This window comes from Phoenix dactylifera, chromosome 15, assembly GCF_051530095.1.
Source record: "Phoenix dactylifera cultivar Ajwa chromosome 15, Ajwa_hap1_PhDact_Kaust_v1.1, whole genome shotgun sequence".
NCBI lineage: Eukaryota > Viridiplantae > Streptophyta > Magnoliopsida > Arecales > Arecaceae > Phoenix > Phoenix dactylifera.
The window spans coordinates 15,108,959-15,253,137 of record NC_143204.1 but is presented as its reverse complement, the minus strand read 5'-3'; the positions used below and the strand labels follow the sequence as shown (position 1 = coordinate 15,253,137).

The window sequence follows — 144,179 nt, the reverse complement described above, 5'->3', positions numbered from 1 at the left end:
CGCAGAGGCATCACTAGCCGAATATCAGCAGTCGTCCAAACAAGCTATACCGCATTTACGGCCAATCCTTGTGCGGAAACGTAGGCCATACTCTATAATTATAAAGTTAAAAGAACTCAGAAATCTCACTCAGGAGTGACACAGAAGGCCTATCTCGACTCGCGTGGCTTCTGTATGTAGTGGGCCCCGTTAAATAAGTCAGAGGAGGAAGATGGGCGGGTGACATTTCCGGTAGGTCTGCTGGCCATTCTTCTACCAACTATGTGAGTCGGATCCGCCGGGCCGCCCGGTACCACTGGCCCCACCCTGAGATCGTTGACATCGGACTCTAAAAGATAAATTCACCCCGATTGCTCCGTCAAAGAGACGACTCTGAGTCGAGACCTCTTCCCCTCCCCCTCCCCCTCCCCTTGCCCTCTCTCGCTCGCCGCCCATCGCCGTTGCGTCTCCGTCGTGGTGCTGTCGCCGGCTGTCCTCTATGGCGCTCGAGAGGAATCGGGCCGCCTCCTCCCTGGCCCTCCTCCTCCTCCTCGTCGCCGGCGCCGGCACCACTGGATCCCTCCAACCCCTTCCCACGAAAATCTCTGGAGGAGGCGTGCCGTCGATGGTGCTGCCGCTCTTCCTCTCTTCGCCCAATTCCACCCGCCGCGCCGCTGAGGCCGGCTACTTCCGCCGCCGCCAGCTCTCAACCGCCAACGCCCGGATGAGGCTCTACGATGATCTCCTCACCAACGGGTACTCCTCGCTTTGGATCTGGGATCGCTTTCCGGTTTTCTGTATCTTTGTGGATTTTAATTCCTGGATTGCCTTTCGGATGATTGGGTCCCCCGGTTCTTTTCTGGTTTCTTAGGTACTACACCACCAGGCTTTTTATCGGGACTCCGCCTCAGGAATTCGCACTGATTGTGGATTCGGGGAGCACAGTCACCTACGTGCCCTGCTCCTCTTGCGAGCAGTGTGGCAATCATCAGGCAAGGAGCCGTTTTTATTCCCTTTTCTTAATTTTTATCTTTTCAAATGGAGTAATTTGGTTACAAATTATTTCACTAAATCTAAATAATAACCTAAAACAAGTGGATCAATTTTTGATTAATTAGTTGATTACTTGTTCATCATGAAATTTAATTGATACATCGTGTATGTTCAAAATGTGAAATTCATGAATCTTATTTAGACGTACTCTAACTATTAATCATATATATCTTCACTAATGTGTTACTACAGAGCCGGTTACGACTAGTTTAACATCTCTGAAGTTTTGTCATATAGATGTTTGATAGAAGGTGTACTTGAGTCTTTAGATTCTATTGTTTATTGTTATTCCATCTGTTCATGGTCAGAACTGATAACAGCCAAGTTCTTGCCTCATTGTCCATACCTTATTCAGTGGAAAAGCTTGAGGTAAGAAGGGGTAGAAGAGATTATCGAAGATGATATGGTCATTGCAGCTAAAGGCTAGAAGAGGCATGATAAAAATGGAGAAAGATTTGTGCCATAGTCAAGGAGAAAAATGGAGAAAGATTTGTGTCATATTCAAGGAGTCTAAAGTGAAGAAATGCAGATTTATAATGACCAAATTGGTAACTACGAAAGCAGATAAAAAAAACAGTGAAATATTGTGTTTGATAGTGATGTGTTGTAGTTTTTTTCCCCTGAAGGATGTATAATGGAAAAGCCTGAAGAGACAGGACACAATTTCTTGACAATTAGTATGGATATCATTGTAAATGTGGGCTAGTCAATGGGGGTTTCCATGTTATGTCCAATAAGCTCCTCAGCTTTAGGGTAGTGTTAACATGTAAAATACTGTAATTCTCATGAAATATATGCATGTAAAGATTCTCCTTCTTGGCCATGTTTAATGCCTTATAGCTGTAGAATAGGGTGTACTGACATGGTAGGCAGTTTACTCCCTTTGTTTAAACTTTGAAAACCCATCTTACTTATGAAGATAGAACTAAGATGTCACTAGCATTACTTTCAAGTGCATAGTTAAATTCTTGCTTTGCAATAGTTCTATCTGATGGTTAAAGAATGCTGTCTTGACCTAATTTAAATATATCTCTAAGTTGAGACATTTCTCCTGTGAGTGCAATGATGTGTGGTCATGAAAAGAGTTTAGCATCACTGTTCCCTTCCCTTATTTTCTTTTTTATGAAAATTCTGGGAGAACTATTTGGTGAGTTTTTTGTGAGGAAACTTTCACTTACTGAAACTTCTTTGATCTTCCTTATATCTATTGATTTCATATAAAGCACTGGAGTTACAATGAAGAGCACCAAATTCATAAGTTAATAGGAATAATGGAGGGATATAACTACAGAAAATGATTATTAGGCACCTAAATATATCAAGGGGCAGGCCCATTCATTTTTAGGCATCTTTTCCATCTTCTGAAATTGCAAGAAGATGTTTTCCCTTTTTTTCCGAGTAAGATGTGAGTTTTTGCATTAGTACACAAATGGAATTGCAGATTGGCTGGCCAGCACGGGGTACAATGCTACTTATAACTTTTGGATGGGGAAATGCCTGAAAGATTTGGAGAACAATTTGTACAGTGTCTAGAATTATATTTATATATGACTTCTATGTATAGTCTGCCTGCACTTCTGTTTGAAGAAAAATTGTAAGACTAAATAAAACAGATAGCATGCTATATTTTATGTTCACTAAAACATATGTTATTTCTGAAATTAAACTTATGTCATATGCAGACTTAGGAAAATATATGGTTAAGTAGCCATGCTTAAAACAATTTGTAACATTAGGAAATTAAGGAGTTTTTTGGTCCCAGTATGCTTTTGTGCTCCATATTGTAATACTGCTAACTGTTTCCAACTCCACGAATTTGCTGCCATTTTTCTGAACATCGACAGTCACAGTTTGCACATCTTGGTGGCCCTAGTTCTTATGCTGGTGTATGATCTGTATGCTAGTTTGCTTTAATTTTCTTGACTTTTTAAGGTGTCCTGTTATCACATATGATTTGATGACTGATTTATTATATGCCCTAATATACATGTCATAACTATCAAAGAGTACACATTTTTGTAAAAAATGGATAACAGGTTTCATTTATAATATATTTGGAATTACATATGCACCTATTGCTTATGTAAAGGTGGACCATACTAAAACGTGTTTACCTTCTAGAAAATGATCTGAGCATCTCTTCTTGTTGGTTGAATGCGACTTAAGATCAGAATGCCCCTAGACACTGGTTCGCTCATGAATCAAGATGTCCTAATCATTGCAGTTGGTACCGACTGAAACAGGCTGAAATGGTGGCCTCCTGATACTTTGGAATGGCCTGACGTCTTGAGATACCAACTTTTTTATATTTTATCTCTTCTTCCTGTTGGTAATGGTCATTCCAGTCTGTCCTGACTCGACACGATACTATACCAACTCAGGACAATTACCAGTATCGTGACTTTAATCCTTGACAAGAGAATGGGCATACACATATGTTGCATTTCTATTTTAAGTATTTCTTTTAAGATGAAATAGAACATAATTGAATGAGGCAATATTCTTTTTGAATGAGGTGAAGTTATTTTTGTTCTATGACATATTGACTACGAATCGTGAATGTTCTGCTTCAAGTTTTCTTTGCATTTGAGTTGTTTGTTTTGAAATAATATCATGTGTCAGGCTTCAGGTTTGTGAAGCCCCATGTGACCTTGCTTTCTCACCTTGACTCATACTTTGGTTGATGTCTAGGACCCGAGGTTTCAACCTGAGTTGTCAAGCACATACAAACCAGTAAAATGCAATACTGCTTGTACCTGTGATAAAACCAAAACACAATGTGTTTATGAGAGGCAATATGCTGAAATGAGCTCTAGCAGCGGGGTGCTTGGAGAGGACATTATATCATTTGGCAAAGAAAGTGCACTTAAGCCACAGCGTGCTGTTTTTGGCTGTGAAAATTCTGAAACAGGTGATTTGTTTAGTCAACATGCTGATGGCATAATGGGACTGGGCCGTGGTCAGCTCAGTATAATGGATCAGCTCGTTGAAAAGGGTGTAATACATGATTCATTCTCTTTATGTTATGGTGGGATGGATATTGGTGGGGGTGCAATGGTTCTTGGTGGTACCTCTGATCCTCCTGACATGGTCTTTTCACGTTCAGATCCTGTCCGCAGGTATTTTATATTGCAACTTTTTAGGAGCAATCAGATGTATGGATTCTCTTTTCAATTACATTTGATACATCTCCCACATTTACTCTAGTCTCGGGATGGCAACAGCCCATATTACAACATTGTGCTGAGGGAAATACACGTGGCTGGGAAGCGATTGCAATTGGACCCAAGGATTTTTGATAGAAAGCATGGAACTATCTTGGATAGTGGAACCACATACGCATATCTACCAGAAGAAGCTTTTGTAGCATTTAGAGATGCTGTAAGATTCCTTTCCTTTAATTTTTGGTTCCTTAATGTTATTGACTTTTAAAACGTCTTGAAGACATACATAAAGCGTTGACACTTTAATACAGATATTTTGTGTTGTTTTATAAAATGTTGAGAATACAACTTTTTTAAAGTACATCAAGCTCCAAAGGAAATTTAGCTTAGGTCTGCCCACATACTTCTAGTGAAGTGTAACAATTTTTTCTTCTTTGTCTATAACATAAAATTGGGACAAAAAACAAGTGTTTTCAATCTAAAGTATCATTCACAAGTCAATTAAGTACTGAATCCAGCACATATATAAACAGTTATATATAGATACAGGTACAAAGTTCATTGCGTTTATAAATTATTGGGGTTTAATAAGGTTAAACTGTTGGATGCTTTTGGGTACCTTGACACTTGGACTCGTGCCAAGTGTCTAGCTAACATCAGTTGAAATCAATTCACACTAAGTAATTTATGATTTCAACAAGATGCAAACAACATTATATTTTAATCTGTGTGATGAAAGTAGGTGGGTTCATTCTAACAAGAATTAGATATGGCCTTAATGCCAATAGAATCAAAGATCAAACAAAAGGAAGTACTGAAGGGCATCATCAATAGATATGGTCTTGGCATGATTGACAGATTGCAATACAAATTCTAACGATAGTTTTAAACCAATGTTGTCCTAAAGAATGGAGAACTATGTTGGTTATGCACATCTTTTCCTTTCACTCTCATTTATTTCCCCTGTCCCCACCGTGACCTGCCACATTCATCCCTCTTCCTTGCCCTCCCTTTCTCATTCCTTCTGCTTTACCTTTTATTTGTAACTTGCTTCGCTTCTTTTTTGTTTACTTCATTATTTTTCTGTTAACTTCTCTCTTTTCCTTCCTTTCCTCTCTTGTTAAGGTTTTTTCCCCTCTTCTTTTAATGGCATGCAAGGCAATTTGAGCAAATGTATCAGGTCAAGAAAGAAACTAGCTTCTAACAATGTATTAAAAAGCGGATGGTGGGCACATAGCGGCAGGGGGGTTCGTGGCATGTTGGGGGTAGCGGGCGCCATGACAGGCACCATGTACCCAACAACTTATCTTCCTTACTAAGTATCAAAGATCACTATTACACATCATATTTATGCTAAAACTAAAACATCAATGGCAAAGTTATAAAACATCATAAGTATGTATGCAAAAATAGAGGGGTATAATTTAATAATAACATCATCCACCTTACACCTTAGCATCATGTCAACATTTGTATAAAAGTGTCCTATCTAATATATCATCATCTAGCAAGCATCATAACATCATTCATAAAATAAAGATGTCCACAATCACATAACATCAACTTTTGCCACTTCTTTTTCTCCTCTTCTTTCCCACTCTCTCTCTCTTCTTTCTGTTAAGGTAGGGAATCAGACTGATCTCCCTGTTATGATTGGCTGCTGGACTGGCTAAATTAGAGCTAATGGCTGGACTGGTCCAGTCCTTGATGATCTAACGTGCTCACAATGCTACAATGTCGTAGTGGCTGCTATGTCAGCTTTTGGCCCCTTGTAGTGGGTGCCTTGTATTAAAATGCCATATGAGGCTGCCAAGGGCCTAGGTGTATAGGTTTTGGGCCCAATCTTCCATGGTAGATGTGGCTGCCTTTTTCTAAAACCATGGCTGCCAATGATTTTTTATGCAGTCTCCTCACCTTTTGTAGTTATCTATTTCCCTCTCCTGTTGTTTAGAAATTGCATTTTGTCATCTTCTCAAATCATCATTCTTATTGTATTCTCTGTCATTCTCTGTCATGAGTCATTGCTGTGAAATTTTGACTTCTCTGGTTATTGTAGCATGATTTTATACTCTAGATGCTATATTACACTTTGTTGTATGTAATATTTTCCCTCCTTGGACGACATGCACCAAAAACACCATTTCATAGACTTCATGTTGTTGAGTACTGTAGTGATTCTGGTTCTGATTGGCATTCCCATAAGTTTTAAGGATTCTCTTGATAAAAACTTGATATTCATGTATGCTATATTACTTTTATACATGCTTTCAGAAAAAAAAATTGGGAAATGCTAAGAGTCTTGTTTTCTTTGCTGTCATTTTTGTTTATACTACCTTTTTAGTGTTATAATCTTGACAATAATAAATTTGTCCAGATTGATTGCCCTTATACTATGGATGTAGATGGCTATTGAGTGCTGTCTCTCCAGAGGTTCCTTTTTTTCTTATTTCATCTTTTCCATGTTTAGGTTGAGAAGATAATTATTGATACCTTTAATGATTTCAATTCCTTTCTAAATGTGTATGTTCCTGTAATTAGATTCAAGTAAATACTTAAGATTGCCCTTCAATCATTACTCATTAATAAGTATAAGCACTTGACGCAAACTGTGATGTTTTAAACACAAATTCTGCAGATGCAATCTTTATGAATCTGATAATTTTTTAAAAACATTTGTTGAGTTGGCAAATCGGCTGCTGAGCCAGTTGATTTTCATGTTTTTTATTTTTCATGTTTCACAGATCCTGAGCAATCTACATTCCCTTAAGCAAATTCGTGGCCCAGATCCCAATTACAAAGACATTTGCTTTGCTGGTGCTGGAAAGTAATGCCAGTAATATGACTATATTACTCTGAAATGTTTGTAGAGATGTATTCCACTTTTTCATATCTTAAGTCTAATCTTACATGCATGTGCGCAGTGATGTCTCCCAACTCTCGAAAACCTTTCCAGAGGTTGATGTGGTATTTGGCAATGGACAAAAGCTGTCACTTTCTCCTGAAAACTACCTGTTCCGGGTAATTTTGCAAGCTATTATCAATTTTACTTTCTAGTTGATGGCAAATTTAACTCACTGCTATCTTGTTACTTGCTGGTGCTTCTTTTCTGAATGGTTTTGATGCAATAGCTCATTCCTTCTCTTTTCTCCTCTTATGTTATTCGAAATAAAGCATTCAAAGGTTCAAGGTGCTTATTGCCTGGGAATCTTTCAGAATGGAAAGGATCCAACAACACTTTTAGGAGGTATGATGGCTTAGATCTTACCTTTTAGTATAATTTTTCCTTTGTGCTGCTTGCTTATGACAGCTTCATTTGTAGTTTTATATGGTTGGAGTGCTGGCACTGCTATATCTTGTCCATGTCAATGCAGTTGTCCCTCTTTTTTTCTTAATAAATCCATGCTAATTGACTTTTTTTTTAAATGCTTAAAAGTCAGTCTGCAACTTATCATATTTGTATTCTCACTGACAGGAATTGTTGTTCGCAATACTCTGGTAACTTACGATCGTCAGAATAAAAAAATTGGGTTTTGGAAGACTAACTGTTCTGAACTATGGGAGAGACTGCATATCAGTGGAGCCCCTTCGCCAGCACCTTCATCTTCCTCTAACTCAAATTCAACTGCAGAAATATCACCGGCAATGGCTCCTAGTGGACTGCAAGGTGATGTTATATCACGTTCATAATCTGCCCACCTACAAATATATTCATCCACATTATGCCTCTTTGAAGTTTTTAAGATATGTTGGTAACCGTACGGGCTGAGTTAAGATCTAGGAATTTGCCATAACTGAGAACATTCAACTATACATTTAGGGTAATCAGGATTTGGGAACATGATGCAAGAGATTCTTTCTATTTGTCTCAATAAGTTCCATGCAACTGACAAACAGTTGCTCTTGCTTCCACCTGTCGCCATAATAACTTCATTCGTCCTTCACCATCCAATCTTGTTAAGAGTTGTGTCCTCTACTGCTTCTGGTTTTTGCGTATACCCCCAAAAATCGCGCATGTTTTTTTCCCAGATCTTCCAAACCCACCCCCTTCCCTTGAACCTTTGGTACATATCCTGATTGCTCTCTGTAACATTGTATGATTACAAGTACTTTTTCTTAGTTTGTGTGATTACTACACATTCTTTAGTGCATTTGTTTATAGCCTTATCTTGCTTCTAACATGTCTTTTTTGCCACAGTCATCTCATGAGCTTAGATAAGTATTTCCTTCAACTACCAAAAGCAGGTTATAATGACACTGCACTGTTGGAGCATCTTAATCTGTGTGCTCCATACTTGATTAAATATGTTTTTTTCTATCTCCATTTGTCTGTACATATCCAATATCTGACCTCAGTTACTCCTGGCCAACAGTATTGACTAGTCATTCATTTCATATATCTCGAATCCTTTTTTTGCTAAATATATCTTGAATCCTCACCTACAACAGCGTGCCATATATTTTATCCGAGTTCTGATTTTTGTACTTTTTTCTCTAAAGCTGATGATTCCAATTCAAGTTCAACCCAGTTATTGTCTTATCATATAATACTACAAAATATGCAAATGACACACATGGCACATTGAGAACATCAACTCTATGTGTGTTAATTACAGGTTAGGATTTTCTCATCTTGACCACTTGTATCTTTGGCTGCCTGACAAGAACCTCATCTTCTACAGGGAGGTTATTTTTGGTGGTATGATTAATTTGATCAAGATGTCTTGGGCCAACTCTTTGGTTTTTCATTTGAAGTAAATTAGGTGAGTAATGATTTTACTTAGCATGATGCCCAAGACCACATAATGAGACATTATTTGAAGTTCTTGAGTACTTTTAATTGTCAATGGAGGAAAAAATGATGCTGAACTCATGAAGAAGGTATAGCACATGTAACACAGACCAGATGAGGCCCCTACTCTGGAGAAGGGCATGAATTTGCAGAAAGCCTGGGAAGAAATTGTGAGAAAGTTATTAAGAATTTTCTTAACAGAGAATATAATAATTGATATAAAAAATTTGCTAAGGTCGAGTTTTACAACTGATGACAAGTTGATGGGAAACCACATATGATTCTATTATGCATTGAGTAATTATATTTCTATTATGTTACGGAATTGTTGAAGTTTGACTGAAAAAAGTTCCTATATGACATAATATATACGTTCATACATGCATACCTACACACATATACATATATACATATACATGTACATGTACACATATGTATATATTGCTTTTACAATTCAATGTCATGTAATTACTATTTGTTGAAGAATATGCTTAGGATTTTACCATCAGATAAATTTTGTTTCTTTTATCTCTTTTCAGGTCAATTCCAAATTGGACTCATAACCTTTGATATGTCTTTGAACATAACATATGAAGACCTCAAGTCCCATGTTTCTGAACTTGCAGAGCTCATTGCACATGAGTTAGAACTCGACTCACATCAGGTGAGATAAAACATGTTCTAGTTTCGGATATGATGAGAAAAGCTTCAACCTAGGTTCAATATGCATGTGTGCTCACATCGAGTCTTGGCCATGGAAACAACATTGATTCATAAAAATGCACCTTTCTAATCTTGATTAGGAGGGCAGGACCATTTATCCTTCTGATGTCCAGGCATTGTTGTTAGACATGATCTAGTTTATTTGAGATTCTTCTCTCTTTTGATATCAAAACTCCAAATTTAAATGGTTGCAGATACATTTGATGGATATTACAAGTAAAGGAAATGATACCCTAATAAGATGGGCGATCTTTCCGGAAGGATCTGCTGATTTTTTTTCCAACACAACAGCAAGGGTAATGTTATCATCTGGCATCTTTTGGTGAATAAAATTTTGGCCTTTCAGGTTTACAAACATAAGATTTAACAACACTACAATTATATGCAGGGCATCATTTCTCGTTTAACTGAGCACCGTCTTCGTCTTCCTGAAAATTTTGGAAGTTATCAATTGGTTGAGTGGAATGTTGAACCTCCATCAAGAAGGTAACTAAATCCCAGATTAATAGTTAATATATTCAGTTCATGCCTTTTTTTGTTTAAATTGTAGGTGAACTTAGTGACTTTGTTTAAATAGTTTATGTTACCATAGTTGGGTTTGCTTTTGTGAATATTTGACATTAGAACAAGTATTATGCTTCTCTAACTCATGTTGTTTCAAGCCTTCTCAATATCTAAGTTTTGCATGTTTTTGTCTATTATATTGCAATTGAAAATCATGTTGCATGAGACATAACCATCGTAGATAGACTACTACTTAAAAGCAAAGATCAAAGTTTTGCTAAATTTCCTAACCATGCAATAGCCTACTAGTAAATTTAATATTAGAAAATTAATGTGTGAAATCCTTTAAATCCACAGTACCCTTATAGGAACAAGAGTGATGAAAGTATTAGCTATGTTCCTTGTAGAAATACACTTTATCATGAAAGATCTAGAAAATACAGAATGGGATTGGCATTCATTTGTCCTGCTGACCCTTTTCTGGAAGCCAACATCACTTACTTTATAGTTCTTGCCTCCTTTTTTGATTCATTTGAGATTTCATCCATCCATGTATAGTTCTTAATATGCAAATTGCTGAAGTGGAGATATTAACGAAATTTATGTTATGTGGATCACTAAGAGTCTCATGTTATTTATCATAAGAAATAAAGGGAACAATTGTGGTTCCTAGTACTAACTCTAGCTACAATACTATGTGCAGAACATGGTGGCAACAACATTTACTGGCCATAGTTGTGGGGATCTCTGTGGCTGTGTTGTTGAGTTTCTCGGTCCTCTTGATATGGTACTTCTTGAGATATAAATTTGAAGGTCTGAGAACATACAGACCGGTGGACTCTGCTGTTCCGGAACAAGAGCTCCAACCATTGTAAATTGTAGCTATGATTGAAGCAAATATTATGTTGATTCTTTACCATCAATATTGCCATTAGAATAGCTCACATTATTATGCTGAAGCATGTTGCTGGCCCAAGTCTGGTTCAGCCTAATTTGTAATGCAAGCTCGCATGCAGCACGAATATGAAGAGAGTGCCTCGTTGTAAAGGGGTGCATGTGTGAGGGAAAACCATGCAGTAATATAGATCAAGATATATTTTAGTCTTGAATTTTTGTTCAAATTAAGAGGAAACAGAACTGGCATTTTTGAAGAGCTCATAATGCTAGTTTGTGACAATTTATATAGCGTGCCTTTGTCAAATGTCATTTTCAAGTGCAGACGCAAAAGTGCAACATTGATGGTAAGATGTTTAGGGCTTGAAGTGAGACCAATTTTTTCAGGTGCTATGATGAGTTTATGTCACCACCCAGTGTTAGCTTGGATGGTGTTATTTCATTTCGAGTGGTGTCTTTGGCCCCTGTTTAATGCGTTGGGTGGCTCTGGTCTCCTCCGTGATAAGCTTGTGCCAGGTATGATGCAACCAAAGAAGTGTCTTTTGATCTGGTTGGTTGTCAAAATCATCCACTCTGGAGTCTGTCTGTCTCTGTTTCAAAAAGAACAGCATCCAAAATTTCCAGGTACTTCAACCAAAGTAAGTACTATTCTTCTTTTGCTTCAATCCCCTCGTAATGTTCTAAGATATCTACAAACTACCATGTTCGCCGGAACTGTGGACTACCCAACGTGACTGGTGATACAATGAGACCGGGAGGGATTTTAAGTCCAACTTGCCCTAGCAAGGGGATTTAAACCCATACTCATCCACCCTATATAGGTTGGAATATGGACAAGCCCTAGGTAGATTGAGCTAGTGTTTCCGAAATTAAAGCTTCGAATAAGCCAAAACGAGGATTAATTACGGTAGGCTATTACATATATACGCCCGGGAGAGAGGCGGAGCAAGTACAATTAGATGGGATAGGTTTGAGAATCGGATCGGTTTAAGTTACAAAATCATCTTATTTTTTACATACAATTTTTTTTTAAAATCTCAATGAGGGGATTTCTGAAGTATTATATATATTCGGATCGAGTTCAGGATACTTTATCATTGTCAATAGCCATTCCGGATCTAGTGCGAGTCGGATAAAACCCATTCCGTGGGAATTTGGTCAAGTCAGGCATCGAATGAGACATAATAAATTGCCACCCCTAGAATTAGTATATCTTGGAACCGAGTCGTGAAATTGAACCATTATCTCTTGTTTAAGTGGTGAGATATTATACCATCCAAGCTGTCTCTTGTTGACTTGCATCACGAGACAATGTTGCAGTGAGACCTCCGTAGGTTCAAGTCAAACAGTCAACCTAAGTGTTCTCAGATTATGGCGACTTGTTAAGAAATGGAACTCCAGTTGGGTCTTGGTGCGGTGACGGCGAGTCGGACTTGGAAGCTGAAGTTCGTGTTAGATTCACAACGTAAAGGAAGCCAGTCTGATGCGAGTAGGGAAAGATTATTTTGAATTAGGGAGGAGAGAAGCCCATCGGAGAAAGCCCAACATATATTCCTGCTAATCGTAGTAGATTTTTTATTCTTTTCTTCCTAACAAGATATTATTCAATTATAGATAAAAACTGTACATCATATTTTCATCCTTCAGATGTAGTCTTGTGCATTGGATGTTCCCCGGTTCTTATGAAATTGTAATAAAATGATTCCAGATAGCACCAAAAACAGGAATTAACAATGTTTAAAACTGAATCCAAGTGGGCAAGAACTAGTTTTTTCCAGTTGGGATCTAGACTTAATGGGGCCAATGAAGATGTTTTTCTAAGCCCTTTGGACTTCATAATGCTAAAAATTTTCTTTCGCCTTTATCATGACCAACAGAGGCATATATTTAAGCTAATAGGAACAAAAGAAATGAATATGTTGTAGTATATCGAATAAGTATAGCGCCAAAAGCAGGAACTAACAATTTTTTAAGATTCAATCTAATTGGGCAAGAATTAGAGTTGGGAAATAGACTCAAGGGGGCAAATTGAGATAATTTTTTTTCCTTACCAGAAGCCCTTTGTACTTTATAACACTAAAATTTTCTTAGAGCCTTAATCATGACCAACAGCGCCATCTATTTCGGCTAATAGAAACAAAAGAAATGAATATTGTGTGGTAGGAGGTATATAACTCGCGCCTAACTAGCGATACCCGTGATCCGTTAGGAGATTGATGCAAGTGCTCCTAGAATCTAAAAGCTTAAGCTGGTAAGAGGAGGATCGGCCTAAACTAATAAATCATGAAGCACTTTTTTTATTAGTCAATGTGAGACTATGATAATCTTTGCCAACCAACTTCGTGATGCTCTCATCATAGTTAGCTCCTACTCGACACAGGAGTCTTACTCATGACCCAGGTCCTACTCAACCCTGCCAGATTCTCCTCAACTCTAGTAACTCTCAATGAGGAGCCAAAATGACTAATAAATAGTGTGATGCAATATAGGCCAAACTCTGGTATCACTTGTTATGGACTCACAACCTAAAAATTTAAGTTGTTAAGAGGAGGAGGAGCCCAGACTGATAAACCAATGTGGCACTCCTTTTATTAGTCAATTTGGGACTATGACACATGGTTGTGCTATTAGATCTAGAACTTCATTCATTGAAGAGATGCTAAATGGAAGATTTTAATATCAACATTAGCAAGAGAGGCTACTAATTAGGAAGCAAAAATAAAATGTAGCAAGATGATAGTTGTTTAACTTAGATAAAATAATTATTTATAATTACTAAACACTAATACATCACTTGCAATAAGACGTATTTCTAAACATTATTATAACCAGAAGTAGCCACTTAAACACCATTACAATGATAGTCACTTAAACACTATCACAACAAGAAATAGCCCTATAATTCCAACCAAGAGTTTCTTTGTCATAGCACTACTCTCAGATGATTCTTTAATCTTATAATACAGCTTTTTTGACTCCACACTTAAATCACTGATTTCTCTTCTTATCTCTTGAAGTGATTCTTCAATCATTATCAAAGAGTGATTTCTAGATTAATCACTTATAGGTAAACACCAATCTGCAAAGCGACGTTCTTTACAACTATACGTAACACAGTTTATTTGGATTTTTTGTAAGTTTGAAACTTTTGTAGAAGCTATGGCGATAATCCAGCCTAGATGGGCCACTTTGAAAATAGAACAAGATTTTCTTTTGTTTTTTAGTAGCAGTTTTAAGGAGAGACAAAAAGGTAGATTTGAGGCTTTGGGGTGTGGATGGCTTCCTTGTGTGAGAGAGAGCTGAATTTGGTTCTTGGCTTACAATTTTTTAATAAAAAAAATCTTCTCTCCAAAATTTTTCTTCTAGGATGCTTGATTTCAGGCCGGTGCATTTGATCTATAGCGTGCCCTTCTACAATAATATTGGCTCTCTCTTTTTTTGGTAATTAATGTTGGCTCACTCTTCTTCTTTTTTTTTTTTTGATACACCGACAGTACACACTAGTCTCGTGTAAGTATGGCCAACTGAATATTCCACAGCGGGAGAGGGACAAAAATGCACCGAGTCTAAAAAGTCTCCCTAGAATGATGAGCAGCAAAGGAGGCGACCCAGTCAGCAGCTCTGTTCGCCTTTCAAAACACATACACAACACTGAAGGCATCGCACTTCCGCAGTAACCGCCGGACGTCCTCTAAAAGAGCCTCCGACTCCTTCTGTAGAATCGACTCTGCCACCCGCACTGAGTCTCTCTCCAGGATGATGTAACGGATCTCTAGAACTCGCCTCGTATAGGAGATACCTCTCTATGCAGCCGTGAGTTCTGCCCCTAAAACAGATGACTCAAAGGTGCGCTGTCCTCCCACCGCAATCAGCCTGACTCACTCTTTACTTTCCATTATTTATTTCACTAATGAAACCCCACATATTCTCTTCTACAAGCAATATTATGCATACTACTTCCATACTTTATTACCAATAATATTACAGGACTCGGACCACCAGTGTATAAGTAACATTTAAGCTAAGAAATACTCAAGGACACTTTGGCTTCTTCTTGCCATCTTTGGTGACCTTGTCTCTGCACTCATCCTTGTTCCCGTAAGTCCCAGAGCAGTATTTGAGGCAGTGGGCCATCGCCCCGGCTTTTGTCACAACGCACCTTGCACTTGGAGTCACAAATGTCTGCCACAAGAACCAAACCAAGACCAATGCATGCAGCCCCCAAACTAATTATAAACATCAAAACAAGTTTCAAAAGGAAAAAAGGCTATAATGAATTATTTTATGAAGAAAGAACTCTCATTTTAGAATTTCTCAATCCAAAAAGAAGACAACCTTCTAGTTTTGTCACTCATGGTTAATTACCTGAGCCAGCCATGGCAGCTTGGAGATGACAGGATGACAAAATGAGCAGCAAAAGGGCCCATGTAACAGTGAGTAACTTCATCTTTCTACAAGGTTTGGAAGGACTAAAAGAGAGATGGTTGGACCGGAGATTATGCAGCTGAAGCACAACTGGAGTGGAGTAGGAGATTAGAACCGGACTTGGGTTTAGGTGAGGAAAAGGGTGGGTATTTATAGGAGCACAAGGGAGTGGCAGGTGAGACTTGGGGTAGCGGGCTATGGGCTGGCATCTTAGCGGAAGGTGAGGAAAAGCTTGACAGCGTGGAGAAGAGCACGGTACACCAACCCAACCATGGAAGCCGGGTGTTAGCCGCTCGGTTTTGGCCTATTTCTATTGCTCTCCGTCTCTCATATGCGTTGTTTGTGAGAATCTGTTCGGGCATATATTTAGTTCCATAGGCCATATCGGTTATTTATTAGGTAGATTTTGGGTATTTATACAGAATCAAGAAATCCAATTAATATGTTCCAGCTAGCCATTTTGGATGAGATTCTGAGTTGTTATATTGTTCGGCCAAAAATTCAAAAGGAACAACATTCGGAGATTTCCTTCATGTGGTGGCGACCTTGAGTCACATGGGGAAGTCTTATGCTAGTTTAGCTTGATCTTACCAGTGATGGGGTTGACGGGGCTATTGGACCATTTTATAGCAAGCATTTAAGCATAATTCTATATTAACCAAACTCCACCCAGCCTAAATTCTATAGATTTTTTCTTTTTTTCTTCCTTCAGCCTAAAGACTAGAATCTGGGCTGAGTTTGAATAGACTTTTAAAAAATGTAAGATCTGATTTCCATAGTACTTTTAGTTTAGTCATGTAGAGATATCCAAATAAGCTCCTGAGTAGAAGTAAATTCTTTCTACCAGCTCTGTTTTACTGGATGAAGAGAAAGAGGACACTGTGGTACATTGGCATTGTAGCCTCCCCTCTTATGGCAATTTCATGGGTACTTGGGCTGATCTCACAAGTTCATATGGCTGAGATGAGGGCTTGGGCTGGTATTTGCCAGCCAGGCCTTTCTGGTCCTCTTGTCTGTGCCACGCTCCAGCTTGTGCGGGGCACGTGAGACACCCAGTACCCACGCGGGGTCACATGAGGGGAAAACATGTGGCTCCCCTGCTAGATATTGTCCGATTTTGGACCTGCACGCGCGCCGCACGCACTGCTCAAGACCCCGCTCCGATTTTGTTTTCCATCCAAAACGCGTCTGCAGAATTTGGAGACACCCACCTCATATATCCAGGCTCTGGAACGAGTCATTCCGATGTGGGACTATTGAGCCTTACACCCTTTCCACCATCGGATAAGAGTCGTCCTCGGCTCTGATACCAATTATCATGCCCCTGCCTGCATGGGGCACGTGGGGCACGTGAGGCACCCAGTGCCCACGTGGGGGCCACATAAGGGGGAACACGAGGCTCCCCTGTCAGATATTGTCCGGTTACAGGGCCCGTATGCGCACCGCACGCGCTGCTCAGACCCCTCTCCGGTTTTGTTTTCCACCTAAGACGCGTCTGCAGGATTTGGAGACATCCACCTCATATATCCAGGCTCTGGAACGAGTCTTTTCGATGTGGGACTATTGGGCCTCACACCCTTCACCATCGGACAAGAGCCGTTCTTGGCTCTGATACCAAATATCACGCCTCCGCCTGCGCGGGGCACATGAGGCACCCAGTGCCCACGTGGGGCCATATGAGGGAGGAACACGAGGCTCCTTTGCCAGATATTGTCCGGTTCCGAGGCCCGTACACGCACACACGCGCCGCTTAGACCCCTCTCCGATTTTGTTTTTCATCCAAAACGTGTCTGCAGAATTTGGAGACACCCGTCTTATACGCCCAGGCTCTGAAACGAGTCTTTCCGATGTGGGACTATAGGGGCTCATATCCGAACAGCTGACCTTGTGTTTAGAGAGGCAAATTACGCTGATTGGTTGGCAAAAAGAAAAGACTAATTTTGATCTTCCACTGGGATCGTTGATGCCTTCAGTGTTTGCATTCCTCTTGCACAAGGACTTACTGGGTTGCTATCCTCTGCATCCTCAATGACCTCTTCCACTATGACATCCTCCGTATGTTTTTTAAAAGAAAATTCTGCCTGTTTTCTGATGTATTCTTTTACTTTCTGTTCTTCTGTTTCACTGAATGGTACCAACAAAAAAAAAGAAGAAGAATCTTTCAAAGTCAGCAATTGCATTAGTTGGACTGTTCTCTGGTGTTTAGATCCTGCAAGCAGCTTCATAACATTTGCTCATCACACGCATGCAAACCCACTCACCCACACACTAGAAATTAAAGAAAGAGTTCCATATGTTACGCCATAGTACAATAACTGACTCATACCATTTCACAGCTCATATTCCTATTGCCTGCTTCAGTTCTTCTTGTCTCACCATACTTAAAGTACTTGCTTTAGGTGTACCAGTTAAACATGGCCATTCTCAACTTTACCAGCCTAATGGATGGCAGAACAGTAACTGGCCTTCTTTTAACGCATCAGCTATTCTTCTACTGGAACTTCTCTTCACACATTTCGATCCAGAGACTAAAAGTATAAATTTCCCATGATGACCCTTCTTGTAGCAGCAGTAGCCAACTGGAGGCATCTGGCGAGCATCAGATTCTTCTTCACCATCTCCATGCCATAAAAGCACTCGATGCTCAACCAAGCATATCAAAGGTTGGGTCTCTATCACAAGTTCCATCCTCTCCCTAGGCTTCTTTTGCTTTACTACTACCCCCTTTTGCTTTGCAGCCAGAGTGTGGATAGAATTTAGATGAAAGGGTGAGGAGAATTTTAGCTCCTACGCAGATCCAGCGTAGGCCCAAGTTAACGTCCATAGTCCTTAGTCAGCCACCTTTCTTTCTGACCAACCCTTTGGACTCGTTTGGTCCGCGGGCAGAAGAGATGAAAAAGTATAGCCAACAAAATAATAAAAAGAAACCTCATATTTGATTGGATTTTTTTTTAAAAAAATAAAAAAATAACATTCTCATAAGAATAAAATATTCATAATTTATTAAAAAAAAATCCGTGTCAGATATAGCAAAAACGACGCCCATCAGCAGGGAATTGGGGTTTTTTTTTTCCAAATATGCCCTTATTCTCATAAGAATGGGATAAGATTTTATATAGAATGGAGTAAGATTTTTTTCTTTATTAAGAGTATAATAGATATTTTATACAATTTTTTTTAGAAAAGTAGATGCTCAACCAAACATAAGCCACGCTGAAATATATCATTTTTCTACGGTCAATTAAATATGTGAAACCCATTTTTCCAAGCATTAGATTCCTAGCAACAGTATTAAAATAAAAAAAAATTCTTTTTGCTGTTTAGGTCACAAAGAAATGGCGCTTGAAAAATCTAATGGACCCAATAGAAAGTACCAAGCTGATTTATGTTGCAAATGGGCCTGTAACCTGAATTGGTTTTGGATCTTGGATGTACAATTTTAGACACCTATTGTTCATTTTTAAAAATGATCCGATGTTATTGCGAGTGCTTGTTAAAACCAGCTGTATCATTTACAATTATTTTTAGTAATTGGATTTATGAAATATTTTATCTGAAACAGGTACTTGTCCTAGTGGCCATATCACTCTACATAGCTTCTGGATTTGATTTTTGGATATGTCTCCAAAATTTAGACCTGAATAATTATAATATAAGTAGGTCTTTCTCCCTCTCTTAAGAAAAATATATTTTCAACTTATTCATGATTATCCTTCTTCTTTTCTTGGTTGTTATACATGGCTTGTCTGAAAGGTACCTCATATCAATGACTTACAAATATTTTCTGAGAGAGGTAAATTTTCCTTTGTTTCCTTTCTTTTTCCTTTTGGGTTTGACTTAACTCAAATATTTTATATTAAAAAAATAAAGTGCTATTATACATTGCCAAATAATTTTAATTAAATTCATGACTCAGATTAATTAAGTTGCATTATTACCAGAGAGACACAAATACGAGCAAGAAACAAGAATCAACCAACATAACAGTATTTATTATTAGTACAATATCCATTGACCTTACAAAATGAATACTTAAAGTCATAGGATGACAGATATATTTTTAGGGTCTTATGAATTGTGAAAATCCAAGACAATACAAAGCACCCTATTTTTGCCTTCTTTTTAACTTTACAATTTTCTAACAAGAAAAAACAATGACAAATAAGGCATCTTCTGTAAGAATAATTTTGTAAATATTGATTTACACCTGAAACCCAACCCATTTAAACCACAAATTGTTCATCTTTGGCTTCGATTTCGATGAACCGGTCCTAGCTAAGTCATATAAATCATATCTAATTTATGCCTGGTCAAGAAAGTCCAATTCATTCAACCCAAACCAAAACAAGCTAGAGAATCAATTTTGCCGTTCAGCACCCGGACTCGACCAAGCCGGTTTGCATCGAGCCGGATTTTGTTGTGGACCCACTTGCACCCATACCTAGGTTTTAAGAGCTTTGGTTGGTGTTGGCTCACTTAACCAAGTCCTCGGAATTTATTCCCCGGCAACCTGCCGTGGAGGTCAGGGCAACTGGGCGCCCGGCCCACAGCATCGAGCCGGACCGCCCATTGACCCGACCGGCCCCACCTCGACCGGAGGGCTCCTGCATGAAATGAATTAAAGAATGTTTGAACCCCACCCCCTAGATTGGTAAGTCTTGGATTTCCGAGCTTAATCGTGGCCATTAAATGATGAGATAAGGCGACCCTTGCCGTTGAATGGGATTTGTTTGTCTTGTTTTGTCGAATGGGAAAGGACCAGGACCAAGTTCAAGGTGACATTGCGACATAGATTTCTTTGATACGTAATGTTTCAGGATACTATATCTATGGATAATATAACTTTACGGGTTTGGTCCTTTTTATAATTATTTTAAGAAGGAAAGCAAAATGCAATGGTACTTAATATTATAATAAATTGTATAAAAGAATAAATTGAATGTAGATCAGCCGGTGGTCCGTCTTCATAAACTCGTGTTTTAGGTCTCCTAGTCTAAATAGGTTATAGGTCGAGTTCGCTCTGATATCATTTGTCACAATCTAGGGTCCCATCCAAAATAGCTAGTTGAAAGATATTTTTTAAGTTTCTTAGTTCTATATAAGCACTCAAGACCTTTTCGGTAAATAACCGATGTGGGACTAAACATATGCATACACAGGTTCTAACATATATGTAACTAGTTTGGTCATAAATTTGGTGTAAATTTAGATTACTGAAGTACAAATAATATTTTTTTGCAATCATAGCCGGTATATACCAAGCAATAAGTATATAGGTTATCGCAACACAAATATGGAGAGAGAGTGAGAGATGGGAGGCTAACATAGCACGTTGTTTAAAGCTGACCTAATAAAATTTTCAGATTTAGTTGATTGAGGCCAAAACCTAGCCTTTGGTACTTTTTTTTTTTAATGAATAACATATTAGAATATTTAATATTAGGATAACTTGTATGGTCCCAATTGCAAGGGAGATAGGGTAATAGCCCATTCAACTCATGCCTGCCGTGTTGCCATCCTAGCTACAAGTTTAACTAATCTTGAAAAAGAAAAAAATCAGACATGATGGTAAAAGGACGAGAAATGGGCGAGACTGAACCTCTCTTAACACGTGAACGAACAGAGGACGACGACTTGACTTTTTCGCTCACTGACCGTCATGTTTTCCGACCACAGCGCAAATCATTCTTTTAAAAAATAAATAATCAGTATGATTTGAATGCTAAGTATCAATGATCCGATCAACCAATCGTTCTCATCTGCAGATCTAAATTAGGTTTGACATAAATAAATTTAAATTATAAATAAGACAACTCGTTTAAATTTATTTATTAAATAAATGAGCTTCAGATTTAAATATTTGACTGTTTAATTTGTTTTGATTCATTGGATTATTACTAAATCTGTTTATCTGGTTCAAAACCTATTTAGCCTATCTGATCTATTTAACTTAATCCACTTCACCTGTTTAATATATTTAAATTCATTAAATTCATTAAAAATTTATCTAATACGTTCGACTTAGTTTGACTTTATTAATAAATGAATTATGCCAGTTGAATCGGATTATCAATTTAATAAATAAAAAGAATTCAGATTTAAATTTTTGACCTATCTGACTGAAGTGGATAGTTGAATTTTGATCCGGTCCAACTTAATTGCGATCGACCATACATATACATTTATTTTATTTTATTATTTTTTATGCCAGTCAACAATCTATACGTTGTCATCCTGAAGCCTGCAGCAGCATGAAGTTACGAGCCGTCACCACCGAAAATGTTGCTATAAAGTTTTTGTAAGTTTCTTGTGTAACTTGAACTGGCAGCTCTTAAAAATGAAAGCATAAATGATCTGATGATTTATTAAAAGTTGATTGTGAATGCAAAAACTTTTATGAAAATATTGATTAATTTGTTGCGCAGCTGTATGCACTAGAATCAGAATATATAATGAACTGCACTATTGAAACCATATTAGTTTTGCCTAACTTTTCTAAGCAAAAGCCAAACAATGGTATTAATCATTCAACAATCATTTTATTTCGCATTCATAATCATCATATTTAGCAATCAAATTTTTTTGGGTTCAAATATTAAGCGGTGCATCCTCAAGATTAGAACCTCATAACTATAGTATGAACGAACTTTCCCCTCTTTCATACATGCACACATATATAGATGTGCACGGTCATATATATATATATATATATATATATATATATATATATATATATATATATATATATATATATATATATATATATATAACATTATGATGCATGCATGCGGTACAATATTTTTTTCAATTGTTTTTGAAATAAGAAATAGCAATGTAACAAATTCATGAAGTTCATTATACCAATGTTAATGAGGCCAACAATTATCAAGATTCCTTGCTTAATGTACAACAAAAACTTTGGCTATGGAAGTCTTCTATTTTTTGTTATAATTTGTTACATTATATTGTGTTTTGAAAATAGTTGGGAAAAAACCATACCCATGTGTCTTATGAGATTTGTAATCATGAGGGCAATATTAAAGACGAGAGTTTTTACATATAGATTTTGCTTAAGAAATGTTCTCCATTTGCAATATGGAAGCGGATACCAATAACGTCAGTGCTAATGATGAAAATTTCTGCTCAACTATTATTAAAGTTTATTACTTAATATATAATAGAAATTTAGTATTATTAATCATTGTTATATATTAAGCAATGAACTTTAATGATGACCAACATATTAATATCTGCACAAGGTGAGCCGAGCAAAAACTTACATCATTAATATCAGAACAAGCTGAGATGAACAGAAACTAGCATTCCTAATATCGGCTTTATTGATACATGAGTTCCCATAGTGAACAAAGACTCTACGCAAATTGAATCCCTATACAGAAACACTATCATTAATACTAGCTTTGTATGATATGTAGGAAATAGTTTTTTTCTTCATTTTTTAACTATTCTTGAAATGCAATATAATAATACAACAAATAATAAATTATAATAAATAAAAATTTTAATAACCAAATTTCTATTTTATATTAAGTAATGAACTTTAATAATAGCCAGTATATTAATATTAGCATCATTGATACCGGTGTCTATCACTATACAAGCTGAGCATCCATTTTAAATATATATAATAGAATTCATTTTTATCTATTGTTTATTAAGTAATAATCTTTAATGATGGTTTGGATATTAACATCGACATTATTAATATTGGCGACCACACGGTAAAAGAAGAGATTTTTAAAAGTGGAGCCTCTATTTTAGATACATATAATAGATAATAGATATTGGTGTTAGTAAAAATCTTTTTTTAATATATCCAGGCAAGGGGTTACGGAATCTTGCTTATTAACCATTAATAAGAAAATTATATAACCATTTGTTGGTCAAACGTGTGGATGAATAATAAAAAGAGAGTACAGATAAATCGCCTCTTAGTACAATAATGAAGGTGTCTTACATTAGTTGCAAATGTGGCTACAACATGACTAGAAAGACTTCAAATCCTCTACGGTATGCATTTTGCACCGCAGAAAGTTGTACAGCCTTGCAAGGCCACCATGCCATCTGATTATGGAGATACATAGCTATCAAGTAGGGCATCACATTAGTGCCATATACTGGCTTTTTGGGTGCCATATACCATGCCCCTTTGATAGTCGTCCATTTCCATGATTGGATGATTGGCAGCTATCCAGGACTGTACAGCTTTTGCCGGTGTAAAACACGCATCACGGAGGATCCCGAGTCTATTGAAAAGCACTGCAAATAACTCTATATAGGTTGACTTGCACATTTTTTCAAATGTTTACCAACTCCAAGCATTAAGGTTTGCACCCTCGACCAAGATTCTACCTTTCGTGATGTGCTAGCGAACTTGGTTTGATCTCAACTGAGAAACATGTGATAGTCCTAGTTAAACAGAAAAGCATATAAGTTAATGTAACCACCAGCTTAAGACTATATATTTTAAGACTCAACCAATTAACCTAGAATTTTAATATGAAATTTTACTACAAGAACAATAATATGTTCTCCCTAAACCATGCCTCGATGTCTAAACTTAATTAATTTCCACAAAATGAAAGAGAGACTAGTGCCTTTAATTGATATCCCCATCAGGCTTACATGTTCTCGTGCTGCCTAAAACTTAATTCCTGCGTTCCTCTTTTCATCAATTGGTGACTCTAGATCAAAAGCTTCGAGATCAAAGCTTGCAACCTGCAAGGAAGCAACCTTCGGTTTCACAGTTAAACCGCAGAAAGCATTGGCAGATGACTTGGAAAGCGCCGAGAATGCTAGAGTTCCTGTAGTGGATCTATTGGCAGCATATTTTGTGGGCCACCATCATGCATTTAAGTGCTAGTCTGTAAATTAATGGTTAGTAACCCAAAATCATGCTTAGTAGTTGCACTCAACCAATTTGGCTGTTTGCATGCATTCCCCTCAGCGACATCTTCTACCTTGTCAGTCCACAAAATTCCAAATCAAATCGAATGATATCTTTTAGTTACTTTAGCATCCTCTTTTAGACATGCAAATTAAACTAGTTATTAAATCAATAATTACCCATAATGAAAGAAAAATTATTAGACCCAATATATATTATTGAAAAAAATATTAGACATCTACCCTCTTGACCTCGGATGTAAGCCGAGGAGAACAACCTCAGCTCCACCTGAGCAGCTGGCCAACCGAAGTGAGCAACCTCGACCCCGGCCGAAGAGCCGATCAATCGAGAAGCCATCAACCGAAGAAAACAATCAGCACGTGTCGACAAAGACTGATAGCCTTGGCAGTTTGCAGTCATGGCAGCATCACAGTCTGCACCCCACCGGCGCTACCCGCCTCGCACATGAACTGGAACCCATACCTCGGCCGTACTACCGGCCGTTACATGGCCATCATTGCATGCTATGTCAGGTTAGGTAACAATAAAATGAGCTCCTCTATATAAAGAGGCAGCCCGAAGGACCTCGGGTACGTATACAATATTACTTACAGAACCTACACTCTACTAAAATTCTCTTCCTTTTATACTATTGCTTCTCGATTTTAACTTAGGCATTGGAGGTCCTTTACCGGAAACTCTTCGGCAAGCGGATTTTTTGCAAGCCACATTTGGAGGAGATTCCACCCCTCGGAACCTCGGCTAGCCTGTTCAGCTCGTCTCTAGCCGACCTCAGAGTTGACTGAGCTGCGCACCCACCTCGGTCTAGATTCGGTGGCAACATTAATCATTCACCATCCACTTTTATTCATTTCTCACATCATGAAATGACTCCAATGAGACAATCTTATTTTTCCTCTCAAATTATTGATCCAATTCTTAAAAGTTCATGTTTTCAAATTCAAACGGTTGGCTTACATGCTACCGGCAAAGGCTATCGAATATCATAGTTCAAATCCCCTCTAAGTCAATTACTTATTTGATTAATTCTATTATCTAGTTTTGCAAGATCAATAGCAACGAGTCAAAGTAATTATTGAAAATGAAATCTGTTAACTGTTCATTTCAAAGATACAAATTTATGATCAAATTACAAACTCACTGAAGGAAAAAAAAAACTCGTGATTTTTCTTTGCAATACAGACAATATTACAAATCTATAATCTATATCTGTAACTTGGTCCAAATAAAATTTTTATAGGTTGATTGTGAATCATACTAGACTATTGGCACTAGTTCGTCGAGTCATGGATTGAACCCTAGTGACTTCAATTCAACCCTCCTGCCTCTAATGTATTTAATACTCGGTTTGCAGCGTGGAACAAATCAAGGAGGGCCGTATCCTCCTTGTTGGAGCCACTCCAAAATGCACCGGAGCCGTGCCTATTGTTGAACTATCAGTTGCTAAACGGATTGGAGTTGCATCTTTTGAGAGAACGAACGAACGACCCACCTTCCTTCATGCAGTTGAGCCACTCAATACTCACTTTGAGGTCTGTGCAGATGGAAGATTGAAGAAATTCAGAGTGCTTTAAGATATATGCGAGGCACGATCCAATAGTTAACGTTGCGAAAGAAAATTAATTATTCTTTTGTACGAAAGATAAACCAAATCCTTGCTAAAGGGTGTCTTTGAGCAGCAATTTCTACTCTAAAAGCCACTTGGATTTCTGCAAGGAGACTTCATTGGTTTGAGGCTTCCTGAACTTAATATTCTCATTTCATGATTCCTTGTGCAACCCTAGTATTGATGATCTGCAACTTGTTACCCCAGAATCTTTGTTAAGCTAGTTGAGTTCTGTGAGTTAGATTTATGAAATGAGAAAGGCCCCCCACCCCCCCCCCCCCCCCCCCCCCCCCCCCCCCCCCCCCCCAAAAAAAAAAAAAAAGACTCCGGCAAACTCTTAAATTGGTGCAATTAAGATAATTTAAAGTTTGCCATACTTAGTGACTAAGGCCCTGTTTGGGGAGCTTTTGGAGGGCCAAAAAACACTTTCTGCCCCTCCAAAATACTTTTAGATAAAAAATAGTGTTTGGTAAAATTTCCGGAAAGCTGTTTCAGCTTTTGCGAGAAGCTGAAAATAGCTTTTGAGGAGAAGCTTCAATTTGAAGCTTTCCGAAAATGCTGTTTTCAGCTTTGTCAGGAAGCTATTTTTGGACCAAAATACCCCCATTTAAATCACACTTTTTCTCCCAAAACCCTTATCCCACCTCTTCCTTTCTCCCTTTCACTCTCAATCTTCTTCTTCCTTTCTCTCTATTTGTTAGAGAGATAAATGGTCATTAGAATGATGAAAAATTAATTTACACTAATAATTATAATATTTTATATATTTATTATTGTATTATACTATACATATAATATTATATTATATTATATCATAATACATTGATATGTTATGTTAAATAATTTAATATTATATTAAATTATTATTCTATAATACATAATGTTATAGTACTATATTATAATAATAGTATATTACATTACATTAATATTATACTATATCATATATTTATGTATTAATACATATTATATTTTATTATGCTCTATTATATTATACTGGTAATGTCCTTTATGGTCATTTTGTCACACAAAATTACTTTCTCAGTTTGTTTACCAAACACATGTTAAAGTGCCACAGTACTTTAGAAATGTAGTTACCAAACAGCAAACAGCTTTTTATAAATGCTCTGCTTCAAATAGCTCTACTTCCAACAGCTCTACTTCCAAAAGCTCTACTACTAACAGCTTTCCCAAATTGGGCCTAAATCCAATAGAAATTTATTTAGAGGTTTAGCTAGAATCGTGTTAAGCTATTGGCACACATCATAATTCTCGTGCAGTGCCCAAGTCTCTAACCTCAACTTTTCTTCCCTCTCCCTTTCATTGCATCAAAGATCCAAACCATATTCTCGAAACTAAGGCTCCTAAAGATGTTTTGACATATAATATATGCTGAAGTTAAAAAATAATATTCAAATATTATGCAGTTTATTGATGAGACTTGGTCTAGTTTGGCGGCACCTCACTGTGTTTCTTGTTTGGAATTGAAAAATATTTTTTTTGTGGAGATTAATTGTACCATCATCCATTAATTAGAAATTGACACAACGATACACATATTATTTCCTTAAAATGCATGTCCTGCTCATGACCTTTTCATTTCTCTTATTCACAGTGATTTCATTTATATCAACTCTAGGATGGCTTTATATATAACCTGTATCAGACCTATTTTGAGCAAGAGCCCACAATTTGCTCTTTTGTATCCTCAAAATACATCTTGCAACATGTCATGAATAAAAAATCACATCCATCTAGTGCATGGATTATAACACGAAAACCAGATTTCCAGGCGTATAGTTCTATGGGCAAAAGTATCACCCATCAAATGTGTTGCCACCCAACATCCGATCCGATGAAGTCGGCGTCGGTGATGGAGATGGGTCGACTCGGGTGGAGTCAGTTTGCACAGTGTGAGATCCAATCTATGAGTTAAAAAAAAGCAATCAAGGATTGCTGCAACTTATCCAGTGGGTGAACCTTCGATGTTTAAGTCAGATAGAGTTTTAGTAAAATAGAGTAGAGAAGAAAAAAAGAGTTGAAATACGAGCTACGATTTATGAGCGAGCTGAAAGTCCTCTTACCCAGATTGTTACCGTTTTTTTTTTTTTTTTTTTTTGGTATAACGACTGCTCATCCAACTCTTTCAACGGCCGTGTTTCACGAGTCAACCATGTTGGTATGGCAATGCGAGATGGCCATTTTTGAGATTGGGCAATGTGTCACCTAGACATTACAAAGATACCATTTACTCGAATATGGGGTCACCCTTCTTCATGGTCATACACAAAAAACGGTAACAATCTGGCAATAAATTACAACTACTCCGACTCTTCAGAATTTCTCTTTGCCCGTCCAGCCTCCTGCTCCCCCGTTCACACTCTCGTACATTGGGGCCCATATGCTCACTGACTCTAACACCCAAGTATACACCCTCTGACACACTTGTGGGGCTACATTCAGTGGGGCCTATTTGCCATTATCGGGTGTGGACTGTTTAGTTGTTCTGGGGTAGGCGTATTCCCTTTTTCTTTGATGCGGCGAGTTTTCCTCCACAACTTCGGGATTTGCTTGCCCTTTACAGTAGGTGCATCTCCCGGTGTTCTTAAACGTTAAGATTATTATACTTCAATAAAGTAGCCGTTGTGATTATTATAACCGTTATGATATAGTGCATAAGGATCCATCCAACCTACAGCCCATACGATAATCCTAGCATTCCTAAATTTACCTCTAAAATATTTTAACCTAGACTTCTTGGTAACCAGCTCTTTTTAGCTCGGCACAACTTCAGCCGTTGAGCCATAATAAATAAAGCTCCTCCGCAGGAAAAGCAGCTCAGCCTCTCACCGTCTCAAAAATACGCCCAACTTGAGCCACATGCTAGGTTATTACGACACATTCTTAAGGCTATCAGCAATTTGTTACAGTAGGACTCCAAATTTATTAGAATACAGTCCTATAAGATTCAAAAGCTACAACTATACATAGGACCAAATACTCTCAGCAAAAGAAGTGAATAATCAGAGCCGAGGGAAGATGCTATTTCAATTTTTTTTTTTTGTCTTTTTCTTTCTTTTTTTGTTTCTCATCAAAAAAAATTTTGCTGACTTCAACACCAAAGATCCAGCCAAAGCCAATCCGGCGAGCTTTCACCCTTTTTTCTATTATTTTACAGGTCCATAGGGATGATACACATTGACATTTCAGGATCCGGAGGCAACAGTGACTATCCTTCCTACCAAAAATAATAAAATTAAATAGCAAGACTTTTTATAGCTATAAAAGCAACTTAAGCCAGCTCAAACTTTTGGTGGATCCGTGCCCCACTCCAAGGTTGTCCCTATTTCCATGCCTCTTGGATTTCAGAGTTAGATAACCCTACTCTTATAAGAGGAAAAGAAATAAAACACGATATCTATAACATTTATGTTAGTATATTGTAGTGTCTTGCAAATGCGATGAGAGTATCGATGTTTAAACTTACATAGAGAGAAAAGATGGGATTCACACGGTGTCGAATTGTGCAGTTACTCAAAATTATCTAAGTGGAAATGAAAGGAGGCAGGATAAAGTGGTGTGGCCACTCGCCACCTCTAATATTTTTTGTTATATAAACAATTGAAGAATGAGTAATTTTGCCTTATAAGATTTCAAAAGAGATTAATATATATAATTTCCTTGTCATCTATTCCTTAGAGAGCAAATAATCTCAGGGCATTAAGGAAAATATTTCGGGATGCCCTTTATTTATACACATAAAATTTATAAGGCTCATCTCTGCTAATTTTGGCAACTCTGTGAGCAACCAATTCACATGTTTGGCAACAAACCACATGAATTTTCATTCTTTCTTATCACATAGTAAGAGAATTATTCATGCACCTATAAGGGGAGCCCCTAACATGCCTATTACATCCAGCGAAATTTCGACAAGAGTGTAGTTTTTTAATTCATGAATTTTCTTTTGAGGAAAGGCACATGAATTTTCTTGAGAGAATATAGACAAAGGACCAGCAAAGATATAATTGTGTTGGATTCTATTTGACTTTGATTTCCATATGAGTGTTAGAGCTAGACAGCAGTTATCATATCTGATAATAAGATAGCGTGTTGAAAATATGCGGCTGCAAACCCTAGCATGTCTCTATTGGCTTGGTAGCACGTAAGCTATTGGATTTGTTTCTTGGACTGCATTAAAATGATATGGACCTTACTTTGTAGCATGTGATACATTTAGATGTAAAAAACATAAAAATTGCTACTTAAAATTGACATTTAGTAAGAGTTAGTGCCCAAGTTTAGCTTAGCTATCTAATTTCTAGCAAGAATTCACTCCTATATGCTATTCTATTGCATAGTCATTGGTTCCATTGGGAGAAGCAAATGATGTCGTTAACTTAGCTATAATTTCTTTTATGTAACTTCTGAGTAAAAAGGACTGGACATATTCTCAACTATCAATTGGTCCAAAATACATTCTAAAAAGCTATCTAGTCTACTCTAAAACGAGTCATATTCTATGGATCATTGGAGAATACTAAAACTATTTTTTGTTTTTGTTTCTTGGTTGAATTCTTTATAAACAAATAAATCAAGATATTTCTTATCATACACATTTTTTTGTGAACTCTATGACTATCTATTATACATAAATCATTTAGAATTATTCATGAAACCTTTAGTAATTAGAAAATAATGTTATTATATATATTGTTGCCATCATTTTCATCCCTTCCATCCTTGTTTTCAAACCAATAATTGCATAACTTTATTCTATTAATCCCAAAACTCAAATTCATTCCAATACTTTTTGTTGAACTTATTGTATTGTTCATAACTTAATGACCATCTACCATAAACCTAAAGTTGGGTAATAATACTTTGACAAATTATTTACTTGTGGTTTACATCTGGAGAGAGAAAGAAAGAGACGGGACCAAATGCTGGAGGTGTGTCATAGTCAACTCTCTCTCTACATGGTCAAAGGCTACAAAGCTGCCTCCACAAAAATGAGGTGGGAGCAAGAAAGATACCGGCGACCGCCTCCGTAGGCGACGGAGAGAAAACCGCCGGATCGCACTTTATTACTGCGGAGCAAATCCACCGCGTGGACGGCTCTGATCATCCCTTCCCATCTTGTCCTGTGACGTTGCTTGCCCAGGAATGTAACGGCACGAAAAAGATGGCAATGCGCGCCCCCGGTGGACCCCACTGCACTCGCTTTCAGGTGGTCCCCTCATGCTATGCCTACACATCAACAGCCGTCGGATCATGAATGAACGGCCATGATAGAGATTCGAGGCACGCAAATCGCCGCGTTTTCATAAGTAGCTCGCCGACGAAGTTGGTCGTATGATTTCTTAACGGCTGGATCCTCATCCAGAGATCCGTCTGATCAAAATCGCACGGCTTTTGATGCAACATCCATCTTTGCTTTATTATGCCAATTCATATGGTATTCGTAATTAACTCCCACCATAATCACGCCTGCAACACCATCGCTTTCTTAACTTTGTTCCTAGCTACTTAATTATTACAATTAATTAAACTAATTAAAATATAATCCCCCCATGCTTCCCACGTCCAACCGGTGCTCCCGCTGTCTAGGGGTAAAAATGGATCAAAAAATATCCATCCAAACTCATTATTGTATCCAAACCTATTCGGATGGTGATACAAATTTTCGCATCCAACTATAATATTCGTATTAGCAAAAAAAAAATATATGAATATGGATAGGTAACTATCGGATTAGTACCAGAATATCTGATTCCATTTGTAACTCTATTTAATTTTATATAGTACGTATGAACTTTTAAAATAAATAAATGATCACATTAACATGCCATCAACTTAATTTATCATCCACTTAGTAATATCTCTCATTCTATGATCATAAAATTCAATTATTCGATTTCTTCTAATCGAATGATTCTTAAAAAATAAATTAATCTGAACTATTCAATTATTCTCAGATTATATATATAAATTTTACATTTCATTTATAAGTTATTTGTAACTAAATTAAATTTTCTATGTGTTATAAATTAATAATATTGTATATTGTTGCTTGTTGTGATTTTTTTCTTTTTGCTATTGATACTCTTTTACATATATTTAAGTAGATAAAATTATTCATATTTCAAAACTTTATGTTCTTTTATTTTCATATTTGCATTTTTTTATTTTCTAATTTTGCTAATTATTGATAAATCTTTTATTTTAATATTTTTTTATGTATACTTTTCTCAATATATAAAATTGTATGAATATCCTCGTAAAATTACTATTTGTATGTGTATCTTTTTTTTTCTTTTTTGTACATATATCTATACCATCTAATATTATTAAAAAATAAACAACTTAAAACTAAAATGACTGAAATATTTTATGAATAGATATGAAAAAGAAGTTCTGAGGGTATATAGACAAATAACAATTTACGAAAATAATCATAAAATTTTTTATATTTAGAAGAGTATATATTCAAAAAAATATTAAAATAAATTGAAATTTGGCTGGAATTTGCTGAGTGTTTATTATTCAGTTGAATTGGCATGTAAAAAAAAATTAATTTTGATTGTTAATTTTTTAAAAAAAAATTATGAGCCGGCCAAGTTGAAATATTCATCCGGCCGAATTGTTTCGGAACGCCAAACTCTACGGGTCAAAGCTTCACGCAAGCCTTCCCTTAACGGCGCCGTCAACAGCGCGCCGAACATATGGCGCTGCCCAGTCCCTTCGAACCACGTGGCAATTAGCTGCCTCCTCAACTCGATCCCAGTTACCGACACCACCCCTAATCTCACCGCCTAAGGAGCCTCATAACCTCGTCCGTTTAGCTACCGGCCGGTAGAGAGGGTAGGCGAGGTGAGGAATAGTTAAATCGTACCGAACGTAACGAATCCAATCTTTTATCTTCCATTAGAATATAGCCGCATTGAGGCGTTTGTCGTTTCACTTGTTGCGCTATTGGTCGCTACCATTTTATAACTATCACCCGACTTTAGTTTGATATTATAATATTATCGCCATCTCTCTCCCATAAACGGTTTTGTCTCCCAACTTTTTTTTACACTTTTACTTTTCTCTTTGCTCCCATCTTCCCCTTCCTCGCTAAACGCACACCGTAGCCACCGGGCAGTAGCCTCTCAGAGCCCATCTTTCTCTTCTCTCCTCTTCTCTCATTCTTCAGCTTCCCCAGTCCCCAACCCCTCAAAAGAAATAAAAAAAGTCACATTTTAGTGCCTCCCACCCCCCTAAAAAATTACATGAAAGTCCATTCTAGAAACATTCTTTCAGATCAGTCCATGAGCTTTTCTACTCTTCTCTCTTAAGGGGGTTCGTTCCCATTCTCTCTCCTCCCCTGTTTCGTTATTTCTCTGTTTTCTCTTCTGGTGAGAAGGCTTCGGAGATGGAGAGGAAGCAGGGGTTCTTCGCGGCGCTGAAGGAGGAGGTGGTGAGGGGGCTGTCGCCCGGGAGGTCCCGAACGAAGAGCCCGGCGAGGAGCCCGTCGCCGATGGCCGGGCTGCTTCTGCCACGGCGGCGGAGGAATGGGCACGGCCGCCACCATTCGCTGGCGAACCTCCCGGAGCAGCTGATCGCGAGATCCGGGAGCTTCCGGCCCGTTGGGGAGGCGCTGGCGCCGCTCGTAGAGGGGCCCGAGCCGGACGGCGCCGCGGACGACGGCGGGGAGTCACGGCGGGAGGGCCGCTGGGGCCAGTGGGTCCGTAGCCAGCTCTCCCGCGCCCCGTCCTTCTCCTCCGGCCGCGGCGCCTCCTCCTCCTACCTCCGCCGCTCCGACCTCCGCCTCCTCCTTGGCGTCATGGGCGCCCCCCTCGCCCCCATTCACGTCAGCTCGGCCGACCCTCTCCCCCACCTCAGCATCAAGGACACACCCATCGTGAGACTCTCCAATCTTCTCTATTTATACCTTTTTCCCCTCATTTTCTCCGCTACGGTTTCCCATTTTTGGGTAGAGTTCGAAACTTTATGAAAAAAATCACGTTTTGATGTATTCTATCCTCACATTGATGGTTTTTTCTCCATTCTCCGAGGTTAAACCCAAGATAGGTACTGTTTTTTCTTCTGTGGTTCACTCTCTGGCTTCGTCTCGGCAGGAGACCTCGTCGGCGCAGTACATACTGCAGCAGTACACGGCGGCGTCGGGAGGCCTCAAGCTCCAGAGCTCCATCCGGAACGCGTACGCCATGGGGAAGGTGCGAATGGTGGCGTCGGAGTTCGAGACAGCGACCAAGGTGATGAAGAACCGCGGCTCGTCGCAAGCCGTGGAGTCTGGCGGCTTCGTCCTCTGGCAGATGGCCCCCGACATGTGGTACGTCGAGCTCGCCGTCGGCGGCAGCAAGGTCCACGCCGGCTCCAACGGCAAGCTCGTGTGGCGCCACACCCCCTGGCTCGGCGCCCACGCCGCGAAGGGCCCCGTACGCCCCCTCCGCCGAGCTCTCCAGGTATCGAGTTCACCGTCGAACGAAGCTCCACATTGCCTTTTGACCATTAAATTCCTTGCCAAAGACGCGAGCTTTTCTATTGTTGGAAGCTAACTGAGCTAAGGTGTTTGCTTAGGGACTTGATCCGTTGACTACGGCGAGCATGTTTGCCAATGCCCGGTGCATTGGAGAGAAGAAGGTCAATGGGGAGGATTGCTTCATTCTGAAGCTCTGTGCTGATCCGCAGACACTGAAAGCTAGAAGCGAAGGCCCGGCAGAGATCATAAGGCATGTCCTCTTTGGCTACTTCAGCCAGCGAACCGGGCTGCTCGTCCGCATGGAGGACTCGCACCTCACCCGAATCCAATCCAACGCCGGCGGCGACGCTGTGTACTGGGAGACCACCATCAACTCCTTCCTCGACGATTACCATCCAGTCGAAGGCATAATGATAGCCCATTCGGGTCGCTCGGTGGTCACCCTGTTCCGGTTCGGCGAAATGGCCATGAGCCACACCAAGACAAGGATGGAGGAGGCTTGGACGATCGAGGAAGTCGCCTTCAATGTCCCTGGCCTCTCCATGGATTGCTTCATTCCTCCAGCCGATATAAAGTGCGGCTCCATCAGCGAAACCTGCGAGCTGCCTGCAGGCGAGAGGGCGAAGACCAGCATGGTCCACCGGGCGAGGGTGGCGGCTGTGGAGAAGCCGCAGGATGCCGGAGAGAAGATCATTTGGAGGGTCGAAGTCTAGTTTTTAGGAGAAGTGAATTGAATTGTTCATAGTGGTAGGCCTTACTCTGATTAAAACTGACCCCCACCATAAAATGTAGGTTTGTAGACACTGATTGGAGGTAGCTTGCAGTTTTTGCTAATGGGATTGTCCTCTGTAAATAGGAGCATAATTGTTCACAGGTCTTACTTCTCACACAGGGCCTGGGTGAATCTTTATACTCTGAATGCAGAATTCTTGGTAGATGGGTTGGTTAGAAGAATCACTACTATGGGGAGTGATTTCTTCCTTCCATGCCCAGAGAATCTTGTTTGTGCTGGTGATTTGGAACTAATACTAATTCTCCTTACGGGTGGCGACAGCAACTCCACTGACCGGCAGGCCGGCAGCCGGCGTGTTCCAGCTCAGATGGCCTTTGAAATTAAGTCTTAATGTGTGTTTGCTTGTTCTTCGTTATTACAATTTTTCTTGATGTTGCAAGAGAAGCTAGTTTTGGAAGCGGTAGGTACTCACTCTTCCTTGAGTATTTGGTGTTGTAAGACTTATTGGGAGTGAGTTGATGTAAAACAAACTTCAAATGCTTACATATATCTCTTTGGCTCTCTTTACAGTCTTAGTTGAACTACATATTTCAAACTTTCTTCCTCTTGGATGCTGAGATCATCTTTATCCTAGTGCTCTTCTTTTTTCTTTGTTGCATGAGAGCATCCTAGGGTTGCTTACTGGGAAAAGGGTCCACAGCTCAGCCTCAGGTGGGGGAGGGGGATGTATTGGGGGTGGTGGTCATCTGACCAGGCATTGTTTACCTTTATTGACCAGGGGGCCCAAGGTTCTGCATTGCCTTGGGGCAGGTGAAGGGAAAGAATCATTACACCAAGGTCATGGGGTGTGAAGGCCTCCATATGGATTCTCACATCTCATTCATTGCCTGGGTCTTTCTTTTGTGTGAATGTGATATTTTCACTCAGCTTTTACAGTCATTGTTAAGTTGTAGGTCCACCTGTATATAACACTGGGAAGCTTCCACATCATGATGCCTCCCTAAGTCAATTCCATGATGACTATACAATGCCTATAAGTGGGGATAATATATTTATTTGATAGGAAATGTGACCTTGGGGAAACAAGGAGCTATTAATGAAAGAAAGAAGCAACATGGCTTTGTATTCCCTTTTGCAAAAGCTTCAAACAATCCTGAAGAAGGATGGTGGTCTCAGAGGGTGTCCTCTCCTCTTTTCTCTAGTGGCTGCATAGTTGGAATCTTGGGTCTGACTCCAAAGCCAAGTAAATCATGGGCACTGGCTTCTTGTCGTAGCTAGTCTAGCATATCCAAGTGAACTTTGCCTATGAAAAGCTGATCTAAGTCCACCGGCTTCTATAATTGTTTTTTGTATGCTTTTTCTTTTTGTAATATAGATAGATCATATAACTCTAGTATGAGTATATCCACATAAGTCAGAAGATAAAATAATACGGAAACGAAAAAGGATAGTTTCAAGTCTATCCTACAAACAATCACCAGAATATTGAGCCACATAGGAGGCGACCTAGTCAGCTGCCCTGTTCGCTTCCTAATACACATGGTTGACTTAGAAGGCGGCACAACCCATCACCATCTTGCAGATGTACTATAACAGCAGATGCTCGCCTTCTGCTCCCACTGAGTTCTGAATCCAGCCAACCACCATCGCCGAGTCTCTCTCTAGTTGGATGCTATCAACTCTCAATATACTCTTTGCATAGGTGATACCCTCTCACGTAGCTCTCAGCTTTGCTCCAGGAACCAAGACATCATAGATGTGCCTGCCCTAGCTGCCACAATCTAGAGTCAGAATCCTGATCACGAATCCCACTTTGACCCTATGTCAGCTGTCAAACATACTCCCATCGAAATTGATTTTGAGAAAGCTCGAGGGTGGCGTCTCCTAAAAGACGAGGATTGTCCGAATCGCTGTAGGAGTCGAAAGGAAGTCCTAGATATCCCTTCCTAGCCTAGGTTCACCGGTAGAGAAAGGCTGGAGAATCTCGGCTGCATGAAGTAAGGCCTTGTCGACCACTTGACCAGGATGGTGCCTTCTATTCTTGGACATCCGGGCATTCCTATCAAGCCAAATACGGTAGGCGACATAGGCTTTCCTGACATATAGACGGACCATAGCTGGCCTCCTCATAGTTCCCTTCAAGAAGGCCAAGAAAGCTTCAGTCGGTGTCGTCTGTTGTAGAAATGTCAGGTTGGTCCCAGAACACCTCCACACCGGAGCCGCCCTCGGGTAGTGGAACAACACATGAGCGACATACTCCTCCGACGAACAGTGCATGTAGGAAAGAGAGAGCCTCAGTCCACTACCGAATGAAACACCTCTGGTCGAAAGACAACCCCATGCCACTTTCCAGATGAAGAGAGCAATAGAGGGTGAACACGAAGCTTCCAGATCCAACCTCCATCAATTAACCTAGTAGGCTCAGCTCTGTAAAGATCACAAAGGTCACCGGCTCTAACCGTCGATCTGGTAGTCATCCTCCATATCCTCCTATCCGGGATCCCTTGCCTAGGGATTGGCATAGCTAGGATTTTTTCTGCCAACTGATCTCCGAAGGAGCACCGAATAGCATCAACATTCCACCTCCTCTCATCTGGTAGAAGCAGATCGCAAATCTTGAAACCTTCCATATACTCTGGGTTAACAGTAGTAGACCAGAGCCTTAGCAGCAAGTCAAAGACCCAGATGTCATATATCACATCAACCGCCCGCCCATCTCCTCAGGTGGGCAATCCCCCGCACTGATCCTCCACAGCTTGTAAGTGGGCAATCGAGTCCTCTACTTCCTCTAATTTTTTAAAATATTTTCCACCTCCTCTCTATTCCATCTCGGGAACTTGCACTTGGTTAACTCCAGCTTGTGGGTGACTTGGTAAATAGCATCCCCCCCGCACTGCTGATCTCCACGCACCACAAACAATATCCCAGGATTACGAATAAGAAAGCCAAATTTTCTCAAAGCAAAAGGGACTTCGATACAGAATAGCTTGATTAGTGCTAACTAGGATCGGGCAATGATCAAAAGCAGTACGGGGCACGTGGCTCACGTGATAATCTGAGTAGCGTTGGATCCAACCGGCCGTGGCAAATACCCGGTCAATCCTTTCCAAGACTCTCACTCTGCCCGTGCAATTATTGCACCATGTAAATATGGATCCCGTGAAGCCGAGGTCGACGAGGCTATTGGAAGATATGAAGTCTTGAAACTCCCTCACCTCCAACTTACTAGAGAAGGCCTTGCCCTCCTCTTCTTCTGAGGCCCATCAATATAGTTGAAATCCCCTACTACAATAGTAGGAACCCCCTATCGAATCAAGCTGGCCACCTCCTCCCACAAGGTACGCCATTCCTGGTAGTCCATGCTGGCATACACCGCAGACAATTTTCATGGTTCCCTATCGCATTCAGAGATTACCATAACAACTTGTTGGCTACAATTGTGAAACACATCAATAATGGCACAATCCAACCTTTACACCACTATAATGCCCCTAGATAAACTCCTGGATTCCACTACATAAAAATCCCACGAGGGGAGAAAACGCCACCTAGCTCACTGTAGACTCCCCCCAGACAAGTGAGTCTCAACTAAAACACACAAATTCGGGTCATACAATTGCATAAGACGTCTGAAGGAGCTAGCAAAGGATGGCTTCCTAGCTCTTCTACAATTCCATAGTAAGAACTTTATCACAAACTAGTAGAAGATTTGGATGGACAAGCGCCACCCCCTTCAGTACATGGCTTCTCAGCACTAATGGCTCTAATCCCCGTCCATTGAAATTGACTTAGTAGGGCCCCGATCAAGGCTAATTTAGCCCTTCGGACCACCTCTTCATGCCCATCATCCTCTGTTAGGCGACTGGCCCCTCGATCCTTTTCCCTCTTAGCACCACCTCCTCGCTTCGCCTGACCCATCTACCTAGGAATGCCTTCCTCGCCGACGACCGTCACCGGGTTGCAGTCCACTACCCTCGCTAGTCTAGGTACGGTGACCGTGATCTCCTCCGCATTCGATCAAGGGTCGTCACCCCCTCATCCCTCCTAGGTGGCCGCCAGCTTGCCATCGAGGGCGTGGTGGCTCCTAGTTTTCGCCGTCGGAGGTTGAGATGGAGAAGACGATTGACGTTGGTGAAGAACATCGCTCCCCTCCATTGCACTCAGTGCCACCTTCCGAGCCGGCACATGGGTCGGGCCCAAATCAGCCCCCTCCGCAAGGGCAGTCACCTAAGGAGAGACTAGGCCTCTAGCCCGCTTGAGCTGGGCCAAGCCCAAGCCCACCTCAACCATAATAGCATCCGGGGCGCTTGGCCGTTTAGCCCGATCCAGTTGCATGTCTCCACTAAGCCGACCTGCTTCCTCTTGCAAGTCAGAGCACAGCTTCAATCCAAAACTGTGTTGACTCAGCTCACCACCCAGCATGCAAGATTCATCGTTGGGGCGTTCTTTCATCGGAGATCTTTGCCGCGCCACCTTGGATGGCTTCTGCCACCCATCTGAATCCGGTGGAGACCTCGATAAACTCAATCAATTTTGGGGGGAACTGGTGAGGCAAAGGAAAAGCAGCACTCCTTATCCTTGTGCCCGATCCTTCCACAATAGTAGCAGAATGCCAGAATGTTCTCGTACACGAAGGATTGCCAAAAGATCCTAAATCGTCCCCATATGAGGATACCTGACTTGAGCGATTTTAGGGCATCAATCTTGATGTTTATCCTAGCACACCCCAACTTCTTCAACTGTCCGGTGAAGCTGTCAAGCGCCAGTAGGTGGCAGGTCGGAGCTGCGATATCCCAGATCATCTTCTTCCCCCAATACTCCAAGGGCAAGCATGAAAATCGCATCCACACAATAGTCGTCTTGACGACATACTTACCCGGGACAAAATTGTGTACTCAGGGTTCCATGGCTAATAGTTGGCCTGCCACCAGCCATGGGCCGCTAGCCAAAGCAGCATCATGTTCTGCCTTCATCTTGAAATAGAACAAACTAAGCTCCTCTTCCATGGGGCAGGACTCCACATCATATTCAAGCTTCCCTCACCTTAAAATCATGAGCAGCCCAATCGGCCGGCATCCTCCGACCAAGACTCTGAGCAATCAATGCTATGGACTCCCAGGCCTGCCTCGAAGCCTTCACCCTCTCCACCGGCAGCTTCAAAACCATAGTGAAGTAGCGTTGGAGGTTATCCAACTCATCCTCGGAGACCCTATGATTAGTCCACATTGCTAGTTAAGGACCTATTTGAGAAGTGCTACAAGATGTGAGCCTGATCTCCTCCTGATGGTTGTGATCTCTATCTGGTTTGTGAGACTAAGTTTGTTCCACATGCATCGGCCTTCTAAGCTGCCTAATCCATTTAGTAGCCTAGGAACAATGAGTTTTATCTAATTGCTAGCTTCTCTTTAATTCCTCCAAGCAGTTTTTGTTTTATTACAATCACTTCTTTTTCTCAGCCTTCACCAGGCAGACAACTCAGATTTGGGTTATTAGCAAGAATCATTCCTTACCATTGCAGCCCAAGAATCAAGAAGAATTAAGATGACTGCGGAATCTTGGATAGTGTGCAATAACTCAAAATATTTCTTATCGTCAAGAATTATGCAGCCTATGAATTAAGGAGAATCAAGATAACTAAGGAATCTTGCATGTTATGCAAAAATTCAAAAATATTTCTTATCAGCAAGAATCACGTTGCTCAAGAATTATGGAGAATCGAGATTCTTGCATATTGTGCAATTATTCAAAAATATTTCTTAATCTAGAAAAGCATACTTTATTTGTAAATTGTTCTTTATTTGTAATCTTGTGTACTATAAATTTATAAGGAATGGATGAATTATATGTGGCCTTTTACCTCAAACATTTTACCTTAATAACTCCTTTAGCTTTAATTTCCACATGGGTGCATGAAACCAATGCCAGACTCAATAGGAGTTTTGGTTATGCTTACATTAATATCCCTTGACCAAAGATAAGAACTTGCCATGATCCAGCGGAGGACCGCACTAGAACTAAACCAACCCATTCTTTTTGATAAGCTCGTGGCTGGAATGGACCCAATTTGGTGTCATCCTCGACTCGGGCTTAGGACTAGCAAAATCTGACTTGGCCTGAGCTAACCTGAATCGTTTATATATCATCAGTTCTTAACCGGACTGCACTCGCATGCCTATGGCTTTAAACATTTGTCTAGCTGATGGTACATATACACAATGATGTGATTCAACTAAATTGTGTAAAGTTTGGGTGATGGAATGTAGCACAATGGGCTTGTGAACATTTGAGAGCTCCACTGCTTTCTCCCACAAAAGATGAGGTTTCTTTAAAAATGTTCTCTTTCAAGTTGTTTCTCTCAGTTACAACATATCCTTGGTAGTTAAGCTATCTCCCATTATTCATACTTTTCACATAGAGAACAGCCCTTGGTTCACTTGATCAAAACATTCTCTTGGTTTCTTTAACTTTGAGAAACCAAGCATGTGAATAGAACATATATACACCAATCCATAAGTAGATTAAGACCTACCGTTTAGGACTTTAAGCCTTTATACTTTAGCCTTTAAGTAGCTTCCTCATGTAGCCTACCATTAGTAAAAGTTTTTGGATGATACAGTTGAAATCATAGTTCAAGCATCCAGAGAGCACCGACAACTCATATGACTTCCCTAAATGAATCTGACATCGATATAGTTAATGTAAGCAAAGACAACAAGTTTGAACCAATCTATTTGGGATTGGCATTAAGACAGATCTATGCTTGACCACATAGGGGGTTTTCTGTGGTCAGCGCTGTGAAGCCACAATCATACTCTGGCACTTTGTCCACTCTTGATGCAGCTCTTAGGATTCCTTTACGGTGATTTCTCCTATCTGGATTTGTCATGATTTGAACCACAATATCCCAATCTGGGTGACTATCACAACCTAGGATCTCACCTAAAATGGCTAAGTAGAAGATATTTTTTAAATTTCTTAGTCATGTATAAGTACCCAGGATCTCCTCAGCGAATAACCGATGTGGGACTAAATACACGCCAGCACGGATCCTTTCATACTCTCCTTGTTCAAGCCCTGACGTACTCGTCAGGCTAAAAGTTCAAATTCATTCAAATTTAATCACAAACACCATGATCGGCTGGTGATCAGCCTTCAGAACCCGTGCTGCAGTGTTCCTTAATCCACATAGGCTATGGGCCGACTTCGTTCTGATATCATTTGTCACAACCTAGGACATCACCCAAAATGGCTAGTCGACAGATATTTTTTTAAGTTTCTTAGTTTTATATAAGTACCCAAGATCTCCTTAGCGAATAACCGATAAACATACACCTGCATGGGTCCTCACAGTGATAACATCTTGTCGTTGGCTTTGTCAAAGCAAACTCAATCCTTACAACAACATTGCTCTTGAAGGTGCATTCAAATCCTATTAACAGCCAACTATCTCGAAAGTTACATTGAATTCTAATGATGCCAAAATCATGCCCGACTATGGAGGTCTAGAGGCCACCAATTAATCTACAGAGAGATACTGATCTGTACACAAAAAAAGAGAAAGGCTCGAAGGATTGGCTTCAGTCGGACCCTCCGATGTCTAAGTCAAAAAAAGGCTTTGGAATAATAGTAGAAAATAAAAATATAAAAGAAAAAATTAGTGCAAAATATTGCCTACTTCTAGTCGGCCTCCTTTGATCAGCCTTCATCTCCGTCTTTTTACCACGGCCTTCTCACTCGGTCTTTTTACCTTAGCCATTGCAAGTCGGCTTTCTCACCTTGGTCTTGACCTTCAACTTGGTGTTGGACTTCACCTCGGCCTTGGCCTTCTCTCCTCAGCCATGATTTCTCACCTCGGTGTCGACCTTCATGTTGGCTTTGGCCTTCTCTTCTAGGCCACGGTTTCTCACCTTAGTCTCGGCCTCGGACTTCACCTAGGCTTCGACAACTCACAAACCTGCTGACCTACTAAAAAAAAAAAGCAAAATAATGGATAAGAGCTTGAGAGCCTCTTACCACTAGAGCTTTGAGCTATGAATGCCTCTAACTATGAGAGCTCCTCCCTTAGCCCTCTTTATATAGATGTGGGAGCAAGATTTCGTTGCAATTGGAGGTGGAAATCAAGGGATGAGTTCTAACCATCCTTCCGTTTCTAGATCCTCTTAATTGCAGAGTTGTAACCACCTAAAATTCAAATCTCTTCAAAATTGCTTACCATGTGTCCATCCACAATAGGAAAACGGTTTTGTGCCATATCAAATCCGTTCCTAATCTATATGGTGAAAACAAAATATCCAAAATGATCTATACAATAATGTTTGCTCTTTAGTTCTAATTGCACACCAAATTCACATTTGCATTGAAGTAAAAGAATTCATATAGATTAGATTCTAGTCAACTAACATAAGAACATTGTGATTTTGAAAAATATATGATAAAAATCATCGCGATTTCCATTTTCTCTTCAACGACCAGCATATCAACTGCAATAAAAACGCCATGAATTTGTTGCTTTTAGGAAATGTACAATCTTTTGAAAATAGGTCTCAAAAATAGTACTTCACCTGCATGCAAAATTTGCTTACAGCTTAAAATTTCAAAATATAAACACGGTATGACATTACTTCTGTTGCAGAGACTTTTCTTAATTTTATTCCTCATTAGAAACCTTTAGCCATTGTTCAAAGAACCCTTTTTTGCAGCTTTATAATATAACTTGTACTTGACCAAATCCCTGCCCAAACATGTCATATGGTTCTGCACATGAAATAGTCATCTACATGAACCTATTGTGCTCTTCCCACTCTAAATTCTACAAGAGAGACTGCAAGTAATGATGATTATTTATCAAGAAGTAGTGCACAAAGTAAATGTGAGAAATTTGTATTGAAAATATAATTTGAATTGCTTATACTGTTCATAGCATTGATGTACTTTATATACAAATTGAATCCCTAGATATAGTTGAATACAATAATAAAATCTCATGATTATGAAAACAATACTAGGGACCAGATCTAGTATAATACAATAGCAAAATCTTATGATTTGATAGAAATACTAAATTTGAATATAACAATCAGATCTCATGATTTTTGGATATTGATATGAGCTAATATACCAAGATTGTGAATGCAATATATAGCAGCTGTGATATCCAATATCGTATATATTATAATAGGCAAGATTGTGCATGATTCTGAGCTATAATAAAATACACTAGGAAAATATCGCAACAGATTTGCATTAGAACGAAAAAATGATAAAAGAGATGGATTACATTCATGCCATTTTCGGATAGAACTTGATAACTAAAATTAGTAAGAAGTTGGACAAAGACATTCTATCATTATCTTGTGTGCAGGCTCAAACGGTGCTAGAGTGTCCTCCTAAATATTATTTTTAACAGTCCAACTCAAGTAATTATTTTGGAAAATCAAGCATTAATAATGTCAGGTGCAAAAATGAATATTGAAAGAGATTAAGCACAGTTGCAGAGCAAGTACAATGTGTATCATGACTATGATCATAACCATAATCATCCAATCACACTCCTATGATATATAGTTGCCTTTATGAATCCTTATAAGCATGCGTTTTCAGGGCTTCCCCTGATGTTATTTGTATAGAAGGGAAAATCTTTGTGAAAATCAAATTTTGATCCATATCATAATTCGACATTGTTTTCAAATTATAAAATCCAAGCTTAAGAAATATAAGTATCACTGTTAGCATTATATGTCGAGATTGCATGACTACTCTCACACAGGATTTACCCAAAGAAGATGCCCAAGAGATAGAAAACAAGAATTGAACAATTTCATAATCATTTACTTCAGTATCAGAAGAAGTTAAAACTCAGCTAATCATGCAGGAGGTTCAAAAAAAAAAAAAAAGAAAGGAAAAAATGAATAAAAAATGGGAATCAGTCTGAGGACACTTATAATTGAATACTGGCATCTCTTAGTCTCAAACATCATAATGTGATGTGGAAATGTTTCTCATGTTGCGAGCACAGCCCCAACAGAAGCAGAAACACAATAATGTCTTCAAGTAGTACCATGCAAACAACTCCTTCCAGTTTCAGACCATGTTCTTCTTTCATTGTTATCAGGCATTTTTCCATCATTGGTCTTTCAGGATCTAGATTATGATTAGGAGACAGGACTGCCTCATAGACAACATAAATGTCATCAATGATAATATCAAAAATCATAATTCTAGTTCTTCAACCGACAGGTTCCTTGGAGTAACATGAACGGTACACATTGGTTGAGGATATATGAACAATTGAAGTCACTCTCATTATAATAATACCAGTACCCATTGATTACAACTGATGATGGATTAGTTGTGCTTGTTGCTGATTTCATCCTTCTTCCATCATCATGTTGGCATTTATGATGACTGTATTTAATACGATTTAGGCCAGGTAAACAAATGAGTGAAGTACTTGCAAGTAAACTTCCACATCTATTTCTTAGTATATGGGTGTGGAAAAACAAGTCACTCAGGCCATCTAAAAAAAATCATTACCTAGGGTCAAAAGTGCTAACAGCGAAGCTTGCAGCTCAGAAAGGGGAGAAATAAGAGTAACTTTCCTATCTTGTTGTTATTCCTAAAGTTTAGTGCTGAATTCTTTAATATGAATATCTAAGGTAGCACTATCTGACACCAAATATGGAATAGTGAAAGGGGAAGCTAAAGCTCTTTTTTTTTAGTGAGATAAGAGAGCACAAAGCTTAAGCAGTAATTAGGCACAATATACTCATTTAGTAAATGTGATGTTCTAAGATAGCAGTTTATCGCACGCAAATAATGCTTCAGCTGAAAAGGTAACTTTGAGTCCTAGACACTCTAGAGTACAGTATTCTGCTTAGCCTGCAATATTTGCACTTCGTTATCTGCATAGGTTTCAATCATTTATGGTAGAATGGCATTTTATCCCTCTCCAAACGAGGGGGGAAAACTAGATGGTATAAATTCCATAGCTTTATGAGGAATACTCAAATGACTTAAAAAATACTGCTCCCTTGAGGCAACCAAGCAATTGCAGAACCTAGTAACATATTGTTGCAAGAGTGAGGCTGGATTCCGACAAGGAGGCGTAAACTAAACCTCGATATTTTTGTGGCAGCACCAGATTTACTGTAACGTGATCTAGGTAGATACATCATTCAAGGGTGGAGAACAATATTGCCCTAATTCCGTTCTGCTGTTGGCTAATCCACAGCTAGAGGGAACTCCATTTCTTTTCTTTCAGTTGAAGGAAATGAAAATGTAATCATTACAATTTCTTTTCAAGCATAACCATTCCTCTTCATCGATGTCCACCGATTGTGCAGGAATACCAACCTATTCTTTTTCCATTGTGAAAAAGGAAAAGGAACAGGGAAAAAAAGAGAGGAAAAATTGAATCTTGATTATGTTATACCATCAATTAGGCCTCAACTGTGCCATAATGATCAGCGTTTTATGAATTTCCCCTTGAAATTATAACCCTCTGCCCAGCTCCTTGTCTCACTATGATCAGAGTCATCCTCACACCTTGATAAAAAATTTTGATAGGTCACTAAAGCACTATATTCCTGTATGCTCACAATCCTGGATCATTTACAGAGCCACAGTGCTGTCTTAATATCATTTTCATAATGAAGACTGTTGGAATATTTCAAAATTCCGAGTCTGCCCTTCTTTGTCTTTTGTCTTTTTGTCTAGTGTACTTTCTTTAGTCTCACATTGGAAAGGAACAAAACTCAAAAGATCTTTATATAGTATTCAACCTTTTAACTTGGTGAAGCAAAGAAAGAAAGTAGCCCACGCGCGCATGAGCCCAATGGAGGTCCAAGCCAAAATTGGCGAATCCGATCCGGAAACGTTTAACCGGGCGCGTTGCGATTATCACGCGCAGGGGGGACCCCCCCCCCGCGCCTCTTCCTTTCTTTTTAAACCCTATCTCTCTCTGTTTTTCCTGCGTTCCCGAGAGTCTTCTGTTTTCTGTGTTCCCGAAGAGGACTTCTCTGTTCTATCTTCCTGAGCGGTTCTGGGCTGTTCGATAGTATCACTGCATCTGCGGGTGTACGCTTGGAGTGATCCAGTTGTTGTATCCTGGAGGATAGGCCGCCATTACCTACTACACCGAGATCCATTCTCCGAGGGGCGCGATCTATTCTTAAGGACAGTGAAATCACGCCTCAACTGATAAGTTCTTCCTTCTCTCCATCTATAATTTTACAACAATCTTAAGAATAGATAGATCGACATGGATTCTGCTATGATTACTGCTAGATCAATTCCTGATACTTCTAAAATTGAAAGTTTCAATGGTATGTATTTTAAGAGATGGCAAGAACGTGTTTATTCTGCATTGGATATGCTTAATTTTGCTCGGTATTTAAATCAGTCAAAACCGATAGAAGGGTCTGATGATTTTGACACTAAATTCAAAGAGTGGGAACATGAAAATAAAATCTGTAGACATACAATTCTGAGTACACTGTCAAATGAACTTTTTGATGTCTACTGTTCATACAAAGAAGCTGCAGAAATTTGGAAAAATCTGAATAAAAAATATGTGTTAGAAGATGCAGGAGTACAGAAATATGCTATAGGAAATTTTCTGCACTTTCAAATGTCTGAGGATAGGGATGTGTCATCACAAATCCATGATTTTCATAGGCTGGTTACTGATCTTAAAAATGAAGACATAATACTTCAAGAAGTTTTCCTAGCCGGCTGTCTGATTGAAAAATTACCTGAGTCTTGGAAAAATTATAAAAATAGCATGAAGCACAAAAGGAAACATATGAGTCTTGAAGATGTTATTGTTCATATTAGAATTGAAGAACAAAATCGAGTTAGAGACCGAGAACAATTGGCCAAGGAAATGACTTCCAAAGCCAATGTAATAGTCAGCAAACCAGGTGGGTCTCATTCAAAGTCCAAGAAGCCTTATCTCAAAAATGATAAAAAACCTAAGTTCCAAGGTCCTGGTTTTAAAAGAAAAGGAACTTGTTTTGTTTGTGGAAAACCTGGACATTATGCTAATCAATGCAGGTTTAGAAAAAGGAATGATATATCTGCTAAACCAAATGCTAATTTGGTGGAGACAGATATTATTGCAGCAGTTGTGTCTGAAACCAACATAGTTATGGCAGCAAAGGACTGGGTGGTAGACTCTGGGGCTACTAGACATATTTGTGGCAATAGGAGTGCGTTTACTTCCTACACTCCATTGAATGAAGGCGAAGAACAAGTGTTCATGGGTGATTCGAGACCCTCGCCAGTGGTTGGCAAAGGAAAAGTACTCCTCAAGCTAACATCAGGAAAAGTTCTTTCCCTGAATGATGTGTTGCATGTTCCTAATATCCGTTGGAACTTAGTATCTGTATCTTTATTAGGAAAAGCTGGAATTAAAGTGTATTTTGAGTCTGATAAAATTGTAATGACTAAGAACAATATTTTCATTGGGAAGGGTTATTGTAACCAGGGTTTATTTGTCTTGAATGTAACCGAAACTATGAATGAAAATGCATCATCTTTTGCTTATTTGATTGATTCTGTTGATGTATGGCATGGTAGATTAGGACATGTTAATTTTTCTTATATCAAGAAAATGAAAGACCTAGGCTTGTTAAATAATATTACCTTTGGAAATGTGAATGATAAATGTGAAGTGTGTGTAGAATCTAAATCTACTAAAAAGAGTCATAAGTCAATAGAAAGAGAAACTGAATTACTTGGATTAATACATTCTGATTTAGGAGATTTGAAAAACACTCCAACTAGAGGAGGAAAAAGATTTTACATAACTTTTATTGATGATTATTCTAAATACACTAAGGTATATCTACTTAGGACTAAAGATGAAACTTTTGAAAAATTTCAGCAATATGTTACTGAAGTAGAAAATAAATTTAATAAGAAAATTAAAAGAATAAGGACTGATAGAGGAGGAGAATATGAGTATAATCTCTTCAATAAATTTTGTGAAGATAAAGGTATAATCCATGAGATTACCCCACCATATTCTCCTGAATCTAATGGAGTTGCTGAACGTAAAAATAGAACTCTAAAAGAAATGATGAATGCTATGTTAATAAGCTCAGGAGTACCTCTTTATTTGTGGGGGGAAGCTATTCTCTCTGCTTGTCACATTCAAAATAGAATACCTTATAAGAAAATTGGTAAGACACCCTATGAGTTATGGGAAGGTCATGTACCTAACCTTACATATCTTAAAGTGTGGGGGTGTTTGGCCAAAGTTCTATTACCTGAACCAAAGAAAAGAAAGTTGGGACCTAAAACCTTTGATTGCTTATTTATTGGTTATGCATTAAATAGTGCTGCTTATAGATTCTTGGTATTAAAATGTGAATCTAATATTATGGAACCCAACACTATAGTAGAATCTAAAAATGCTGATTTCTTTGAACATATCTTTCCTATGAAACTAGGTAAAGAAAAAATTGACTCTCAATCTCATAATAAACAAGAAAAGGAGGCACATGAAAATTATGAAATTGATTTAAGAAGAAGTAAAAGAACTAGAAAAGAGAAAAATTTTGGAAATGATTTTTACACCTTTCTTGTTGATAATGAACCTCAAACTTATAAAGAAGCAATAACTTCAGCTGATGCACCTTTTTGGAAGGAGGCTATTAATTATGAAATAGAGTCTATTATGTCTAATCATACATGGACCTTAGTTGATTTGCCTCCAGGTGCTAAATCAATTGGTTGTAAGTGAATTTTTAAAAGAAAGTTAAAACCAGATAATTCAATTGATAAGTTTAAAGCAAGATTAGTAGCAAAAGGATACTCACAAAGAAAAGATATTGATTATTTTGACACCTTTGCACCAGTTTCTAGAATTTCATCTATTAGAGTACTCATTGCATTGCATCCATTCATAATTTAGTAATTCACCAAATGGATGTAAAAACTGCATTCTTGAATGGAGAATTAGATGAAGAAATTTACATGGAACAACCTGAAGGTTGTGTTGTTCCTGGTAATGAGCACAAAGTTTGTAAATTAGTAAAATCCTTATATGGATTAAAACAAGCACCTAAACAATGGCATGAAAAATTTGATAAAGTATTGGTATCTAATGGCTTTCTAATTAATGAGGCTGATAAATGTGTTTATAGTAAGGTTGTTAATAATGTTGTTGTGATCATATGTTTGTATGTTGATGATATGCTTATAATGGGAACTGATTTGAATATAGTTATAGATACTAAGAAATTTTTAGCTTCAAATTTTGATATGAAAGATATGGGTGAAGCTGATGTAATTCTTGGGATTAAAATAACAAGAAGTTCTAATGGACTTATGCTATCACAAGAACACTATATTGAGAAAATTTTAAGAAAATTTGAGCATTATGATAGTAAACCCGTATCTACTCCATATGATGCTAGTATACATTTAAGGAAAAATAAAGATAATGGTATTTTACAAATAGAATATGCTCGCATCATTGGTAGTTTAATGTTTTTAGTTAACTGCACTCGTCCTGATATTGCTTATGCAGTAGGAAGATTAAGTAGGTATACTCATAATCCTAGTAAGGACCATTGGAGTGCTGTTCATAGAGTACTAAGGTACTTGAAAGGAACCATTAATTATGGTTTGTTATATCGTGGATTTCCAGCTGTACTAGAAGGGTATAGTGATGCAAATTAGATCTCTGATTCAGATGAGATGAAATCCACGAGTGGATATATCTTTACTCTTGGTGGGGGTGCAGTATCTTGGAAATCATCCAAGCAAACATGCATCGCTCGGTCTACAATGGAGTCCGAGTTTATTGCCTTAGAAAAGGCAGATTCTGAAGCTGAATGGCTTAGAAATCTTGTGGGAGATATTCCATTATGGAATAAACCAACACCTTCTGTGTCTATTCTTTGTGATAACCAAGCTGCTATATATCGAGCTAAGAATAAAGTTTATAATGGGAAGAATAGACACATAAGGTTGAGACATAATATTGTAAGGCAGCCGCTTGATGATGGGATTATATCTCTTGAGTTTGTAAAGTCAGAGTTGAATTTGGCCGATCCTTTGACAAAACCACTAGGTAGAAAACTAGTGAGTGAAACATCGAGGGGGATGGGACTAATGCCTATATCAAAGTCAATAACGACAGAAACCCAACATGTGTGATTGGAGATCCCATGAAGCATGTTCATATGGGTAATAACAAGTCGCTAGTTGACTGTGAGTACACTATCGTATTTAATTTTAGAAAATCCATCCCTATGGTGTAGATAGTGCAAACTGCAGTAGATAAGGATGAGGTAAAGCTCTTAATGGATACCATAGTCCTTTAGGATGGTGTGTATACCTGCAGTACACACTTGATGGATCCACCTATATGGGTGTGGGAGTGGGGCCGCTTCCTATGAGAATTAGGCAGTTCTCTAAAGCACTCATGAATATCCAGGTAAGGTGCATGGCCTATTTGCACCAACCCGTTTAGAACAAGCCCAGAACTTGAGAGGTCAATGTGGGCTATGAGTCACTGTTTTACATAAAGAACTTTTGGTTCATAGAAATTTCATGTTTCACCAAAAGTTCTGTAAGTCATACTTACTAGTCCTAAAAAATGGTTCATAGTCTCAAAGACACCAATTTGATGCATTGAACTCTCGCGCTCGTTAACTTATTATTGAATTTTAAAATATGTGGGGAATTGTAGGAATATTTCAAAATTCCGAGTCTGCCCTTCTTTGTCTTTTGTCTTTTTGTCTAGTGTACTTTCTTTAGTCCCACATTGGAAAGGAACAAAACTCAAAAGATCTTTATATAGTATTCAACCTTTTAACTTGGTAAAGCAAAGAAAGAAAGTAGCCCACGCGCGCATGAGCCCAATGGAGGTCCAAGCCAAAATTGGCGAATCCGATCCGGAAACGTTTAACCAGGCGCGTTGCGATTATCACGCGCTGGGGGACCCCCCCCCCCCCCCCCCCCGCGCGGGTGTGGGCTTGAGCCAAGTTTTATTTTTTGAATTATTTTGTTTGATAACGTCGCGTCTTTTGTTTTGTTTTATCTCTTGATAAAACGTCGCGTCTTTTAAAAACGCCCGTATCTTTTCAAAACGCCTCTTCCTTTCTTTTTAAACCCTATCAGATCCGAGGATTAAAAAAAATAAATTTTATCTTCCTCTCTCTCTGTTTTTCCTGCGTTCCCGAGAGTCTTCTGTTTTCTGTGTTCCCGAAGAGGACTTCTCTGTTCTATCTTCCTGAGCGGTTCTGGGCTGTTCGATAGTATCACTGCATCTGCGGGTGTACGCTTGGAGTGATCCAGTTGTTGTATCCTGGAGGATAGGCCGCCATTACCTGCTACACCGACATCCATTCTCCAAGGGGCGCGATCTATTCTTAAGGACAGTGAAATCACGCCTCAACTGATAAGTTCTTCCTTCTCTCCATCTATAATTTTACAACAAAGACTGACAGAAAACAGGAAATATTATAGGAAGTGACCAATATTAACAAACAAGGCATTGCATCTGCATCAAGTGAACTGCAAGGTCAAGAGCAATGTGTCGTAATTTATAAAACCAGTAATGCATTATGCAAGGAGGGGACATGGTGAACAAGACATAATAGATGCACCAACGTATGTTTACATAATTCTTTGTAGTCAAGCAATAGCAAGAGATTCAAAAGCAAAGTTTGTATCATAAACATGAGAGTTTTTCAGAATACTAATTATAGATTCATTAAAGAAGCAGTGTGTTACCAAACAGCAAAAATAAATCAGGTAACTTCAAAATCAGCACTTTTAGAGGCATTTCGATTTATATTGGCATGATCTCAGCAAGAGTTTTCCAAAAACCAGCAATATTTGAGGCTTTCTTCATGAAATGTTATAAGCAAGCGGGCACTCGGAACAAAAACCAAAGTTGAAGAAACCAGTCATTCTGTGATACCATTATCAAAACTCTTATATCAGAGACTGGAGAGCTATGCCTGATTGCCAGTGGCCATGAACCACAGAATATGATGTCACAAAGAAAGGTTTTGACAAGTCCACTTGCACGTGCATTTAAGTGGAATCAAGCTGTAGCCTCAAAATTTTGAGTTACAATCGACAAATGATATCTTTTGTGAGAACATTTTCAAGAAACAAGCTGTTGCTCTGAATTTAGGTTATCTTCTGAAACTTAGCATTGGAGGCAGGTCAGACATGACTTCACTGCCATCGTTTTTAGATAATACAGTGATAACAGCCAACTGACTCAGTAAAAATTTTTATAAAAAAAAACCTAGGGCATAAAACATGGTCTAGTTTTGAAACATCAGCACATCTGCTTCTTTTGCACATCACAACAACAAGGTTATGAAATAAGACACTCTTGTGGCTGCCAATAGAAAATCCCTTGAAGCAAAGAAAACCCCAATTTTCAACGACAAAAAAGGGCAGTTTCCAAGAGACCAAGACTCCAAAATTCATAAAGCTGAGTACCTGAGTGATTGAGCTCAGCACAGAGGCTGCATGAATGGATAAATAACCAAGTGCACTTGCAGGCATATACATAGGCCTGACTAATAGCATCCGTATGCTGAAAAAACAAACAGTTAAAGAACTAGACAGGACCACAAAATCTGAAGTCTGTAACAGATAAAAGCAAGATATTAAACCATTGCCAGCAAAGAGTAGGAAATATGCCGAACTGGATTACGCAGTGTGACAACAGCCGAATTCCACCTACTTTAGTAGCAATAAACCTGGAGCCATTCATGTACAGAAACCAACTCTCTAGAAGGTTCTTCATTTCAAAAAGTGAGGATTCAGCAATCCTGAGATTTCAAGAAAGCCAACACGATCTCTCCCTCCAAATATTTTTTTTAGCTTCTCATCACACACTATCACCTTTTTGTTCTCTGGGTCCTGTATAAAAATAATTCAAAGAATAAATGCAAAACAGCCTCTGTCATCCTAGTATAGGATTTGATCAGAAGTACAAGAATTAACTAAATATTTTTTATAAAAAATCTACAAAGCCTAGTAACATGGACATTGATAAGCAAATCTATATCTGGCATGATAACTGACATAAACACTCTACATGGAATAGACAAACTTTCAGAAGGCATAACTTGCGCAGAAATATCTGATTTCGATAATCATAGACCTCTTATAAAGGAGTATATGAGATCTACAATTGATAAATGAAATTTGAATGGTTTCTGGGTCAAAAAGTGGCCAAAAGCTACAGCCGTAATTTAGTGACAATTTTCTATTACTTTTGAAAAGCATAATTTTGTGCAAAAATATTGTTTTTAAAATTATATTGGACTCTTCCCTGTGATAGCTTCTAGACAAAAATTTTATTTGTGTTTGTATGTGTGTGTAGATAGAGAGAGATGAAAAGACACAATAAGATTGATCAAATATGAGACTAGATCCAGTTTGATGAAATTTGAAGATTGAATTTCCAAAATGAAAGAAGAAGTGGTGTTTGAACTGTTTTCATATACATGTGTGATAAATCCAAAAAACGCCGGGTACAAGGCCAAATAGGATCGTCTTTCCTTTTCTGTCCGGCCCTTGAGGTACTAACTAACATGTATGTATTTTCAGCGTCAAGATCCCTCGATACTACTCGCCCAAGATGAAGGAACTCTTAGAAAGGTCGGGCTACGACTTCAAACAGCGGGGGATCTGCTAAAGAAACATTATAGAATAGCACCTTTTGATGAGAGATATGAACTCAATCTTCTTTAGGAAGATTTAGCTAACTCCCTACCAAGATCTGGCCATATAATGAAAGTTTTCACGCTCTTCATGCCAGGGGGTTCCACCCCCCGAACCCCCCGGTGTTCTCAAACGGCGAAGCCTTTCCTACCCGATCCAGGTACTTTATAGGAAAACTACCTTTTTTTATTCCTCCTCAATCATCTGGAATTTCTGCGAGGAGCTCTGTTCGAGAAGTGTTCCTGTTCCTAACTCCTCCCCGGGTAGTTCCCAATGTTTGGCACTTTCCATACTTCGTGGGTGCAACATCAACAAATTCGCTCATGATCAAGTCAAACCATTGAATGTGATCTACCATCTCCAAACACCCTTTAAACCAAAAATCATTTATTTTGGAGACTCCTAGCCCATGCATTAAGTTGTCACTAGAACATTGTACCATCTTTTCCAAAAAAATGAACATCCCCATTTTCTTTCTTTTCTTTCTTTGGCTTGGGCAAGAATGGGCAGGGCGGGGCGGGGCATAAAAAACCCCCCAGAAATTTTATACTCAGGTGACCATTCTTCATACTTTAATTTTTTAATACCAAGCAAATGTGTACTTGTTAAACCTAGGCAAGGGGATATCAATTAAGATGTCAATGCAATCAATTGTGTTTCACTAGGCATCTTTGTATGAAGAAAAGATATAAATTGTTATAGTCCTCCACTTCATAGTGGATTAGTGAATGCAATCTTTTAGCATATTCTATTTATCTACTTGAAGGGAAAAACGGAGATTTTGGCTATCAAAGTAATAAGTTTGTCTGGTGCCTTTTCCATTGTTTCCAAATAGTGTTAAGATCCATCTGAAGAGTGCTTTGGCTGTTTCAACAATGGGTGAACCATTTGTAACTAGCCCACAGGTTGCTATATGCAGTTGGTCAGAGGATTTAAAGGCGGTTGCTATATGCAGTTGGTCAGAGGACCGCATAGCCACGAACGCAGGTGCATGTATGGTTATTATTTTTTAAATATTTAAAAATAAATATAATAAATGAAATATAATAACAGCAATAATGATAATAAGATTTTTTGGATGAATAATAACAATATTAACTATAATAATAACTAGCAATTAATACTTATTTCATAGTATCTAGTACCTCATATCAATAATTATAAAATAATTAACATTTCAACATAACTAATACCCGCATCAGGCCCACCTAAAATCCACATCAAATCTAACCATTAGCTTGAATCTGCATCCCCTACTTGGACCCACATAAGAGTGGATTGTATACATGACTCCAGAATGCTAAGTAGGCTTCCATATTAGCTGTACAATACTAAGCCAGACATATATGCAGCTGCCCAATGGTAAGTAGGACCACCTTTTCGATCCATTTGCAATATGACCACATATAATAATTGCATCAAGGCAATGCGGTGTAGCCAAGTGACCACATATGCATATGTGGGTCCATATGCGGAAATATGCATCACATTTAAAACACCGTCGATAATGTACCAATTGGTCTAACAATCTTGAAGACTTGGCGATTTCAATTGCTCACAACAATGGGAGACTCTTTCGCACTTGCCAATTTAATCTAGTCATTTTACATGCGAGGTTACCAAAATATTATCGCCTCAAAACTACATTTTTCTAGGATCAACAGAGTGCTGCTCCACTAAGTTCCGTGGGTTTTCAAGTCCTTCCATTATGTTCTGTGGGTTCCTATGGTTCTTAAAATTAAGTGAGCTAGGCATGTTTCGCTGCAATCCGGGCTAGACCTAATTGCTACTATAGTACAGGCTAAATTGTCAGCCCAACCTACTAAACTAACATGGCCCAGATGAACAATTCTGAGGAAACCCAAGACCATCACCTAGTTACAGGAAAGGACCACATGCCTAAGTCCCAATCCTTATAAGATCTACCATGAGTTGCCAAACCCTTCATGGATAGCATTAGTGTATCAACTAAGTGATGGCCTTGCACATGTGATGAGAGGCTAAAAGGAAAACCCTTATCGGATTTCCTTTCTGATCTTTCACTTGCTTTCCCACCTCTAGTTGCATCCACCCTGAACCACCTCCATTTGCCATTGAAATCCACCCATGGCTGACCGAGACAACCCACCTTGGGTCCACCTCCTCTCAAATAGGTACCTTGCCTCTCTTTAGTCTTTGCATGTGTGTGTTGTCCACAACTTCTGGACTTTCTCCATGCTAGATGCTGTGCTTGACTGTTGTTTTCATGTGTCATGCACATATCAAGCACCCGTACCTACATTGTATCTCGTTGACATGGGCATGTAGGGCAAATCTACTAAGTCTAAGTATCATGGATGAACACTAAACCATACTATTTTTAACATTTGATAAAGCAAAAATCCACTTGTTTGAACTTTGAACTGTTAAATTGTTAACAATAGTGTGTTTTGAGACCTTATAATTTATTACATCCAAACAATAACTTAGGCTTCTTCACTGTTATATAGAACCTAGATTCTTAATAAGTTTAACAGTAGAGGCTGCTACTGTGCTTAGACAATTGATGGTAAAAATTTGAACAACCAAAGATCATTGTTGATTTAAAGATAACGCTTGATTCTATGAGAAGTAGCTTGGTGTAATGGACATTAAGTTGGAAGCTGTGTACATATAGTATGTTGAGATTTTCAAAAACATATGTGGATGATTCATTAGCAGCTTTGAAAAGATTAGTGAATTTTTAGCCAAGACTCATTGAACTCATGACTCTCTACATTCATTGAATATTAACTTGCTATTGATAGACAAAATAACATACCACACATATATTATTGGATGGCAAACTAACTTTATTAATAACCTAAAAAGCTTTAACTCTAAACTGAAATTATTCATGAAATTGTGATAAGGGCATAAATATTAATAGAATATAACCAAAATATACAAATGTAGTTTTTGTGCAATGGGTTTAGAACAAAGGTGCCAACCAAATTGGAAAAAGGATACCACAAATTGATCATTTCGATATCTCGTATTTTTTAAGGGATGGAATGTAGGAGAAAAGCATCATATCCAATAGAAACAAAGATAAGCGAATTAAGTTTAAATTGTTCTTTGACAGCTAATATGGCCAATGCATTTCTTGAGAACTTAAAGACAACTTTAGAGTACAAAAAGCCAGCAACATTAGAAAGTTGAGCAAAGAGTCCAAGCAAAAAAAAAAAAAGGCTAAATTTCCACATACTCAAACTACATAACCTAAAGTAAGGATTTCTACCTACCAAACAGCCTTCTAAATTATGGCTAGCTCGCTTCATGCTCAAGGCATACCGGAGAACTCTTTGGCTTAGAGGATTTATTTAGGTTGACAACTGGCTGCAAAAATCTGCTAATTCCTTTGTCGAGCCTTCTTGAATTGAATTCACATTTCATTGTAGGCTCATGTTGATGGGAAAAGAATTGGATGACAAAAACAATTACATGGGTGGGATTTTTTTTTTTTTTTTTTTGTTTTGGGGGGGGGGGGGGGGGGGGGGGTGGGGGATCAAAGGCCAACTGCACAATATTTGGTTGAATGCATGCATACTGGGAAATGGCAGGAAATTTACGAATCTGTTGCATCTGGAACTAACTTGTATAATATGACTCTAAGAGATCAGGAAAACCTGATGACATTTTGCATATTACCAGCACCACATGCGTCACTGGTAAATGGCCTTAATTCATTTTATGTGATAACCAAACCCCACGATAAGCAAAGCCTAGTTTAGCTTCAAAATTCAATCTTTACCCTTTCGGTGATTCTCCAAGCACTTTTACCATTTATTCCACAACAAATAGGCAAATGCATAACCATGATAAGCATCAATGGGAAATCATATGGAGGAAAACATTATTCAATTTCAAATAGCAGATTGCAGCATTAATCCATGAAAGCAACCCTACATGCATGTTCGGAGCCAAAAGACCCAATGCCAATTATGAGCCAACACCACACAAACCTAAAAAATAATCGAAGACAAATATCAGCTCCGATGCATGCTTCATAAAAAGGAGTTAACGGTGGAAAGAGTCACAAGCCACAAAAAGGGGGAATTACAAGCTTTGGAAATCATCAGCAGAAACCCTAACAAGAACAACGATCAGACTTAGGAAACGAGAGAGGGAAGTAGGAGGGAGAGAAAGACCTGGAGTTCGTTCTCTTTGATGTAGGCCCATATCTGCTTGAGGGCTTGGGTGCGGGGAATCTCCTTGACGCCCAGCAGCGCCTGGAGCTCGGGGGAGACGGGCCGGGGCTTGGTGATACCCCTGGGCTGCCTCTTCTTCGGCGCCTCGGGCACTACCTCCGCCGTCGTGGTCTTGGACGCGGCCGCGGCGCGCAGCACCACCGTGGCCGGCCATCTACTCGACAGCAGCGCGGCGGAGGGCAGACGAGCCCGGCGGGGGAGAACACATGAAGCGGGCTCGCCGGTGATGAAGGCGGAGAAGCAGCTCATCGCCGCCATGGTCGGAGCTCCGCTGCCAGCGACGGTGCGAGAAACGAGGGTTGGGAGCTTCCGAGCCGAAAGGGAAGACGCCTGAAATGCTGCGGGGAGCGAGGGAGCTGAGAGACCAGAAGAGATAAGTGCAACTATTGTACGAAAAATGATTATAGACCGTCAGATCGAAATTATCTTGAAGATGTTGGCTGATGATGGAGCCGGCTGCTGGACGATGTTGATCGAGGTGACTTCCTGGTCATTTGTCATCTTTTGGGTGGTTTTTTGTTTTTTTTTTTTTTTTTCCAGCATAAGCAGATAACTCGTACCACATTGGTACGAATATATTTAATAAAATCAAAAAATAAAATACCATGAAGTGTCCTAGGCAGCTTTCCTCACTAGTCCATAGAGTACTACCGAAATAGCTGGCCGCGTAAGCAGCCACCCAATCTACGACTTCATTATCCTTTCTAAATATATATTTGGCCTGAAAGGCTTTTCTATCTCTATCCATCGCCCATGTATTTCGAATCAGAGGGTGGTCCGTCCCTATTTTGCTCGAGCCCCCTGGATCCTTCTATTACTATAGCCGAGTCATCCTGCATCGTAATAGAGCTGGCTTGGGGGGTCTTTTGGAGGGTGGGAAGGAACCATGCCTCAACCATCAATTTTCGTGCCCTAAGCATCAATTTGGAGGATTTCTTCTAGCCTGTTATTTTTATTGCTTTCTTCAAAAAATTATTTCTTGTCCTCCCCAAGTTTTCTCATGCTTCACAAAATCACATACAATCTCTCATATCACAAAATTTTCAATTGGATCTTTCAAGATACCTGAGTGATTGAATCTAATCCCTCACCCCATCTACACCAAACCTCTGTGGCAACACTATCTCAAATGATGAAATTACTCTCACTTGATCCGATTAGTAAGTAAATTGTTACTTTGAAATCTAATATTCTGAATTATCAAGACAATAACTGGATAATAGCTTCTCTTTTCTAATATACAATTTAAAATATTTATATTAATAAAATGATAATTATATGCTTTCTCTAAACGAATTTTGATTTAGGCTTTGGTCTAATAATTCATACTCTAAAAAATATAATACAATAATAAAGCATCAAAATAATATAATATGAATACAATATATAGTATTAGTATATAATTTAAATTAAAGTATTATATAACAAATAATATATATGATAAATATATATAATAGTATATTATTTCAAGCTCATCCCAGCTTGACTCAAAAATTTGAATATTATATAAATTATATAACCAATTTGAATGTTCATGCTCTTCATGCGCTATTTAACAAACGATAATTGATGAATGATTTTTTTTTTTGGTGAATATTACCATCTGAGTCAAGAGACAAAATACTCCATAAATATAGAGGAACGGGTGGATGAATGGTCTTTCAGATAAACTCTCGACAATTATGACACCACCAAGCTATTCTCGTAGACTAATTCATATGCAATAGACTTCTTTCAGCAAATGATACAAAATCTTTGTCCTCCCAAACTATGAAAAAATTTCGAAATGTTCGGCTGCAATGGCCACAAAAACTTTCTTTAATTAATGTACTTCTAAAATTCGAGTAAGTAGCCAAATATTAGATACACACGAAGAAACCTCCAACGGCTATAAACAGTGCCGTACAACTGGCCAGCCTATAAGCGAGTTGTCCTTCTGCCAGCCTAAATTACAAAACAACAAACTTACAATCCCATTCACCAACCGAACACCCGTGACAAATAAACACAACTACTAGCCTCACGGGAGCTGCAAACTTTGAGCTTCTTTTTTTTTTTTTTATCAATGAAACAGAGGGAAGCGAGAGAAAGAGTTGGAGAGAAGGGTGTTTCTCGGCAGCTTCATATGACACGTTATTGGGGTGTTTAAATATAAGATGATCATCTCTAGATAAAAATAATGCAAGTAAAAGTAATGAAATCACCGTATTTGATTACATTGCAATATTCTATGTGGCAGTGATTTCAAACTATCCCCATCCCTCAAATCACTACTCAATATTGTGACGGAAAATTCAAGATCACCCAAGATAGTGTACTAAAAGTTGAGAATAAAAATACTCCTTAATCTAGTAAAAAAAAATTGGTATACCAATATACCGTTAATATATTATATTAATATTATATATGAAATTATATTATTAATCATATTATTGTTATATTATTAATTATATTATTGTCATGTTATTATTCAGTGATAATTTTAAATTATGGTAGAAATATATTATTGTAATTTATATTTATATAATGAAAGTATTTAATATCTTACTTCTATTTGCTTTATTTTCTTATTTAAAATAATTATTAATATTAAAAATATATTATAAATATAAATAAAAATGTTAATAGATTTTATAGGATTAATAATTTATAGGACCAATGGATATATTTTTATAGAATAAATTAATAATTAATATATAAATAAATATATTAATATTTTGTTATAATATATTTTATATGATTATTATTTTATAAAATATATTATGGGTAAAAATTTTGGTATTGTATGATGAGTGATTTTAGATTTTCATAAAATACCAAATAGGTTATTCGTGGATCCCTGAAAATATTTAATCATTGAAATAAAATATATCAAACACGGTGATCTTAAATCATTAAAATTAAATTATTCCAAAATAAAGATCATCAATGATTTAAAATTATCTTGATGATCCTATTTGGATCGCAAAACACTGTCCAAAGGCGACAAATTTTACAAGGCATGTATTCCTAACAAAACCAGACATGGGGCCCCACTAGAGTGATGTCACCCGGCCCAAAAAAATCGCCAGTGACCCAACGAGAATACATGCCCATCCATGTTTGTCAATGGTTTTCATGTCTTAAAACCAATTTAGAGCTATATCAAGGAACATATTGGAAAGGATTCAAGTGGAAAAATTTGAGGTTAGATTTGGATTTATTAGATATGAGTGATGAGGAGCACAAAAGCATATAGCGAGGGCCGAACACCAAAAATCAGGCTCTCTAAAATTATTTGAAGTTATAAATTGGTGAGCCATTCTGCATGGCAAGTAACTGGAACTTAACAAAATCTAATTAAACTAATTTTTGATTAATCTTTAGTTCACAAGATTATAGACTCCAAATCTCAGGTGCATGTAAAATGCACAGTTCTTCTGTTGTAGCATCTTCATGGAAATTGTATTGTTTTAAGAAAACAAAGAATAAATATTGATAAATAATGCCTTAATAATAAATGTATACCCTTCTAAATATCGGATTTTATATATATACCCTTCCAAAATTGATATTTGTATGTATACCCACGTAAAACTCTATTATTGTACAAATACCATATAATGGTTGCTCAAATGATATTGAAAAAAAAATTATTTATATTAATTAAAAATAAAATAAAATTTTAAAATTATGCTACTGTTCTTGTCTTCTTTTTCCGCTATCAGGATTGCATTCTATTTGCATGTCTACCCATTAAGGGTGTTTTAGTCATTTTAATTTGAAACCATTAATTTTTTTTAACGCCATTAGATAGCATGGTGCATATACAAAAACAAAAATAAAAAAAGGATAAAATAGCAAAACAAGTGTTTTACGAGAGTATACATGCAAATATCAGTTTTGGAAGGGTATTCATACAAAATTCGATATTTAGGTAAATATTTATGCAAAAAAATCCTAATAATAATAATACCGTTTTTGACAAGCTTATTTTGTTCTTTGTCTAATGAGCCAATAGTACTGCTTACATCATACAATTACAACAACTCTTTTTGGAGAAATTTACAACTACTATAGGACAAGTGCCAACACGGATTCTAATTTTATGATTCCTAGTTTGCCAACTTAAAAGTAGTCCTTCTAAACATAAGCCGTTTGATTTTCTCCTCTGAGCGATTCTGGGTTGTTCGCTAGTGTCACTGCATCTGCGAGTGTACGCTTGGAGTGATCCGATTGTTGTATCCTGAAGGATAGGCCACCATTATCTGCTACACCGAGATTCATTCTCTGAAAGACGAGATCTATTCTTAAGAACAGTGATATCACGCCTCAACCGATAAATTCTTTCTTCTTACCATTTGTTCTTTCAATAACAATGCCCCCTGCATTTCTCCTTAAAAAACACCCAAGTTCCAAATTTTCAACCCAAATGTCGTGTTCTGGACTCTCATTTCTGATTTGCAAAACTACCATATTCAGATACCTGAAATCCATACATATTTCAACAATTTCTTAGAAAACAAATGAGAAGAAGATATAAAGAAGGTATTAAGTGAAGGGAATATGGGAAAGAACTGACCTTGGGCCCATTTTCTATGGTGGAAATGAACTTGGAATGGAGACTAAAGCAGAAGTCTGTGTTAGGGGGTTTGGGAGCATGACATCAAGCATGAACAGGAAAAGGGAGGTAAAGATAATCGAGAGAGAACCTAGTGAGTCAGCGGCGAAGGTGGTTGATATATGAGAAGTCTAGGGAGTTTCATTGTTTCCTTCCCATACCTAACATTTTAGCAAAAAGGGTGACATGAGCCAAATAGCTTTTCACATACCTAACAATAGAAGGCGACATACTGTTTAACATTTCATCAAATGTCCAGCACCATTATATTTATTGCACCCTCGCTTGAGCGCCGGATAAATTATTAGTTTTTCTTGAAAACAATTGTAATCAAACTAATGTTTTCTCCCCAAAAAAAAATAGATAAGCAATGGGTAAATTATTAGCTTTTCTTGAAAACAATTGCCGAGCGTAATAATCATGTTGATGTTTTCTCCCAAAAAGAAAGATAAGCATCAGATAAAATATTAGCTTTTCTTGCAAACTATTGCCGAGCATGAAAATCATGTTGATGTTTTCTCCCAAAAATATAGATAAACATCGGACAACTTATTAGCTTTTCTTGAAAACAATTGTCGAGCATGATAATTATGTTGATGTTTTCTCCAAAAAAAAAAGATAAGCATCAGGCATATTATTAGCTTTTCTTGAAAACAATTACCGAGCATGATAATCATGTTGATGTTTTCTCCCAAAAAAAATAGATAGACATCGGGTAAATTATTCGCTTTCCTTGAAAACAATTGCCGAGCACAAGAATCTTGTTGATATTTTCTCCTAAAAAAATAGATAAACATCGGGCAAATTATTAGCTTTTTTTTTATAACAATTGTCGAGTATGATAATCATGTTGATGTTTTCTCCCAAAAAAATAGATAAGCATTGGGCAAATTATTAGCTTTCCTTGAAAACAAGTATTGAGCATGACAATCATGTTGATGTTTTCTCCCAAAAAAAAAGATAAACAATGGGCAAATTATTAGCTTTCCTCGAAAACAATTGTTGAGCATAATAATCATGTTGATGTTTTTTCCAAAAAAAAAGATAGGCATCGGACAAATTATTAGCTTTTCTTGAAAACGACTATCGAGCATGATAATCATGTTGATGTTTTTTTCCAAAAAAATAGATATGCATTGGGCAAATTATTAACTTTCCTTGAAAACAATTATCGAGCATGATAATCATGTCAATATTTTTTTCCAAAAAAATAAATAAGCATCGGATAAATTATTAGCTTTCTTTGAAAACGATTGTCGAGCATAAGAATCATGTTGATGTTTTCTCCCCAAAAAAAGATAGATATCATATTGACGCAACTTTCACAGGTGAAGCCATCAGATACCTAGATGCCTGAATGGTTATCTGGCCTAGGAAACACACTAGGTTCCTTATTGATGGGTTGGCCTAGATGCCTAGTTAATAACTTGAGACAACAATACTTTGATGACCTGTCTCGTGCGCTTGTAGAACTCTGGTTCCTTTGACATAAATCACATATGTACCAACTTAATGTTTTTGTTTTCCTCCATTTTGTTAACTTCAACATCATATCGTTGAATAAGAAAATCTTTCTTTTTTCTTTTTTTTGGTGGTGGTCCAGCATTTTTGTTTTAACCCTTTTATCCTAGCTTTGATTCATGGGGAAAAGATTCTTGTCTCAGTGGGCATGTTTTATAGACATATAATCAAATGAAAAATCATGCGGTAAACTTGAAGTCCGTTTTGTCAGCAGGTTGTATTGATACCACAATCGTTTAACTATCAAGAAAACCTGAGGAGGGTTCATGACACTTGAGAAGGAAAATAATATTAAAAAGGGATAAAGAAAAGGATACCGAAAACAGAGGGGAAAAAAAGCAAGAGAAGCAGAAAGTGGATGAAAAAGTGTCTCAATAACATAATAGTGAGTATCCAAAGCAACAGCTAACAAAGGGAGTTTAAGCAATTTAATGGCAATTTCTCCTATCCTTAACAACAACAACAACAACAACAATAAATGCCTCAAGAAAACATTCAAACAAGGATCTCAGACAAAAATGTCGACAAAAGCTGGTCATTGAATCTTGAGTTTTCAGAATTAGTAGCCATCGGATAAGTGATCTTAACTGGAGACAGGGAGAAAGGGTGAAAAGGAAATGGAAGAGAAGGTGGTTAGCTGGCTATAGGTTGTTAGTACTTTGAAGCTGATTGGATGACTACGGCTGGGAATTTGTTGAGTTGAAGAGCATAGAAGTTTCGAACATTTGTACCTCGTTTGAATGCCATTTATCCCTCCAAGTTATATTATGCAGCAGTAGACAGGGAGAATTGAGCATAACATTCATTTTGCTCAAAGAAAGAAGAGTGTGATACCTTAGTAAATGAGAAAAATGGTAGACATGAACACATTAGGCAGTTTTCTTAATTTGCAAGTGCAAGTTGCAAGAAAGTTAAGAGAAATATATTTACTTTCAGAGCGAATATATTGATAACACAACTGAGATCCTTAAAACTTTTATCATATTATCTAATTAATCCATATAACATTGATTAACCAATAAGAATGCCTGCACTCAAGCTGATTAAAGATCATATACTCAAATGCTTTCGGCATCCGGAAAAGCTATGTATTGGGATATAAAATGCCTGCTAATTTCTCCCACTTCTTATTCCTTCCTTTTCACCGACCAATTTTGCTCACATGAGAGACATCAAATATTAAAAGAATCACACAACTAGGTTCACCAGCTATGACTTGGCATCCCGAGCAGAAGACCATAAGACCAATAACACAGCCAAGAAGAGCTTTGCATCCTTATCTCATTCAATCATTTTCACAAACACATACTTCATCCAACCAACCCGTCCATGACAACAAAGAAAAAGGCAAACAAAGGAAGCAACGCGAGTTTATAGATCACGCCATGGAAGCAAGGCAAACCAAGCAAGCAAAGCAATATCAAGGAACAATCTTGTAAGCCCTAATCTTATCAATCCAAGAATTGAAAGAAGATACCGTGTTTCGGAACCCCAAGAACCCATGCTCCTTACTCTTGTTCATGTTGTCCAGATACTCCTCCTCAAGGCCGAGCACCGCATCGACGAACCACCAGTTCCCCACCTCCTCCAGCTTCGTCGGCGCGAGCTCGTGCTCCGCCACCATCTCCCCCCACAGACCTTCTTTCCCCTTCATTGCGTCCTCCAGCTTGAACCGAGCCGCCTCCCCCTGGTACCCCTCCCACCCCACGCCGAACTCCTTCGCCAGCAACGGCCACAAGTGCTTCCACTTGAACACATCCCCGTTGCTACAATTGAAGGCCTCGTTCTTGGCATACGGATCGACCGCCGCCCAGATCTGATGCTCGGCGATGAGGTCGGCATCGGAGGCATCGCTGAACCCTTCCCAAACTACCCGGCTCCCAGGCCACCGGAGAGGAACCCCCGCTCGCCGGCATACGGCGGCGTAGACGCAGAGAGTCCCCATCAAATTCATGAGGCTGGATGGCGAGAAGCCGAAGATATTCGTCGGGCGGTGGACCGACCACGTCACCTTCCCGTCCGTCTTAGCCACCTCCTCGAAAAGGATGTCCTCGAGGTCGTAGTAGAAGTTGGGGCAATTGAGCCGCGGGAGATCCTCGACGAACGGGGGCTCATGCGCTTTCACCGTGCCCATGGACTCGAACGAGCCGACGTAGTGCTTCCGGCCGGTCTGGAGGCAAATATGCTGGAGATTGCATGCGTTGGGGATGACGGCGGCAAGGACGTTGCGGAACATGGCAGAATTGACCTCCCGGTTCTCGGCCTCGGTGGAGCGATTAACCCACGCCACATAGAAGATATGGGTGATGTCGGTGAGCGGAGAGAGCTTGGCAAGGGCGTCCTCGCGATCGGAGATGTCACACTGGACATGCTCGATCGCGAGGCCCTCGGTTTGGGACGGGAAGGTGGAGGAGCGGGGCCGTCGGGATACGCCGTAGACCTTCCAGGGGCCGCCGGGGGTGTCGGCGAGCGGGAGGATCTCCGCTAGGCTGTTGCCGACGATTCCGGTGACACCGATCACCAGGCCGACGCTCTGGAACTTAGGGGCGGCGCCGCCACCGCCGAAGTCCTCGTCGAGCTTCTTCCGCGCGGCGCCTATAGCTCCGGCCCACCACCAGCTCATGCCTCCAAGTTTGCTATTCGTTTTCTTCTGGAAGCTTGGGGTTTGATGAAGAGAACAAGGGAAGGGGGTTCAGATTTATAGGCGCTGGATGTCCGCGAGGAGGGCGAGGTAGGTATGGAATTGTAACGTTGCTGGTGATAAGGGAAGAATGGGAGGGCGGTGCGAACGCCCGGCAGGACCTCGACTCATTTTTTTTTTGTCTTCTTTGGGAAGCCACCTAGTCTACACGTGGATGGTACTCATACCACTAAAATAATCATATATATGTTTTTTAAATACAGCGAGCAAGCTTTTGGAGTCCAACACGTATGTACTAGACTTTTAGAGACCTTGTCATGTCTGATATTTATTTAATAGAATGGGACCCACAGGACATAATCAGGTTTAAAGTCATGTGAGCTTATTTCTAAAGATGTCTTGCCTGAGTGTAGATGTTATGGTCTGCAAGAAATTTTTATACCATCCATAATTCTCATGTAAATAGCGTGTGCAAGATTCTTGATTGACATATATAACCTCCTGCATGGTTCAGATGATGCAACGCTTTGTATTTTTGATTCAGAACCGCTCAAATACGCCCCATTGTGGTCCTTATATATTTAAAAATATGTATCGGATTCAATTAATCAGATTCGAATGCTATATGTCATATCATGCATTTTTAGAATAATTTATTTGTATAGCAAGAAAAATATCATAGCGAACTGAGAGGCAACTTTCTTCTGTTATCTTATCACTACATTGACTTAGGTATCGGAATGTCCTCCGCCGGTACACTCCGGTTAGAGAACTTTTTTGCTCAATGTTATTTTAGGTTGGAGTGCCACGATCTGACGAGGATCTCAGTTGAAGAGAAGTGGAGGAGAAAAGTAAGCAAGAATAACAAACTAAGAGACAACCTCCTTTTGATGCATGATAACTACACTAACTTAGGCATCGGAGGATCTTTATCCGATACGTTACAGGGAACTTTTTTACTCTGTGCCGTTTCAAGTCGGAGAGCAGTATCCGACGAGGATCTCAGTTGCGGCGACCGAGTGCCGCTCACTTTCTCTAATTCCGACCAAAGCAGCTGACCACCAAGCTCTCCAATATTGTCATATCTTTTGCTATGATGCATGGGGCCAATTAGTTCCGGCAAAAACATATTTGGCTTTTTGATTTTTAAATATTTTAGATCATAATTAATATCATAGGTCATTATTCTGAAATATCTATAATTATTTTGCATGGTAATAAACTCTAATATAAGTTAATATTTTAATATGATAAACAAAACTTCTGAAGTGAAGGCCCAACCTAATTTATTAAAATACTGAGGTGGCGCAGCCAGGGCGGTCGACTGGCGGCAGTTTCCAGCCCAGCGAAAGGGAAGAAAATTCCAAGGGTTACCAGAACGAGGTTTTGCTACGACGAACCTTGTGAGTTGTGAGCGAGGAACGATCGAGAAGTTTTAAACTTTTCTCTTCCACGGTAGCCGAGATCTGGGTTCTTATCAAAGAGGCTGAAATCTACAAGGCCCTTGAGCCGGGTACGCATAAAATTCTCTTGCTTCTCTTTCTAATTTCTGTTTCCCGAATTCTTTATATTGGCGATGGTCATCAGTGCTTACAAGATTTATCAATATTGGGTTGGGCCAGCTACCGAGTTTCACCATTTCTACATACCCTATCTTCTGCTCCAATTTCTTCAGCTGGTTGTTGCCCACCACTCGCTCGATCGTCGGTCTCATTGGACTCTTCTCACTTCTGCACCACTATGTCTTTGAAAAGAATGTATCAGAAATTGGACGTTTGGTAGCAGATCCAGTTAGATTGGTTCTTAGTCTAAAACCTGGCCGCAGCCCTGTAGGTGATTTGCATTGTACGGCAAAACCTCTTGGCAAAGCCAAAATCACATGAAGAGTTAGTAGTCAAACATAACTGGTCGTTCTTTTTGTCCATCGGTTTCTATCCAAAGAGTTAGAATTAGACTTTTCCTTTGTTTTGATTATGAGGGGATCGTTGGTTCCCTTCTCTTTCTTTATGTATACTTAAGCAAGTACGCATGCATATTTACTTATTTACATGGGTCAGAACTTTGAATGTGCATTTGAAGTATGCTTGACTATTATTTTCGATGTAGGCTAATGGTTTGCTTGTTTTAGTTGAGATATACTTCTTGCTTGTAGTCTATCCACGAAAATTCTGGTCTGGTGAAGCTACTGGAATAGTCAGGAAGCATGGTATTCTCAAGCTTTACTGGTGCTGGTGTTGGTTTTGGTGAGATAACATCATTTTGTGTTTAACTAAATAGTGGTTTGCCAGTTTTGCCTTCTAGATAGAAGTAGCTTAATTAGTTTATCTGAAAATTTTCTTGTGTGGCAGGTTTTGGCATTGGTTGTGGGTTTGGAGTTGGATGGGGTTTTGGAGGTCAGTACCTTTTCATTCAGATTCCTGCAATTTCGGTACAATGCAGCCTTTATCATGTTCAGGTCACTTGAGTAAAGGAAAATGTACACCTGCTTGGATTTCAAAAGGGTCAGATCATGGGTCCTGGAAATTTTGATAAATGAATTTGAAAGAGAAAGTAAGTTTAAGCCAGGATATTTCTATTTAAAATTTTTAATTTGGAATTCAAGGGTGTACGAGTTGAAAATATAATGAGAATGTATAATAGGATTTTTAGATAATGGAATTCGAGCGAATATTGAGAAATCTATAGATGAGATGCTAGCAACAACAAGAAATTTATAAAGTTAAAAATTAGTAGAATTTCTGCAACCAAATGGTATAGCAAATATCACCTTGTGTTTAAATAAGTTACATCTTCAACATGAATGGATACCACAGAGAAATGAGAGTAATATACCTGACATGTTAGTCATAATTCTGATTAAAAATCATCTCTCTTAGAGCATGTCAGGTGGGGGAAAAGGCTAATCCAGTTTCCATCAAATATTGGCCTCCTATGTATGGTTCTTACAGAAAATTAGAGTCCCAACCCTCTTGGACTGCATGGTTATCACACATGGTCCTCTCAAGCTTAACATTGATTGACAGAATAATCAATGATGACAGTCTGAAAAATCGTATAACTAAGCCAAACTAAAAAATAAAATTTGCAATAAAAAAAATGAATATCGGAACAGTTCTTAACTATTTTTACACTCCTAGAATTAGTGCTATGAAGTTCATAATTAGCATCACATATGCTCCATGGTCACGTAGTTAGAAGGTCCTTTGTTCATAATCAAATAAGCAGCGCACCAGCCCATTCCGTTTAGCTGAGTTGTTGTTTCCTTCAATTTGTGATCATATAGTAGTACAAACTAGTAAAATGTACCTTCAATCTAGTAATGTACTTGATCAATGTGAATTATAACATATTTGATTGATTCTTGTTTATTTTTGATCAGATAAAACTGTTCATCGGTCGTAGGAAAACTTATCCTCAAGTTTCCGAGGCAGTCTTTTTCACACTATTAGTATTCTTAATATTGTCTTCATTCATGGCTGTGATCTAATGCAGAATTGCAGATGCCTCTTTATCTGCCTTTTTATCTTCTTTGACATTCACTTTGTGGTGTCAGGAAATTTTAATGCATTCTAAGGTCAACTTGCTGATGGGCCTTCATCTTGCTTTATTATCTTTTCAAGTTTGGCTGTCTAAGAAAATCACTTCTCATGGCTCAAAGTCTAAATCACTAAATGGCCCTTTTTGTCATATCTCTCTACACAGTTTTTTTTTGTTGAAATCTTTAATTCTTGCTCTCCTTTAGATTTTTCTTTGATCCTTTGCATTGCATCCATTGGAGGAACTCAATTTCTTTTGGCCCCGAACTCTTGCACTGGGAGAGAACAATCAAGATCTTCATTGATTTAGTTGTCATCCAGAAGTTTTACCATTCTTCATTGACTTAGGTGTCGTCGAGAAGTTTTACACCAATTTAGCATATAGCCATAAGGGTTGGTCTGTTCATCATGCTGCACCTTTTGGCAATTAATAAAGGACTGAAAAGAAAGCTATCAGCAACATTATCAGAATCATGTTTCATGGTATTAATTCCTGATTTCCCTGTTTCATAAAATCCATGCATTGGTTGAGCAGAAGTTGTATAAACCAATAAATCTATGACATGTTATCATATATCCACTATGTTTGACTTGCATGCATTACATTTGATGCTTTTGTTCAATTAGTTCTAAATTCTTTGACATGAATTTTTTTAAAAAACCACAACTTTCCCACTATAATTTCCTCAAAATTTATACATTTCTAGATCCGATACCAACCAGACGATTATTATTTCAAAAACAAACAAAAAAAAATGAATATTTATACAAGTGATGTAGCATATGGTCAGAGGGAGCGCTATTTAAAATTCGCAGGTGGTTGATCAAAGCTTTTCTTCCTTTCCTTTACACTGTTCAATCAGCTTCTGAAGATCTCCAAAACTTTCATTTAATTGCTTGAACCCTTGGTTCTTCATTTTGCATGATGTCATACTCTTAAACACTCCTTGTTTGCATAAGCTAGATGTTAAATTTGAAGGATATAGTTCTGATTCCAAATGTCAAGAAAAACTACACAGAAATTAGTAAAAGATGTTGGACCTTAATAACAGTGAATGGGTAATAGGAAAAGAAGAAAAGCCAGAAAAAAGGATGCAAATCCTTTATAAGAAACTACTTAAGAAATCAAGAACGTCTATGTTCTGATGCTAATGATGATGGCTTCTGTGACATTGCCTGCTTAAGTCGAATGGAAACCAATCCTTATCATTGATAAAAATGTATCAAATGTGAGTGGTCATTGGACAAGGTGTCATCATTAAATAAGTTGACTCCATCATGGACTCAAGCTATCATACATATATATGTAGAGGGTTTTGCTACTGTACTCAGCAAAATTCATACATTTTATAGAATAATCGAATCTTCGTTATCTGTCAGAGAGTGGATGGCTGGATGGCAATTAGGATGATTGGTTATGGTTTTGAATGGAGGTTTGCATAGCAAGTATCGCAAATATTTGGAAAAGAAATGATGTTTTGCTCTAGCAGAAATAGAATAAAAAAACTGATCATCTTCATCCTCCCATGCCCTCTTGCTATATCAAATTGCATCTATATTTCTAAGCTTGCTTGGGCCATCTCTATCTTCTCTGCCAGACTCTATTGGGGGTTAGAGGGTGTTATCTCAAGTGAGTCTCCGCCCACCATTCTGGATTGACATCATAGGTTGTGCCATGTTTGGCTCTGTGGACCCTTAACTTTCCCACACTGTCACCATGTCCCAGTAAATTTGGTCATGCCAGAGTGGTGGCACCCACTCTCAGGAGACTCATGATGGTGGGTTCCCATTGCTCCATAGATGGAGCAAAACATCTCGAGGGGGTAAGTGCCACTGGCAGGATAGATGGCCCAGTGTTGGTACTGAAGGTGCATTGGCAGCTGGAGTCAGGGAACTAGGGAAGGAAGAGGAGATGAGGAAAGGGACATGGCACCCATCGCTAGAGAGGCGGGGTGGAAGGCAGGGGGGGACTGGAGGGAACAGAAGAGACCATTGTGGAGGGGGTGAAGTGGCCTAAGATGTTGATGGGGTTGAGGGAAGTGCTGTGGGAGATGAAGATGGTGGCAAAGGAAGAAGTGATGTGAGATGGCAAGAGAACCATGAGAGTGAGAGATGTATTATGTATGCATATATGTCTGTATGAAGAACACACAAACATGTGCACACGCACATGCACACATGCACATACACACACATATGTATATGTAGAGAGAAAGAGAGTTGGTTGCTACTATTGATGATTTTTATTATAAGAAGCTTCGAGTACACTATTTTCTTCCTTTCTACTATATTCATAGATCTGGTTATGAGTGAAAATTTTGGAGTAAATTGATGGTATGTACTTGGCAAGCAATTTCATTTTTTTCAGAGGATTATTTCCCTTCAAGGATTGCCCTAAACATTGTTTATTCTTTGTTTCTTCTGGAGGAATATTCGATTTGCTCAACTGTCAGCTGACTGATTCACGGATTTCTTCTTTCACATTTCCAATTTCTATGTTTGTTATCGATAATGGATGTTGGCTAGATGGTAACACTGTTACTTGACAGCCACCAGGAATGATTTATTAGGCCCTAACTTGAATTTTCATTTAAGTAGCAATACCCTACTCCAAGATAAAACTTGAAACTTCATTGTCTTTTGCTTCTTGTTTTTGTTTGTAACTCAGAACCTCTTATGTTAATTGCTTGCTGATCATTATGTTTTCCAGGGATGCCATTACATACCTTTGGTCTGGGAATAGGTATGCACAACAATCTGTTGTCCGATGATTTATTCAGTGTTCATTTTTTTTTATAATTTTTTTGAGATTATTGAGTTTCTTCTGTTGAACTTCTGAAGGGGGTGGCTGTGGAGTGGGGCTTGGCCTTGGCTGGGGCTTTGGCAGTGGATTTGGTTGTCAATACCGCTCTTCTAAGGTCAGGTTCCAGGGTGTTGAATTTGAGAAAAAGGCCGCTATAGATAAAACAGCAATCCCAGAATCCTCAAAGCATGTTCAAGATGTTCGAGCTTCAAACTAGGACTCAAAATTTGACAAAATCTTTTGCTTGTAGAATGCCTACCCGTATGACATAAAATATGTTATGATTATGATGAATAACATTATCCTTCAATGACCTGATCCTTTCCTATATGTAGATTCTATTGTTGAAAAGTTATTTTCTATCATGGAACCTCTGCATGTCAAAAATATTTTGTTTATACTCCCTGCCATGGTTTGCTGTTAATAAGAAAATTTAGTATCGATGTGTTCCCAAGGTATGCTGTCGTGTGACATCCCAAACGATACCACAAGGATGATAAGGTGCTGAATGCATTATACTTGTTAGGGAGCCTGAAATATCATATGCTGCCTTAATTTTTTTCATGTTTTCTGGTGCATGACACAAGCACAGTGTCTATTGACATCATGACTGATCTCTGAATAAAGGCTGATCTACATATTGTGGCTCCATTAGATGTGTTATTTAATGAGGGCTACCGAAGGTGAGACTCGAATGATAAATTGGGGAGAAGCTGCATCTATTGAAAGTATGTAAGATTTGTGGATGAGATTGCTGGAATTTACTAGTTCCAAGCAAGCCTAGCTTTCAGTGACTCTGCTGTTTTTGGATGATGCTTATGCCTTGGAACCTTTTGGAAACTGTTTTAATGGTTATAACAGACTGCTTTTGAGGTTGAAATAAAATTAGAATCTAATTCTTAACCAAGTATTACTTTATCCTATGATAACCATATGTAGGCACCCTTTTCTCCTTCCAAACCAAATGCTCCATAAGGACATTGAAGAAATAGGTCCCACTAATTCTTAAGTGATTTTGGTAGAATGACCAACTTTTTTTATTAGCGAACTGCGACTCAGAAAAAGGGAAAAGGCTGAGTAATGAGAAAGCTCCTAGCATTAGAAAATTTTATCTACCATCCCGACCTTCTCTAATCTAAAGCTTTTAAAAGTATGAAACCTGTTGCTGATGAGCACGTCACACAAACAAATGTGTGCAATGCCATTTTAATCTATTGCAGAATAATAAAAACAATCCTAAATGCATGATTCCTAGTTAGATAGAAATCGTGTAACAATAACAATGTTTATCTATTCTACAATATACTCAATCCCACGACGCTGCTCCTTGAAGCTCTGCCTTGTTTCATGGTACATGAATTGCAGAAGGCCCCTAATCGCAAAAAAGCGACACTTCCCACCATTATCACGACTTTTTAAGAATATTTCTGAGAAAAAAATATCAAAAGCACTCAACAATGATATTAGATAAAAGAATCTGAAATCGGGACTTCTATTGCTTGGTTTCTCTGGCGTCTATTTTAAAGAGAAAATCTAAAAGTTAAAGGGACAGATCTTCTCTTGCTAATGGAGTCCGTCAATCTTGTAACTTTAGAAAAAAAAATAAAAAAAATTGCATGCACTAAGAGAGATCATTCATGAAGAAAGATTGTCCACATCTTTTTTTTTTTCTCATCAAACCTCTCCATCTATCTTCTTCCTTATCGAGCCTCTCCCTTTCTCCTCCTTTAGGTCCCTCTCTCTTTCTTCAGATCCCTCTCTCTTTTCTAGGATCTTTGCATCTAGAGTTCATGGAATCTAAGAAATAATATGTATATAATTTTTTATGTTAGAAAAAGCTAGAAAACTGTGCCTATACTGATGAACACCATGTTCTAAAAATTATGTATTGATTTACCTAGAGATGTGTATTGGCTTACTAGATGGCTAATTTGCTTGATGTGTTTCACTTGGCCAAATAGTATGTGTTGCTGGAAATTGGACCCGGGGGCTACCGCGAAGCCGGGGAAGGAGGAGCTTCGCTGCAGGGACGGTGGTCGGCGGCGCGCCGACTGGTGACGGCCTCCTGAAGGGGTGTAAGTCCTGCAAAAAGCCGGTGGCCGGGCTCTCCGGCGCCGGCCCTCCGATGCTTAAGTCAGAGGGGGCAGATATGTAGAGAGAGCAAGGAAGAGAGTATATGGAGAAGACAGCAGGAATATTTTGATAAGATGAAGGAGATGAAGAGGGTGATATCCTCTATTGTGTCTGTGCTGTTTGCTTCTTTTCACCCGGTCCAGGAGGGTTCTGTCCGGGGGGCCCCCTCCTTTTCCCCCCAGGTTTCCTTTTATAGAAGGATTTTTGTTACCTGGGAGGTGACAGGAGGTTTGTCCTCTTTTGTAATAATTGGGCACGATTTGGCCCATTAATGGCGTAGTGGAGAACGGGACCGAATCGGACTGGAATCAGGGAGTTGTCACGGTCGATCGGACCTGTTGGAGTGGTTGAACCGCCGGCTGTGGTGGGCCTGGGGTCCGTGGATGGTAAGTGCATTTATTACCGAATGAACCGGCGGTCAGGGAGAGCCATACGCTCTGATGGTTCAGTGATCCGGAGATCGTCTTGGGCCGTGCTCATTAAATGACTGGGTGCATCGGAGACTTGAGGGAGTCTCATGCATTAATGGCAGGTCGTGTCGAATACCTGCAGAGATCTTATGCCTTGATGGCTTGGAGATAGTGGCAGGCTATAGTAGAGTCGCGTGTATAGCCGCCGGACCTTTCGAGAAAGCTTGGCGGGGAGGAGTATTAGTTAAGGCATCGGCTCGGCAAGGGTGTCGAGCCGAGCTGGTCGCCCAGAGGGGCGCCCTGTGGCGGGGTTGCTTCGAGTACTCCTGGCCGGCGCCCTTTGGGCGAACACCTTCTAGCCGAGCGCCTCTATTTGGCGCTGTCTCTAGTCAGCGCTTTCTAGTTGAGCGCTTCTCTGGTCGGCGTCCGCTGGTCGGCTCTTCCTATCCGAGCATCTCTACTTGGTTATTTTGATTGGGCGCCTCTTGGCGCTCTCTCTCTGGTCTGCGCCCTTTAGTCGAGCGTCCTCCTGGTCGGCATTCTTTGGCCGAGCATCCTCCTGGTCGGCGCTCTTTGGCCGAGCGCCTTTCCGGTCGGCGCTCTCTAGCCGAGCGCCTCCATGGCGGTATGACTTGGGGTTTTTCCCCCAACACTACCCCCCGACTTCCGAGTTCCAGTTGGCTACCAGCTGGAGCGTGGGAAGTAGCTTTAGTTGGGGCATTACGGATTCCGAAGATTTTAATTTGTTACGCGTTTTGAATTATCGAGCGCTTTGAGGTGCCTTTAATAGGCGGCGTCTCTCTTTTTCCGAAGAGTCTCATTATTGGGACACTTTTTGCGAAGCGTCCTCTCGTCGTGGGCTCATGATGGGGCCGCACGATCCGATGGGGCGCTTCGGCGTCCGCAGCGCTAGCCCTAATTAAATGCGTCGTTCTGTCTTTTGGACCGACACGCGTCGCCATCTAAACAGGATACAGCGTTTTTCTCGCTGATCCGGGCCGTTGGGGAGGTCTATTTAAACTCTCCCCTGGCCCTCTGTCCTCTTTCTATTGCCTTCTGCTTCTAGCTTTCTTCCTCTTAGCCTCTCTCAGTCCGAAGTTCCTTCTCTCCGGCGTTTCCCTCAGGTCCCTCTTCTTTTTGATTTCTTTGTCTCGCTTGCAATGGGTTCTCTCCCTAGCGAAGTTGAGTCCACCATGAGCGTCCTGGAGGTCGAGATGACCGAAGAGTTGTTCTTCCCTCTTCACGGGTTCCGTTTGGAGCCCGCCAGGCGGAGGGACCGGATAACCGATCCTCCGGTAGGCCGGATCGGAATGCATCTGGAATCGCTCTGGGCCGGCCTCCGATTTCCTCTTCACGGCTTCGTGAATGAGTTGCTAACGGTGTGCCAGTTGGTTCCGGCGCAACTCACTCCGAACGCCTGGAGGACGGTGGTCGGTTTTCTATCCCTGTGTTTACTGCAGGGGATTCCGACTTCTGTCAACGTCTTCCGGCGACTTTTTATTTTTAAGTCGAATCCGGGAGACGGGGAGTGGCTTTACATCGCCCTTCGGGCGGGTCGGCCACTTTTTCATGGTGCCCCCTCATCCATTCATGGCTGGAAGGAGAAATTCTTCTTCCTTGGTTCTGCACAGTCCTGGGGGTTTGACCCACGGTGGGGACCGGCTCAGCTCAAGTCCATCAACAAACCCCCCAGACTTTCTCCACGTGAGCAGGGGATCCTCGACGCCATCCGCAGCTTCGGGGACGGCATCTTACTGAACGGCCTCATATGTGAGGACGCTTTGGTAAACATGGGCTTGAGCTCGGCGCGTCCCCATGGTAAGAGTAATTTCAAGGTGTATTTATTTCCTTACTGTTCTAATGTTCTAATCCTTTTTGCCTTTGCAGATATCGCAAAGATGGTGACGAAAAGCGAAGTCCTCTACGCCCGCTTCCAAAAGAGGGCAGCCGAGCTCTCGGGCGAGCCCACCGAGCCGAGGAAGAAGCAGAAGGTCTCGGCGACCCCGGCGACCCCGGCGCCTCCGGCGACAGCAGTGGCCGAGGCGGGTCCTTCTCGCCCCGCTCACTCCGAGGCGGGTCCTTCTCAGCCCGCGCGCCCCGAAGCTGGTTGGAGGGAGGGCGCGGATTCCGGGGGCTCGGGCTCCAGAGGAGCCTCGATGGCGCCCCCATGCCCAGAGCCCTTGACGCGGATTTTTGGTCGGCAGGACGCTTCAGTTGCCGACCAGGGGAGGAGTTCTGCGGGTTCCGTGCTTGCACGCCCCGCCATAGTTGTGCGGCGGTCAGATCGGCCGCTTGTGCGACCCCAGCCCCCTAGCTCCGAGCCGGGGAGCAGTCAGGGAGCCTCGGGGTCGGCTCCGCCTAGGCCAGCCGATGCTGGCCTCCCGGGCCCATCGGGCTCGGTGGAACGGGTGCCCCTTGCACCCACCTGGTCGGTGTTCGAGGGTGATTCAGCCCTCGAAAACCCTCGAGTAGCGCTTGAGATATTCCGGGTCGTGCTGCTCCCAGCCGACCGGGCCATGATGCAGTCCATGAGCTATAATGCTTTTATGGACTTTACCCGCTGCAACGCCGTCCGGGTAAGTAAAATTCTCCACCTGTGTAATCTGTATAGATTTTCTACTAGTGGCCCCTTATGTTTTTCTTTTCGTCTCTTTTACAGCATTTGCACGAGACGGAGATGCTGATGCACCTAGTACAAGAATACCGGGAGAAGGCCCGGAGGTGCCAGCGCGGGTATGACGAGGCCCAGACGAGGTACACGGCCGCCGAGGTGAAGTACCAGGCCTCCGAAGCGAAGTACCAGGCCTCTGAGGCCGAACGACAGGTGCTCCAAGAAAAGGTCGGAGCATCCGAGGGAAGAATTCGAGCCCTTACCGCCGAGCTCGATGAGGAAAAGGGCGCGCATGCGTTGGCGAGGTCCGAGCTGCGCGCTGCTGAGGCTCGATTGGCCGAAGTCGAGCAGGCGCTAGCCTCCCGCGAGCAGGAGGTGGGGAATGCCCGCCTCCGACATTCGGAGCTCGAGCGGGAAATAAAAACCCTCGAGAAGAAGGCCACCTACCACGAGGCTCGGGAGCTCGAGGCTCGGGAGCAAGCTCAGAGCGCGGTGGCGCTCTTTCGTGAGTCGGAGGAGTTCCGCGACCTCCTGGAAGAGGAGGGTGTGAATGGGCTGATCCAGGGCTTCCGGGATTTCCGCAACCAATTGCGGCGGCTCCTCCCGGATTTTGACGTGAACTTGCTCCAACCGGGAGCAGGGGTCGAAAGGTCGGATGTGGAGGCGGATGCTCCGGAGGCCGAGGCGACCGAAGCCGTCCCCGAGGCTACTCCCATCGCTGCCGAGGCCGAGGAGGTCCCGACTGCTGAGCCCGCCGCTCCCGACACTGCCGAAGCCGAAGTGGTCGGGCTCGGACCTTAGAGTGTAATTTTGTTTTGTTTTGTAAAGTCGGGATGGCCTCCCGTACTTGTAAGGGCCGAACCCGAATTTTGTACTTAGCCTACGGGCCTTTTTGAAATGAATACATATTTTTGGAAACTATTCTGTTATAGTCCCAAGTTTTCCTGCTCGGATCCATTTTAGGCTCCAAGGAGATGGGCTCTATGGCCTTTAATTTCGCCCGCCACAGGGTTTGGGTTTAGGTTCGGCTTGCCGAGCTCCATTACTCGGCCCTTCGACCAGCGGTAAAGCAACGCTTGTGCTCAAAGGATTTGGGCTCGGAGAGTCCTTCCGAGCCTAGCCCAGATTTCGACCAAGCTCTAAAGCGGTCACTGGGACTTAAACTTTGGGTCCGAGCCCCACATTGCCGGGGCGGGTCGGATTCTCTTCCGATGAACGGGTTGAATACTCGTCAGCTCGTGACGGGGATTCACCGGGCTTAGTATAATTGTGCTGGTGTCGTGTGTTTTCACGCCGAGGCGACTAAAACATTCTGCTCAGAGTCCACTCTTTGAGGACGTCGGCAGAGAAATCCAAAACATAATGTAGAAACATTAAATGAATGGGTACCTTGTACCGTGTGCGTCCTTGCGCCGAGGCGACTGAAGACGCTTCTCTGCTCGGACTCCGTTCTTCGGGGACGTCGGCAGAGATCCAAGAATGGATAAGATAAATGTAAAAATATTAAATAAATGGGTACCTTGTACCGTATGCGTCCTTGCGCCGAGGCGACTGAAGACGCTTCTCTGCTCGGACTCCGTTCTTTGGGGACGTCGGCAGAGATCCAAGAATAGAATAGACGATAGAGACATTAATGTAGAAACATTAAGTAAACGGGTACCTTGTACCGTGTGCGTCCTTGCGCCGAGGCGACTGAAGACGCTTCTCTGCTCGGACTCCGTTCTTTGGGGACATAGGCAGAGAAATCCGGCGATGGAGAACGAGCCGAGCTCGTCGGCTGGAGCCGGCGGACAGCGAGCCGAGCTCGTCTTGGTCAATGAAGACCGCATCCCAACGCATCGGGGCATCCCGATAAACCGGGGCATCTCGACGTCTCGAGGCATCCCGGCCGAGGTCGGGGTAGGAGCACGAGCCGAGCTCGTCTGGTCAGAGAGGACCGCTACTCATAGTCGATGGAGCACGAGCCGAGCTCGTCCGGTCAGAGAGGACCGCTACTCATAGTCGATGGAGCACGAGCCGAGCTCGTCCGGTCAGAGAGGGCCGCTACTCATAGTCGATGGAGCACGAGCCGAGCTCGTCCGGTCAGAGAGGACCGCTACTCATATCTCGACGTCTCGAGCTTTCCGGTAACCGGGGCATCCCGATAAACCGGGGCATCTCGACGTCTCGAGGCATCCCGGCCGAGGTCGGGGTAGGAGCACGAGCCGAGCTCGTCCGGTCAGAGAGGACCGCTACTCATAGTCGATGGAGCACGAGCCAAGCTCGTCCGGTCAGAGAGGACCGCTACTCATAGTCGATGGAGCACGAGCCGAGCTCCTCCGGTCAGAGAGGGCCGCTACTCATAGTCGATGGAGCACGAGCCGAGCTCGTCCGGTCAGAGAGGACCGCTACTCATATCTCGACGTCTCGAGCTTCCCGATAACCGGGGCATCCCGACGTCTCGGGGCATCCCGATAAACCGGGGCATCTCGACGTCTCGAGGCATCCCGGCCGAGGTCGGGGTAGGAGCACGAGCCGAGCTCGTCCGGTCAGAGAGGACCGCTACTCATAGTCGATGGAGCACGAGCCGAGCTCGTCTGGTCAGAGAGGGCCGCTACTCATATCTCGACGTCTCGAGCTTCCCGGTAACCGGGGCATCCCGATAAACCGGGGCATCTCGACGTCTCGAGGCATCCCGGCCGAGGTCGGGGTAGGAGCACGAGCCGAGCTCGTCCGGTCAGAGAGGACCGCTACTCATAGTCGATGGAGCACGAGCCGAGCTCGTCCGGTCAGAGAGGACCGCTACTCATATCTCGACATCTCGAGCTTCCCGGTAACCGGGGCATCCCGACGTCTCGGGGCATCCCGATAAACCGGGGCATCTCGACGTCTCGAGGCATCCCGGCCGAGGTCGGGGTAGGAGCACGAGCCGAGCTCGTCCGGTCAGAGAGGACCGCTACTCATAGTCGATGGAGCACGAGCCGAGCTCGTCCGGTCAGAGAGGGACGCTACTCATAGTCGATGGAGCACGAGCCGAGCTCGTCCGGTCAGAGAGGACCGCTACTCATATCTCGACGTCTCGAGCTTCCCGGTAACCGGGGCATCCCGACGTCTCGGGGCATCCCGATAAACCGGGGCATCTCGACGTCTCGAGGCATCCCGGCCGAGGTCGGGATAGGAGCACGAGCCGAGCTCGTCCGGTCAGAGAGGACCGCTACTCATAGTCGATGGAGCACGAGCCGAGCTCGTCCGGTCAGAGAGGACCGCTACTCATAGTCGGTGGAGCACGAGCCGAGCTCGTCCGGTCAGAGAGGACCGCTACTCATAGTCGATGGAGCACGAGCCGAGCTCGTCCGGTCAGAGAGGGCCGCTACTCATAGTCGGTGGAGCACGAGCCGAGCTCGTCCGGTCAGAGAGGACCGCTACTCATAGTCGGTGGAGCACGAGCCGAGCTCGTCCGGTCAGAGAGGACCGCTACTCATAGTCGGTGGAGCACGAGCCGAGCTCGTTGGTTGATGGAGAGCGCACCACGAACTCACGGACATCTTCAGGGAGTCCACGCAGGTACTCCATCATCCCGAGGCATCGGGGCATCCCAACCGTGGTCAGGAAAGAAGAATAAACCTGATGCCATGAGATAATCAGGAAAATTGGTGAGCTCGGAATAAGTTCGCAAACCATCAGTTTATTGTGAAATGAAATTCATAGAATGAAATTCAATGGTTGAATAATGGGGAACCCCTTAGGGTTCTACTGGTGGTACACGCGGAGATTTTTAGAGCTCCAGCTCCGCGGAATGGGAGTCCTATCTAGAGACTCCAATTGATAAGTTCCGGGTCGGCGAATGCGCGTGACTCGGTATGGTCCTTCCCAATTCGGGGCCAGCTTTCCTTGCTCAGTTGGTCGGGAGGCTTCAGCTCTTCTGAGGACAAGGTCCCCTGGTCTGAAAGATTTGACTTTGACCCTGGCGTTGTAGTACTGAGCTGTCTTTTGCTGGTACCTCGCCATACGCACTCGGGCGACCTCCCTTGTTTCCTCGATCAGGTCGAGGTTGCCTCTGAGCTGCGAAGAGTTGGAGCTGGCATCGTGGTGCTCGACTCTTGGAGAGGGGAGCCCAATCTCTAGTGGAATGACGGCCTCCGTCCCATATGTTAGGTTGAAGGGAGTCTCGCCGGTGGGGACGCGGAACGTAGTCCGGTAAGCCCACAGGACATTGTATAGGTCTTCGACCCATTGTCCTTTGGATTTGTCGAGCCTGGCTTTGAGACCCTGCAAGATAGTACGATTTGTTACCTCGGTTTCTCTGTTCGTCTGAGGGTGCGCGACCGAGGTGAAGCGATGGTCAATGCCAAGCTCGGAGCAGAATTCCCTGAAGTGGATGTTGTCGAACTGGCGACCGTTGTCAGAGATAAGGATGCGGGGAAGCCCGAATCTGTAGATAATGGACTTCCAGACGAAATCCCGCATCTTCTGCTCGGTGATCCGGGCGAGGGGCTCAGCTTCCACCCACTTTGTGAAATAGTCGATGGAGACGACCAGAAACTTTCTTTGCCCAGTGGCCAGTGGAAATGGCCCGAGGATGTCAATTCCCCACTGGGCAAAAGGCCAAGGGGAGCTGATAGAAGTCAAAGGAGCCGAGGGCCGGCGCTGAACATTGGCGTTCCTTTGGCACCGGTCACATCTTTGGACGAAATCCATAGCATCCTTCTGGAGTGTCGGCCAATAATATCCTTGGCGCAGAATTTTATGGGCCAATGCTCGCCCTCCCAGGTGGTTTCCACAAATCCCTTCGTGGACTTCGCGCAGGGCATAATTAGCTTCCGTTGGGCGAAGGCATCTGAGGAGGGAAGAGGTGAAGGATCTCCGATAGAGCTTTCCCTCGTATAGTATGTACCGGGTGGCGAGGCGCTTGATTCGGCGGGCCTCTTGTTCATCATCGGGGAGGGTTTCGTCTTGCAGATAGCTGATGAGTTCATCCATCCAGCTTGGCTCGAGCTCGGTGCAGAGGGTCTGCTCGGGCTCGTCTGTGCTGGGCTTTTGGAGATATTCCAGTACTGCCTCTTTGGGAAGCTCGCTCATGCGAGAGGACGCCAGCTTTGATAGCTGGTCGGCCCTGAGATTCTCCGACCTGGCGATATGTTGAATGTGGAAAGAGTCCAAGATCGAGGCGAGATCCCGTACCTTCTGGAGATACCTCTGCATGGTCGGGTCTCTGGCTTCGAAGTCGCCCACAATTTGGTTGACGACGAGCTGAGAATCACTGAAGGCCTTCAAGTCCTTCACTCCTAGCTCTTTGGCTAGCTTAAGCCCGGCGACGAGCGCTTCATACTCCGCCATGTTATTGGAAGCAGGGAACTCGAGGCGCAGGGCCTGCTCGGCGACCACCCCCTCCGGGCTGGTGAGAATAAATCCTGCTCCGCTACCCCCCGAGTTTGAAGAGCCATCGACATGTAGAGTCCATGTCAAACTTGAGGTCTGCTCCAGCGGTGGCTCAGGTTCAGGCTCGACCTCATCCGGTATGGTGCACTCGACTATAAAGTCTGCGAGTGCTTGTGCTTTGATCGCCGGTCTGGGCCGGTACTCGATGTCGAATTCCCCGAGCTCAATGGCCCATTTAGTGATCCGACCCGCACGATCTGATCTCTGCAGGATCTGCTTGACCGGCTGGTCAGTCAGCACAGCCACTGTATGAGCTTGGAAGTAGGGTCGGAGCCTCCGAGCCGAGATGACCAAAGCATAGGCGGTCTTCTCAAGCTTGGAGTATCGGGTCTCAGCGTCCCTTAAGACCCGGCTGGTGTAATACACTGGTTTCTGGAGTTTTCCCTCCTCTCGGACCAGGACCGAGCTTACTGCTACAGGGGAGACAGTTAGATACAAGTAGAGGAGCTCACCCTGTTGAGGCTTCGTGAGCAGAGGAGGGGAAGCCAGCAGGTGCTTAAGCTCTTCAAAAGATTGCCGGCACTCGTCCGACCACAAAAAGTTCTTCGGCTTCTTGAGGGCCGCAAAGAATGGAAGGCAGCGCTCGGCCGAGCGGGAGATAAATCTTCCGAGGGCTGCCACTCAGCCCGTGAGCCGCTGTACCTCCTTGACCGTCCTGGGAGGCGTCATCCCTTGGAGGGCTCGGATCTTCTCTGGATTGGCCTCAATTCCTCGTTGTGTAATGATGAAGCCGAGGAATTTGCCGGAGGTGACCCCGAATGCACACTTAGCTGGGTTGAGCTTCATCTGGTACTTTCGGAGTGTGGAGAATGCTTCATTGAGGTCGGCTATGTGGTCTTGCGCCGTCTTGCTTTTCACCAGCATGTCATCCACGTAGACCTCCATGTTTCGGCCTATTTGGTCTTTGAAGATCCGGCTGACCAGCCTTTGATAAGTTGCCCCGGCATTTTTTAGACCGAACGGCATCACTTTGTAGCAGTAGGTTCCCCCGTCGGTGATGAAGGCTGTCTTTTCCTCATCTTCTGGCGCCATGCGGATCTGGTTGTATCCGGAAAAGGCGTCCATGAATGCCAGCAGCTCGTGACCCGAGGTGGAGTCCACGAGCTGGTCGATGCTGGGAAGTGGAAAGCTGTCCTTCGGGCAGGCTTTATTCAGGTCGGTGTAGTCCACGCACATACGCCACTTCCCGCTAGCTTTCTTGACGAGGACCACATTGGCGAGCCATTCCGGGTAGGATATCTCCCGGATGAAGCCGGCTTCAAGGAGCTTGCCGACCTCCTCGGCTGCTGCTCGTTGTCGTTCAGGGGCGGCGCTTCGTTTCTTTTGTCGCACGGGCTTGCAGGTCGGCTTCACCTGAAGCCGGTGGACCATGACCTTCGGATCTATCCCCGGCATGTCTGCAGGCGACCATGCGAAGACATCCATATTGTCCCGTAGGAAGTTGACGAGGCGACTCCTCTCGTGTTCGCCAAGGCCAGAGCCGACCTGCACGGTTAGCTCGGGAAAGTTCTCTCATAAGGGAACTTGAATTAACGACTCACCAGGCTCTACCCGCTCTTTCTGGGGGTTGACCCGTGCCTCCATAACTTCAGTTGAGGGCTGGTCAGTCGTTGGGGCAGGCACCTCGGCTGGTCGTCTTGCCTCGTGGGTCGCTAGGTAGCATCGCCTTGCCACCATTTGGTCCCCTCGGACTTCACCGACTCCCTGGCTGGTAGGGAATCGCATCAGCAGGTGGTGAGTTGAGACCACTGCTCGGAGGGCGTTGAGTCCTGGTCTTCCGAGGATGGCATTGTAAACCGAGGGCAGGCGTATTACAAGGAAGCTCATACCCACGGTACTTTCACGAGGGGCGAGTCCGGCTGTGACCAGAAGGTCGATCTCGTCCTCTACTGGGACTGAATCCCCAGTAAATCCAACTAACGGAGCATTCATCCTCCGCAGCTGTTCTTTTGTCATCCCCATTTTACAATAAGCACCAAAATACAAAACATTCGCCGAGCTTCCATTATCAACCAGGATGCGTTTTACATCAAATTTATTTATGATAATGGAGATGACCACGGCATCATCATGGGGAGTTTTGACTCCCTCTAGATCATCATCTGAGAAGGAGATAGCTTCAGAGGTGCGCGGGCGCTTTGAGGAGGCTTCTTCCCCTGAGGCTTCCCCAGCCGAGGTCCCGCCTCGGATAGTGTTGATGACACCGGCGATGGGCCTGTTGGCATTTGAACCTTTAGGCTGTGCTGCTCCTTCGGCTGGCTTCTTCCCTTCACGCCGGCCTTGCACAAACCGATCGAGCGCCCCTCGGCGAATGAGTGCTTCGATCTCATTTCGGAGCTGATAACAATCCTCGGTATCATGGCCGTGATCCCGGTGGAAACGGCAATACTTCCGGATATCACGCCGGATTCTGGTGTCTGGCTTCGGAGGTGGAAGCCGGATGCAATCCCGACTCTCAATCTCCATGAGGATTTCAGCCCGAGGAGCATTGAGGGGAGTATACTTTTCATACCTCCCTTCAGGTGCACGAGCCTGCAGTGGGAACCTCGGGCGGAGTGGTGACCTCTGCTGCGGCGGTCCTCTCAACTGGGGTGGACTCTTCGGGCGGGGCGGATTCTTAGCTCGTCGCGGAGACGGGCTTCTGGGCCGGCCGCGCTCCTCGCGGCGTCTTTTCTTGGGGTTCTGCTCGGTCCCACCCCGCCTAACTGCCACGACCTCTTCTGCCTTGGCATACTTCCGCGCCCGAGCGAACATTTCGGTGAGGTCCGTGGAAAAATTCTTCTCGATCGAGAAGAGGAATCTGTAGGACCGGGCTCCAGTCTTCAATGCCGACATGGCGATTGACTGGTCAAGCTCCCGGACCTTCCATGTTGCGGCGGTGAACCGGTCCAAGTACTCCTTGAAGGATTCTCCCTCCGTTTGTTTGATATCAAGGAGGGAGTCGGATGTCCGCCGCTGGGGCTGGCTAGCGGCAAAGTTGCCAGCAAATTGTCTGCCGAGCTGCTCAAAGGAAGAGACAGTACTCGGCTTCAGCCCGGTGAACCAAAGCCGGGCTGGTCCTCGGAGTGTCGCCGGGAAAGCTTTGCACATCATGGCCTCCGAGGTTCCTTGTAGGGCCATTAAGACCCGGTAACTCTCCAGGTGGTCAAGGGGATCGGCCTTGCCGTTGTAGGGCTCCACCTGGGGCATCTTGAACCGTAACGGAACCGGTTCATCTTCAATCTCCGGGGAGAAGGGCGACTTCGTAGTAAGCTCAAAGTCGCCATCACGCCCCGATTTCCTGCCATGGAGTGCCTGGATTTGGCGCTCCAGCTTCTCGACCTTCCTGTCGAGTTCATCGTTCTGGAGGATTGCTGCAGCGGTTCGCTCGGGTGCGGGTTGCCCTGGAACCGACTCAGCTTCTGAAGGTTGTGGCCAGCCTCCATGGCCTCTGACAGGGTGCTCTCTCCAGAGGGAGGCCTGGACTTGAGAGTCCTGACCTCGAAGGGGAAGTCCGCTTGCAGGAGGCTCCGGTTGGACTGGAGCCGGAGGAGGCGGTACCGTTGGGATGCCCCTGGGTTGCAAGCTTTGGACAGTGGTAGCCAAGGCTTGCACTTGTTGCACCAGGGCATCAAACTGCTCCGGCCGAACTTGAGGGGTTGACTCAGCCGGAGGTGGTGAGTTCCGGACGGAATGCTCAGGACTGGGTGGAGGACGTCGAGAGGCGTTGGAAGTCCCTTTGCTTCTTAGCTTCATGGCAGCGAACTCGGGCCCTTCCTCTAGCGCCAACTGTTGCTGGAAATTGGACCCGGGGGCTACCGCGAAGCCGGGGAAGGAGGAGCTTCGCTGCAGGGACGGTGGTCGGCGGCGCGCCGACTGGTGACGGCCTCCTGGAGGGGTGTAAGTCCTGCAAAAAGCCGGTGGCCGGGCTCCCCGGCGCCGGCCCTCCGATGCTTAAGTCAGAGGGGGCAGATATGTGGAGAGAGCAAGGAAGAGAGTATATGGAGAAGACAGCAGGAATATTTTGATAAGATGAAGGAGATGAAGAGGGTGATATCCTCTATTGTGTCTGTGCTGTTTGCTTCTTTTCACCCGGTCCAGGAGGGTTCTGTCCGGGGGGCCCCCTCCTTTTCCCCCCAGGTTTTCTTTTATAGAAGGATTTTTGTTACCTGGGAGGTGACAGGAGGTTTGTCCTCTTTTGTAATAATTGGGCATGATTTGGCCCATTAATGGCGTAGTGGAGAACGGAACCGAATCGGACCGGAATCAGGGAGTTGTCACGGTCGATCGGACCTGTTGGAGTGGTTGAACCGCCGGCTGTGATGGGCCTGGGGTCCGTGGATGGTAAGTGCATTTATTACCGAATGAACCGGCGGTCAGGGAGAGCCATACGCTCTGATGGTTCAGTGATCCGGAGATCGTCTTGGGCCGTGCTCATTAAATGACTGGGTGCATCGGAGACTTGAGGGAGTCTCATGCATTAATGGTAGGTCGTGCCGAATACCTGCAGAGATCTTATGCCTTGATGGCTTGGAGATAGTGGCAGGCTATAGTAGAGTCGCGTGTATAGCCGCCGGACCTTTCGAGAAAGCTTGGCGGGGAGGAGTATTAGTTAAGGCATCGGCTCGGCAAGGGTGTCGAGCCGAGCTGGTCGCCCAGAGGGGCGCCCTGTGGCGGGGTTGCTTCGAGTACTCCTGGTCGGCGCCCTTTGGGCGAACACCTTCTAGCCGAGCGCCTCTATTTGGCGCTGTCTCTAGTCAGCGCTTTCTAGTTGAGCGCTTCTCTGGTCGGCGTCCGCTGGTCGGCTCTTCCTATCCGAGCATCTCTACTTGGTTATTTTGATTGGGCGCCTCTTGGCGCTCTCTCTCTGGTCTGCGCCCTTTAGTCGAGCGTCCTCCTGGTCGGCATTCTTTGGCCGAGCATCCTCCTGGTCGGCGCTCTTTGGCTGAGCGCCTCCGTGGCGGTATGACTTGGGGTTTTTCCCCCAACAGTATGTACTAGTAAAAAGCATGTTTTAGAAACTATGTATTAATTTACTTAGAGTTATATATTGGATCACTGCTAGGTGTATATCAAATAAGCCTGCAATATGTATCAGGAAGTCGACGAATGTATATCACCAACCATGTTGTATATACTAGTAAACATAATATTTTGGAAACTATGTATCAACTTGCTTAGATGTGTGTATTTGGTTACTAAATGACTAATTTGCTAAGCATATATCATATGGTCGTATACTCTATACTAGCGACCACCTTTTTTTAGAAATTATATATCAATTTACTTAAATATATGTATTGGCTTGCTATATGAATAATTTGTTTAATGTATTTTATTTAGCTGCATAGTATGTATGGATAAAAAATATGTTTTGAAAATAAAAAAGAAAAAAGATATCATATTCTATTATCTATTTTTTTAAAAAAAATTTAATTATGGGACTGACGACTCCATCAGTAGGAGCCTATAACTTTTTAGATTATTTTGGATGGACGCCAGAGAAAATATAATAAAATAAAAAATTATTTGAATAGCAATTGCGGTTGCACGTCCAAGACCAGAAAAGCATAACCATCAAGGGAGGTAGGGCCATGGTACATGTTGAATAGCAGGTTAGTCACGCAACGTGGGTCAGAATAATTGAAAACCACTGCAACGTTACGTTAAAGGTGGTTGGCCGGGAAGAGATACTGCAGGGAGGACGTGGCGGATGGGGACACTGAGGAGCCAAAGCAGTTCATTCGAGATCCTTGAGTTGGCCGGCCCTTAAAGCAGCCGTACACCACCGAACGTGAGTCTCCGCCGCCCACAAGAAATTATATCTTAGGAAAAAACAAATCTATCTCATTCGCCACATCACCAAGACCGAGTCAAACGCAGGAGAAATTATACCTTAGAACCAATCTACCGGCCAGCTCAGCTGTAGATCGGACCACTAATATCCTTCCACGTCAGTCTTGGAGGGCTCTCGAGGAAACTCCCATTTATATTTACTCCAAGTCCAGTTCGCTGGCCCGGCCTTGCACCGGCTCTAGATTCCAAAAAAATGGTTGAAGGGAAAAACCAGGGGGCGCCGGGTGGTGGTGCTGTCGCCAATAGTGGTGCTCGATGATGAAGACGACGAAAGCGAAGGAGGAGCAGCATATGATATTGGCGACAACAAGGTGCTATCGCGGTGGTTGGTACGTCCAGCAAATTAGTTAGGAAGGAGCTAGGGCAGGGGTTGGGATACTGAGCCTTGTGGAGATAGAGAATGTGGGGTTGATGACGGTAGAGAACACAAATGAGAGCGACAATGGAGGCGGAGGGAGAGCTGGAAGTGGACTTGCTTCACACCGAGCAGGTGGTCGAAAGCTGCGACTCGCCATTAAAAAGAAGCCAAAAGCCAAAGCTCTCCGGGCACACATGGGCAGATACTATTTTGTTTGCGCTTCTTCCCGGCGGGAGGGGTAGGGGAAGGACGAGGAGCTGGACGGAAGGGGATTATGGAGATGAAAGAATATATAGGGGAGGAAGGAGGAGTGGAAGGTTGAGATCATTTAAGTTATTTTAATTAAAATATCTATTCTACTCATATACATAATGCCGATTCTTCTGGTAATGCTGATCTCACCATCCATTTTAATCCTCTCCATGTATATATTATCCATTTCTCTTTATTTTGTCTAGGGTAACTCAGTTGTTGGTTAGAGCACGTATTGAAGATTCATATTTTCTGCCTCTAATATTTGTTATCTATTATATAAAATTTGTTTTTAATAAAAAAGAAATATATGTGTCATATATGCCATATTCTAGTTAATTTTTAATGGAATGCCAGTGTAGTTAGGATTTAAACACCATCTAGCAAGCAATGACGGCGAAAAATGTGAAAAAAAAGTAAGATATCTAAGGATATACACGCAAATAACAACTCTAGGACGGATGTGCTTTCATGTATACTAACAATTGAGGCACGTATAAGTATAATCGACATATAAAAAGAACTAATAAAATATGATTATGAGTTCTTAAATTATATTAAATTTAAATAGATGTAAACTAAAAAATATAAGATAATCAAATAAATAAGGTTCAAAACTATTGTAAATGAAAATTATTTATTTGGACCTTAGCCTGCGTATCGACTAGTCAAAAAATGTGCATCCTTTTATTATTTAAATTGTTCATCTTTGATAACTTAATGCATAGGCTAGGGATCTCTAAGTTATGTTGTTTGTTATGTGTAAGCAATGGTAGTTGGTCACATCCTATAGCTAAGATCATTGGTATCAAATCCAATCATATAATCAAGACTAACCTTTGTTTCGAGTAGTCAAAAAAAATGTATTGTTTCATTTATTTAACTATCTATTTTTTTTATTATTCAATGTATATGTTAGTGGTCTTCAAGTCTCACGATATTTGGTGTATAAGTAATTTAGAGGTAGTAGATCATATCCAATAATGGATCATCAGTGTCAAACTTCTATTATTTGATGAAGACTTATTGGATATTAGTTAAAAATCAATAATAGATCATTCAAATTAAATATCGATATTATTGATTATGATTTAGCCTATAGTAGACATCTAGAAGCTAAAAATCACATATTTTGGTGGTATCTAACTTATGCATCATGTTCATAAATAAATGGATAGTTTTTATTATACTAAAGTATTAAAATATATGATGAAGTATTTAAATTGGGAATCCACCTTATTGATTATGTTATGCATATTAAAATATATATAGATTGAAAAATTAATCTATTGTAATGCATGCACCACAGTAAAATCTTGTGTCATATTATTTTAACATTCATTTTTTGCATCCACTTAATATATAGGTTAGAGACTGCCAAATTACATGATTTTTAGTTTCTAATCAATTGTAGTGGTACAAATCTTAATCAATAGTATAAATTTTTAATTTGGATATTTCATTGTTGATTTTGAAATGGAGAGAAATTAATACCTTTTTCTTTAGAGAGAAACATGATTAGTCTCTATTTAGATCATAGAAATAGATTACTATTTCAAACACCTTCAATCAATTTGATTCATGATGCAATAGTGTACTCCTATTGGGCTTTTGCAAATATACTTTTAAGTGTTTGTTATGTTGTATCCACCAGGAGCATATAAAATCTAGTACACATAGGATTTAAGAATAGAGTGGCCATCCAAATTAATGCTAAATAACAAAATATTCATCAACAAAAACTAGACATAAAATCAAAATCAATCCGAAAGAGTGATGCAATTTCCTCTTTCACTTGCCTTTTTTTAAAATTATTATAACTCTTATCTTTGTAGTCATATTGTTTTTTTGTGGTCAAATTCTTACATCAAAATTATTATCACCTTAGGAAAGAAAGACATAGGTTAGTTTCGTTGAAGAGATTAATGTTTGCTAGTACAATTTTGAGAACTCGGCAGTTATGCTAGTTTTCTAAGAGAATAAAAGGTGGAGATGATCCACATATAATATGTTTAGAAAAAAAATTGTATAGAATGCTCATTAGACTATTTGATGGTTTGTATAACACAAGATGTTGAATCATACATCAAAATATACGAAAGAAATATGTGAAGGTATAGCTTCTTAATGTCCCACTTTTGTACATTATATGTGATTCTGTATGTTTATACATCTCGATCATGATACGGTGTTCCTTGTTACATAGGACCATCAAATAATCCAATGAGGATTTTAGACCCACTCATTTCCATATACCAGATTCAAAACATACTTGTAATTATTTAATTTATCTACAACAAATAAAAAATATTTATTATTTTTGGAAAAACAGATGAACAAAATCTATCAAAGTTTAGTAAAATCATGAATTAAGGAAAAAACGGAACTTCATGATTTTCCCAACTGAATTTGATAATACCTTTCGAACAAGATCCTTTATCTTATATACTTAAAATATAAAATATTTATTGAACATGGATGATGTGAAACCCTAACATCATAAAAAATCAACATCCAAACGAGATGGAGGTAAAGCAAAACTACTTTGGTGGTTTCGTTTCCCCAAAAAAAAATGAACAAATCTTCCTTCCCATGATGCTAAGAACAATAAATACTCCAAACAAAGCAAAACATCAGCTTACTTTCCCCAAAAAAAATGAACAAATATTCCTCCCAACGATGCTAAGAACAACAACACAATCCCCAAAAGCAATGCTTTCTACGATGGAAAAAACAGAGAAAGAAATTTTAGGCTGGAATCAAAAGCCTTAGCTTCTTGGCGGTCAGAGGGCTCTGCACCTCCTCCTCCTCCTCCTCACCCACTCCCCACCGCTCCACCCCAAACTCCGGTGACGGCGGCAGGTTCAGATCAAAATCTCTCACAGCGACACCCGAGCTCGACCAACCCTCCCAGTAGTGGCACCGCTTGTGCCCACCCAGCGCCTGCCCCGTCGCGAAACTCCTAAAGCAAACAGAGCACCGGTGAGCCCTGCCACCCTCCGAGGCGCCGCCAGACCCACCCGATGACACCGGCCCGTTGCCGGTGAACGAGGAGAAGAGACGCACGTCTTCGAGCCCGGTAGGCCGCCGGTGGCTGGACTTGTGCCCACCGAGCGCCTGGTACGAAGGGAACGCCTTGCCGCAGACAGAGCACTTGTAAGAAGGCTTCGGCGGCGGAGGAAGAGGCAACGGTTGCTGCTGGCGGTCGTTGCCTCGCGCAAACATGAGGAGACAAAGAGCGAGATATTCTTCCTCGGTCCGGAGAGCAGAGGAGCGGCGGCGCTTGGAGCGGTCCCCCATCGCCCATGGCAAGGCCTCTGTGGTGGAATCCAGAAGAGCTTGGAGGGCCATGGGTTTTAAGCTATGGAAGGCGCTCGTTTTTTAGAGCGCGGTGCGAGACTTGGGCGTTATATAGAAGGATTCCAGGAGAGAAAAGGGTCAGTGGAGCAACGTGGGATGAAGACTAGAAGCAGTAGGAGGCTTCTGGAGCAAGGCGAGGGGCGGCGAAAGTTCGCATATACTTAAAAGATAAGAGGGTGTCATGTGTGACGTTAGCGGTCAAAATGTGGGGGCTAAGCACTACAACGTGGAAAAATGTTCAAAGTTGGCTCAGCTCTTCGTACGTTGTTCCAAATCTTCACCAAAAAAACAAACAAAAAAAAACACCATAGAATACTGTATGGCATTTGATGCCATTACTAGAAAATAATTAGACATCAAACAAGATGCATTATATATAACTTATAAGATCTTCTTATTTGACTGTCATTCATCTTCTGGCACAAATTATGCACCGTCCAAAATTTATGGTCAAACAAGATTAGAGGAGGGCAAGGCCTTACTTAATTTTATTAGATTAAACATATTTTAAGTTTATTGAATGAAAAGGTGTGTTTGAGAAAAACCTAGGAATCCACATTTGTAATAGATTTTGTCGGGGCACTAATAGGTTGCTGGTCATTGCTTACCACATCTCCTCTGCTCACTAGTCGCACTAGAAAGAGATTTTAGATTGGATTAGAGAAACAGATAAAAGTTTAAATAGTCTAAAGAGTTGACACTAAAGAGAATTACATATACATATAGGCATAATTTTTTTGTTGATCCATAATCTGAGATCTAGCACTGTTTAAAATAAAGGAAAAAAAATATTCAACCCCAGCTATCTTCAGTGGGCCTAAACATGAAGGAAGAGGTGTGGGGAAGATATACTGAATATGAAAATAAAGAATGTCTCATGTCTAGTTAGAGTTTTCGAAGAAGAGATGAAAGAACAATTTTTTCATGGTAATAAAAATGTTACATTTTACGAAAAAAATTCATATAGAATATGAAAAAGTTACTGGCTGAGAATTGGGATAGAATGAGATAAGATTTTTAGAAAGAATGAGATAAGGTCTTTAGATAGAATGAGATAAGATCTTTTTCTTTATTAGAAATATAATAGGTATTTTACATAATTTTTTTAAAAAATAAATGCTCAAAATATAAATTATTCTAAAATATGCTAATTTCTTTTATTAACCAAATATGGTTAGCGATAGAAAAAATTTTCTGTAAGTCAAATGGGCGCCAAAGTAGATGAGTTGATCGGCTTGGAGATTTCTTTTCGGAAAACTGTGACGTTGTGGATCACACCACCTTGTATTTTTTACATTGTTTTATTCTCTTTGTTTCTTCATAAGAACCTTCTCGTTCTTATTCGCCTCGTGGTCTTCTTAGGTTGAAGCCGCCTTTTAACAGTGCTTCATGTGAGATAAACGGTCCGGACTCTTTTTTGGAAAAAGAATCACACGTGCGACTGCTATCTGATTATATATGTAAAGATAAGACTCGTAAGTGGATGGCTACGGCTTATTTGTTGTTAAGGTGAGAGTGATCGAAGTAGTAGCGGGGGAGGACCACCCCATCCGTATAGCAGTCCCCACTGGGCCTCCCTTTTACGAAAGAATGTTCCATATAGGTCGCAGGTTCCGCGTGTCTTGCCCGACCCGTGGGCTTACTCCACTGAGCTCATCGCCTTCACGTGTGGGTACGTCACCCCAGCGCCATCTTGGTACAAGTGGAAGGAAAGCATAACCGCCAACAAGCCATCCGGGTGTGGGGCATCCAGTCCCCTAATTTAATGGACGCCCGTGCGTTTCGAACCTGAGCAACTCGAGAATTATCGCCTCCTTACCACCATGCTACTATTTTGGTGGCTAAGTATTGCTTTTTCACTAGGTTGGATGGCATCTATCTTGCTCTACGATTTGTATTTGCTCTACGATTTGTATCTACTTCTATATGTTTAGTGGAAGCTTCCATCTTTGTTGCTGCCAAGATAGTCAAGTCCAACATTGCATGTAGTCATGGTCCACGGCCAAGGGTCCGATACCATTGAACGTGGGCTGGACCACCATTATCTTGATTAACAAATATGGAGTAGGGTGACGGTGACGCCGGCGACGAGAAGGGAGACATAGGAAGTTCTGATTCAGGCGACGAGGGAGACTGTAAGAGCACCCAGTTTGAGTCTTGATATATAAGAAGGGTATGGCTCCTTTGCATGGTGATTCAGATCCTGATCAGAAGGTACTCTTCTCAAAACTGGTGGAGAGGTAGAAGAAAAAAAAAAAAAAGAGAAAAAAAATAATTTTATTTTTCTATACTATTACATCGGTATATCTCAGAAATTATATATATAGTCGTATATAGACTCTATATATTAAAAAAAATATAGACTGATATAGAATCATGCTAACAAAAAAAAAATATTATGAGTGATACAAGTTGTTACGTGATTCCTAAAATCACTTCAGTAAGATTATGCAAACAAAAAAAAAAAAAGATCACACAATTGAAAAAAATATTATGGGTCGATACAGTGCAGTGTGATCCTGAATTATGCTAACACCGTTAAACTTGGGCCGGACCACCACTTAATAAATATGCAGTAGGGAGACAATGATGTTGGAGACAAGGGAGACGTAAGAAGTTCTGATTCATGCGACGAGGGAGGTTATGAGAGCTCCTAGTTCGAGTCTCGACAAGAAAGGTATGGCTCCTTAATTTGCATAGTGATTCAGTTCCTTATCAGAAGGTATTCTTCTCAAAACGGGTGGAGAGGTAGAAGAAGAAAAAAACAAGAGAAAAAAAAATAATTTTATTTTTTTATTCTATTATATTTATTATATCTCAGGAGTACTTATATATATTCATGTACGAACTCCATATATATATATATATATATATATATATATATATATATATATATATATAATAGCCTGATATAGAATTACGCTAATAAAGAAAAATATTGTGAGTGATGCAAGTTACTATGTGATTTTTAAAATTATTCTAATAAGATCATGCAAACAAAAAAAAAATTACATTATTTAAAAAAATATTATGGGCCAATACAGTTGCAGCGTGATCTTCTAAATTATGCGAACACGTTAAACTTGGGCCGGACCATCACTTAACAAATATGCAGTAGGGAGACGGTGACGTCGGAGACTAGAAGGGAGACGTAAGAAGTTCTAATTCATGCGACGAGGGAGGCTGTGAGAGCTGCCAGTTCGAGTCTTGACAAGAAGGACGTAAGGCTCCTTTGCATAGTGATTCAGTTCCTTAGACAGAGAATGAGCAGGGATCAGAAGGTATTCTTCTCAAAACTGGTGGGGAGGCAGATCAGCCCAAGGAGAAAGGGGGAGCGTCACACCTTATATGGGCGTCGGTTGCTTAATTTGAGGCGCCTGGCACGGCCAGCGACAAAGTCTGGTTGCGGATGAGGAGGTGGAAAAGCTTCGAGCAAACTTTAATAGGGTTGTGAAGTTCTCCAAGGAAGAACTGAAGGAAGCTAGAGAGGAATGGCGTTATGCACTCATTGGAAGAACTGTGGGAAGATGAGTGGGTCTAGATTTTTCGGTAAGCTCTCTTCAAGGGCGTTGGAAACTTATTAGGTTTTTCCTTTGGGTGGAGATCACTTCGTCTTCAAATTTCATTCTGAAGAAGATATGATCAAAAAACCCTATCAGCAGGGCAGCTATTTGGATGAGGATGGATGCATGCATGAGTTGCCTGTTGAGTTATGGAAGAGAGAGAGAGAGAGAGAGAATTCTTGAGATAGCTTCAATGGCCGGAAAATCATTATGGCTGGACGAATGAACGGAAAGCAAAAGATTAGGAAACTATGCTTTCTGATGGATTTGAATGAGCCTCTGGTCCCTGGGGTAGACCTTCAGACTGAGGATGATGAAGCTCCAGTTTGGCTACCCTTCACGTATGAAGGAAACTCGTGTGCTGCTTCGCCAGTGGGCGGTTGGGTTATAGTGCCATGGATTGTCCTCATAGAACGGTAGCTGGGAAGGTGGCAGTGGTGGAACAGCGGAGTCCTCAAGGAGGAGTCTCTACTAGCAATGTAGAAAATCAAAAGAGGAGGAGAAACAAGGAATTGCATGTATGGTCCTCGGCTGGCTTCTCAGACTCGAGGAGGCCAGGAAGGTTTCAGCGGAGGAAGAAACCCCGGAGGAAAGGAGAGACTACTACAAGAAACTTGGACATTAGCGACGGTTTTTTTGGCTATTAGCGACGCTTTTAAGCGTCGGTAGAAACCATCCCGAAGCTTTACAAAGCGTCGGTAAAGCGTCGCCTATGCTACAGTGGAAAAAACATTTTCCTTCCCGACGCTTTAAAGCATCGCTCTTTACCGACGCTTTAAAGCGTTGCTAATTACCATTTGCCAAGAAAATTACCATTGGCGGTCTGCATCTTCTCCTCCATTCCATGGTGCTGATGGAACATAAAGAGAAATATAAACAACCTCCCCAATCGGTACCTTCATTCCATCCATGCAGAGTGGTTGGATTTGGCTATATAAACAGTTCTTTTTTTTTCAAATTCGCCGATGTGGGACTAAAGTGAGGTGGTTTTTTGGCTTCCGACGACGCTTTTAACGGCGCTTAAAAGCGTCGTTATTTAACAATGCAAAAAAGCGTCGTTAAAAGCGTCGTCAATTACATATTAACTTTGACGACGCTTTTAAGCGTTGTCATTAGCCGACGCTTTTAAAAAGCGTCGGCAAATGTTGACGGGGGAAAAATTTTTGCCGACACTTGGAATAAGCATTGGCAAATAAGAGTCGGAAATTTACTTTTTTGGCGTAGTGGGCTAACGAGACTCGTGGATTACGAGTTAACTAGGGCGAGTCTGGAATACCCGGCAAATGGTCCAAACTTGGAACCCTAGTGTTCTTCACCCGAAAACTTCCATCTCCGAGTTTTCTCAAGATTAATTTCGATGAATGCGTGCTAGATGGTAACAAGAGGAGAGGTGTTGATTTTGTCCTTAGAGGCCCGAACTCCATGGTGATTGTAACTAGTGGCTGTCAGATTCAACATCTCGGTCCTAAGGGTTGAGCTAAGGGCGGCATGTGCTCGTCTAGATTATGCTCGGCATGTATTGTAGGCTGGTGCGATGCTGCTTGAGGGAGATTTGGCTATGGTCATTGAAAGGGTTCAGTAGATTGTGGCGGTGTGGGCGAGTGCCACCTCTTGATCCGAGACATCCAAGCTATAGTACTGTATTTTGACTTTTTTGGATGTATCGTAATCATCAAGTTTAGTTAAAAAAAAAAAACAGCCCAAAGAGGGGGCACCAACACGTGGTGCCGAGGAGATGGTTGTGGGGATTCTGTTATTGGCAGAATTAGGCCCTGTTTGGGAGAGCTGTTAGTAGTAGAGCTTTTGGAAGTAGAGCTGTTGGAAGTAGAGCTGTCTGAAGTAGAGCGTTTATAAAAAGTTGTTTGCTGTTTGGTAACTACATTTTTAAAGTGCTGTGGCACTTTAATATTTGTTTGGTAAACAAACTGAGAAAATACTTTTGTGTGACAAAATGACCATAAAGGACATTACCAGTATTATATAACAAAGCATAATAAAATATAATATATATTAATACATAAATATATGATATAGTATAATATTAATGTAATACAATATAATATTATTATAATATAGTACTATAACATTATATTTTATAGAATAATAATTTAATATAATATTAAATTATTTAACATAACATATCAATGTATTATGATATAATGTAATATAATATTATATTTATAGTATAAAACAATAATAAATATATAAAATATTATAATTATTAACGTAAATTAATTTTTCATCTTTCTAACAAAATTTCTAGCTAGGTGATAAAATTGGTTAAATAATTACTAATATTTATTTTTATTTATTTATTTATTTAGATCATATTATTTGCCACTTACTCATTATTTTTATTTTTATTTATTTATTTTATTTACTTATTTTACTTATTTATTTATTTATTATTTTATTTTCTTAAAATATAGGAGGGTCGCTGGCCATGGGTGGTGGCTGGCATGGTGGCTGCCACCGTGGGTAGCCACGAGCTCCCAAAACAAAAAAAAAAAGAAAAAAAAAAGAAAAAAAAAGAAGAGGAAGAAAGAACAGAGGCGGTGTTGAGAGGAAGAAGAAGATAGAGAGGGAGAGGGAGAGGATGGATGAGAGAGGAAGAGGCGGGATGAGGGTTTTGGGGAAAAGAAGTGTGATTTAAATGGGGGTATTTTGGTCCAAAAAACAGCTTTCCGACAAAGCTGAAAATAGCATTTTTGGAAAGCTCCAAATTAGAGCTTATCCCCAAAAGCTGTTTCAGCTTCCCGCAAAAACTGAAATAGCTTTCCGTAAATTTACCAAACATCATTTTTTATCTAAAAGTATTTTTGGAGGGCCAGAAAGTGCTTTTTGGCCCTCCAAAAGCTCCCCCAAATAGGGCCTTAGTTACACAAGATCGGGAAGGGTGGTGATCAAGCAGGGAAAATGATTGTTGAAGTGGGCTAACAAAGCAGTCCATTTGGGCCTCTTCTCAAGTCCAAAAGGGAGAGCCCATTAAGAATCGGTCCAAATTCGGAAGGGTTCAGACCAAAATAAAAAATTGAGCTGGTCTACATCATCTTCAAATTGGAACCTGTAAGATCCAGCATACGAAGCAGAACAGAATATCTACCATTTGGCTGCATCTTCATGACTTAACCATTTTATCTATGCCCTTTAAAGGGACCCCAACTAAGGGTGGATGTGAATCGGATAACATTCGTTCGGATCTGTTTTTGTATCAGAATTTATTCAAAAATAGATAAAAATTTCAGCATCGACTAATATCCGTATCCATATCATATCCGTCAATATATATATATATATATATATATATATATATATATATATATATATATATATATATCGATAGATAGATAACTATTCGATTCGTATTCGAATATCTGACTCCATTTGTAATCTTATTTAATTTTATATGTTACTTATGAACTTTTAAGAAAAATGAATAACCAAATTAATATGCTATTAACTTGATTTATCATCTAATTAATAATATCTTTGATTTTGTAGTCATAAAGTTTAATTATCTAATTTATATTTGTATTTATATCTATAGTTTCGATATTTGGTTTGCATCCGTATCCATTTAAAATAGATATAAATATGATTTTTGCATCCGGCTGATTCATTGAGGATCTTGGATCCTTGTTGTGGTGTCTGGAAGTACCAATGGTCTGGAAAGGTGTTCGTCGGATGAATTGAAAAGAGTTCTGGATTTGAACTTTTCTATTATTGTTGCTGGGGACTTCAATTGCATCATATCATCAGATAAGAAAAGAGGTGGTGCCCCTTTTCATGAAACTTGGGAGAACAGAGAATTCAAGGAATTTCTTGAGAGCTTTCATTGATCTGGGATTTATAGGCACTAGATTTATGTGGTATAATAATAGAGATGGGTTGGCAAGAATTTGGGAAGGACTGGACAGACAGAGCAGTGGCATATGATGATTGGCTGACTCATGTATCTTTAGATTTTGGTTCAGCATCTTACAAGATCAGGATCTGACCATTGCCCATTATGATTTTCAATGGAGTCCAGTGGCAAAGAGTGTTATCTTCATGCAGATGATTGAATGGCGGCGGGTTGAGAGAGTCTCACCATTCCATTTCAGGGATGATAGGATACTGCCAGTTACATGAACAAATAAACAGGTAAACTCTAATTGCAATCCTTGGATTTCTGACTCCAAATTTAGTAGCTCCACTCTCATGCAACCTCGAGTAAAAGCTTTGTAGATATCTAAACACCATCCTAGTGAATGGTGCGCCAAAAATGGGACACATATATAGGATAGATTGTGGCAAGCTGAGGTAATTATGAGCTGATTATTTTGCTGAATAAATTAAATAAGATGAAAATATAATATTGGAAATATAAAATAAATTTATCTTTTTCATGATTCCTTCCTACCCAACCCGAGTTTTTCCGGCTATAAGTTAAAACTCGCTCACTCTCAAGCATCCAATGCACCTTGAAGTCTGCTCATGTCACGCCTTCGACTCAAGATCGCGAGCCGGAGATTGCAGCAACTATCGTATACTCATAAAAAACTCTCTCCACAAGCATACAAGGCATCTCAATGTGATATTATACCAGCAGTAGAATAAATTTAAATAATTAATATTCAAAAATTAATTTAAATAATAAAATTAAAAGTCTTACAAAACTAATGATGTTCCAAAATATTGCATCAACTCTAAAATAAAATCTAGTCTAAATAAAAATGTCAAAATTTTATCTCTAATCGCTCTTCCATGATAAATTTTCGAGTCAAGCTAATTCTTCTGATCTGTAAAAATAGTAAGAAATTGTACAATGAGCTAGATAGCCTAGTAAGTAATGAACACCGTAACTAAATAATTCATGTAATAATATAGATTATAAATATAAATTATAATGAATCGGTATAAAGATATAATCAATTTCATTTCAAGTAGTAAAACCAATATCTTTCAAATATTCATATACATAAACATAATTTCGATTCATAACAAATTACATTCAACTCAACAACCTTTTTACTATGGCCCCACTTATACCCTATGGCTAGATAAGAAACAAAGTTGTACTTATACCTTGTAGAGTAGGCTAGAATACCGCACTTATACCCTATGGAGTAGATCAGAATACCGCACTTATATCCTGTGGTGGGGCTAAAAATAGAATCTATGAGCTCAATAATAATCAAAGTACTAATGCATAATGCCCAATTGATAGAATTCGGAACATAGTCAGGTTGAGAATTTAAATCTAATATATATTAAAGTTTTTTTTACAAAATAACATATATATCATAATTCAATCAAAATATGCATATACGATGTAAAGTCAGTAAACAATATAATAATAGTCTGAAAAATATTACTCCGAATTACATACCTATTTTTCATTCAAAACACAATCTCATAAAATTCATAAACATATATAAATCGATTAATAATTTTTAATGTAAAAATAATATTATATAAATAAAAAAATCTAGAAAGGATAGATCATTATTTAATTTGTGAGTGAAACCAATCTACATATTCAAATAATTTCAAAAATTGCTCTCAGAACTTAAGATTCTGACAGGCCCTCAACTGAAATTTCCGGTGAGCACCGTGAGCCAAGCCCGTTGAAAGTCAGGAGGAGAAGAAGAAAGAACCAAATGAGTCTATCTTCTATTCTAAGTTAATAGGCTCTATTTTTTTTTTTTTCTCTGTCATACTTCAAGTAGAGTAAAGCTCTATCTTTTTTTTTCTTGTTCTATTTCAAGTTGAACAAGGCTCTATCTTTTCTTCGATCTCCTACTCCAACTCTTACATCTGAGTCGGTCAGGTGGACTTGGTACAATCCTTATTAGTTGGGTTGGATATTATAGCTCAATTGCAAGTACATGTAGTCTCGCAACCTAGAGAAGAATAGAAACCCACCCAATCTCTCAAATTTAATACTTCTCAGGTTTATGGATTTTTCTCAAATTTAACAGTTCTTAGATTCATGACAACTTGATTTCTTTTAATAAAAAAAATGTAATCCATCGGTCCTCATTTACAGCAAGGTGTCCATAGAAAAGCAATCCGAAATTTACAAAACATACAAAATAGAAAATAGAATAGTAGCGCCAAAGGATATCATTGAGGTGAGAACCACTCTCGTGTCCTGTGGAAGCCGAACTGAGGTGGGACATGTCCTCGGCTTTTCTTTTGGAAATAAGAATTGCTTCGGTGTCTGTGAAAAGGATCTTTTTTAAGCGGTGGAGTTCAGACTCTCGAGCCAGAGTTTCCCTTCGTCTTAAATTACAGAGGAAGAGCCCCTTTTTTTAGCCATTGTCTTCCAAAAAAACCTCAGTCATTCCCAAGAAGGCATACAGCTTGTCGGACACCCTGGAGAGCAAACCTCGCCACGTAGATTATCCTGTATTTTTGTCCCAAAAAATAAATTTAAAAAAATATTTTTTTAACATACTGTGTTAAAGCTTGCTCATTCAGCTTTCTTCTTTTCTTTTTTGGATTCAATTAATAATTCACCACAAAACTTGATATTAAAGAACAGGATTCTAAAAACCTGGTAAAAGGATTTGCATATCTCACCGCACCACTGGAGTCATACGCATTGAGGACACCACCCAAGCCATGAACAGAGCAAACAACCTCATACATGGTGGAAGCCAATGACAAAAGTGTTTTAAAGAAATAATATATGCCAACCTTGACATATCAACTACTCTCTGGCACTTCCACTATTTACACCATTCCTTCATAACTCTTTTTTTTTAAAAAAAAAAACAACTCAATTATGCTATGTTTTTTTTTTAATGGGAAACTTTGCAGAAGCCATACATGGTAATAACTCAATTTGATATACCTATGTATGCTTGTCATATAATCAACTTTTATTCACAGCATAGTCAGCATATCTACTCTTGGCCGAATTACCTTCTCATAGCTTTCAGTAAGCGGATGGGTCAGATTCCACCAATTCAGCATTTAGGGAGAAAATATCGACCGGCGCATTTGTGCAGTCAACAATGCTTCCATCAGATCTGGATGCCCCTCGGCAGTGATCAAGATAGATCACTATGACAGTAATGTCATCATGGATGTGGCGCCTTGATCCCTTCTCTATTTTTCTAATGTCATCATACCGCATTTCCCTTTTTTTTGCAGCCTCGTCAAGGGCCGCTCTCACTAATCGCTTTGCTATACCCTGCAAAATATCCAAAGATTTAAGTTGATAAAGAAATGGAATAATTAAAAAAGATGTTTCGAGAACAAATTGAATAGGGATGGGGAAGAAACTAACTGATCTGGGGTTCTTGAAGACTATATCAACAGCAGCTTCATCACTCAACTGCTCCCAGAGGCCATCTGATGCAAATATCAAAAATAAGTCTTGCGGTCCCAGCTTAAGCATCCTAATTGAAGGCTCCGCGGTAATGACAGGTCGTTTCAGAGGAATAGGACAAAGAAATTGCTGGAATAATGGATCCCTACAGAACTCAGGCTTCTTCAGGTACACATCGCCAATAGATCTTGATACCTAACCAGAAAAATGTTAGCTTTTGATCATAATCATTCTGACAGCAATTTGTCTACTCGGTTTTAAGTCAGTGCAAGCAATTGCCCACAAAATTAAACTGTCACAAATCCTAACATATTGTGCAGTTATTGTTTATGTTGGTAAAGCCTTTCGCAACCATATGCAATGGATACAAAATATTCATAAACTCCTCTGAACAGATTATTATTTCAATGAGAAGGCAGACCAATATGTGTCAAATACGCACAGCAACAAAATTAAGCCCATTCAGTTTCTAGCTTGTACTTCAAGCTTTTGAAAGCATGTGGTATGTTAAAGAAATCGGCCACATTAAGGATGGATATACTAGAAAGACTACTGAACAATTAAAATTCCAGACAATTTTATGCTTACAAGAGATTTTTGTTCTCTTACCCAACTGAGTTACTTATTTAACAGATGCTTGCTGAACAACTTCATGCATGAGAACCAGGTGACAGATGGATTAATTAAATGTCTGTAAACTCAGTACCTTTAAGTTTTATTTAGACAAAGTGCCCAACTATTTTATTATGCACTTATTGAAAAACTCAAATAACAACAACATCTCAAATAATCCTAAAAACACAAAAGTATGTGGGGAAGATGTAATTTTAACCGAGGTTTGCCGTCTCGGTACCGGACCCTGTATCGATGTCACACTAGCACATTGTCGGTACGGTATGGTACAAAATTTTTTTTGGCGTACAGAGTATTGGTATACTACCCATACCGAGTACCAGAACCGAACTGGTATGGTACAGTACGCTCCATACCGCCCGATTTGGACCGGTACGGCATACCATGATATGTTGAAAGAAAGACCATTAAGTTATAACCTGCACATGTGTTCATGCGAATGCAAAATAGATATTTGAATCTTTAAAGATGTGTGGTATTTTATGTCATGTGGTACAGGTTCACTCGTCTTTAAATCATAGCATGTCTCAAGGACAAACAGCAGGTACACCTTTCAGCAAGTCACATGCACATGATACTTTGCTCCACAAGGTGCATGCATAAAGATGTTCCTGATAGTAAAATATGAATGGAATATATGAAGCAGTTTGAACCATAAAATGGCCATGGCAAAGTACAAGCATCCATTGATGACATTTTGGTCGAAAACTGAAATAGATAATTTATGAAAATAGATACCATAAGATGTGCATTGCTTGCTACAACTTGTACAATATTCTTTATAAACTACACAAATATATAATCTTGAAAGCATATTACATATGCTTTTGGGAAAGAATTCCAGTTTCAACAATGATAAATCTGAACAGAACAGTGCATCATATGGAAGTCAAAAGTGCTAAAGCTACAAGATCGTTATCCAACAGAGAGAATATTGCTTTAGCTATGGCTAAAGTTAGAGAATCTTGATGCAGATATTGCTTTTAAAATGGCATAAAGTTGAGGCATATTGATAGGAATCTGGCACTGGATTCTCAGAAGAGAAAAAGAGAGATTGCCAAGCTGCTGCTTAGACAAATGCCCTCCTTGTCATATAGATCAGCATAGACATAACTACATCAGTCTGACCTAGCCTCACAAATAGACATGACTTTGGAACCATACAAAAACTGGAAAAGGAAGACAATGACCAGATAACTACTTAATGTCAGAAATGAAAGAAAATTGTCCATGGAGATAGTTATAAAAACCAAACCAAACTGGCCGTTCAGACCAGAAAACTGGTGAACCAGACCCTTGGACAGTCCGGTTTTCACACAAGACTAGAATTGCATTTGGACCGGCCGAGAACTGCTGACCTGGCAGGTTTCGAGAAAAACCCAGTGAACTAGGCGGGGCAAAAGTGAGGGAAACGGCTTATTTTCCACCTTAATCAGAAATTGTGGTTGAGTAGGGATTCAAACCCTTGATCAAGGATTTGGTAAGAAACCTTTCAAACAGCAAGACAATAATTAAGTTCTTATAATTTGTTAAGAGATAGAATTTATATCTATATTTTTCAAAAGGTATTATTTGCTCAATATTTTAATAATTAGTTCTTTCATAAAAAGAAAAAAAATCTACTCCTTTTTTCTCTTCATGCAAAATTAAAGAAAAAGCATAATACTTCATTTTATGTATCTGGATACTTTTAGACTTTACTATTTAGAAATTAAAAAAAATCAATAATGTTTACATATTTTCCTACATTATGTATAACTTTACTTATATCATTTTAAATTAGATGAATCATGAATTTTTTTCTATTTATGTCACAATTAGAGAGTAATGTAGATTTAGGTCACCATGTTTTAAATGGTAGTATTTAAAGCAAAAAAGTTACAAATAATTATACATAATTTTATTATATTATGTCTATTTAAAATATTTTTTAAAAAATAACTATTTTTTAATTATTTATTAATTATAACCGGTTCAGTCAATTGACTTGGTGTTGGACCAACGACCTAGTCACCTGGCCCCTTGGCTGGGTCGGTCTTCAGTCCAGCCTTAATAACTATTGTAAAGGAAATTAGCTTTTGGATTAGAAACGCAAAAAAGACAAAACTCTTTCCTTCCAGGCATATTACATACCTCTATCAGGTAAAAGCATAGTTTACAATCAAACACCACATGGTACATTAGTAGTATGGTTATTCAAAACAGAACCAAATCTTTATCAAATACTTCACATCAAAATGCAAAATCATTTGTTGCATGTTACTTTTGCTTGAAAAATTGATCTACGACCGGCAGCCTTACCATATGCCTATGATACGTACATTTTTCAAAGCCTCTAGTCCTTCTGCAACACAATTTAAGCAGGTTATGAGGATCCTTGATGTCAGTAATTAGTTGCAAGTCACCTTTTAGTTAAGGCACTTCAAAATGGCTGTCTGTATAGTACGGTCCATATGCCAATGGAATGAGAAAGCCCAATAGTAAAGACTTGCTTTCTCTCCATTTAAAGGTGTATGCTTTCGCACCACAATATTAGTAAATTCTCTAAAATTCATCAGGAGTCAAGGATACAGGTCTGTGCAGAGTTACCATATAAATGAACTGCCTCCAAATCATCTCCTTTATAATAAAGGCCCTGAATACTTTGTTCAATGATAGATGTTTAAGTAACTGATCTGCATTAATAGCTGGGTATGCTCCACTCAGTGATTAAGGTTGACATGATAATATACTATATTAAAACGTATACATATATGACTGTTGTGGGACGGAGGGAAGCTATTGTCTGCAAATATCATTTTAGTTCATGCTGCATACCAGTGATCTAGATCATCAAATGAAATGTTTCTTATGGTTTTGTTTGACCAAAAATTGTTTCTTCTGGTTAAAAAGCATTTGACAATAGATTCGGATCTATAACTAAGATTAATTCTCCCCAAAAAATGGTGGGGAAATATCTTGGTTCATCTACCAGGGAAACCAATCGCACAGCTAATATCTTACTCTGGAAAGAAACATGGGGTGTGACATTATAACAGTCGTATGACTGAGTACTTAATGAACCACTGATGAGCCAGGTTGATACTGGTTGAGTTCAGCTTAAAACAGCCAATTTAGTATCAAGCCAAGCTTGAGCGGGATTTTTCTTGCTCGGGTCAGCTTTACAATAGACCTAGATAGAATCCTCTGCACTGGATTGAAATACCAGTGAACTTATAAAAGAGAAAACGATCTCTACAGGTAGAAGAAACAGATGGTCTAAAGCTCATATCAAGCATGAAATTAGAGAACAAAACAGAGAGGTAAAGGAAGAACGAGATTTTTGGAAAAAAATAGAATAAATCTGCCAAGAGAATTTAAGAATCATTAACCCATCCAACCAATGGCTTTTTTGTCATCACCATTGAAGCTAATCACTTCAATGGATTATATTCTACAAGAGAAAGTCAATTAGTACTGAACACTTTGAGGAATAATTTTGATGGAATTTTCCAACAATATTTAAGTATTGACATAGAATAAAGGTCCCAATGGGGAAGAGATCTTAAAAAAGATAAAAACTAAAAAACTGAATAATATTTTTTCAAGTGCAAAAAAAGTACCAGGTAGATTCAATGGATTATATTCTTCAAGAGAAAGTCAATTTGTACTGAACACTATGAGGAATAATTTTGATGGAATTTTCCAAACAATATTTAAGTATTGACATAGAATAAAGGTAGATCTTAAAAAAGATAAGAAACTAAAAAGCTGATAATATTTTTTCAAGTGCAAAAAAGGTACCAGGTAGACAAATACAACAGAGAGAAAAAGGAAACATTGAATCATGAAAAAAAACCATCCCTTCAAACACCCTAACACTCCCATTCTATAACAAAATCTTTATTGCATCACTATCATTATTAAAATTTATCTTTACTATCTACGCACACTATGGTAATAGCAGGTCCACTATGTCTTTGTGGCAACCATCTGGTCATCGATTGTGGAAATATATCATTGTCTCAAGGCATTGACTGGAGGATATCAAGTGACACCACCATGGAGATATCCAAGGTATTGATGAGCAGATTCAAATCATATGTTAGAATAAACATTAAAATGACACACCAAGGCAAGAGATGATACACCATAATCCAAAGAGACAAATTTGACTCGGTGAATCTCCAGAAATACTCTAAATTCAAACACCTACAAACAAATTAAATGGTCTCCTTCCAAGCATATTACATACTGGATCAGGATAATGCTAAAGATCGGTCCAGTTTAATCTCCAATAGAGTATCTTTGATACGTTAGAAATCAGGTAGCTAATTGTACCATACAAAGGACATGAAGCAAAACTGATTGAGGTTATGTTCTCATCCTCCACTCCATGAAGCAATATTGGTCAAATTTCATCACTCTCTTTACAAGACATTCTTCACTGAGGACTCTTCCCAAGATAACTTTCCAAAGAAATGCTAGAACTTCTTGCAGCTCGGTCTTATTCTAAATTTTCTTCTTCCACCCACACAAACCCCATCATCTATGGAGAATGAATAACAATAGTTTGCAAAAAAGAGTGTACTTTAACTTCCCATCTACAGAACTTAATATCAAATTTATGGCCATCAAGCCTAACACTAGTTAAAATTGGGGGAAAAAGAAAAAAAACCAAATTATTTGGATCTCCACAAAATTGAAAATTTCCAAACAGCTCCACCTATTCTCTGATATCAGTAGGTCAAGAAAATGACATTTCGATAACTCACTATCCTTGAAAGACTATGAACTTGGTCTTGAAATGGCTTCGCTCCTTAGCCATGCAACTAGATACTATGTTTTATAACTCTTCTTATACTGCAACCTAACCGACAAGCAAATTTATATATCCCTCTATAGAACACCCTTCCAGACCAGCAATAGTTTAGTAGCTCTCTCCACCTAGTTTTGTTTTGGACTACAATATCCGCCTATACTAACCATCCCCATACTGCCTCCACTCGCTAACCTCCAGATCCACATTGTGTTATATCCAAACTTCAGACGCAATTTCTACTTGGAGATTTGACAACTAGAATCTATTCATACCCACTGTTTTTTGATTCTTTGGGTAAAAGAAAGGTCTTCTTGAGCGCATATCGATTCTAGTAACACCTATAACAAACTGTGAGAAAAATGAACATGCAGCTTATTAATTTAGACAATATTCTAGATCACCAAATCCTTGCAATAAATAGCTTTCGTTTCATCTAAAATACTAAAATCAAAAATTTCCTAATTTGAAGTGCATGGAATCAGTGTAACTTCAACCACTTGTATAATCTTGCACGCAACCATCTTCTGAAACTTTATATCCATAACGACAAAAAGAAACCAAACCAAGCAGGTAATAACTAGAGTTCTAGTAGTGTTATTAGGAGAACATTTAATCCAAAAGATTCCCTGTACCTGAATGATCCCTTTAATCCGCCACACACCTCGGTTATAGACCACGATGTGGGAGTCATCCGGGTGGAGGTCCGCGAGCTCCTTCCTGACCTCCTCCTCGGCGACGTTGTGGTCCCTCGACAGCCGCTCAGCCACCACGGCCCTCCCGTTGGGTCCCCGCCGGCCGAGCACCGCCCGCGAGTCCCCCAGGTTCGCCACGTAGAGCACGTCGTCGGCGATCGCTCCAACGAGGCAGCACGACCCCACCGACAAGATCTGCGGCCGCGACGGCCACGACCGCTTCACCAGGTGCAAGAACTCCTCCTCCGTCGCGTCGAACGCCTTCCTTATCACCTCCGCCGAGATCCCCCCTTGCTCCGACGCGAACTCTACCAAAAACCGACCGAATTAAAGCGACAGATCGAGTAAATAAGAGACTCCTACGAGGGGAGCGGGGAAGGGGAATACTGTGGAGGTGGGGGAAGAGGTGGCTGTTGACGAAGCGGGAGGCCTCGGGGCCGCCGTGCCCGTCGAAGACGCCAACGAGGGTGGCGGAGGCGGAGGTGTGGACCTGGCCCTGGTCCTCCAGGGAGGAGTTGGCCTGGACGACGGCGATCGAGAAGTCTCCGGAGGCGTGGGGCTTCAGATCCATGTGCCAAAGGAGCCCATCTCCGCCTCCGGCGGCGCCGGGCCACCGGAAGCACCGCTCCAGCGGCCGGCAGCACGCTCGCAGCATCGCGTCCTCCCAGGCTTTTTGCCCTCCTTCGTCGCCGGATTCTTCGCCGTCCGGGCCGATAAGACTCTCTAGAGGGAGCGAAGTAGCGGAGAGCGTAGAGAACGCGTTAAGAAGGAGAAGAACCGAAGGGAAAAGAGGATATAAAGTATAAACGAGAACGAAAGGGTGAGGAAAATAAATTGAGAGCGAAGAATACGCGTTTTCCTTTTCCCCGTGTTATTCTCGGTAACTGTTACTGTTGTGATTTCTGGAAGCTCACTAATGAAGGGAAAAGGAACGTGTTTGTTCTCTTGTACGTGTTATATCTTTCCTCTTATTATCTATTCCTAATTTATTCCTTGAGGTCGTTATTTTGTTTGGACATATATGAGAATAAATTAGAAGAAGCAGAAAAGGTCATTTTATAAGTCATTGCTGCTGAGGCAAGCATGCCAGTTCAAATAGGGGCGCAGGAATAAGAGAAATAAAGTATGTTAGGCCAAGTTTGGATAGAATAGCTAGGATAAATTGAGGTCCATCTACCAACTTATATTTTATTTTTTTATTGAGAAAATTTTATGCACAATAGATATAAAATGTATAAAAATAGGTATAGTTATATATGAAAATAAACCAATTATTTGCGAGGATTAAATGTAAAATATTAACTATGTAAAGCACTAAAGTAGATAAGTGTTAAGATTCGTTCTGGAATAAATCTCAAACAGTAGACAAGAAGCAGAATGAAAGGAGAGAATGAGTGAGGAAAGAAAGAAAGAAAAGTATATCTCTTTTTTTTTTCTCTTTCTCTTTGCTTTTTTTTTGTCCTTCTGCTTAAGGTGAAAGACAAGGAAGATGCTGTTTCTATTCTTTGGAGATAATAAGGAAATATTTTGGACATAATAAGGAAATATTTGTCCATTGAATTGTTGCTGTAGGCGTTTCTGTTTGGATGAACTGACTCCATTTTTTTTCGTATTTATTATGGAATATATATTATTGTGGAAAGGAGAGGAATGATGTACTTAAAAACAAAAAAAAGAGGGGGGGTGAATGTGAACATAAACCAAGTAGAGGTGCTGCACTAGTACTGGAAGGAAAAGGGGGTGGAGGGTGAATGTGAACATATAAACTTTATTCAATTGCATCAAAAATCGAGATTGTTAGAAAATGCCTAGCCTATGGGGCTGCTGCAAGCTTTAGGTTTAGGATTAGGTTTAATAGCCTATGGGCTAGAAAATCTCGCCCGGAAGAACAATCATATTTTATAATATGTATATTTTCTAAATATCAACATGTGCAATGTACCACGAGAAAGTATCGATGGCTTGAAAGAAGATAGAGAGTGGAAAGATTGCTTCTATAACCTCTATTTTTATAGTTTCAGATTGAGCCATCTCTATGAAGTTGCTCAAAAAAATAGTTATTACTATGGAGACTTATTACAAGCCAGGATCAAACATGAAAAAGCTAGCATGAACATATTATTTGGATTCCCTAGCTCTATATAAGCATCTAGCATCTACCCATTGTATAACCAGAAAGAACTTAGGTATTTATGTAGGACCAAAATATCTAAATAATACTTGAAATAATTTGAGCAAAAATGACTTCTAGCCTCAAGGGATTTTCCTTGTTGACAAAGTGGAGTAAGTGTGGATGGTTAACTTACTCTAGATTGGAAAAATTCTATAACCTCTACTTTTATAGTTTCAGATTGAGCCATCTTTATGAAGTTGCTCGAAAAAATAGTTATTTTTATGGAGACTTGTTACAATCTAGGACCTTACATGAAAAAGCTAGCACGAACATATTATTTAAATTTTTTGGTTATGTATAAGCATCAAGCATCTGCTCATTGCATAACCAGAGAAAAATTAGGTATTTATACAGGACGAAATAATCTAAATAATACTTAAAATAATAGGAGCAAAAATGACTTCTAGCCTTAAGGGATTTTTCTTATTGACAAAGTGGAGTAGGTGTGGATGGGTTAACTTGCTCTTGGTTGGAAAAATGGACCTGTTGGTATCAAGCAAGCCTAAGGTCTCTTTCCATTCCCTTCCTAGCCAAAAGGAGGACCAGGACTAGGACTTCATAACTATTCAACCAATGGGTCTAGAGTGAGTGCTATATGGCCTTTCAGAGTCGTCATCCTAGTCTTCTGAACCTTGCATGAAATTGTATATGACTTTACCTATAACTAATTCGGCCGCCAACATTAGCTTTACAAGTCTTCCATCAGCTGGCCAAATCTATCTCATTTTCGTGGTGATGACACACAACTTTGAGAACTTCAAGTCTAGGTCAAGAAATAATTTGTTGGATTTCCCAGAAAAAAAAACTAGGGCTAGGCTTAGACATTTAAGACAACCTTTGACCCTAACAACCTACTTAAAGCTACCTTTGACTGTACTAGCTAAGCTTGATTACCTGAGCTCACCTGCCTTCCAATCTCTGAGCTGCGTGGGCCTATAGTCGTCACCAAGGACAGCCTCTTCATAAGATTTTTTTTTTTTTTTGGAAATAATGGCCCTTAGGATATCTCTTATTTGATATTTTTGACTTTTAAAAAATAAATTATTATTTTATGATAATTCAAAAATGGGGAGGGCTTCTCCTTAGCCCATGAAGCCTAAGATTTTATATGGGAAAAGAAGGTAGTGGGGGCGGAGTTTTCACTTCAATTGGAGATATTACTTTCGTATCAATGTCGAGCATGTATATAATAGTGACCCTTGTTATCTTAGCTAATACAACTTGATATATCTCAAGGTAGTGGCCAGTATAATATCAAAAAAATAGTGGAGATTTGACCTTTCCACCTCTTTGATATATGGATGGAATAACTGTGGCAAAATGGATCGGCTACTGTAAATTAAAGGTGAAGAGTATAGTAAATAAGTAGACCAAAACTAGAGTGGTAGCTACAAAATAATGTTGGAAGTGAAATGGTGGCACAAGCGCACACGTGTGCGCGGAGAAAAGAGGAGGAGGGGGGGTCACACACAGAGATATATATATATATATATATATATATATATATATATATATATATATATATATATATATATATATGTGTGTGTGTGTGTGTGTGTGTCTCTCTCTCTCTCTCTCTCTCTCTCTCTCTCTCTATATATATATATATATATATCATATATATCATATACATATACGTATACATACATACACACACATACATATACATACATGCTAATGAGTAGGTTGTACTTCAAGTTCATTGTTTATTTTTAGAATAATGAAAATAACCGTCTATTTTATATAAAGTCTCAAATCTAAATAAGTGCATTTAAAGTCCACAACAAAAAGGATGGGCACTTGTCCTTAACAAAACTTGGAACTATTGTGGAGTGAAATGTGGCCGTGAAACACTTCAACTGAGTCTATCTCTGCAGGTATGGAAGATAGGGCCTCTTTGTACCGGTTCTTGTTGGTGAAATCGTAGTATACTTGCTGAGCCATGATCAATACATGTATAGCACGAACATTGTTTCACTTATTTTTTAATAGTTTGAGATCAATGTTTAATCTTCTCAATCCTTTAAAGTTACTGCATCATGTTCACCATATGTTCAAGAACCATCCACTGATGACCATGCATCGTACATTACCCAAATTTTTAATTTTGTATTTTATTTGACTATTATCATTTTTCCTTTCTTAGTTTGTTTTTAAAAATATGTGGAAAATTATTATAATATTTTGAAATAAAAATATATGGTTAAACTTTTTAGACTGTTGGAACTAGCCTTGGTTGGTTGCAACAACTATTATCTGTTGAAAAAGTTTTAAATATTGAACGAGTAGCTTCTTAATAAGAATTTTTATAAAAGAATATAGGCTGCCACTGATTGCATATTTTATATTGTTTGTGAAAAACAGGTCAGAAGTAATTCAGATTAATTAACAAGTATGAGCCCAATTAAATTGTAGTCCCTAAGGTATTGGACCATGATTCATCTCAGTATTCTTGATATTTTAATATATGAGAATATGGTATAAAGGTGTAGGTAAGGTTTTAAATTCTATGGGATGAGACTGTTTTGGCTTTTTCATGAAATAGGATGCACTTCTGTCCTAACATTTGGGACTATAGATGTCCCAAGACGTGCCAATTGAGATGGTAGAACAATGACGGGATGGGATTGTCCTAATACTCGGAATGGTATCTCATCCCAAGGTCCCACAAGATATCCTTGAGAGTTGGGTCCTTGGATGTAGGGCCTAGTTATTGATTATCTGGATTGGGGGGACATATTAACTATATTATTACCTTATTTGGCCCCAATCTCTTCTCCTATCCTAGTTCAACTCTAATTTAAACCTATCTATGTAAGTCGAGAGTTGTTTGCTCCATTATATGACAACGTAAAGTAGGAGAAGGCGTTGAAGAGAAAGCCCTAAGATTTTACACTGCATGAAGACCATTCTTAAATAGAAGCAACCTATAGGCATAGCAGGATTAAATGATATGTGCTTATTTTCATTATAGTTCAATAAATAATATATGTGTGGTGTTTTAATTTTCAGTATGATGATCCAATATTCTTATATTCGTGTCTCTACTTATGACCATGGTCAAAATAATTTCAAGGCTTAGAAAATAATATTGTTTATAGAAATATGACTTGTGGCTTAATAGTCAGATAATTTTATAGAGTTGGGTCTGCTTTATAGTGAACAACCATCTATCACAACCCTTTATTATCTGCAAATTGTACTGTGTGAGAATGTACATATAGAAAAACTCCTCTCTCTTTCACTAACAAGCCACTAAAATTCTCTTTTGCTTTCAAGTTAATTTTTCTCTTTTTCTTATTTGGGGTTGAGTGCTTTGGTTCCCAAGATCCTTTGGGAGTGTAGTTCTTAGTAATCTTAAAAGTGTTAGGCATTATATCATGGAGATGAGAAATCCAAGAGTCCATCCACATCTATAGTGAGAAAATCATTATGTTAAAGATAGCACTTTGATTTTTGTGTGTTGCCTAACCAAATCCTTCATGCTTCTTTAATTTTCTTCCTTTCCACTATCCACTTCTCCAACATGAGCCAAATCGGCTCCCAACTTCTGTGTCTCCCCTCCCATGGTTTGGTAACCAATTTGCAGCTACATTGCCAGTGGGTTGAGTATGCACAAACTTGATTTCGTTAAGCCATCAGTCCAATGCAGTTTAGTCCAAATGTTCTAAGATTAAAATGGACTGGCTGACTAGCAGGTCCCACCAAGAACCAAGTTTACATTTGTTCCTGATATGCTCCGAGGTGTACATGGTAACACATAATTCATGAAGTTATTCCATAATTCAGATCCCTTTAATTATCATAGAAAACAAAATTTAAGAATGAGCAAAAAAAAAAAGGAATGGAAAGGAAATCATAAAGTACTTATCAAAAAAAGAAAGCATTCCAGAAATTGAAATATTCTTTTAAATTTTATTCACTTTTTATTTTGTTTTATATAAATATAGTTGATGTAACCGAAATCTGGCCAACCAATTATGGGCTAACATGTGGTTTAGCAAGAGATCAGTTTTAGTTGGACACATATTCTTGGGCTAGTCCAAATAAGGAAAGCCAGTAGATTTTCTACTTGATTTAAAACACTGAACAGTTCAACCTTAGTAGGACAAAGATACATTTATAAAAAGAAGCTCAAGGTACCAGATATGCATTTCATATTATTCTACACAATACTCTCTTCTTCTTTCTGCCGTTCTCCAAAGCCCTGTCTAACTTAAGCATCGAAGGGTCTCTAGCCAAATCAGCTCCGACGATCTCTATTGTTCTCCTTCTTTCTCTCCGTGTTGGTTGACCGATGCTCTTCAAGCCTTCACAATCATCAAACGGATTTTGGCATCAATAGATTGGTGCCATTTGTGGGAAACGAGAACATGTTCTTCATCTTCCCTTATATCAACATGGTGCCGAGCTATGTCCTTCTCTACGACGCTAATACCAACACCAACAAATCTTTGGCTCTTTGCCGCATCGTCAATCCCCCTGGTTGCCACCAAGCATCTCTTTTTTTCTCTTCCTATGCTTCCATGCATGGATCCTCTACTTTTGCTTGCTGGATCTAGCCAGAACAATCAATGATGATGAGTAGTGTGGCGATTGCCACAGTGGCTCCCTCCTCTTCCATCGGCCTTCTTCGTTGTTGTCGTCGGCCCATCATGAATCTATGTCTCATACTTGGCACTCTCCACTAGGGCAGTGGCACCTCTCTCCTCTTTCGCTGGCCTTCTCCTCTCCTCTTGGCACTCTCCACAAAGGTGGTACCGATTTTCTCCTCCTTCACTAGAATTAGAAGCTGTCGTCCCTCTCTACTGAGAGATGCCGCACCATCGTCTTCCCCTTTCACTAAGAGGTCCCACTGCCATGCCTCCTAACACTTGTTGGAGAGAAGTACGGCTATGTCGCCCAAGTCTCCCAAGTGGCAGAGGCAATTGATCATTAGCATCGATTGCCGATTCATGGTGTACCAATGCTCAATCATGATCTCTATTGTCATGATGAGCGCATAAGAGTTGGCGCACACCTGTATCTAATCATGTGCAAGACCAATCGGAAGGATCCCCGCAGCCAATTTCTCTTTCCTCCTTAGCAGCCCCGAGCATCGCCTTCCCTCTGTAGCCGATTTCTCTTTCATAGCCGCCCTGAGCGTCGCCTTCCCTCTGCGGCTGATTCTCTTCCGTCGCTATCCCCGAGCGCCACCTTCTCCTCAAGTGCCAACCTCAATGATCCATCACCTAGCTAAGGTCTCACCACCTACTGCTTCAGACTCGAAGCATCGTGAAGAAGATAGTCTAGCGAATTTGAGTTAGATTTGGATCCAACCAGACTTGTGGATCTAGATCTGATCCATCTGAATGAAGTTGCCATAGATTCTGATTCAAATCTAGATCCAATCAGACGTTCAGACCCAAACCCGATCTGTTTGGGTTAAGATAGCTCGACATGTCATCAAGCCACATCAACTATCGCATCAGCATCAACACAGCATCAAGCCACATTAGCGACCACATCATCAGCCATGTCAGCTATCATAGTAGCATCAGCATGGCACTAGTCCATATCATCTGCCACATCATTACCACGTAAACATATCGACAGCCATGTCAATTTGGGTGACACGTCGGCATCTAAAATTGGTTGGTCTAGCTCGATTGCATTAACCAGACCGGTCTAATTCATTTGACCGACCGGTTCACCTAGTTTTGAATTGGTTCTAGACTAGTTCAAACCAAGTTCATACATTTTTAGGTATGGTCTTTCCATTTTTGACCTCTGCTTACCCTAATTCTACCTCTACAATTGTTTTTTTTCATCTTGTTCCTTGGTTCATCATCATATACTTGCAACTACAAATAAATATGATGTCTCTTTGCTTACTTCTACAACTTTGGATGGATCCAACATCATCGAGCTCATAAAATGATAAAATCTACCGAGCTCGATGACATAGGATTGAAACCCAAATGGGGACAACGAGATGATTGTAGCCGAACCATACTACAGTATATTTCACTGACATCAAATAAGTATGTGCACATATACTATGTGTAAAATGTATATTCGTTAATCTAACCACTCGTAAATAGTTTTAAATGCATAAGAGCTAGCTTTAACAGCTCACATCCTCTCTAGAATTCAAGTTCTAGCTCATGCTAGGTTGAGGCGACCCCAATGGGATTCGTCCCAAGGACCGCCCAAATGAAAAATCCTAGCTTACACTAGACCGAAGTGGCACCTATGAAATTTGTCCCAAGGACCACCAGGGTGAAAAATCCTAGCTTAAATTGGGCCGAGGCAACACCCATGGGATCTATCATAAGGATCACCAGGAAGGAAAATTCTAGCTCAGGCTAGGTTGAATCAAAAGTGACACGCTCAACCTGACCAATCATAAGAAAGTTGGCTGAGAAGAAAAACCCTAGCTCATGCTAGGCTTGGATCACAAGTGGTGAAACCAAGATGAAAAGACCTAGCACTGCCTAGGCTCGGATAAAAGATGGGAGCACTCGACCTAATTAACTAGTTGCTAGCTATCAAACAACTCATCTGAAAGAAGGTCCGAAAAGCTAAACTTTAGGAGGGCAAAAGTCAAACTCCAAGAGGGCTTAAGTTCAAAAACCGACCTTAATCCAAACTCTTGTAACTTAGCGTCCTACAGCGAGGAATGGAGGGCAAAGGCAAAGATTAGCCGACCTTGCTCGATAATGACTTTGACTATATGGAAAATACCTAAATCTATCCAAACATGAAGGGAGTTCCGACTATGCAGAAAACACCCGGACCCATCTAGGCATGAAGATAGCTTCAGTCGTATAGAAAAAACTTGGATCTGTCTATGCATTAAGATGTCTCCGATCGTGCAGAAATGACATGGATCCATTGAGGCACGAAGGCAACTACAGTCATGCAGAAAAGATCTAGATCATCCAAGCATGAAAGCAGCTTCGGCCATGCAGAAAATCCCTAGATCTATCTAGGCTTGATAATGGCTCCAGCTATCCATAGGGTTAAGGCAAAAAATAAGCCAACCTGAAGAAGAAAGACCCAAACTCCAGAACTTAAATAGGCCTCCGAAGGCCAAATTGGGCTAAAGGGTCTTGAAGCCGGCCTCTTACAGAAGTGGCTTTTTGAATCCCATCTCAAAAAGAATTGCAGCCTCTACAAACCAACCTCAAGAAATAACGGCTTATAGAAAACCGACCTCCAAACTTCAAGCCTCCAAAAGCTAGATTGGGAGGCAAAGGGTCAAGAGCCGACCTCAACAGCTCTCATGTCAAAGAGCCAACCTCAACAGCTCTCAAGTCAAAGGGCCTATTTCAACAAGTCTCAGGTCAAGGAGCTAACCTCAAGAGCTCTTGATACATAAAGCCGATCCCAAATGGCTCTCAGAACAAGAAAATCTTAATGGCTCAGATTAACCGAAGATCTACATATTTGATCAAATTCCTAACCTAATTAAATGTCACATCGTATGAACTATTAGCCTTTTCAACTTCCAAATAAATCTGCCCAAACAACCCGTATAAAACTCATGATTACTACCTAAGTCCTCATGACCTAAATAGAAGAGCTATGACCTAAAAAATGAGTAGGATGAGGTGAATTATACTTGACACTATCTACTTTCATAGCTCGAGCCAAAAAAATTGGCTCAAATTCAGAAGTTGGGGGCATATGACGTGACTCAAATCTGGTCAATTAATCATGGGCTAACACATGGCTTGGTAGGAGACTAGTTTCTCTTAAACTCATATTTCTAAGTTAATCCAGATAAGAAAATCTTAGAGATAGCTCATCAGTTGACTTAGGACTCTGAAAGCTCCCGTCCTAGTAAGATAAAGACTCTGCATCTATAAAAAAAAAAGGTTCAAAGTATCATGTATGCGTTTTATATTATTTTATACAATACTCTCATCTCGTTTGTTCTCCAAAGTCCTATCTAACTTATGAATTGGAGGATTCTTCACCAAATTAGCTCCATCGACCTCCATTGTTCTTATTCTTTCTTTGTGTGTAAATTGATTGGCGCTTTCCCAGCCTTCATCATCACCAGACCAGGTTTTGGGTGTCAACAATAGTCATTTAGTTCAACTTGAGTTGTTTCTATATAATATAGTAATTTCAATGTGAAGTTAGAACTACAAGATGCAAATCAATTTGCCAGCTTTTTATTAATTCTTTTTTCCTTTCTATTTATATGTACCTTGTACCAACTGATTGCCATAGATATTCTGCCATCTTGCGGATTTGTCGTGCATCTTGTCAGCAGATTCTACTAGCTTTTGAAGCAAGGTGGCAACTCGCCAAGGACATGGAAACCTATCATGTTCCCAGCTACCTAAAGTTCGACTTGGGACATTTGAACAAATGGAGAACATCAATCTCCTCACTAACTCCTCAACTCAATGATCTGTCATTTCGTATCCTTTACTTCTAAAATAACGAATGCCAGCACACTAACTCACTAAGGTCTCAATTGGTCCTCCATATTCTGTAACACAGAGCATCTCTCCTTCTCAAATCCATCCTCGTGGCAAATTTTCCAAATGCCAACATCATCGATTATGTGTTACCCAATTGAAACCCAAAAGGTTTGGCCTCCACCCTTCCTCATTCCTTCTGGTCTGTTCCAATTCCAACATTTGGTCCCACTTCGGTCCATCTTTTGTCGAGTTCGATTCCAGTGCTCTGTGGTGCACCTTCTGAAGTCTAGCTGAGCACTCTTTTATATACATAAGCTTACGATAATAAAACCATTTCGTTTACATCCAATTGGATCAAACCATGCAAATGGTTACATTAGCTTACGATCATAAAAAGATCTTGTTTACGTCAGACGTAAGCCACATTGAATGCATGCAGGTTGTTTAAAAAGAAATGAGGAAGTCTTGCCACTAGTGTAGGTTAATATTACATTAGTCTTTAAGCTGACTCCATTGCACTCTTCTGGTGCTTTTGCTCAATTATCCAACATGGCAAAAGAAGGGGGAAAAAAACGAAAGAAAACTCTGAAGTTGTTCTTGCGGGACATCAGAACCTGATTGGTCGACTGTCTTCAATTTTAAAAGGGCCGAAAGGGCTAAGCCCACCTGTCCCCCATGAGGACATTGAGGACAGAAAAGTGTCACCCAACTTGACACAGGGCCCTCACAAGGCATCACTTTTCCTAATATAAATGACATCCCTCATAGAGTTCTTTCTTACCAACCAACCTAACCAACCTCGTCATCTATATATTTTGAAAACTTTCTTAGTATCCCATGCATAGATTATTATGGTTGGTTCTTCTACTCTTGAGACCAACCACATAAAAAAGACATCACAAGAAGACTTAGGCCATGGCTGACCCTCAATAAAATAAGGCTCATGTGAATACCCAAAAGAGGAAGCATGCAAGGGCCGGCCCACAGGCCTACAGGAATGTGTGGAGTCTAAAAGAGCATGGCAAGCCTGCACCCTTTGCTTTCCTTCCCTCCACTTGTCCCCCCTCCAAAGTCCCCGACCTCTCCCCCTTATAAATCTCCCACCCCACTTCCTCCGAAGTGGAAAGAAGTCACCAAGACCATGGCCCAAGAGCAGCAGGAGAAAAGGGCGACCATGGAGGAAGAAGAGGAGGCCCTTTCTCTCTCCGACTTCCCGGTGGCCGTCGACAAAGCCAACGATGAGGAGAACAAGTCCTCCGACGCCGGCGAGGACTTCGAGTTCCGGATATCGGTGGGAGGGAGCCTCCTCTCCAACGCGGCGGAGACCGACATGTGCGCTGCCGATGAAGTCTTCTTCCAGGGCCAAATCCTGCCACTGAGGCCCTCCGTTAGCTCCGACAATGGCCCCTTCAGCGCCAGCTGGTCCGCGTCGCGGTCGGACTCGATGGACCGGCACTCGTCGGCCATTTCGAGCCTGGGGTTCGAAAGCAGTCGGAGCAGCAGCAGGAGCAGCAGCAGCGTCAGCAGAAGCCACTCATCCAACAGCCGCTCCAGCATGGGCTGTGAGCCGCCCCGGCCATCGGTTTCCAATAACTTCTACACCCACCCGAGCCCGACGCCGCAAGTCCGCCTCGTCAGGAAGAGGAGCGCCGGCAGAAAGAGCGTGAGCTCACCGACGCCGGCCGGGTGGGGGATCTTTCGGCTGGGTGTCATCAAGACTCCCGAGATCGAACTGTACGACCCTCGGTCTCGAAGATCCAGCAGCGGCAGCATGAGCAATAGCAAGAAGAGAGATGGCGATGCCGAGCGTGGAAACAAGGTATTCAAAGCCAATGATGGCGATGGCGGTGCTCCATGTGCTCATGGTTCTGACGCAGGTAAAAAAGGTGAAGCTAAAGTGGAGAAGAAGGCGCCGAGGTTCGTCGGACGTGGGTTCGGGTGCAAGTGCTCGCCGGATTCGGTGGAGATAGTTTCTTCCAAGGTAGTGATTGCAAAGAAGCAGAAGGAGGACGGGGAGGGCTTGAAAAGGGGTGAAAGCATGTCCCGCAGTAGGATTTTTGAATGGTTGGAGGATCTTTCCATCACAAAGGCAGCAGCGAGTTAGTAGAGAGAGGAGAGACAGGTTGTGGGGGTGCAAAAGAGGATGGTTTTGTCTTGTCCATCATTTAAGTCCTGAGTTCTTTCTTTTGTTTTGTGATGGTTGCTTTTTTCTTGGGTTTAAAATGGGTGGGTATGCTCTGCTTTAGAGAGTTTTTCTTGTCTATTTTTTCCTTTTCTCTGACATGTTTCTTGTGGGGAGATGGCATGGTGGGGGTTGGAAGTCATGATAAGCTCGTGACCTTTTTTATGGGGCGCTTATGGTGTTGTTGGGGTGGTGGGGAAAATGGCAATGTATAAATTTTCTAACGTACATGATTTTCTCTGCAATGTAAATGAGTTTATATTAGAGGCAAACAGGGCATAAATTAGATCGCTTTGTATGTGGCATTTACTTTGAAAACTCCGTATGGATTTAAAAAAAAGAAATTACCTAAAGCGCGTTAGAATTTTTTATTTTTTATTTTTATTAGATATGTCCATACTGAAATTATATAATTATTCACTAAAAAAAAAAAAGTTCATACTTGGTTTTCTTTACCGTATGGTAAAGGATCTTTCAATGAACATTTTAAAGTCTTTTCTTGGCAACGAAGTCATGGGAAAATTGGAATTGCTGCTGTGGCATGGATATCGTGGTTTCTTTTTCCTAGAGAAGTTTGACCACAATTGAAGTAAGACCTCTTCTTTCCCATCCTTTTTCTCCAGTATCAGTCTCAATCTCGGCTTCCTTTCTTTCCTTTCGTTCACATGCGAGGAAAGGAAAGGGGAAGGAAAAAAAGATGGAAGTCCAAATCATGATAAAAGGAGAGGAGAAGACAGATGAAGCTACGGAAAGGAAAAAGATATAAAAAAGAAACAACAAAGAAAAGGAAAAAAAAAAAAAAGCAGTCACATTTGGTGTTCCCAACAACCAGTTCTTTCATTCTTTTCTGCGCCCCCCCCCCCCCCCCCCCCCCCCCCCCCCCCCCCCAAAAAAAAAAAAAAAAAAAAAATCATTTTTAATTAGAACTTGCGAGGGCTGCATTCAATCTCCAAGGAGACATTCTATTTTGGTGGCAAAACATACGTATTGCCCGTTTTTGCCATAGTTTAAATCACAGATTAAAAAAAAAATCAAATCAATTATCAAAAATTCTAATAAAATTATATTTCAGTAACAGACATCTCTCTTTGACCTGGCCAAGCAAAGATTATCACCTTCCATGCCACAACTAACGAACATCGTCATCTCATACATCGCTGATTCCAGCTTCCATGAACTCTTACAGCTCACAGCCATGCTGAGTTGTTAGCTACAGTGTATAGTTTCTCTATAAATCAAAATGAATATAACCAATTTATTGTCATATGCATGAGTATGGTTGGCTGTATCGATCTAAATCAAACAGTACAAAATATATCATACCGATTGGATGTCAGTATTTGGTATAGATTGCATCGAAAAGACTTTATATCGTACGTACTGTACTGGCACAATGCTAATATAGCACTGGTATACAATCCGAAAAAGACCTATTCGATACAATAGTCGCCATCATCAATGGTTCAACCTGATACATTGTTGTGTGGACCCAAGATGGATGTCTGTGTTGGACTTTCCTTGGCACTTGGCATTTGTCACCACCTGAATAATTAACGAATACTTATGGACATCATGCTCCCACAAAGCAGCAATACTTTTAGCCAAGGGAGGTAAATATTGGCCCTGCAGAGTAAACTTTATGACTATCACTTTGTGTTCATTGATAAAGGAGGTGAACATGGTTAATATCATTCTACCATGCGGCATGAAAAAAATTCTTATTCAAATGCTCAATATTGAACAAAATTAACATGGAACAAGCTATTCTTGGACTGAAATATGGAAGCATCCAATTAAGAAGAGATGGCAGATATTTTAGAAGAAAGTTTACTTTTTGGCAAGTTAATTGCCATGTATGGACCTAAAGAGGAGAGCATTTGGTTTGACTCAAATATAGCATAAAACAACAGCAGTACAACACATATTAAAAGCTGTTCATCTATTATACATTCTTTGTCTACAAGCATTGATTATTTCAAAAGTTTTTGAATATTCTCAAGTTCATATCTTCTTCACTGCTGAGTCTCAAGATATAACAGATTACAAGTATTCACATCCTTAAGAATTTTTCGCTTCCATTCACTTAATCCCTTAAAAAAATTATGTTTCATGCAAGTGAATCGCATAAAGCTATTAGTAGAGAGTAAGATTAAAAACATATGATATTTTTTATGTATGATCGCCTATATCCTTTAAAATTTACAAGATTATAATACATTAATATCTTTTAATTTTCTTTCTTTCAGGTTGGTCACATTTCATCTGGCTTCTACACTTAGGAAGGTGAAAATCAAATTATTAGTAACTTAACTATCACCCACTGAACAAGTTGTAAATATATGCAGGGGCCATACGTTCTTCTAAATGGATCTCACTTAGCCTTCTTTCTCTCTCCAAATGAAGACATCTATAAACCAAGAGAGTTGTGGACTCACTGTGAGACTTCTATACTAGAGTCTTTATGGCATTGTTAATTTGAAGGGTGATTATTCGAGCAAGGCGAGTTCAATTATTTAAATTTTCAAAATTAATGTGGTAGATATTATCAGCTGAAATGGCTGCAACATATTTCATGGACAAGTAAACATTTGTTTTAGGATTGAGATGCATATCATTATTTTGATGTGATGAATAAGTGCAATGCAAGACCCACATATATTTTACTAGCTCATGCCTCGAGTCCTTATCGATGTGGTCCAGGTACCAAGGTTTTACAGCAAGATCAAAATGTACTCACTTGGCTTCAACACCTGCAATCATGAAAGTAGTTACCAAACATTGTCTTGTTGCATTGAATAAAAGAAAATCAAGTCAAGCCTCTGCATAAACCCAATTAGAAGTGAACTAGGCAATTTGTTGGAATGGTCTAAGCTGCAGATTTTGTTGCTTTTCATCAATTTAAGCAGAGGAGAGAACCAATAAGAATATTTAGGTATGTCATTCAGATATAGGAAAGGAATGAAGGCAATGAATGGGTAGGTTTTGGTGATTGAGCTGAAGAGATTTTAGGCTGTGGTGATTTAAGAGCAAATTTAGAAGACAATGAATGGAAGACCAACAAGAATTCTACTCAAAAAATAACCAGTGAGAATTCAACACTTCAAACCAATCACATTCCCAGTTCAAACCGCAGTTATGTAGCTCCCATTTTTTGAAATAACGGTCCCCCCATGGCCTGCTCACGCGTGTGACAACCCCATCACCTCATCAAAAGCAGCTCACTGCAGCTCTCTTAACTTTTAGTGTGCCCTAGAAAGATAAACTTAGGAGAATATTCAGTCAATCACCTCTATTGCCCATCCATTACTACAGTAACTCATCGTGCCACAAGACGTCAGCAGTCTCAAGGCTCAATTGTCACGCTCTAACTCATTGCCTCGTTGCAAGATAAAGAAGAGAAATGAGCAACTCATCTATGGAGAGAGAGAGGGCACAAACTCTTAAGGATCATCAGCTTAAGTAAAAGCATAAGGGATGATGATTCCATGAGGTAACCTTCAGAGCGTAGAGGCATCTATTCCTTCTCTTGCTTTTGGAAAGGTAGATGCAATTTGTCCCTAGTTTTGGAAGCAAGGTGGCACTTAAAAATTCTCTTGTGGAACACTTCGAGTTCTCTAGTGAAGGCCAGGTCTGACACACTGTGCTTTGGGTGAAAGGTATCGATAGAGCCTTGGAGATTATGCTTGGAGGTATTTGGTTAACTTGTTAAATTCTAGTGGCAGTGGGCAGCTAAGCATGACCAACTCCAACCATTGATGAGGAGGACTCGGCCATTTGAAACTAGTAGACAAATGGAACATTCGTTTGGATGGGGCCAGAGGCCATTCGATCGCAGTCTATTTTGGGCTTTTCCTATCCATGCTTCTTTTAAGTGGTCTGCATCAAATGTTGCCGGAAAAGTTAATAAAAGTATTTCATGCACTAGGCAAAAGTTAGTGATGCTAATCAAAGTGAGAGAGTTTGCATCTGGGGATTTTAATGAAAATGACAAGGCCAAATGCCATCCGAACCAGCAATCGAGAATGACAACTATCTTTCGATTTGTGTCATCTAGGTCTAAATTGTTCTCGGTTTATGGCATGCAGAGGCTTTTTTTTTTTTCTTTTTTTTTTGGATATACCCGATAAAATGTCTCATAGCTATCCCTATATATGAGGCAAACTAATCATCTGTTATCCCTATATATGAGGCAAACTAATCATCTGTCTTATTAGCCTCCGGATATATATGGGTACTCATGAGGCAAACACATTTTCTTTTTTTCTTTTTCTTTTTTTTTGTACATCGGCTGCTTACACTAAACGCGCATGAGTACAACCCATCATGTCAAAAGAAAGAAGACAACTTAGAAGAGAAGGGATAATAGAACTCTGAGTCCAAAGAAACTCGCTAGAGTGATGAGCAGTATAGGAGACGATTCAGTCAGCAGCCCTATTCATCTCGCAATAAACATGCACGGCCTGAAAGGCATCACACTCGTTCACCATATCACCTAGGATTGGGTGTTCAGATCCCCCCCTCTCCTCATCCCGTATATACTGAATCACCACAGCTAAGTTCTCCTCAAGGATAATGCTCCCAACCGCTAGCACATGTCTCGCGTAGGAAATGCCCTGCCACACAACCCAAAGCTCCGCCCAATGGCTGATGCCTCGAAGAAGTATCGCCCCCTGCCGCAATCAACTTGGAGTCTTGATTGCTGATCACACATTTCCTCAATAACCTGCGGATATACTGCAACAGCGGGTGCCCATCGCTGCAGAGGCTGATTAATTTTTTTTTCATAATTTGTCAAACTTTGTAAATACACTCTTAACTCTTGAGTGCAGCATTTCACTAGTTTCTCCTGGGAGAGCAAAATGCGAAGAGGGTGCATTCTTCCAAGGATGGGAGCATTGGAGATATCAAACGCCAATCGAGTTGAAATTGGCATTTAATTTGGCGACTACTACTTTTCGCGTGTGATACATTTGTTTCTTTTTTTTTAAACTTCTTCCTGGAATGGGTCATTGGACACGCAAGAAAACATAAAGACTGAAGCTGAAGGATGAATACATCTGTCTCTTCTCCCATTTAAAGCTGTGAAGGTTTATCCACAGCTGTAGACGGAACAAAGTTTCCAGCAAACAGCTCATGATGCATTTCTTCCAAGCCAACTAAAAGAAGACCATGATGTCTAGTGAGAGAAGGATGCTATATATGTTTTCTTTTTGGCCATGCATCCTTTCCGTGCTAGAAATTATATTAAGCTCGTAAATTTTCAGGCCATCATCTACATTATCCAATTTGGTGCATCAAATGTCATAATGCCTCTCATACCATATACCAATTCAGTAGCGATACTGATATAGTATAGCCGGTACGTGCCAATAGCTGTTTGTTTCCGACTAGGAAGAGATTTATCTTATTGTTGTGGTCCTAAGGGAGCAGTTTGGAGAAAGTTCCTCACAAATGGCCCTTTCTTGTGGTGCCTCAGGGATTGCAACGCATGGAGACATCATTCAGGTCAAGCAAAAGGGTGTACCTTCCAAACTACATATAATTTGTAAGCTAGTTCATACACAGCAATGCTAGCACACAATTTCACAAATACTTCGACATAGCTTATTTGGATGGACCGCATACAACAAAAACGTAAACCTGCTCAGCTTGTGGTATTCTGCTAAATTTGGCTCATTCAAATGCTTCTCATCAACCTAGATGATACGAAGCATCCAATAGCTAAAGATAAAAAATGTGAGTCATTGAATGAATTTTCAACAACTATCATATACTATGATGCATGCCCGTAGTGATCTTAATCAGCTCAGATTTGTTATACTAGAATTCCAACCTGCCAAACAATAGGATTTGGTACCAATTGACTTTTTTTTAATAAAAAAAAAAGAACACAAAATTAAGGTAATGCCATTGAAAGAACGTCATCTTCACCAGTGCAACAAAGAATGGCATCCAAACACAATGATGATTGAAATTAGCGTCGAAACATTTATGATCTATACAAATAAAGATGAATCTGAAACCATGTTTACAGTCAGGCATGTGTTTTTGTTTGGTATATTCATTCAGGAATGTGTTTGACGACCATAATGGAACAGATAATAACATTTTTTTATGTGTTGACTGAAAACTTGTATCTGCATTCTGGGCACTCATAGAAAACTGTTTGCCCTTCATCAGCGGATCGTAGCTGCAATTTTTAGTTGAGAAAAATGGTCAATAATAGTGACACAAACAAAAAATTTCAAAATGATTAAGAGAGCAAGACAACATAATGGTGATCACTTTTTACCTGTCTGGTATAATACTCAAGCTGGGGGTGATGGCATTGAGGACATGATTCATTTACCTGTAATAATATAAAACAAATCAGGAGCTATGTTCAATAAATTTTTAATTGCAAATAGTATCAGTTTTTAGATATAATTTAACATCTACTTACCACCGCTCTTTGTGCCACTTCATCGATGGGAGTGGTTTCAAGAACTACAAAAGGTTCAATCTTTAGCTCCCTTCTGATATCCTGAAAAAGAAATGACAGAAAAAAACATTGGTCATCACAATTAATCTAGGAAAAAGAATTCATCACTTCAAGCAAAAGTGAGAAACAGAATCTACATTAGATTTATTGATCATATATGATTTATCCCCAATTATCCAAGCATAATCTATGAACATGGCAACCATTATAATGGAGACAATTGCAGAAAAGAAGATTTAATGGTGTCAGGACTCTCAAATACTTGTTTCCTGATTGATTAACAGCCACATGGATTCACAAATCTCATATTGTGTTTCCTGCTAATTGATTTTGCAAGTGAAAGACTTCAGAACATAGAAATGCCCATGAAAAGCCAAGTTACTAAAAGCAGAAGTCTTTACAAAACATTACAATCATATGCTACAGGATGATGACTATATGAAAGGTGTTTGAATACCAATGTCTGATTTTGGGGACAATGCCGTGGTCACAGTAAAGTAAAATTGTTGGCTGCTGACTGTGCACATGCATGAGATAAGAATTGGGTGGTGTCAAATGGCAATGTTTATAAAGGAGAATATTTCAACTATTGGTACCTTTCCTTATAATCAAGTTTGTAACGGCTTAAGATGTCCCAGAAAACAAAACATGGTACGTGAAGAGCACAAAAAACAAAACCAAAATGAACCTTGAATATATCATCATAAGCACAATAAACTCAGGAATTTACAAAATATCAGTCATAATCTATCTAAAGATTGAATAGCTAAAATGCAACCCAACATCCCCAAATCCCATAACCCAACATGTCCATTACTCTTTATAATCCTCTTTATTTTTTGAACTAGGGAACCAAACCACATGGAAACAATTAGAATTATCAATTATGCTGGGTGTGGGAGCTGATTGGTTCTCAAATGATTTATCACAGGTGGCCCATTGCGTCTGAGGGCTAAACCCAAGCTTGATTTTGGGTTGACCCGGAACCAAACCAACTTTAAGAAAACCCCACCAAACCCATTTATTGCAGGTGGATTCATGCAGGTTGGCAGGTGCAGATCAGATTTTGCCCCCCCTATGTCTCAACCATTTAGAAATGTAGTTTGAAGTTTCCAATTCTAGAGGAATCTAAATGGGCAGTTCTTCATCACCAGAGTTTAAATTATGCAACCGATAAGTAATCCTCATGCCAAATGGTCTTCTAGAATTCTAGGGTAGACCCGTCCCTTGCCCAATTGCTTTGGCTAGGACCTTGACACCATATCAAAGAACTAAAACTACGATTAGTTTTTAACAAGTTCCCAGACTCTGATGGATCACAAGTTCATCAGTAAGGTGAACTTGGTATAGATGGAATAAAGGCATATATTTAGTTGCTGTTGGTCACAGATGTTTCAGAGGAGGGGAAAGATTTGTGTTTGAGGGCAAATGCATACATGAAGTGATTGGGACCTTGAGAACAAGTAGAAACAGAATGGACCCATTCACATCATACCCACAACCATGTCGAGTTGCTGGTAATGGGTACAGATAGGTAAACTGAACGGTCACGGACGCACAACTCTTCTACACCGTTTCATGCCAAATAGCAGATCTGTATATAAAAATTCTAGAATAATTACAAAACATGATTTCTACCAAAATAATGAAGCCGAGACAAGTTATTTCAAGAAGGCTATAAGAGAGTAGGTAGCAAAATCTGCAAGTCCGTGGAGAAGAAAATTTCATTAAACATACCATGAATGTGCAATGTTAGGCTTTCATTAAAATTGTCTTTACACATTTCTTATATAATATTATTGGTTAATGACACTCAAACGTCTTATCCAAGCTTCAGTAGATTAATGATGATTACTCAACACAGTCTCCATGAGTGTGTCATGTCCTTGCTGATGGATAAATGTCAACTAGATGAGATGGTGACAAAAAATTAGGAAATCCATTGGCATATGCTTGTAACACATACCTCAGCTGTGATAGTGTACCGTGTCTCTCTTCCTTCAATCTCTGGGAAAACAATCTTCAAATTAGATTTGTATATCAATGGTCACAGAAAAAGATATCCTTTTAAGTTGTCATGACATATGACTAACAAATGTAGCAAAGGAGTTGAGAAAACTATACCCAAAAAAAAGATGGAAAAAATATATTGGTAGCAGAAAAAACATGAGAACAGATTGTGAACTCAACAAACAATAAGAAGAGCAATATGAAAGCTAGTAACAGAAAGTAGTCTTCATGAAGGAAATAAATAGATAATGAAGAATTAATACAAGTAAATACCAAAGAATAATTGCATATTTCTCCTTGACATAAAATGCAACCAGCTAGTGATCACTTTATCCAGATAATCAGAAGATACTAGTTTGTTTTTAAACATTTCAATCTTTCTACTTGTTATACATGCATCAATAATATAAATATTTATAAAGATCCTATAACTAGTGAAGATAAGAATCTTAATTGATAAAAAAAAAATGAAGGTTTTTGGTACATAAATTTGAGATTCTCATTAACAGTTGAGGCAAGAAATATATTTCCCTTCCCAACATGAACAGCATAAAGAAAGGCATTGACTTGGATCATTTGTGGTGGATCGCCATCACAAACTGAATCAATAAATTCTACTGCCAGCAAGTTTTTGTTAAACTATTGGGCTCCATATTATGGAAACCTACTGAATTGCATGGCAGACCAAACAGCTCTAATAACACTTTTTAGAAAAAGAGAGCAGAGTTGTTTTTACCTTTTTTGAGTATGTGTGTGTGCATGCCCATGTAAGTGCACATCTGTGTTTGTGGAGAACACATTATTACTCTGGACGACGAAATAAAATCTGATCTTCAACTTTGAAAAAAGGACAAAACCCCATCTCTGGACACAGTAAACATGTGTTGCCGCTTGCCAAAATAAGGTGCATGCGAGCATACAATACAACATAAAAGCAGCTACAACCTCAACTCCAAATGCTGGGGTCAAAAGTTAATGAGAAAGCAAATACACTGCTCAAATGGTCATCAGTTAGCAAATTGTCTTTAGATACTGTTCATCACCTTTTAGCAATGCTGTACTGCAAGTTGGGTGCCTAAAATTACTTGCTGCTTTACAATCTTTTTTGTTTTTCTTTTTTTGTTCTGATAATATGAACTGATCTTTCACTAATTGCTGAAGTCCTTCAAAAAATCAAAATAAAACGAGATGGAGTATGAACTTGTCTTTAACTATGAATCTTACAAGCCTTAATATTGTGATTTCTAATTAGAGAAGATTTAGACAGCACGATAAATATCTTTTTAAAATCCAGATATCATTTCTTTGAAAAAGAAAATCTAAACACATTCGATTCAGATTTATGCATAGTTAAGTGTTTATGATTGACCAGATAGTGTGCTGTTCAATTACTATTTGACTACATACAGAAAGAGAAAAATGATAAACATAAGAAACCTTGATGACTTGCAAGATGCTTTTTACTGTAAAGGAAGAGATGCTTTTCATAGCGTAAAAAACAAAACCAGAAAAAGGACTGAAAGGAAGCCAGACATGTTTGTGAGCAAGTTTACATAGTAGAATTCTCACGTATATAAATAAATACTCGGACAATAGTTGATGTGCTATCTGCAGGCTTATACTCATACTGTGTAGATGTTTCTGAAATGTTTTTTTGAAAGACAAGGTTCTATACACCTTCCCCAGCTGGTGATGCCTTGCTCGTACGGTGCACATCCACTCTAACATTTTCTCCTCAAGTTTTATGGTATATAAACCTGAGACATCCTAGGACAACTGTGGAGATTCAAAAGAAATGAATGCATCACATGAGGCATGACCATATTTCTGCAATTTATGAATTAGTAAAGCTTCAGGTTCATGATTGTATTTATTGGACTTGCTCATCTGCCACTAAAAGGTCATGAAATTTGTCAAACACATAACTTGACCAGGTTTAGTGAGAAAGTTCCTCATAGGACTATCATTTTGCATGGTCTAAATCTCCAAATGTTTTATAGCTTGGGATATAGTGATAATAATAAGTTTTCATTAAAAAAAAACACTCTGCCAGAGCCAGTTGTAGACCTAGAACCAGTAAAAGGTGGGTTATTTAGGGCCATTGCCCTTTCCCTTATGATCTTCAGCAATTTCTTATACTTTCATTTCTTTCCAATCTGCCCTATTAATTCTTCTGGGCATGGTATAATTGCTATTCTTTACTTGTCTCATTCATTGTTAAGCATCCCTGATGTCTTCAAATAAGTTCGTTAGTAATCTACTCAGAGTCTGCAACCAAAATGTACCAAAATATGCATTGCATCCTATATTCTAGTCTTGGATTTGTTGCGACTACTTCTATGATATTCTTTCTTCGTCATTGGCCTTCCAATCATCATGTTCAACTTCGATATCCATATAAAGAGTCATGAATGTGGGGTTTCCTATTAAGGGATTTTGAGTTTAACCAAACTCTGAAGCTTCATAGTGGAGATTCTCCAAAATGTTACCTTCTTCATCTCTTTTCCACTTCAATATATTCTGCTCTACAGCATATATAATAAAATAGTTTGAAGGTGCCTCCATCACCTTCAAGCTAAGTAGGAGGAACTTTCAAAATAGCACCTCTGATGCAGCACTAACCTTTTACAAATATCCAAATTAAACATCAAAACAGTAGACATATTACGGGTTCATTGAATGCCAGATTAGACACCGTTCAAGCAACAAAATAAGTTGTCAATCTAGCCACAAGCAGATAACACACTAGAATAACAAAATTTTCCAGTCTTCGATAACCCAATCATGGAAGACTACTGCTATATCCGCTTCAACAAAGAACAGTTATTAGCCCAATTAAGAACAAAATCATGCCTTCCAAAACTAGTAATCGAAGGCTCCATAGAGGAGCTACATATACACATATGGAGCATCCAGTAACAGGAAAATTGGATCAGAAATACCGACAAATTCACGCATTGGCTTGAGGCATCGGAGTGGTAGTACCTTTAGCGGCGCGCTTGAAGCCACAAAGAGGGCAGTTCGCGAAGTCAAGCGAGTCGAAGGATAGGAGGGTCCCGCACATTCCGCAGAACAAGAAGTCGCGAGCGTGGAAGAACGCCATCCTCGGTCTTCCCTACTGCCCGCCCTAGCCTCGCCTGAGGGCTTGCGGAGGTCGGCGGCGCCGGGCAGCGAGCTCGTGCGCGAACGGGCTTTGGGGGTTTTGGAGGACAGGGTTTGGTTGCGCGATATGATATTTCCCAGGGTGCAGCCTAATGTTTTGAAACCTGGTCCAGCCTGGACCGATTTTAGGCAAAACTAGGAAGAATTATTCAGCGCTAGTTGGTCAAGCCTGAAAGTTGAGACCCAATTGGCTTTCAGTTCAAGCTTGGGCTAGCAAAAAGTCTGCAGCCTAGCCTGATATGCACCACAACTAATAATTTATAATATTATATATGTGTATGAATTATATAATCAAAATAGATATTAGAAATCCATCAAAAGTTGATCTCTCCTTCTTCGTCTTCTAAATCTCACTAAGAGCCTGATTGAGTAATCCGGCAAGGTTAGACTAGATTTCTTGCTGAATTTGCGAACTGGAAAGCTTATTTGAGCGCGACTCATATCAACTCACCTCTCTAGCCCAATCTTGTAGAAGGAAAAAAAAACCTCTATTGATTTTTTCTCTTAAGAAGGGATTCTTGACCCGGGCTAATATTTTTAATTAGACTGCATGCTAAACATGAGTCGAACAAGTACTATATTAGCTCATCTTCCTCTTCAGCATAGTATGTTCTATAAGGGATTTCTATAAGAATACTCAAACAAGTCCTATATTAGTTCATCTTCCTCTTCAGCATGGTATGTTGCTCCACCTCCTTTCCTTCACTCGCTCCCACTAGCACCACCGTCTTAATGCTCCAAACCATGTCTTAAAAATCTTGCCTGTCAAGCCATCAATAACTTGGTATTGTCATTGACAATGTCTTGCATTCAAGATGTTAGAAAGACTAGTTACAGTTGCTTAATGTCATCATGTTGTTGGCTATGTCAAGGGTAATATTCGTTACATTTAAAAGTTAATAGTCTTACGCACAAGTTCACATTTCATTTGGAATATTATAAATATTATAGAAATTTATAGATACTAGTAATGTACAATTTAAATGCTAGAAAATAATCCAACATGGATGAGGTTTGGGATCTAGGTTGTGTTTGAAGAACAAACCAAACAACATAAATTTTGAAGTCAAAAAAATAATTATATTAATTAAATTAATAAATAATAAATATAAAAATAAATAAGTAAATAAATAAATAAATAAATAGAGTTGCGATATACAATTGTACTCATCACAAATAAGTCTAGCTTATGCATAAGCATAAAATGACAAACTTTAGACCTATGGTCTCTAGCTATCTAAAGAATACTTAAAAATAAAGAAAATTGAACTCATTCCTTATGAGAGGCATCAAAATATAATATCTCAACGATATTCCTTATTGATTATGACGATCAATTAAATTTTTTATGGCATTAATCTCATTAAATTAAAAGAAATTTTAAAATAATTGGAGTTTATAATTACTTTATCTATTTAAGTATATTTTCTCTTCTCTTTTATGAACTAATTGGACTCTCCATCCAATCCGACTTAAACCATATTTAATACCCGTGAATGATATCTTTTTTCTTTCTCCACATCCTCCCCCTCCCCTCTCTCTCCAAAACTAGATTTTGAGCTCTCAAGTCCCAACCCACCATCCCTCTCTCTCTCTCTCTCCACATTCTCACCTCGAACTAATGAGACTCTTCTCCTCATTTGATACACTTTAACCCATGCCCTCCCTCTCCTTTCCTCCCTATGCCTCTCCCTCTCCTTCACATGTCCTAATGCTCTCTCTATCCTCCAATTCCCTCCATTCTCCCTTCCTCCTTCCCTTATCCCTACTAATCCACAATCTCAACATATCTTTTATTTTAATATTTTTCAATTAGTTTTAATTTATTATTTATTTTTAGTTTGTTCCTATATTTTTTACTTTTTTATTACATAGCTTTGGTTTAGTTTTATTTATAATTTATTTTGGAATTTCATCTATATCTTTTCATGATTGCTCCAAAATTCTATATTTTACGTGTTTTACTTTTAGTTTTATTAATATAATTGCATTTTTATTATTTGGCTTTTATGTTTACTTTTATTTTTTACTGTTTAGTATGTCATATTGTATCTTCTTTTTTATATCATTTGCAAATTGCTCCAATCTTATGTTATGTTTCATTTGAGTTAATACTTCTAAGTTTTTAGTTGTATTCTACTTTATTTTTCTAAATTTTAATAATCATTTTCACATGTAGCTTATGCTTACAATTTATCATTTATAATATAAATGCCGATAGCAACTTTAGTGATTCTAAGTATTATATAATTACTTAATATTTTTAGTTATTTTATTTCCTATTTAACTTATTACTCTAATTTTAATTCACTCTCATTGTTTCTAAAATTTTAATTATGCACTTTTGGTTTGTATTTTATTAACTGGCCCTGTATATTTTTTTGTTTTATTTGTATTTTCTTCGTATTTTTAGTCCGACCATGTAAATTTGTATTCTATGATTTTATTATTATAATTTTTATATTTTAATAATTAGTTTCAAAATTTAACATATTTTACTATGCATTTCATGATTTCCTATTTATACTATATTTGGCAAGTGATCTATTTTTTTTACTCTTTTATATTTTTTTATTTTAGTTGTGTTGTAAATTTTTATTTTATTTTAATTTATTTTTTTTAATCCTATTTTTGTGTGTAATTTTGTATTTCTCAATTTATCTTTTTCCTTACTGCTCCTTCTTACATTCCAACCAAAAGCTAAATTAATAAAACGTTATAAATAATCTAATATCATATTAATAAAATAATAATTATTATTTTTGTTAAATGTGAATTATATGTGCCAATTTGCTTAGTATCTTGAAATCCATATTAGCATTTGATGGAGCCCGGGGGGACCGTTGGAGGGTGGAGTTGATTAGGGAGGCTTTTGGGGAGCAGTTGGCAGAAATGATCCTGGCCCTACCTGTCCTTGCCCGGGAGGGGCCGGATAGACTAGTCTGGATGCCGACAGGATGATCGCAGGTACGAGCTAGAGATATTCACATGTTGTTGAGCTGAGAGCCAACCCGGCAGATAAAGAAAGGATGGATTTGGAAGATACGGATTCATCCGCATGTGGCGCTCTTCATCTGAAAGGTGGCATGGGGTTGCCTACCGAACAGGAGCTTGCCAGTACGGCAAGGGGTGAGGATCACTCAGTGTTGTGAGGAGTGTACGGAGATTGAGGAGACGATTGATCATGTTCTTTTGCAGTGTCCCAGAGCTAGGGGGATTTGGAGCAGGTCACCTTCTTTGCTGCCCCATTCAGTCGAATTTAGGGCTGGAAGTGGGCTCGGGCCGGGCCGCTCGCGGGCCGGGCTATGGGCTAGGCTCAATGCATTTCGGGCCGAGCTCGGGCTGAATGATTAAGCCCATTTCTATTTCGGGCCGGGCTCGGGTATTTCATTGGCCCGGCCGGGGCCCGTCCAAGCCCGAACCCACTTCCAGCCCGAATCGCGGGCCAGTCTGTCGAATGCCCGAATGGCCCAAATCGCGGCTAAACGCCTAAACCCAGTTGCCAACTTGCCCGAGGGATTTGCAGAGGTGCAGAGGCGGAGCGGATGAGTGGTGGAGGCGACGAGGCGTGGAGCTAGGGTTTCTCCGCTTGTTGGCTCGTCGCCGGTCGTCGTCGTCGACCGTCCAAGCTCGGCGAAGTGGTGAAGAGGAGTTCCGACCGTCCTATCGTCAGCGAAGCTAGGTTTTGAGGTACGATTACGAATGATCTTCTTCCTTTTGGTTGGGATTTGCAGAGGCGCAGAGCGGACAAGCGGCGGAGGCGTGGAGCTATGGTTTCTCCGCTTCTCCTTGTCGGCTCATCGTCGGTCGCCAATCGTCGTCATCGACCATCCAAGCTCGGCGAAGTGGTGAAACCCTCGATCTGAGGGCTTGTCGACCGTCCAAGCTCGTCGACCGTACTCGACCGTTCTCACCCCCATCGCGATTTGAGGGCTTTGGGATGGTGGTGTTGTGTTAGTCTAGCATAGCATAAGGATTAAATTTGGTTGAACTACTGAAACTGACCAAAACTAAGTTTCAGACTTTCAACTGAAACTTCAATCTTGCATGCAATGTTTGTACAGTAGAATCTTAACTGTCTTTCTATTCTATCCACTTAACTGCAAGCATGATCTTTTGGAATTTATATGGTTAATGATCCACACATCTTGGTGTTCCTCATCCTTGACTAAGTATGATCTAAGGGGGAAAGCCCTCAAATCTGGGAATTACATAATTCTTTTTAGAGATCGAAAGCCCTCAATTCATCCCATAGTATAATTCTTTTCTGGGAATTACATACTTCATCCCATAGTATAATTCTTTCAATTCTATCCACTTAACTGCAAGCATGATCTGAGGGCTTTCACCCCTATGTAGAATTACAGAGTTGCACCATTGCCAGTGAAATGCAAGCACAATATTATGCTTCTGAAACATGCCTAACCAATGCTATAAAGCTTGCCAAAGCATGTTCATTTTACCAATTACCTTTGCCCATAGAAGAGACTAGAACTTCAGGCCATTAATTTTGTTATTAAGTAAATGACTTTTCTCCCAATGGATAAACATATCATAAATCCAACAAACACCCTCTTTGATGGATGAAACCATGAAAGCAACATGATACATGTCTCACTTTCTCTTTTTCCCCTTTTTTAATGTTTCATGTTAATTTTAGGGTTCATCTGTTGATTTTTAGAAGAAAGCAGGGGTGTTTTTTTATCACGACTCAAAATTTTCTTGCATTGTCATATTCATTATCTTTATTAGTTTTGGTATTCCTATTGTTGTTTAGGGTTATTCTAGCTTATTGTTGTGTGCATTAACAGTAGTTCTGTGTTTTCTTACTAGGTATTTTTATTGAAACATGACCATAAGATTATTTTCTGTATTTTCGTACATATCTGAGGCTTTAACTGGAAAGATTTGAGCTCTTTCTTAAATAGGTTAAATTTAATGATATTTATTTTGTTATAGGTTAAATTTGTGATATTTATTTTTTTATTTGGGCAGATTATTTTTACTAATGTCTCATTCTAAAATGGGTGAAAATGAGAATGTTGAAGATTTAAGGGATGAGGATGATAGAAATGAAGATACTGTTGAAAATGATTGTGACAAGAATTCTAGAAAAAGATCTTGGGTATGGAATCACTTTATCAAGGAAAAAAATTCTGAAGGGTCAATAGCTAAGTGCAAATATTGTAAAAAAGTTTTAAGTGGGAGCACTAAAGGAGGAACGAGTTATCTAAAACGCCATCTAGAAAATATTTGTAAGAAGTATCAAAAGAATCCGACTAATCAGTTGCTCTTACTACCAAGTTCAAAAGATCGGATAAAGTCTTTCAAATTCAATCAAGAAGAGAGTAAAAAAATTCTTGCAAAATTTATCATATGTGTTGAGCTTCCATTTCGTTTTATTGAGCACACTGTTTTTCTGAATTTTATGATATCTCTTCAGCCATTATTCAAAATTATGGATCATAAGACTGTAAAACATGATTATATGGCTTTATATCAAGAAGAGAGGAAAAAATTGCATGATGTATTCAAGAACCTAAGTTCTCGGATTAGTTTCATTACTGATATTTGGACATCAAATCAGAAAATTGGTTACATTTCTTTCACAGTACATTATATTAATTCTGATTTTATTCTACATAAGAAGATTATTAGTTTCAAGAAACTCCCATACCCTCACACTAGCTTTGCAATTGAAGATGCTATACGAAAATGTCTTGTTGAATGGAAATTGGATTGTATAATATGTGCTATTACTTTAGATAATTGCAGCACAAATGATGCTGTAATGAGAAGGCTACGAGATCACTTTTGTTATGCAATGTTGTTTAGTGGGGCGTACAGTCATATTAGATGTTGTGCACATATATTAAATATTATGGTTCAGGATGGAATGAAAATCATTCATGAAGCTATTGAATGTATAAGAGAAATTGTTAGATATGTCTCTACATCCCCATCTTGAATGCAAGTATTTAATGAAATTGTACAACATATGAGACTTCCTGCTAGAAAAGGACTCACTTTGGATGTTCCTACAAGGTGGAATTCTACTTATGAAATGTTGCATGATGCACTTGGTTATAAAGATGCTCTTATTAGATATGCAACTAAGCATTCATGTGTATGCCCCACCAATGATGAATGGAAAAAGGCTTTTATAATTCTTAAATTCTTAGAAGCCTTTCTTGATGCCACTAAAGTATTTTCTGGTTGTAAGTATCCCACATCCAATTTACACCTAAATGAAGTTTGAGGAATTAGGGCTTTGTTGACGGATGAAAGTATCGATACTGATGAAACAATGAAGCAAGTAACAAATGAGATGCTAAAGAAGTTTAACAAATATTGGTCTCAGTGCAATAGTTTGTTGGTAATTGCTTCTATTTTGGATCCCAGATCAAAGTTGATATTTGTAGAGTTTTGTTATCAAAAGACATTTGAGTTGGAGGAGTGCAAGAAAAAGATTGATGATACTTATGCTTGTCTTTTTAAATTGTAAAATGAGTATGTAGATGCAACAAGAATGCAGCCCTCTATGAGTTCAAGTGAGCGAACATCTAATTTTGGTAGACAAGGTGATATAAGTTCAGTTTCTTCCAAAAAAAAATTGGTATGGATTTTGCTCAATTTAGAAGTCAGAGTTCTTCAAAACGCCCTAAGAGATTCGAGCTAGATAGTTATTTGGATGATGATGTGCTTCCTGATTTGGAGAATAAGGAGTTTGACATCTTGGCTTGGTGGAAGAGCAATGCAGCAGTCTATCCTATACTATCAAGAATGGCTCGAGATGTTCTAGCTATTCTAGTCTCCACTGTTTCATCTGAGTCGGCATTCAGCAATGGTGGTAGAGTTGTGGATCAGTATCGAAGCTCTTTGAGCCCATTTACCGTAGAAGCCTTAGTTTGTACCCAAGATTGGCTTCGTGAACAATATGATGAAGGTATATAAATCTTTTAAATTTATCTAATATTTTTTATTTGCTTATTGTACTTATAATTTAAACATTTATGATTGATTTGTGTATATTAACAGTTGCAAATTGCTCGAGTTCTGTAACGTTGAATGTAGATGACGACACCCTAGAGTGGGCAATTTGGGAGAACTGAATGGCGATACCCTCATCAGATCTAGTTCATACCTAAAGTATTAAGTATCAAGTATGTTTGTTGATGGAGTATTTTCATGTAGATCATGGTTATTTTCATGTGGATCATGGTTATTTGTTGCAAAATTTTATGAGAGTTGTATGTTTTTGAACTGCAGGCCTGAAGCCGACTTCAGAGGGTTTCTCTATTACATGGATATGATGAATATATTATTGTGCAGGGAACAACGACTTCAAGCCGTTGATTTTTTTTATCCTTCTGTTTTTGATGGAATCCTTTTGTTTGGTTGCAGTTGTATCGTTGCAGTTGGTTGCATGGAATGAATTTTTTTCAAGTTGTCTTCAAACCATCAAATGCTCTTTAGAATTGTTGGACTGGTTTGAGCAGATTGGTCGTGCCAAAATAAAGTCAGAAAATTCATTCATTTGGCAGGAAGCCTCTGAATTGTGTATTTTGTTAATGATCTGTCTGATTGCCTACTTGGTCCATCTCATATTTGATTTAAGCTGAGTAGGTTGTTGCTTGTGGATAGAATCTTCATCTTGGTTTTTTTCTTTTTTATCTCCTGTTGTTTGCTTGTGGACATTTTTGCTTGTATGTTTTCATGTACTTATATTTGTACATACACCTATGTGAAATTGTCCTCTGTGCAGTTGATCTGTCATTTATAACTGCTACAAAATTGATTGTTTAATCATGTAAACTGGGTCGGGATCGGGCCAGGCTCGTGATCGGGCTGGCCAAATCGGGCTCGGGCCGAGTTTCTGTAAAACTGTTCGGGCCTCGGCCCGGCCCGAAGCCTGGAAAATAATTTCGGGCCGGGCTTGGGTAGGGGTGTGGCCCGACCCGGCCCGGCCCACTTCCAGCCCTAGTCGAGTTGACACAGGATTTGATTCATTAGCTGAGAGTCTCCATGCGGAGGCTTGGTACT

At 40.0% G+C, this 144,179-nt stretch overlaps 9 protein-coding genes and 1 pseudogene across 13 annotated transcripts; 5 read left to right on the top strand and 5 right to left on the bottom strand.

The window, feature by feature from the left end:
* The first annotated feature begins 224 nt into the window (after positions 1-224).
* LOC103707773 (aspartic proteinase 36-like) lies at positions 225-11,389 on the top strand. Its single transcript, XM_008792409.6, has 12 exons — positions 225-735; positions 851-971; positions 3,724-4,151; positions 4,257-4,413; positions 6,938-7,020; positions 7,118-7,214; positions 7,368-7,440; positions 7,669-7,860; positions 9,525-9,649; positions 9,903-10,004; positions 10,097-10,194; positions 10,916-11,389. The coding sequence occupies exons 1-12, from the start codon at positions 479-481 to the stop codon at positions 11,085-11,087; spliced, it is 1,905 nt and encodes a 634-aa protein (XP_008790631.2). The 5' UTR covers positions 225-478; the 3' UTR covers positions 11,088-11,389.
* Positions 11,390-33,288: 21,899 nt separating this feature from the next.
* LOC103707775 (uncharacterized) lies at positions 33,289-35,853 on the top strand. Its single transcript, XM_008792410.6, has 3 exons — positions 33,289-33,969; positions 34,187-34,534; positions 34,650-35,853. Exons 1-3 carry the CDS (start codon positions 33,481-33,483, stop codon positions 35,262-35,264), a joined length of 1,452 nt encoding a protein of 483 aa, XP_008790632.3. The 5' UTR covers positions 33,289-33,480; the 3' UTR covers positions 35,265-35,853.
* An 11,690-nt stretch (positions 35,854-47,543) lies between these two features.
* On the top strand, positions 47,544-50,971 carry LOC149751248 (uncharacterized). Its single transcript, XM_089927417.1, has 2 exons — positions 47,544-48,858; positions 50,202-50,971. The coding sequence occupies exons 1-2, from the start codon at positions 47,544-47,546 to the stop codon at positions 50,969-50,971; spliced, it is 2,085 nt and encodes a 694-aa protein (XP_089783543.1).
* Positions 50,972-53,672: 2,701 nt separating this feature from the next.
* Positions 53,673-59,589, bottom strand: LOC103707776 (uncharacterized). The gene is made up of 2 exons (XM_008792411.6): positions 59,161-59,589; positions 53,673-54,184 (listed from the first exon to the last, which is right to left on the bottom strand). The coding sequence occupies exons 1-2, from the start codon at positions 59,476-59,478 to the stop codon at positions 54,065-54,067; spliced, it is 438 nt and encodes a 145-aa protein (XP_008790633.3). The 5' UTR covers positions 59,479-59,589; the 3' UTR covers positions 53,673-54,064.
* Positions 59,590-66,596: 7,007 nt separating this feature from the next.
* On the bottom strand, positions 66,597-68,196 carry LOC103707777 (3-oxo-Delta(4,5)-steroid 5-beta-reductase-like). Its single transcript, XM_008792412.6, has one exon. It carries the CDS (start codon positions 67,962-67,964, stop codon positions 66,762-66,764), a length of 1,203 nt encoding a protein of 400 aa, XP_008790634.3. The 5' UTR covers positions 67,965-68,196; the 3' UTR covers positions 66,597-66,761.
* Positions 68,197-69,255: 1,059 nt separating this feature from the next.
* LOC103707778 (uncharacterized) lies at positions 69,256-74,686 on the top strand. 4 transcript variants are annotated; one of them, XM_008792415.6, is made up of 5 exons: positions 69,256-69,495; positions 70,135-70,225; positions 70,331-70,375; positions 74,229-74,261; positions 74,360-74,686. In XM_008792415.6, exons 2-5 carry the CDS (start codon positions 70,186-70,188, stop codon positions 74,536-74,538), a joined length of 297 nt encoding a protein of 98 aa, XP_008790637.4. In that variant the 5' UTR covers positions 69,256-69,495; positions 70,135-70,185; the 3' UTR covers positions 74,539-74,686. The 4 variants fall into 4 exon arrangements, with proteins under 4 accessions (XP_008790637.4, XP_026660700.4, XP_008790636.4 ...); XM_026804899.4 differs by having other exon boundaries at positions 70,089-70,225; XM_008792414.6 differs by having other exon boundaries at positions 69,257-69,495; positions 70,111-70,225.
* Positions 74,687-92,926: 18,240 nt separating this feature from the next.
* LOC103719797 (zinc finger protein ZAT6 pseudogene) lies at positions 92,927-94,847 on the bottom strand (annotated as a pseudogene).
* Positions 94,848-104,232: 9,385 nt separating this feature from the next.
* LOC103719796 (putative protein phosphatase 2C 78) lies at positions 104,233-112,626 on the bottom strand. 2 transcript variants are annotated; one of them, XR_015973536.2, is made up of 5 exons: positions 112,096-112,626; positions 111,649-112,016; positions 105,541-105,777; positions 104,829-105,444; positions 104,233-104,652 (listed from the first exon to the last, which is right to left on the bottom strand). XR_015973536.2 is itself a non-coding variant. In XM_088711543.2 (5 exons), the coding sequence occupies exons 1-4, from the start codon at positions 112,361-112,363 to the stop codon at positions 105,187-105,189; spliced, it is 1,131 nt and encodes a 376-aa protein (XP_088567669.2). In that variant the 5' UTR covers positions 112,364-112,544; the 3' UTR covers positions 104,233-104,652; positions 105,174-105,186. The 2 variants fall into 2 exon arrangements, 1 of the variants encoding a protein (XP_088567669.2); XM_088711543.2 differs by having other exon boundaries at positions 105,174-105,444; positions 112,096-112,544.
* A 10,734-nt stretch (positions 112,627-123,360) lies between these two features.
* Positions 123,361-124,405, top strand: LOC148699887 (uncharacterized). The gene has a single exon (XM_088711732.2). The coding sequence runs from the start codon at positions 123,443-123,445 to the stop codon at positions 124,403-124,405; it is 963 nt and encodes a 320-aa protein (XP_088567858.2). The 5' UTR covers positions 123,361-123,442.
* Positions 124,406-130,431: 6,026 nt separating this feature from the next.
* On the bottom strand, positions 130,432-136,214 carry LOC149751247 (TFIIB zinc-binding protein). The gene is made up of 5 exons (XM_089927554.1): positions 135,960-136,214; positions 132,931-132,971; positions 130,926-131,006; positions 130,776-130,832; positions 130,432-130,673 (listed from the first exon to the last, which is right to left on the bottom strand). Exons 1-5 carry the CDS (start codon positions 136,075-136,077, stop codon positions 130,596-130,598), a joined length of 375 nt encoding a protein of 124 aa, XP_089783680.1. The 5' UTR covers positions 136,078-136,214; the 3' UTR covers positions 130,432-130,595.
* Positions 136,215-144,179: the final 7,965 nt, after the last annotated feature.

Excerpts from the sequence above, each read along its gene's own strand:
- LOC103707773 (XM_008792409.6), top strand. The coding sequence starts at position 479 with ATGGCGCTCGAGAGGAATCGGGCCGCCTCCTCCCTGGCCCTCCTCCTC. Across the intron at positions 4,414-6,937 it reads TTGTAGCATTTAGAGATGCT|ATCCTGAGCAATCTACATTC; the intron begins GTAAGATTCCTT and ends CATGTTTCACAG. Across the intron at positions 7,021-7,117 it reads TGCTTTGCTGGTGCTGGAAA|TGATGTCTCCCAACTCTCGA; the intron begins GTAATGCCAGTA and ends GCATGTGCGCAG.
- LOC103707775 (XM_008792410.6), top strand. The coding sequence starts at position 33,481 with ATGGAGAGGAAGCAGGGGTTCTTCGCGGCGCTGAAGGAGGAGGTGGTG. Across the intron at positions 33,970-34,186 it reads GCATCAAGGACACACCCATC|GAGACCTCGTCGGCGCAGTA; the intron begins GTGAGACTCTCC and ends TCGTCTCGGCAG. Across the intron at positions 34,535-34,649 it reads CCCTCCGCCGAGCTCTCCAG|GGACTTGATCCGTTGACTAC; the intron begins GTATCGAGTTCA and ends GTGTTTGCTTAG.
- LOC149751248 (XM_089927417.1), top strand. The coding sequence starts at position 47,544 with ATGGATTCTGCTATGATTACTGCTAGATCAATTCCTGATACTTCTAAA. Across the intron at positions 48,859-50,201 it reads TTCTGTTGATGTATGGCATG|TAATTCACCAAATGGATGTA; the intron begins GTAGATTAGGAC and ends TTCATAATTTAG.
- LOC103707776 (XM_008792411.6), bottom strand. The coding sequence starts at position 59,478 with ATGGCGGCGATGAGCTGCTTCTCCGCCTTCATCACCGGCGAGCCCGCT. Across the intron at positions 54,185-59,160 it reads TCAAAGAGAACGAACTCCAG|GACCCAGAGAACAAAAAGGT; the intron begins GTCTTTCTCTCC and ends ATTTTTATACAG.
- LOC103707777 (XM_008792412.6), bottom strand. The coding sequence starts at position 67,964 with ATGAGCTGGTGGTGGGCCGGAGCTATAGGCGCCGCGCGGAAGAAGCTC.
- LOC103707778 (XM_008792415.6), top strand. The coding sequence starts at position 70,186 with ATGGTATTCTCAAGCTTTACTGGTGCTGGTGTTGGTTTTG. Across the intron at positions 70,226-70,330 it reads TGGTGCTGGTGTTGGTTTTG|GTTTTGGCATTGGTTGTGGG; the intron begins GTGAGATAACAT and ends CTTGTGTGGCAG. Across the intron at positions 70,376-74,228 it reads AGTTGGATGGGGTTTTGGAG|GGATGCCATTACATACCTTT; the intron begins GTCAGTACCTTT and ends TATGTTTTCCAG.
- LOC103719796 (XM_088711543.2), bottom strand. The coding sequence starts at position 112,363 with ATGCTGCGAGCGTGCTGCCGGCCGCTGGAGCGGTGCTTCCGGTGGCCC. Across the intron at positions 105,778-111,648 it reads GGATTAAAGGGATCATTCAG|GTATCAAGATCTATTGGCGA; the intron begins GTACAGGGAATC and ends TTTTCTGGTTAG. Across the intron at positions 105,445-105,540 it reads TCTTCAAGAACCCCAGATCA|GGTATAGCAAAGCGATTAGT; the intron begins GTTAGTTTCTTC and ends GATATTTTGCAG.
- LOC148699887 (XM_088711732.2), top strand. The coding sequence starts at position 123,443 with ATGGCCCAAGAGCAGCAGGAGAAAAGGGCGACCATGGAGGAAGAAGAG.
- LOC149751247 (XM_089927554.1), bottom strand. The coding sequence starts at position 136,077 with ATGGCGTTCTTCCACGCTCGCGACTTCTTGTTCTGCGGAATGTGCGGG. Across the intron at positions 132,972-135,959 it reads CTTCAAGCGCGCCGCTAAAG|AGATTGAAGGAAGAGAGACA; the intron begins GTACTACCACTC and ends TTGTTTTCCCAG. Across the intron at positions 130,674-130,775 it reads TTGAGTATTATACCAGACAG|CTACGATCCGCTGATGAAGG; the intron begins GTAAAAAGTGAT and ends TAAAAATTGCAG.